The sequence below is a fragment of the Salmo trutta genome, chromosome 22, assembly GCF_901001165.1.
Source record: "Salmo trutta chromosome 22, fSalTru1.1, whole genome shotgun sequence".
Classification (NCBI taxonomy): domain Eukaryota; kingdom Metazoa; phylum Chordata; class Actinopteri; order Salmoniformes; family Salmonidae; genus Salmo; species Salmo trutta.
This window is the reverse complement of record NC_042978.1, coordinates 20,748,219-20,852,561: the sequence shown is the minus strand read 5'-3', so window position 1 is coordinate 20,852,561 and position 104,343 is coordinate 20,748,219. Positions and strand designations below refer to the sequence as shown.

The following is a 104,343-nucleotide window of genomic DNA, read 5'->3' as shown; positions in this document are numbered from 1 at the left end:
AGACTATGTTTGTATGCGGCTTTCTTAACTCAATTATATATATATTTTTTACATTGTTTGCAAACTGATATGTGACACATATTAATGCCAAAGTAACATGCAAAACAGGCAAGCCCCTGCTAAAAATGTGGGGCTCAGCCCCGCCTGACCTGAATGACGGGTCGCCACTGCACTCTACTATACAACAAATCCTGTTACATGCTGTTTATTACATTTAGTGTGTTCATTCTGATTTGCATGTCATGGTAATTCAATTCAGTAAATCTTATGTGACATTTGAATCAGCTGGTCACAGAGAGAGCAAACAGCGGTATATCCTAGTGTATACCTCATTTGCACACCTGTTCTGGATGAGTTGTAGTCCTGACCGTCAGAACATGCAGACGGAGGGAGCTGAACTACCAGCCAGCACATTCCCTTCCTTCACAACATTCCTCTCCTTTTCTGTCAAGCCTTTATCGAGCTGGAAGGTTCCAGTGTCACGTCCTGACCAGTTTAGGTATTATTTGTATTGTAGTTTGGTCAGGACGTGGCAGAGGGTATTTGTTTTGGTTGGTTCGGGGTGGTTGGTTGTGTTTGGGGTGTGTGATTTGTTAGTTCTGGGTGTTGGGTATGTTCTAGGTTGTATGTTCTACATTCTGTCTAGTTTAGTTTTTCTATGTTTAGGTTTGGGTGTGGACTCTCAATTGGAGGCAGGTGTTTCTATTTTCCTCTGATTGTGAGTCCTATATATAGGTATGTGTTTGGGGTTGTTAATTGTTGGTAGTTGTATTTCGCACTGCTGTTATTATTGTAGCCTGTGAAACTGGCAGTCTGTCGTTTTCTTGTTTTTTCTCGTGTTCACAAATAAATAATATGATGAACATGCAACCCGCTGCGCCTTGGTCCTCTCTTCACTACGACAGCCGTGACATCCAGGTCCATGGTGAGACCCGGGACCATATCCACAAAGCATCTCAAATTGGTTTTAAATTTAAGAGCTGCGACCTGGTCTCAGAGCATTTCGTATTATTCTGTACGTAAATCCGATACACTCCATTTAGTGTGGGAGAACCAGGACGGAAGTAATACTTAGTTTTTTTCCTAATTACTCAAAGATCGATTTTTTTTTTTTTTTTATTTTTTTTTTATGTTTTATCGTTGAGATAACATCTCTTTTCCAAGATAGACCTGGTCCAATAGCAGCAGGGGGACAACGTTTCAGACAAAACAACTTACATTCGCTAACACAACATTAAAAAAACTCTAAACACACATACAGAACAAAAACATTTTACATAAAAACACAAGTCTTGACTAAAAACAGCTGTCCTAAAGACAATTACACTCTTCTATGATATATACATCAATCAAGTGTTTAAACTCCACCAACGAAACTAGATCATTAAATTTTAAAATGTTTTCAGGAGAGAATTCCAGGACCACGGAGCTAAGTAACTAAAACTATTTCTACCATGACCTGTTTTCATTTTTGGTACTGTTAGAAGCAAATGAGAATGGGACCGTAATTGATATTTATTTACCGACCTGACAAAAAAACAACAGATAAAATGGCATTTTACCCAATATGGCCTTAGAAATCAGTGTATACCAGTGTTTAAGCCTACCCAAGGTCAATGACGACCAGGCAACGGCGCTGTAGAGATCACAATGATGTGTTAGACATTTTTGATTTGTAATGAACCTGAGGACTGCATGATACACTGAATCAAGTGCTCTCAGGGTAGTGGCTGAGGCCTGCATATATATAACATCACTAAAATCTAAAACCGCCAGTAATGTACATCGTACCAGCTCCTTCCTGGCCTCAAAAGAAAAACAAGCCTTATGCCGGTAATAAAAACCTATTCTCAGCTTGAGCTTCCTTATCAAGTTCTCTACATGCACAGTGAAGCTCAGCTTTTCATCAACCCACACACCCAAATATTTGTACACTTTAAACTTGCTCTATAGTATGTCCAGCCAATGTAGCAATGACATGACAACTGTAATTCAATTTCTAGGGTATATTTGTTTAAATTAAACAGGCTCGAGAACAGAATTACCACAACATTACTTTTGTACCTGTCGACAGGGCGGGAGTAACAGCTGGCGAGAAGTGCACAACATCGCTCTTATCTCCATGTTTCTGGTTTCTAATGCTTGTACTATCAGCCATAATTTGATGTTTGTGTCGATTTGAATAATTAATGCTATTGGTTCAACATTTATGAAAATAAACCATGTGTCAACATCACAATGGTGTGCAACCACAATATTTTGGCTTACAATAGTTTACATTGTGTTACTTTCATTCCACCCGTCTCTTCTGTAATTTCTCCCAGGCTAACACTCAAGACTAGCTAGCATGATACTTGAAACCTACATCGCCCAAAACCACTTTTTGTTTTGCAGGGAGTTGGTCCTCCACATTAGGAACTTCACTGCCTCATTCTAGCTTCTGAATTATCTGAGAAAAAGGGCTTGTTACTTTCGCCCTGTGTTACTTTCGCCCCAGCTCTCCCCTACAATTCGTTTGATATTTACAGTTGTGAAACATACAATATGTTACGAATTTGCGAAACATATGATATGTTACAAATTCTAGCTAGACGAGTCTTGTGGGGCCTGTGGGAGTCCTAGAGCAACACATGTACGTGTACCTGAGTCTCACCTTTCCACATAGGTGTTATATTATTGTGTAGCCCAAACTGTTTGGACGCTACAGACAGAAGTTGGCAGATCGGCTGTACCAACTTCAGACGAGTCCCAAGATGCTTGTGGGGGTCGTAGAGCAAATGAAAACACTATAGGGTTCGTGGGAGTCTCATCTTTCGGATGCAAACCGTTCGGACGCTACAGACGATTTTGTGAGAAGGCTGATTTTCAGGATGTGTCATGGTCTGACAAACACAACTCTAGGTCGGTCTCATCGGCGGATTCAGTGATTTGAGACGCATCCAATGCAAAAAAAACATATCTCTAGCTTAGTGGTTAGAGCGTTGGGCCAGTAACCGAAAGGTTGCTGGATCGACTTCCCGAGCTGACAAGGTAAAAATCTGTCTTTCTGCCCCTGAGCAAGGCAGTTAACCCACTGTTCCCCGGGCGCTGTGGATGTTGATTAAGGCAGCCCCCTGCACCGCTCTGATTCAGAGGGGTTGGGTTAAATACAGAAGACACATTTCAGTTGAACGCACTCAGTTGTACAACTGACTAGGTTTCCCCCTTTCCTTAAACCGACAGATTTTTATATTATGCTAATTCGATTTCAGCAGGAGCACGGATATCAACTCTAGTTGGGTATCCCTTTGGAGCGCAACATTACGTTGTTAAAAAATATGCCTACATTGGGCATGCCTATACATTTGGCAATTGAAGGCTTCTAGGGCTTATGTTAATTTTGATTGTGTTCGATGAAAACGATAGGCCTTTCAAACATTGTATGCAACGCTGTATGCAACATTATCGGCAAGTGACTTGATTGATACCTACTGTGCCAAAGCGATTTAGAGTTGTTAATCTGAATATACATTGAAATAACCTGATGTAGGTAAATAAATAATGGAAAGAAAAACATGTTTATTTATTAGCCTAGTGGGTATAAGTATTTATCCATGTTATGTGAAATAGGCCTCGTGAAATAATTGTAAAAAGTGCAAGAGATAAGGCCTACTGTTGCATGTAGGTTTAGATTATTTATGGATTGATCCTATCAAAACAGAAATATCAAAACATTATTTGAACAACTCCAAAGCAATTGCGTGTGGCGCAGGAACCACTGACTCGCTGCATTTAAAAAAAATAATCAACACCTGCTGGTAGCAGGTTGTCACGTCCTGACCAGTTAAGGGTTATTTGTTGTTGGAGTTTGGTCAGGATGTGGCAGAGGGTATTTGTTTTATATGGTTTGGGGTGGTGGTGTAGGTAGTAGGTTGTTTTATTTATGTATTCCAGGGGTTTTGGGCACTGCTCTGTGTTTATGTATTTCTAGGGTTAGTTAGTTGTGGGTATAGGTTCTAGGTTTGTTTTCTATGTAGAGTTAATTGGGATTGGACTCCCAATTGAAGGCAGGTGTGTTGAGTTGCCTTTGATTGGGAGTCCTATATTAGTAGGGTGTGTTTGTGGTTAATTGTTTGTGAGCACTGCGTTTATTGAGCCTGCTACACTGTCTAGTCGTGAGTACTGTTTATTGTTTTGTTTTTCCTGTGGATGCTTTTAGTTTTTTCCATTAAAAGAATGAGTATCCACATACCCGCTGCAGTTTGGTCAATTCAACATGGCACCTTTTGTGACACAGGTGGCAGGCAGGTAGCCAACGGATAAGAGAATTGGGCCAGAAACTGAAAGGTCGCTGGTTCGAATTCCCGAGCAGACTACGTAAAATATAGAATTCTGTTGATGTGCCCTTGACCAAGGTACTTAACCCTAATTGCTCCAGTAAGTCACTCTGGATAAGGGTGTCTGCTAAATGACTAAAATGCTAAATGAAATAAATACTGGTAACTCTCAACTGGTTAGGACAGCTGATTAGGTGTCCATTTTGTATGATTCTGTGTGTGAATCCGAGACACTCCATTTAGTATGAAGTGTTAGTTTTGTATGAATTAATTTGTGGATGTCCATCACCCATTTCATATGATATGCTAGGAATTACAATTCATATTGGATTTATGTTACAAATTTGCAAAATGTATGATATGTTAAACATTTTCTAAACGTATGATACAGTATGTTACAAAGTTTAACTAGGTGGCTAACGTTAGCTAGGCTAAGGGTTAAGGTTAGGGAAAGGGTTAGCTAACATGCTAAGTAGTTGCAAAATAGTAAGTAGTTGAAAAGTTGCTAATTAGCTCAAATAGTCTGTGATAATATTCGAACTAGCAACCTTTAGGTTGCTAGCCGTTCACGTTATACGTCAACCCATCCACCCCGATCAAGCACTCTACTTTCGTTTTTGCCTTAAGTAACCATCTGTCTTATGTAACCATGCGAAACGTAACATATCACACTAAATGCTCCGAGACAAGATTGGAATCCCAGAAGTCTAGGAGATCTCCACCAAAGCTCTATGCCCTCCTTACCATTTCTCCATGACAGATGACCTCTCATGCTCTACAGTCCCCCAGGGCAGGCTGCTAATCTCAGTCCATCCCGTCATTGCTAAAACACCGAATTAACACACATTTGATGGATGAACACCAATTGAACTGAATGAACAGGTTAACTGTGAGGCTTAACCCACTATGTACACATGCACAACCCACACACTTATCCCAGGTTTAAGACTCCACAGGGATGAAAGAGTGGGAACTAGAACGATGGTCAAAAATAGACATGGGTTCAACACATCTACATGTGCTGTATTGGCTATGCGTTTGTGTGTGTCTGTGGCTCTGTGTGTGGTGCATTCCTGCAGAGTGGTGATGGCAGTCTTGGGGCTGGAGGACAGGGCTTAGGTCAGAGGGGGCTGGGCTCAGCTGGGGAGTAGAGGGGGCTGGGTGGTAGAGGGGGCTACAGCTCTCTGGGTCTGGCTCCTTGGATGGTGCTCTGCTCTGCCTCTGTCTGGATTGTGAGAGGTCCTGGAATAGCTCTGTGCTCTGCTCTGTGCTGCTGGCCTGGCAGAGAGAAGCAGCTGGTCCGCTAGCTCCGCTGATCCCTGCCTCTCCCTGACTGGAGGAATCCCTGCTATTAATGGAACATTATTACAAAGCACCATGGGACTATAGCAGCATTACAAAGGGTAACCCCGTCATCGGCCAAGCTAAATCCTATTCAATCTTTGTGATAGAAAACTGAATTCAATAGACTAATGGAGTTGAGCCAAAATAATGTGGCCTGGCCTGGCCAAGCTCCAGGTCCAGCCACAGTGTCACAGACGCTCTGGCACTTTGTTCATCTACTGTATGTAGAAATCTGATGTTAGGTTAACCTCTTGAGATGAAGCGTTGGCATAAATCAATTTACTATTTTTCTTCCTTTGTGTGTTTTTTTATCAAACCGTTTGTACGTCGGATTGGATTTCACCTTTAACCTTTGTAGCATTTGGTGAATTTGATCAACTTGGGTACCTTGTAGACTTGTCAGAACACGTTCAGTTGCACTTAGACATAGTGGAAGTTTGTGAAACCAGCATTCTGTCTCTCTCTCCTTGTGGTTGTGGGCTCTGCCTCACAGGTTACTTGATATTCAGTGAGAGATGTATTTATCATCCAGCAGGGCCTGTAGGGCACTGGTAGTGTTTGGCACCAGTTAGTGGGGTTTGGCAGCAGCCCGTGCCAATCCAATCACTGTAATCCGGTGAAGGGCCAGAGGGCAATGAGCAGCGGCAGCCAGCACAGTCTAGCCCTGCGTAGCCTAGCCCTGCGTAGCCTAGCCTTGCCTAGCCTAGCCCGGCTTAGCTCAAGAGGCACAGAGTGGCAGAAACAACATGGGCATGCACTGTTTGGCAAAGCCATGCAGAATCCCCAGCACAGATCTGGAAATATACTGTAGAAAATCCTTGTTTGAGAAGCAAATCTTCCCCAATACAATATTCAACTTCCTTTATTAGTATTCATATCAACACCGCAAGCACACTGTCTCATAGCAGATGAGAAAAGAATGTTCACAGCTTGACGGTTTGGCTATGCATGACTGGACCTGAAATAAAACATGTCCTTACCACACTAACAGTTTTCTCAGGAACAGCTTGGCTAAGTGCCTCGACAAACACTTTGAACAGTTTGAGGAAAACAAATTAGACTCGTTCATGCAAACTTACACAATCTCAGTCAGAGAATGCAAAGAGAAAAATGAGGAAAGACAGTGTGGCAGGTACATCATGGTCAGGTTGACTGTTATATGTTTATTAAAATGCCAATGCGAGTCTACAAAGTCTCCATCCGTTTCAGACAAAGGGCCAGTCTAATATATCAGTCCTGTCATCACTCACCTGGCTCTGAACATTTCTGGCCTTTTAAAGGGGTTGCAAAGCAAGATTAGCCTCACAAACCGCCTGGCTCGCGAGTTTACATGAATGGTTCACTACCACGGAATCAGCGCAGAGGTAATCAGTCTGGTACTGTAATTACGAGGCTAAAGCAAAATCTCATCATATCAAAAGGTCTGATTGGCCAATTAACATTGACATTCAAAGGAGTGGAGCGGCAATGATGAGGTACATTACTGGACCTGGCATTCAGAACTAACAGGTGAACCATAGGGTGCATTGCTATCCAGTATAGCAGAATATTAGACCTGTCACTCACTCTGTCTCCTGGCAACAGCTCAAAGCCACCTGGACAGACATGGAGTTCATGGGGGTCTTTATTGAGCTGAAGGCTCTTTTTATATGCAGATATTGTTTCCTTGCTAGGTAAAACACACTTGGTTATCGTAAACCTGAAACTTCATGCAGGACGGAGGTGTTTGCAGCATCCCTTTAAAGATGGAATCTGCATTAGGGGAAACAGCACCACTGACCCCCCCCTACGGCCGTTGTTATTGTTTTTCTTTTGTTGACGAAGCGGAGGTGAGGAGCGTTGTGTAACCTGGTATAAAAAAAATCCAGTACTATTCTGCTGCATTGATGTCTGAGGGAAAAAACTGTGTTGGTTGTTTGCAGTAACTTTGTTGTTGTAATATCGCAAACAGACGTGCCAGTTTCACTATTTAGGATTCCAGCTTTAAACTTAGCCATTTCTGTACTAAGAAAATGAAACATTTAAACCAAAGATGAACATTGTGTGTGACTTCAAATATATACATTTATACACTTGCCATTATAACAGAGGGGATCTTTGTGCAATGGATGCATGTTAACTAGGATGTCAGTGTGTGGGAATATATGTTGAGGGTCGGGCTTGGTGCCCATCAAAACATACGGGCAAAATAATTTGGTGAAGTTTATATAAAAGGTATCCAAAAACCTGTTATTCCTCTATTTCCACAGCAACAACTCCAATAAAGCCCTTGTTATCCGATCCTTATACAGTACAAACTGTATATTTACATAAATATGTGTATTTACATTTGTCCAATAAATCAGTTCTAGTACTGTACAAGCCATTATTATAAGTTGTTACAATTAAAGTAAATGATATGGTAAAGAAACCCACATGTAGACATAAGTATAGGTAAATAAAGGCACACAAACAAACAAATACACAATCAAAGTCCCACATGGGACCATATAAAACATGTACAGTGTGCTCGGTGACTATTGACAGAAGGCATAATCAAACGCAAACTAAGTAACAAATAGAGAGAGCCCAGAGGACATGGCAGTTGGCTTTGGGTGTGGACAGGTGAGGAGAGATGATGTCCGTGTTGGGCCTGATTACATTCTTAAGTTCAGCTGTTTCTGAACTTTACTGTTCATGACCTAAACCTAGGGACTACAGGAGAACCAAGAGAGTAGTGGGACATATAGCTGACCACATCTGACGGTCAACTGACCAGGCAGTCCAGAGAACCAGAGAGGAGGAGGCAGTGAGGACAGAGCAGAGGTAAAGGCAGCAAGGGAGAGAGAGAGAGAAATGCAGACATCCTATAATCGCACAAACACAGCCGTGCAGTCCAGCTCCCGCCAACGAACAGAGAGCAGCTGGGGAAAAGCCGCAGGTTGGCTGGGGAGCACCTCCTCTTGTCCTCCTTCTCATCCTCCTCTTCCTGCTTTTCCTTCTTGTGAAGGCTCCCCACCTCTCTCCAGTGCTCAGTGGCGTCATCAGCGGAGGGGAAGGGGGTCTCAGAGTTGGTGTCATGGTAACCCCAAGGCAGACAGGAGGGTGATGAGGGTGATGGTGATAGCTGGGTGGTGTGTTGGGGTGTGGCCCGCAGCTTTCACAGCTACCTGTGGAGGGGGTTGAATGGTAGGGACCTGGCGTGGGGGCTCCCTGGCTCCTGGGCTCTTCCCCAGAGGAACACCAGCAGTGGCCACATCCACTCTCTCATTCTCATCTGGGGAGGGAAACAGAGAGAGATACCAGATAGAGCTATTACTGTCACGTCAAAGAGGTAGAAGGGGATAGAAAGAGAGGACAGAACGATTAAGACAGAGGGAGTGAGATATCCTAACACAGACACACACAAACCTGTTCCAGGAGATCTACAAAACCTTAGATCAATAGAAACTCGCTACTGACAGATAATACACTCACAAAACAAGGAGACAAAAACGAATGTTTACAGTAAATTTGTGAGAACAACTCTGTCAAAGATGAACCCTACTTGGTTTCATGAGTTTCGTGGGTTTTTTCACCCCGCAGCTTTGAATCAAGGGTGAGCTGTGGTGAGTAAATCACTGAGACAGTAACGGGACTGATAGTGGTATATAGTGAATGTAATGACAGTTAACAACATGAACCTGACAGCAGTTACAGCTAAAGCCAGTTAATGATCCACAGACATACAAGCTCCTGTGTGTGTATGTATAGTATGCAAGAACACACACAAAGTATTTAGATATTTATTTGCATAGGCCTATTGCTTTTAGTTAGATGGCCGTCCACAAATACACATACTGTACCAGTCATGCAAATGTTTTTCTACATTGTGTAATAATAGTGAAGACACCAAAACTATGAAATAACACATATGGAATCATGTAGTAACCAACAAAGTGCTAAATGAAAATATATTTTATATTTGATATTCTTCAAAGTAGTCACCCTTTTCCTTGATGACAGCTTTGCACACTCACCAGCAAAGCACCCCCACACCATCACACCTCCTCCATGCTTCACAGTGGGAACCACAACATGCGGAAATCATGCGTTCACCTACTTTGCGTTTCTCAAAGACACGGCGGTTGGAAACAAATCTCAAAGTTGGACTCATCAGACCAAAAGACAGATTTCCACCGGTCTAAATGTCCATTGCTTGTGTTTCTTGGCCCAAGCAAGTCTCTTCTTATTGGTGTCCTTTAGTAGTGTTTTCTTTGCAGCAATTCGACCATGAAGGCCTGATACATGCAGTCTCCTCTGAACAGTTGATGTTGAGATGTGTCTGTTACTTGAACTCTGTGAAGCATTTACTCGGGCTGCAATATCTGAGGCTGGTAACTCTAATGAACTTATCCTCTGCAGCAGAAGTAACTCTGGGTCTTCCTTTCCTGTGTCGGTCCTCATGAGAGCCAGTTTCATCATAGCGCTTGATGTTTTTTGCGACTGCACTTGAAATTTTCCGCATTCACTGACCTTCCTGTCTTAAAGTAATGATGGACTGTCATTTCTCTTTACTTATTTGAGCTGTTCTTGTCATAATATGGACTTGGTATTTTACCAAATAGGGCTATCTTCTTATACCACCCCTACCTTGTCACAACACAACTGATTGGCTCAAACGCATTAAGAAGGAAATAAATTCCACAAATTAACAAGGCACACCTGTTAATTGAAATGCATTCCAGGTGACTACCTCATGAAGCTGGTTAAGAGAATGCCAAGTGTGCAATGCTGTCATCAAGGCAAAGGGTGGCTATTTGAAGAATCTCAAATATATTTAGATTTGTTTAACACTTTTTTGGTTACTATATGATTCCATATGTGTTATTTCATAGTTTTGATGTCTTCACTATTATTCTATAATGTAGAAAATAGTAAAAATAAAGAAAAACCCTTGAATGAGTAGGTGTGTCCAAACTTTTGACTGGTACTGTACATATACACAGGTGTGCACGAGTGTGAGGTAAGTTTTAATCAATCAGTGTGTCTCCCTGCCCAGGCGAGGTCCTTAGTAGAAGCAGGCTGGAGGCTTGGTTTGTCCTCAAAGAGAGTTGATGTTCCAGCAGATACACAACATATGTCTGGAGAACACACTCCAGGTGCCCCTCTTCTGCTCAACGGCACTATATGTGTGTGTGTGTGTGTGTGTGTGTGTGTGTGTGTGTGTGTGTATACGTGTGGTGATGCACTTGTGTCGGCTGGCATGCATTTCACTCCCTGACAAAACTTCTTCCTGCTCCCAGGAGTGTTGGCTGAGCTAAATGAGTGGATTAAGACAGTAAAGGCATCACGGACAGCCGAGGGGAGAAACGGAGCACAACAGACACGTCCTCTCACAATGGCCATTGTACTCACACTACAATAGACAAAGGAGCTCTATCTCCCATTGCAATGAGGTGAGCTGTTTCTGATCATTACAAAATCATTATCGGAGATGAACAAACAGCCCCCATAGGCCTATTGACTTTAGCGATTGTATTGGCAGGATGTGCACATCCCAATGTGTTTGCCTGAATGTTTACAGACGTCTTGGTGAATGTAAATCTTTGCATGAGAAAATCAGTGTGGGTCCTCAACAGATGATTTAATAGCGCCAGAATGTTTAGTCACTCTGCATCTGTCCTGGATTTCATGCCATCTCAGTCACTGGCTGTGAGGAAACTTATATTCTCTGGAGAGTCAGGCTCATTCTCATTCAATCTGCACTGGGACAAGCAGCACAAACACACAACTTTGTATGTGTGTTTGTGTGCGCACATGCATATGTAAAGGTGTGTGGGTGTATGCGTGTATGTGTGTTTAGAGGTCAGGGGTAATTGAGACAGTTTAGGGAGGAGGACATGACATAGGATAGTGGTAGAGCAGTAGAGCTGGTGGTAATGGGGCACTGAGCCTCGTGTCTACTCGTCTACATGCCCTACAGCACCGCTGTCTCCTAGCAATGCAGGTTGACGTTTATTGTCATGAGTCTTGCCCTGGAGGCAGAACTGAGCGGTTTCCGCTAGATGGGCCAGCTACAAAGTACAAAATTGGCTATATCGTAAAAATGAATGAAAAAAAAAATGTGCTTAAGGTTTAAGGTTAGCGTTAGGCATTACAGTTAGCAGTGTGGTTAAGGTTAGGGTTAAATCAGATTTTATGACTTTGTGGCTGTGCCAGCTAGTGACCATAAATCCCATTGTGACAGGGGGAATGGAAGCTTTTAGTGCGCAACAGGGAGTGGCAATTGAATGCAAGCTTCACACATTTTGTATTATTGTTCAAACATTCTAGACTGTTTATCTATGGGTAACAGGGTTGACGTGTTAAATACTCGACCCGCTCAGTTGTCCACCACAAAACCAGAAAATGATGTCAAAATGCTGAATCTTGGCACTTTAGCAAGTCTTTATTAATGTAAAAAAAATCTGGATTTATTGAATTCTCAATGTGGTCTATATTAAAAGGGCACTTCATTGAATATAACATTCAATATTGGCCCACAATTTCTACTTAAAATATTAAAGGAACACAAAAAGCAATAATTTCTTGGAAAAACCCTGCTATGAATATGATTTTTTTATTGTAATGTGTGTAATTTGAGGGTGTACTGTATTGGAATGAGTATGTCCCAGTTACTATGAAAGGCTGTTACAACACAGTGTGAAGGGTTAGTAGTGAGACACAATCAGGGACACTGCCAGGTTTGATGTATGCATCCTGTATTGTGGCCAGACTACGTGTCTGATAGAGACGTCAGCTCCTACAGATCTGGGCTGAGGAAAGAGTCCCTCAGCTCTGCCTGCTTTCATCTTGGGCGTCGTGGGGGTTGGCGTATGCAAGGGGTTTGCAATGGGCGACAGCAGGGGCTCTCGAGCATGGTGAGGGGAAATAAATCACCCAGCCAGCAGACATCGCCGTGACAACCCAGAGGAATTCGCCCAGCGAGTGGAGCCAGACAGGGTGAAATATGGAGGAGATCTCAGACCCAGCTGCAGATGCTTGCCTCCCTGCCTGCCTCTGCCTGGCTTCAGCAGAGCACATCGCTTCCTCTCTCACACAGACATGTTCATGAAAGGAGGAACACCATGCTCCATCAGGATTTCTGTTTGTCACAATCTTCTCTTGACTGATGAGCTAATTTTATACCTACAGGCCATTCCTTGTGGTCTTTGGCTGAATGGAAATATGTACTCTAATCAGCTGGAGGCCTGTTTCACCTAGACTGCCCTTGTTTTGGATACAGTAACAGTTGTGTAACACTCAGCTTTTTGACAAAGCAGGAAATCATAAATATGGCAAATGGCCAAAAAACAAGGCCTTTGGTAGGGCAGGAATGTCATTAAAACAAAGGAAGGACATGTGGTGTGTGTGCCACTCCTAACCACCTGAGCGAGAGCGTGGCACTTCAGTGTCACACTATAACAAGGCAATAGTCACCACGGCGGTCGGAACACGTGACAACATCCCGTCGTTGGGTGGGTCGGGACGTTGTGAGATCAGACATGGGGAACTGAGCCCCCCCCCCCCAAGGCCTGAAGCATCAGGCCAGTCAGTCATTAGCCTGCTCCAACCCAGGGGAGGAGCAGTCAAACCCCACTGTCAACACCCACACAGGAGGAGAGGGGTGGACACCCCATTTTCTCACCTTCAGTGACAGCTAGTGGGGGAATTCACTCAGCACTGTGTTGTGTGACTGTATGCTGGACAGGTGTGTCTTGGAGATGCCCCGTGACAACAAACAGGAGATGCAGCATGTCAGGGCTAGAACACAGGCACAATTCAGATTGGCTGAGGTGAGGTCACCTTAATTATAGTTTACCATGCTGATGCAGTCTGTGGCCCTTTATGTGGAAAACACCAGTCTTATAATTATCAATACACACATACACATACCAGGACATAAGATACGGGCTGGGGTTTCACTGTGTGACACATGCAAACAGTGGTCTGAGCTCCTGCCAGAGACCTGTGTGGTACCGGTAAGGGAGCATCCTTTGTGCCATGTCTGAGACTGCTGATGGATATGAGGAGGGAGGATTGAGGTGTGGACTGTGAAGGGATGAAAGATAGTGTGAGAGAAGCAAGGGGTTTTCCGTAGACTTGTTAGACATAGACAGACATAACTCAACCACTCAACACATGGAATATTCAGATATGGCATTCCTGAGATTCTTACAAGCGGTACTAACACTCAGATTGCACATAGTGTACAGTCCTAGAGATTCTCTCATTACATCGACTATTACCATCTACATAGTTGAGGCTGTACCAGATATACAGACAGTAGAAGAGAAAACACACGCGCGTGTGCGAAAACACACACACACACACTTACCCATTGATGTGATGTGACCTTGAGTGGGGTTGGAGGGGGGCAGGGGGGTAAAGGTATCCCTGTATTTCCAGCTGAATCAGTAATGAGCATTTCATTACCTTGGCCAATATCCCTTAGAGAGGACTGGCTGCACACAAAAATACCTGAGGCAGAGACTATACTGATTGTACACAATTGGACTAGACTGGCAGACACTACAGAGCTGCTTCTCTCTCAGCCTTTCAGTACAGTATCTTTCTCTCTCTATCTGAAACAGTATATCTCTCTAGTGATCACACGACTCTGTCTCGCCAGGAAAACTACCTTGGAGGAGTTTGGGAGGCAATTTAAGATGGAAAAAGATTATGCTAAAGTGTACATTTGTGTGATAGCACATTAACTTGTTTGAGTGCTCATGTATACTGTAGATGGCATAGGCTAAGTATGGGTTGTTGCTGGGAAAGTAGTCTGTGGCTGAGAGGCACAGTAGTGCTTTTCCTGGTAATGATGATGATGATGATCCACAGACAGACAGAGAAACTCAGGGAACAGGAAATCCATATTAGCCCACGGCCCTGGATAAACCTTGCAATTTAACTGTAACTGACACACATTCCTCTTCACAGTCCAGGTGTAAACACACACACACACACGCACACACACACACACACACACACACACACACACACACACACACACAATGCTGATGTAAAAACGATGTGGCAGAATTAAATAATGTAATGTTTTGTAGAGGTACATGCAAATACAAAAAAAAGAGTGGGCATGTTCATCACTGTCACTGTGTTAAACGTAGAGGCAGACAGTACATTACCCATCTTCCCTGACTGTCCCGTCAGTAGGGTTATAAATATTGTCAGCAACAGTGTGATGGAGCTTTGGCACAGAGGCCGACCTCTAGTACATCAATCCATATCAATTACATCCTCTATCACACCTTTACTTCAACACCTATAACCAGACAAACATATATCAAAACAAGGCTGCCAGGTGAGGTAAGGTGTGTATATCCTCCCTCCGCACTAGGTGAACACAGAAAGGTTTTGACCTTAAAATGAGCCAATTTCCCTTCCCATGTCTGCCTGTGCTTAGGTTTAATTGGCTGTATAACAATGAAGATTCATTCACACAGCCCAGCAATGAAATAGAGCCACACAAACAGACAAAGGAAAATTGAAGCCACATAGCCTACAACCACACTCATCCATACATACTGTATGGACCCAAACGTACATTGCATGGTCAGGATCAACCTGTTTTGCTCTCCATCTTTCTCTCACACCACATCTGACACATGCACATACACACACGCACACACACTGGCAGTGCAGGGAAGGGTTGTGTTACACTGAGCTGCAGATTTCACCCTCAGCAACTATTTATCAGGCTCCGGAGCTGAACAATCGCATAGAGTTACAGATTGAGTATGGAATCAGAGGAAGGAGCCAGACTCATATAGGCCTTATTATTCTAGCCTCTAACCACAGCATATTTTTATCAAACAAATTGTATTCATTTCTCTCCTGATGATTCACCTTCATCAAGGTAAAACACTGGCCACTGGCTTAATTTATACAATCCTCACTAGCTGTTGTATAAACACCTTCAGTGCTCTATTCACCATACCATAATGGGAAAACTGAACTACTACAGTATACAATTATCAGAAGAGGCTGGTGGGAGGAGCTTTAGGAGGACGGGCTCATTGTTATGACTGGAATATAATGAATGGAACGGAGTTAAACATGCTGTTTCCGCCTCCCGAGAGGCACAGCGGTCTAAGGCACTGCAGCGCTTGAGACGTCACTACAGACCCGGGTTCGATCCCAGGCTGTCACAGCTGGCCATGACCGGGAGACCCATGAGGCGGCGCTCAATTGGCCCAGCGTCATCCGGGTTAGGGGAGGGTTTGGCCGGGCGGGATTTCCTTGTCCCATCGCGCCCTAGCAACTCCTTGTAGCATGCCGGGTGCCTGCAAGCTGACTTCGGTCGCCACATTGGTGCGGCTGGCTTCCGGGTTAAGCGAGCAGTGTGTCAAGAAGCAGTGCGGCTTGGCAGTGTCGTATTTTGGAGACCGCATGGCTCTCGACCTTCACCTCTCCCGAGTCCGTAGGGGAGTTGCAGCGATGGGACAAGACTAACTACCAATTGGATATCATGAAATTGGGGAGAAAAAGAGGTAAAAGTAAAAATAAAAAATTGATACTGTTCCATGGTTTACAATGAGCACGTCCTACTATAGCTCCTTCCACCAGCCTCCTCTGATTAAGATCATTCCTAATTAAGAAAAGCCATATTCACCCACTCTTACATCTCTAAAAACTTCAACATGAATCTCATCTAAAGTCCTTACCACCAACCCATCTTCCACTCATATATTGCACAAACAATTTGTACATCAATTGATACAAATCCTTTTGAAATGTCTGTGTCAGTATATCTTAAATATGGTTTGGATCATATGCATCTATCCAGTGTGTGGGCAGAAGGATCCATTCTAGATGAGTAGTAACAGTGAGAGAGCACAGTGAATCTCTCATTCTTTAATGAGGGTTATTTCCCACCCCTGGGGTGCCATAGACAATGCATTACTGACACTGCACTCAATTAGACACTACACCTAGCACATTCAACCCATTGACAAGCTGTTTACCACCACACACACACACCCCATTACTTTTAATTACAATCTCATGAACTTATTACTATCCAAAGACTTGTGAAAAAACATCATATTGTCAGTCATCTGTCAGAAAGAGATACTATATATGGTATATTGCCATACTGTAGCATAATTACTACGGTACAAGTCATATTGTAATCTGTCACTTGTACATGACATGTGGAACATTTTCACGATCAACTTCAAATAACTGCAAACTGTTTCTGTTGGAACAAGGTTGGGGGTTTAGGCCGCATTTCACACCAGGCATGAATGTTAAAGCCTCACCCAGGGATGAAGGAAAGCTCCCAGCTCATCTACTGTAGCCTACGTCCTATGTATGTCAGGAGCCCAATGTCATAGTTACTGAGAGATAAACGTATACCTGGCGGTGCCAGAGGAAGGCCCTAAAAATGATCAAAGACCCCATTGCCACCCAAGTCATAGATTGTTCTCTCTGCTACCGCACAGCAAGTGGTACCAATGCACCAAGTCTGGAACAAAAAGGACCCTGAACATCTTCTACCCCCCAAGCTATAAGACTGTTAAATAGGTAGTTAAATAGTTCACCAATAGCTACCCGGAATATCTTCATTGACCCTTCTTGCGCTAACTGTTCACTGCTGTTACTATTAATCCTGTTGCTTAGTCACTTTACCCCGACCTATATGTACACATCTACCTCAATTACCTCGTACCCCTGCACATCGACTCAGTGCTGGTACCCATGTATATAGACAAGTTATCATTACTCATTGTGGATTTATTTTTCTATTTATTATTTTTAAAATATACAATGTTTTCCACTATTTCCCTTTTTTTTCTCTGCATTGTTGATAAGGGCCCGTAAGTAAATATTTCACTGTTAGTCTACACCTGTTGTTTACGAACCATGTGACAAATAAACTTTTGATTTGATTTGTAATGAGATCGTGTAGTCATGGCATAGGGATCAATCTAATTCGAGGAAATACCCTGTTCTGTCACCGTGGAAATAGTTGTTCTGTCACCGTGCCACATAAACAATGATCAGCCCATAGGGAATAGAGGGAGACAATAACTGGTTTAAGGAAGGACTGATTGAATTATACAACAAGCTTGTTCACAATACATACATATCATTAAATCCAATCACAGTGAATCTTCAGGGGCACTTAGATCACAGTATCAATCATATTAGAAGTACTCTCATAAACACTGAAATCCAATGCAGATTTCACTGGAAGACAACAGAACCAGAGCTGCAGCCACTGTCCGGCCAGTACATTTACGCTGTGTTAAAACAGGACTAAAGGAGCCAGAGGAACACTGGTGTTGGCAGTGACAAACAGACCCAGCCCCACTGACCCTGAATGTGAACAGTGAGCACACAGCACTGGGCCAGGGGTCTGCTATGTTCTACTCTGCCTAGCTCAGCTGCTCTCCATCTGTCCCCTGGGGCCAACTGGCCGACACCGCCACGGATATTATCAGCTAAGCACTTTAATTTCCCCTGGCCTTCCCTTTTATCCATGGGATCTGCCTGGAAGACCAGAGGGAGCACAAAATGGCTGCTGCTGCACTCCGTAGCAGATGTATGCATGGCAACACACAGAGAAAGAGAAACTGGCTTTCTAAACCAGAACACACCCTTCAGTTGGACATGGGATACTGTTACTGTTTATTCTAAACTACAATTGATCGATTGATCTGCTTTGCCAAATGTGCAGACAGTGCGCTGCTCACCAGAAAAATAATTGTGCACAAGGGGCGTTGTTACTGGGAACCTCAGCTCTATGTACTGTATTTATGAGGAAGTGGTTCAAATATGTCAACGACCATGCTTTGCGAACAAGGTGAGGCTTATGTCTGACTGCTCTGATGTGTTTAGTCAAGCAGAGTTCCTATGTTCCTCCTCCCATTGTAATAACCACGGTTACAGTATGTGTATTTTATTCCATGCATATTCAATCCTCATCCTTTCTGTGAATGGTGGCAAATAACGGCCAATCAAAACGGGGATACACATCAGCATCTTTTGCGTGGCGAAGAACCTCATTTGTCAGGAATTTTACATTTGCCTGGGCGTGTTTTTATTTTTTATGGCTGCCACATTAACGCAACCGACCAGCCTCAGCCTCACATCACCGTGGGAGACTAATAGGCCATGCAATGAGTTCATTTCCTCAGCTGCCTTCATAAGCAGACATTTCCATCTCAATTTAAACTTTGAGAGAGGGAGTTGCATGAAAGGGATCCGAGACAACAACATTAGAAACACACGCACATTAAATATGAAAGACCAGACAGAAAGCACTCGTCTAGAGTGGGGTATCCTGACCTTGCATTATTCTATCAAGGAGAGAGAGTGACAGAGTAGAGGATAGACTAAGGTAATGTCAAATATATCTACATATCTTTAAAGACTAAAATAAACATTTTGCCTGATAATCAATAGGACATCAATCATTTCTCAATCAATCAAAACTCTAAATAAATTACAAATGTATTCATCAATATTTTACCATTACGTTTAAAAGAACTGTTCAATCCCTAGATGAAAAACAAAAAAAGTATATGTTCCTACAACTCCCCTCATAGTGAGGTCTTGTTCCTCACAGTGTCACTGAGGTAAGCGATGTCCCTCTGTAAGTGAAAGATGTTTTCTAAAACATAGCTAGTGAAGACATTGGGTCAGATATTGTAGGTTAAGAGAGTTGTGACTGTTTAAGAATGGTTGACTATTTGCTTCCGTTTGTGTTCTCTTTGTTGTGTTGTCCTTGAACGAGACCCTGGAGACCACGGACCACCTTGTATCCATAGCAACAGAGATTGTCCCCGGAAAAACCCAGATCATTCCTCTCCCGGAGCGGTGCATTTTGGGAATTCTGGAGGGGAGGATATGTTCCATTTCTCTGGGATGGTCATAATCATAGAAGGTGGATAAATTAATATGTCCCATTCAGCCTGTTTACCATTGAAAAAAAATAGTAAGTTCCGGTCTGCTTAACAGAGGCACCAAAGCATTAGCAGCTGGGTCTGGTCTGCTTAGTTCATTGACTGTATATGAACCAAAAATAATTAGGGAGTGGGAAGTTTCGCTTCCTCTTCCGTCTCTGGTCCTAATTACATTAGCATTATTGACATTGCAAAGGGCGGATCCATCTCAGCAAAGGAACTCTTGTTTATTTGAGATGAGAAAATCAATTTAGAATCTTAAAAGATTCCAGAAGAAAAAGAGAAAGATTTGATCCCAGCCTCAGAGTGAAAACCTCATCCAAACAGACCAGGGGCTGGCTATCCATCTTGACTCCAATAATTTTCTAAGTAAAGAAAACATTCCTTTGATATTGAGAAACACATTATTAAAGCAAATTATCCATCACTGATCAAAGAGGTCAGTGACTCAGAGATTAACAGTGGCCAAAGCCCCACAGAATAATGGCCTCGCCTGCCCTTCTGCCCACAACTACACTAGCATTAAGGCAACAGCAGAGTGGAACCACATTGTCATCAAACAACAGCCAAACACCACTGCAGATTCACCACGACCAAGCAATAACTCATCATAACACAACTATCATGACATCATGGGAGGACCAGGCCAATCTGACCAGGGTATCGTAGGATTAGGAGAAAACTTAATCTAGCTCAGGAAACAAAGATAGATACACTGTAGTGAGAAAGAGAGAGGAGAGAGAGAAATAAAAGAGAAAGATCTGTGATTCAATATTATCTAACATCCTGAGACAGTGGAGCGGAGGTTTTCTGAATATCTCTCTTTGGGGATCATGGAAAGTAACTCTGACATAGGCATAGTGCACTATGGAAGCTTTACTGTGAAATAATCAACATATCCCCTTTTCCATTCTGTTACTGAGTTATGATGGAGCTTTACGTATACATACAATAATACATACAATACATACCTATGCTGGGGTAGAATTAGCTCAAAACAGGATGGATGCAAACCTCAGTCGAAACCTCTCCTCTCAGTCTAGCGTTTGTATCCCCCACACCACCATATTGGACTACCAGTCTAGTCCTATCTGTACATCTACCGTATTACCCTGTTCTCTCTGTCCAACTATTACTCTCTACTCTAGCTGACCTGTATAGCCTCCCATCCTCAGCCACCCCCAGTGTTATCTCACAGTGCCTCTCCCCTGTTCAGCTTCCATGTGATCCCACAGCACAATCTGCTTCCCTCAGCAGACAGAGAGATGGCGAGACAGAGAGGAGAGAGGAGAGAGAGAGGAGGGGAGAGAGGAGAGGAGAGGCAAATGGGTAAATCCTCCTCAGCTCTCTCAGGATGCCCCTTCTGGCTCCATTTTGTGTGTGTGTATGTGTGTGTGTGTGTGTGTGTGTGTGTGAAATGATAGCACAGAGAGGATGGCCTACATTAAGCTTCTGTATGTGAACTTTAGGAGTGCTGACGGTATGGGGAAGAATGGACCCATTCTATCAATGCAAAACTCCATAGAGTCACAGTCTCACACGCGTACAGAAGTACACACACCTTTACATGCTCACACACACATTCAGAGTGTGACAACAATTTATGAGAATCTGTCAACAGCATGTACCAGCTGTATCCAAATCTAACCTTTGGCTTTGATGGAGTGCAGAAGAGTAAAGTAGTGAAACAAGGCTCTTGCTTTCCAGCAGTCACACTTCACTGAGCTACAACTCGTTATGAAATTCAGCTTCTAGGGACTTAGCTATGGGAAATGAGCGGGATCAGTGCTCGCTGTGTGTTGTACGAGTTACATTAAGCCACAAACCATACTCATGAATACTCATGAATACTCATGTAATTCCTATTTAACTGTCATCGTCACAGCTAATCTCATTTAAAGGTGCAACCTTTACCCTGCTTGTTCACTGCTTTCCCTATTGAAGGGATTTGTAACCACTTGTAGAGATAGCCTAGTAGAGATAGCATGTAGAGATAGCCATGTCCACTCATCATTACTCCTACTAGGTGTGTAGCATGCTGCAAACTCCCTTATCCTTCAAATGACTTTGAACAGATTTGGTCTTCACCAGAAGGTAACAGTCACTATAATAGAAGATTATACTTCATATAGCAATATTCTAGCTTCTCTCTCCCATCTTTCCTGCGCTGTCGCTCTCCTTGCACTTTAAATGCGCCCTGGTTGAGCTGTGTTGTGGAGGACTTGAGAAAAAGCTTTTACCGTCCTCTTCTGAAGAGCTCAGGCAGACTGCTGGAGCACAGCAATTACTAGCAGACAGACAAGTGTCATTTACCTGCTCCACAGATCTTAGAGCCACTGACTAAACCAGGGATCAGTGCTTATCTCTCCTCTCTCACCTCTCGCTCTCCCCTTGTTCTCTTGCGCGCTCTTTCTAATGATCTGAATAGAAGAGACTGGATGAACGAGCAATCTGCAATCAGCTTCAAACCTTTTCACCTTTTGACAACTCTATTCTGGTGAAGTTGCTTTCACAAAGCCAGCTCTTACAAAGAGAAAGTGAGTGTGTTTATGAGTCTGTGAACACAATCATTCATCCTTTGTATTGCAGTAGTGCTGGTATACAGCCATGAACCATATAGCCTTCCCTGTAGCTCAGTTGGTAGAGCATGGTGTTTGCAACACCAGGGTTGTGGGTTTGATTCCCACGGGGGGCCAGCACAGGAAAAAAAAAAAAAAATGTATGAAATGTATGCATTCACTACTGTAAGTCGCTCTGGATAAGAGCGTCTGCTAAATGACTAAAATGTAAATGTAATGAACCAGTTCTACCACAAAGCATAGAATAACAATTCAACTTGAAGTATTTGGAAAAAAAAATGACGGCCACAAATCAAATCAATCAGTATCCTACACTGAGGATAAACCCACACAAGACACTGGTACTTTTTTTATTGATGTGTTATTTCACTGACAGCTGTTGACATCCTGTTCTGCTGCCCATTTGCATATAGCAGAAGATAACATCATAAGGGGAAAGTATAGATATGGATTAATCTGAGAGAGGAAAAGGCAGCAAACGCAACCACAACATACTGTATTGTAGTAGACTTGAGACACTGACAGGTTTAAATATTAGTCTGACACAAGCAGCAGTCTCATCTACAAGGAGTCTTGTTGGCTAAGGTAGGAGAGAGTATGGGGAGGGAGAGGAGGATCAATAGGCAGATGAGGAAAAGGAGGGGTGAGGGAATAAAAATGTATTAAAGAGGGGGGTTCTGACTCACCGGTAAAGTCTTCCTCTCCAGATCCCTGACATCCGTCCTCATCGTCACACTCTCCGCTGGCCTCTCCTCTCGTCCCACTGCCCGTCTCCACCGACGCCCCCCATTCTGTCGCCCAGCCCATCTGACCCTGCATCTCCTGCAACACACACACACAAACATAAGTCAGAGGTCAATTGGGGTAATCCTGTCTGAAAATAAGCCACATCAAATTCTGTACTGTTCCACTGTTCAAATCAAAACATGATTTAAATGGACAGACGAATGCTAGAGCACACAATACATAGTGGTCTGCTTACAAATCAAATCAAATGTTATTTGTCACATGCGCCGAATACAACAGGTGACAGTTAATATGGACATAACACATGTGCATATACATCAGTAATAAAATTGCCCCTCCCCCAAAAAATGATGTGAAATCAAAAACGGCAATTATACAATTTCAGCAAACTGGTAGACAATAGACAGAGCTACGATTTTAGCTTAGATGTTCTTCCCTTTCCAGCATTATTACATCTGACTGCAAACAATGTTGATGACCCAGTCTTCTGCAACAGAACACTGTGCTTGTCTGCATAATGTGATCTTACGAACAATGCATTTGACACAAATTAATAAAGTATGAAAAATACACTTGTCCTCTGAATGGGAAGATTCGCTTTTGCAGACAGCACAGATCAACGTTACGAAAACAAAATGAGGGGTTTCGTGTTGAACAAAATGTGACGATAAACAACTAGAGCCTAGCGTGCACTGTTCCAAATGTTGGTTCATCTGGCAAGTGGGTAACATTTTACTTGACACCCAGTGTCATAACATGTCATAACCCTGTCATAACCGATATATTTACACCTGTTGTGACATATTGCATTATTTTATGGCTGGTTATGACACCTACATTAGTGTCAAAACCCACATTTATTCAAATGAGTTTTCCCTGTCAAGAAGTCTCCTTTCATTTAAAAGTTTGTTTCTTAAATCCTTTACAGTCATTTTTTTCATCATATTTTAAATAACTTGTAGAAAACACACTTTATGACACTGCCAAGAAGCATTTTGACCATCCTGTGTCACTTTACTTGGACTAAGGAAATACACTTTATGACACTGTCAAGAAGCATTACGACCATCATAATCATATCAGTCAGATAGGCCTATCATGTACCTATCTCAGCAATGTTTTGGGTTAGGGTGAAAACACAATGATTAACGGATCTTCCATACCAACATGCAAGAATGTATTGGTTGAAGAAGCATCAATAGTACTATACTGAACAAAAATATAAAACGCAACATGTAAAGTTTTGGTCCCATGTTTCATCTCATTAATGTTCCATATGCACAAAAAGCTTATTTCTCTCAAATTTTGGGCACAAATTTGTTTACATCCCTGTTAGTGAGCATTTCTCCTTTACCAAGATAATCCATCCACCTGATAGGTGTGGCATAGCAAGAAACAGCATGATCATTACACAGGTTCACCTTGTGCTGGGGACAATAAAAGGCCACTTTAAAATGTGCATTGTTGTCACACAACGCCACAGATGTCTCATGTTTTGAGTGAGAGTGCAATTGGCATGCTGACTGCAAGAATGTTCACCAGAGCTGTTGCCAGGGAATGTAATGTTTATTTCTCTACCATAAGCTGCCTTATGGTAGATAAATAGTTTTAGAGAATTTGGCAGTACGTCCAACTAGCCTCACATGTAACCAAGCCAGCCCAGGACCTCCACAACAGGCTTCTTCACCTGCGGGATCGTCTGAGGGGGGTGACGGTACTGAGGAGTATTTCTGTCTGTGGGGAAAAACTCATTCTAATTTGTTGAGCCTGGCTCCCCAGTGGGTGCACCCCTGCCAAGTCATGTGCAATCCATAGATTAGGACCTAATGAATTTATTTTAAATGACTGATTTCCTTTTATGAACTGTAACTCAGTAAAATCTTTGAAATTGTTGCGTTTATATTTTTGTTCAGTGTATATTCTATAGCAAAAAGGGCTCACTATTGATGCTGTTGCCCTTGGGGCTGTTACTATAGCAGAAGAGCAGATGATTTTGTTGCCCTTGGGGCTGTTACTATAGCAGAAGAGCAGATGATGTTGTTGCCCTTGGGGCTGTTACTATAGCAGAAGAGCAGATGATTTTGTTGCCCTTGGGGCTGTTACTGTAGCAGAAGAGCAGATGATGTTTCTGCCATTGGGGCTGTTACTATAGCAGAAGAGCAGATGATTTTGTTGCCCTTGGGGCTGTTACTATAGCAGAAGAGCAGATGATTTTGTTGCCCTTGGGGCTGTTACTATAGCAGAAGAGCAGATGATTTTGCTGCCCTTTTTGGCTGTTACTGTAGCAGAAGAGCAGATGATTTTGCTGCCTTTTTGGCTGTTACTGTAGCAGAAGAGCAGATGATTTTGCTGCCCTTGGGGAGACAGCACAACACTTTTTTGCACTGCCCAAATGTCACCAACAGACTAGGGACTCCAATCTGATATGCTTTAAAACTAAAAACGAATGCTGTTGGTTCAATAGAAATAATAGTTTGGAATCACATACTGTACAGTAGGCTGATTTCATAAGAGTGCTTTGCATTTCCCATTTCCCATGGTCTACAGTCCACTAACTCAGGGTTTCTCAAACTCGGTCCTGGGGCCCCTCCTGGGTGCACGTTTTTTTTTCTTTCTAGCACTACACAGCTGATTCAAATAATCAAAGCTTGATGATGCGGTGTAGTTATTTGTTAAAAATCGTGCACCCAGGGGTGGCCCCAGGACAGAGTTTGGGAAACCCTGCAATAACTCAAGGTCCAATCTTACTGATTGATAATTACATCACACATAAGTTAAGTGATTAGGGGCCTATACATGTATCTCAAAGTATTCAAGTAGATGTAATTATTTGTCCTTCATTGTGTACCAAATTAAACTGGTCCCCCCCCCCCCCCCCCAGAGTTCCACTACATTGAGACCCTGTGAGGTGCTACAAGCACATTAACCTTGCGTAACATAATTACATTTCCACAAATGAAAAGTCTAATTTAATAGCCTTATTCATGAGTTCACGGAGAAAAGTAATTGGCTGCAGTTAACGTTGTGTGGAGAGATAGCTAGTTTGTGGATCATAAGGGCAAGAAGTGAAGGAGTTGAAAAAAGAAAATTAAAATGTCCCCGGCTGTGACGTTGGCCTAATCAACTCAGAGGGCTCTCCTATTATCAATGGCATTAAACCAATTAAATGTTGTGTAAGAGGGGAACCATGGCAACGTAGCTGCGACTGATTGGCCTCTACCTATGTGGCAACATGAATTTTTTCACTGACTGACATGTTCCAGGTGATTGTCTTTTTTTAACAGTACATTTAATTTCATTGCTCTGTTAGAAATCACACAGAAAATCTCAAATGTGAGCATATTGTACTTTCTTATAGAGTCCTTGAAAAGGTCTGGGAAACACAAAAGACTTGGATTAAAAGCAAGACAGAAAAAAAACACTGGATCTCCTCAGGCAGTCTGAACATCTATTCAACGAGCCACACAGTAACCCAGAGACAATGAAAAACATATATACCAGCATGGCAACAGCTCAGATACCACTGTTCAAATACTAGGCCACATCAGATACTTGATTCGTTCTATACTATTGTCCCACCATATGACACCACCTCCCACTGACTGACAAACACTTGTGTAATTGCAATAATATAGGCCTTCAAATTTCTTATCCAATCACATCTAGCTTTACCTATTTATTCTTCACTTTTCTATTACATGTATATTTCTCTTTGTCCCTTAATTTGTGCTCTCTTTTCTGTAGTTTAATATTTTCTTTCTCCAAATCTTCCTCTCTCCAGTTCCTCCTCTTCTGGTTGTATTCTAATGTTACATTTTTTATTTTTTATTTTACCCCTTTTTCTCCCCAATTGGTAGTTAGTCTTGTCCCATCGCTGCAACTCCCGTACGGACTCGGGAGAGTCGAGAGTCCTCCGAAACACGAACCAACCAAGCCGCACTGCTTCTTGACACAATGCCCGCTTAGCCCGGTAGCCAGCCACACCAATGTGTCGGAGGAAACACCGTACACCTGGCGACCATGTCAGCGTGCATGCGCCCAGCCCGCCACAGGAGTCACTAGAGCGCGATGGGACAAGGATATCCCTGTCGGCCAGACCCTGTGTCATAAAGTTTGTTGTATGAAGAGGAGAAATCATCGGACCAATATGCAGCGGTTAAATTGCTCATCTTCTTATTTATTAAAGAAAGGAAAAAATACTCATACAAAACAAACGACGAAAAACAGTCCTGTAAGGTGCTCAGACTATACACGGAAACAACCACCCACAAACACAAGAGAAAACTAACTCACTTAAATATGGCCTCCAATTAGAGTCAACTACAACCAGCTGACTCTAATTGGAGGTCGTTCTAAAACCCCAACATAAAAATAGAAAAACTAGAAAAACCACATGGAAATAGAAAACATAGAACATCAACCAAAAACTCCGAAACACAGTAAACAAACACCCCCTGCCACGCCCTGACCAAACTACAATAACAAACAACCCCTTTTACTGGTCAGGACGTGACACCCTCCCCTAACCCGGACGACGCTGGGCCAATTGTGCACCTCCCCATGGGTCTCCTGGTCGCGGCCGGCTGTAACAGAGCCTGGACTTGAACCAGGATCTCTAGTGGCACAGCTAGCACTGTGATGCAGTGCCTTAGACCACTGTGCTACTTGGGGGGCCCACATTGTATTCTAATGTTTAATGTTTAATTGCATGACAGCATCCCAATCCCACTCTCCTTGCCCTTAATTGCCCTCGTTGTGTATGTGTGGTTGGTGTGTGTGTGTGTGTGTGTGTGTGTGTGTGTGTGTGTGTGTGTGTGTGTGTGTGTGTGTGTGTGTGTGTGTGTGTGTGTGTGTGTGTGTGTGTGTGTGTGTGTGTGTGTGTGTTACTATCCTCGTAGGTACCAGAAACCCCTGAAAGTGTGTGTGAGAGAGCCTGCATGTGTGATCATACACATATGTGTGTGTGTGTCAGGAGAACATTAAGCCTTTACAGTGCCATGAATTGACTTCCTGTGTCTGTGATTGCTTCTTAATGAGCTTTTTTGCAGGATTGATGCTATTCATAAAAAACAGTGTTAGCTCATTGAAACCTCTGTTAGTCTTTTCATGAAGAATGACAGAACAAGCTCTCTTTACAACCATCCTAGAGGGACTGAACAAACCTAGCAGTGGGGGAGTTTCTTATACCTTAATGTACTTGTGTGAGCGTGTGTGGTGGCCGGTTCTCCTATGGTGCTAGTCAAGGCTCATGGGTATTGAAGTAACATTTAAAACAGGCAAAACATGACATATTGGATAAATTATCATAGAGGAAAAGAGTATTGAGCCTCAACCTCATTTTGCTGAGGATGCTTTTCCATGATGCTAATTCCACATGATTAAATGACCGAACAACTGGGATAAACAGTCAAGAACAGATTACAACTACATCATTTTTTCTGCTCTGTTTTGCTAAGCTCTCTCTCATCCTTTCTCTCTCTCTCTCTCTCTCTCTCTCTCTCTCTCTACATGTTGTCATCTCAGGATCTTACACTGTACTGTGATAGACACATTGCTAGGCCAATATAATATTTTAAGACCGATGTTGCAATGTTGTGAAAAGCTATAGTGTATTTCCTGTAATAGTCAGAACCTTCTGGTTCAGACTGGGTCAAAAGGAAACCAAAGCAATGTCAGCCAGATCGGGCCTCAGCCTCAACCTCACCAGAGCAGCTATCACAGCAAATAAAGCCAGGCTTTCTGAAATCCAGTGAGGATTTTCTATTATTTCACAGTGGAGGAAATTTGAAATAAACAAAAAAAAAAAGATTAATGCCTTCCTCAGGAAATCAAATGAAATCATTATTTGGGGCTGAAGATTCCTCCCTTTCAAATGACCATTGGTACAAAATCACACACTGGGAAAAGTCTAACAACCTAAATCTTATCTCTTACGTGTGAGATGTTCGTTATAGAGGTGAGCAAGGTCCCAGTCAGGGTTAGAAAAACAAGCACACTGACAATATGGCTGTGAACGTTGTGAACATTCTCTCTCCCCTTAGGTAGAGTGGCCATAAAACACATGTAATCCTGTAAATCCCTGTTCTTTCTCACATTGAGCTCTTAGCCACCCCAAAGTGCTTACATTGACTCCTCAGGTTTCTACTCCCCTCCCCACCTCTCTGATAGACTTTCCCAGCCTCTGGCTGCTTTGAACCGACAGGCTGCTCTGTTCGGGCCAGGCCCACAGAAACTAACTCAGCCACGTCTGCTTTTAATGGAGTAATAAGAGACAGAAGTGAAATGGCTCCCAGAGGGCCAGATGATCTGTGTGCCTCTCCTCTCTCTCTCTCCTCGATCCCCTACCAGAAACAGCTGGAACAATGGGTTGGCCACCAATAATCCCATTTTTAACAGCCGATATGATCGCTTATTGCATTAGGCTGGGGTGATAACAGGGGAAATCCTCACTCTCACACCAAGCATGGAAGACAGTCTGATCTGATGGCTTTACAGGGCATACTCTGCTTCAAACTGGCTCCAGATAACATATATAAACAATGGTCTCAACCAGAAAATTGTAATTATGACTGAATAAAGTTGGCTAAAGATTAAAATATGAATCTGTATAACACTGACCCATTTTAGATGAAGATAACTTATTTTGGGCACACACTGTTAGGACACTTCTAGCAAAGCAAGACAACACCAGAACTCTGTGTGAAAGACCAGACAACAGCTAAAGAGAGAAACTGAAAATCTGATAGAGTAGACATAGAAATATAGTAGCAGAGAGTGAGAGTGACAGAGAGAGACAGTGGGTGGAGTGTGGGGGTGAGACCACCACAGCACAACAGGACTCAGCGGGCCTAGTAGCCTTTCAGCTCCACAAAGGTCTGAACAGAGCTCCTAGCAGCCCAGCCAGGCAGGGAGGGACTGTTCCCTGAGCGTCTCTGACTCTGCAGTCTGCACAAAGCCTCTCAGGAGAGTCTGGGGGGAAAATTAGCTTTGGCTTCTCGTTGAGGGAACGTTCAGGTTAAACAACATTTACATGACAAAAGTCTGACTTCAATGCGTCTCCTCTGAATCTGCTGACCTGTTGAATTGCTCCACCATTCCTGAGGTTGAAGACCTCAAAAAAGACGCACTGTTAGTCTGTAAGTGTGTCTACCGGGTATGTGTGGAATGAGGCAGCAGATTGAAGGACCCACCTCCAGTTCTAAGCACACACCTGGCATCTTATCTTGGCCTAAAGTGCCAGTAGCTAGCTAAAACATCATTATTTGAGCTCTTAGACTTGGAGGTGTAGGGAGTGACAGAAGGCGATGGCCTGAAAACGAATTATGAAACCGACATACCGCAACTCCTAGGCAATGTCTGTCCTCCCATTGCCGGGGGCCAGATTTCCCCAGCTGTGAAATCGCTGGCACATCCGTGGGCACCCAGCCATTAAGAGCACTGGGTTCGCATCTATCAGAGGGACAGGGCTGTTTGCTCAAGTCCTCCAAGACACCACCAATTACCACACACATACACTAGGGGAGGGGGGAGGAGAGGAGGAGGCTGGGACCAGACAGGATTAGAATATAAAACATACAGTACACTGTGTGACCCATCCTTCCTGCCTCGCAGGCTCCTCCTCCATGATGCTTTGCATTGAGCTCCTTTATCTATGATGCATCAGTGGGTTATTGTGTTCCATTCTCATAGTGAATGTCCCAGTGAATGTGTTCCATTCTCATAGTGAATGTCCCAGTGAATGTGTTCCATTCTCATTGTGAATGTCCCAGTGAATGCCTGAGCAGTAGAGGGACTGATTTACTATCTAAGTATCTGTGATGGGTACACCAGGACAGTTTAGTCAGATTTGTCTGGCATATCCACATGTCTGTGAGCTAGCTGGCTGGCTGTTTCTCCCTCTCAGGCCTCCAGAGACCGACGTCTGAATCCACTCCAATGGCATGGTTTGTACTGAACGCCAAGCAATAAAACACACAAATCTAGGCCATTTACCACAATTGGTGGGAACAGCAACTAAGTGGAAAGGGTGTTTCAGAATAGTATGTGACTGACATGTTGGTGTCATCAGTGGTCATATTTACAGTCAGATTTAAGTGAAGAAGGAACAGTGGCAATGAGACATACCTGTTGGAATTGTTCTAGTTTGTCTCTAGCTGCCACTAGGATGGGGTCAATGCTGCGGACCTTAATCTCTGGATTGTTTTTCTGGGCCTGAAGGCCGTTCCCCACAACACGGCCCACATAACTGAGGAGGGAAGAGAGAGGAGAGAGAATGGAGTTTAATACAAACCGTTTCTGTAGCACAATGACTTGTGAATATTGATATATTGTTGATGAAAGTAACACATGAAAGTATTTGTGTAAGGAGTGCACATGTAATGGCAGAGTAAACCTTTTCAATTTCGTGTCTGAATAGCTTAGTTCCTTAGCCATTCATAACAATGGCAAATATTTATTCTCAGCACCATGGTCTGCATGTCGTGAGCTCTGTCCACCCATCCCTGAACCTGCCTAGACAGACAGACAGACAGACAGACAGACAGACAGACAGACAGACAGACAGACATTCCCCTAGCCCAGGACTCTCCAACCCTGGTCCTGGAGAGCTATCGTCTTGTAGGTTTTCACTCCAACCCTAATTTAGCACACCTGATTCTAATAATTAGCTGGTTGATAAAGTGAATCAGGATAGTTACACCTGGGGTTGGTAGCGCTCCAGGAACAGGGTTGGAGAGCCCTGCCCTAGCCTGATATAAAGTGATTAACTATGCCCTTTTTAACATCAATTTTTCTTTCATCATAAAAATTGCGGGGCATATGAGCTGTGTGATTCAGCCTCAGAGCCCAGCTCTTCCTTGAAGCTGGCCTGGAGTGGTGAGTTGTGCTGTCTGACCCAGCTAGGCCGCCACTGGGATCAATGGAGTTTAGACGGCCTTCCTCACTGACATAAATGATTCATTAGGAAGTCAAACAGCTGGAGCGGATTGGTGAAAATAGGAGGCATGACTGCAAATCCAGGTATTGAGCGACCTCACAGCCAGCGATGGGAGAGGAGAGGAAAGGGCAGATGGCTGTTTATCAGGAATAATGAGAGGAGGGGAGGATAGGAGGAGACCAGTAGCCTCCTCATTACAGCCCAGTGTCAGGGTAAACACGTCAGATGCAGACACACTGCAGGACTCGGTAATGATGCATGTGCATTTTTGTGATTCCACTAATTACGACGAGGAGGGGGTGAGATGAGACACACCAAAGGACACAGTGTCAACCATAGTGATCGAAGAGTCTGGGCTGCATCTCTCTCTCTCTCTATCTCCATCTCTCTTATCCATTTCTCTCTTTCATGTATATTTTTGTGCCACCTCATCTCCGTAGAGGAGGGACAATGGTTGAGTTAATCAGAGGGTATTGTGAGCGGTAGTTACAGTAAAGTCCTTTGTATCTGCTTGTCTCAGCAATTCAGTTGATCAATAGGTCAAGTTAAAGATGAAATGTTAAATTGGTTAAGATACTGAATTAGATTGACCCTAGATGACCTATTGGAGTCCTATTGAAGGCCATCTGGGGTCAATCTCAAAAATCTATTGAGAAGCTTAAACATAGCTTTCAAAACCACAAAATAGAAAGACTGACAGAGACAGTGAGGGAGAGAGAGAGACTAAGGTCAGGGGCAGACTGTGAAGGTATAATGCACCACAGAACAGGCTTTTTCCACAGGACAGATTAGAGCCTCTGTAGAGAGAGAGGTGGGTGGATGGCTGGATGGATGGATGGATGGATAAGTAGGGCGAAGCAGCTCTGACAGAGCAGACCCTGGTCCCTAACTCCCTGAGCTACCCCAGGAAGTTTGGAGGAGAACACAGTCATCACCACAATCTCAAATCCCAAAATATAGAACACATAATACACACACAAAATACACTCATACACAATCATGCGGCTGCACACCCACCCACGCATGCATGCACTCACACACATTGGAGAGAGAGCGAGCCTGGAGCCACACATGGGATTTCCTTACTGGAGAGAACTCTGGGGCTAGGAGGTAACAGAGATTCCTCCTGCAACAGTCCGAGATGTCAAAGTGTAGGTGTTTCACGGCTAACGAATCCAGCCAAGAGCATCATGGAGCTCCAGAGGCCACACCTACATGCCCTCTGCTGCATCTGCAGCCCCCAGACTACAACAATGATGTATAACATAACCCCTGAACCTGACATGATACAGACACATGGACATTCCAGAGAGATGATCCATTGGATTGTTGATCATCTAATGTGTGTGTTCCATGAGAACCACTATTGTGAGGTCAATTCACCTCAACCACTGTAGAAAACAAATCCATTGCAGGGTTAACATTACAAGTGTGTTGCCAGGAAAGTGAAGGCATATTTTTCAAAAACATGTATTTTTCAATTTTGATGTTCAGTATATAAAATACTGCTGTCACAACAGTGTTATCAGTGGATGGTCTGAAGATATGCATATATACATGTGCTATCCCTCAGGGCATCCAGCCTAGTCTCAGAGAATGACAATGAGAGAAACACAGGCAAAGCAAGCTAACGTTGTAATAACATCAGCAGTTCCGCATTAACACTGTCCCTGCAACCAGTTTAATGGTGCATGTTTGTGTGAGGTGGATCAAACTGGGGGTAATCAGAAAGCGCCACAGGAGTGACGTGCCGCATGTGACTGTAAATAAATTAATCCAATCTGAGCCAGCCTCCACACAGTGTCGAGGATGAACTCTGACCCCTGGCTCACTGGGTCTATCTGCCTACCTACTGCTGGAGAATTCATTATAGTAGGCCTATCTGCTGCTTCAATAACAAGCTAGTACAGGCAGCCACAGATAGCAGGTAGAACCATTGGTGCGTATTCATTGAAACCAAGGGAAGTCAGGCTTCCCCAAAAATGTAATATATATATATATATATATATATATATATATAATAATTTATCTTTTGTCTATTCTTGTTTCATAATGTTCCTTCAATTTGCAAGAGGCTGAATGTAACTCACCGGAGAAAGCATCCAAGCGAGGGAAACAGCGCCCCTCTGTCTCTGTATGTGTAGGCCATCTATCTGATGCTGTCTGGTCAAAGAGAGTATGACATTGTTGCCGACCCTATCGTTGAAAGCAAGGGAAGCCAGTGAGCATTTGGCCTCCCTTGATAAAAAAATGTATAAAATAATAGCCAATCAGCGTTGAGCTACACTGAGTGAGCTCAACTGTGAATGGTCCTGGCGCACCCAAAACTAAGTGTCAAGGGAAGCCAGTTTGGATTTGGTTTCCCTCCAATCACATCACATCGAGAACAATACGTCATTGACAGAAAGAACTTGAATTGTTGCATCTCGTTACGTTGTTGTCCTCCGGTGCCTAGCTAGCTAGCAAAAATTGTCCCTTTCCTAAATTAGCCATGGATGGAGATAGGGATTTGGACTTGTGGTTTTACTTAATTCTCCATACTGGCCAATGATTATAACGGCGATTCTGATCCAACAATAAATTCATACATTGTGCCCCTGGACTGAGGGGGTGGAAGTTCAATATGTAGCTAGCCAGGCCTAATCGCCCAACGTCAGTGCCCAACCTCACTAATGCTCTTGCGGCTGAATGAAATCAAGTCCCCGCAGCAATATTCCAACATCTAGTGGAAAAACTTCCAGAAACGTGGAGGCTGTTATAATAGCAAAGGGGAGACCAACTCCATATTGATTTTGGAATGAGATGTTCGACGGGCAGGTGTCCACATACATGTGCCATATAGTGTAGGTTGTAATATAGCATTTTGGGAGGCTTGGCGTCCCCAGTGATTTTACCCATGCACCGCTACTGGGTAGGACTACCACTGTTCATTTTCTTTGGGGACATAATGAATTCTATATCCAAGGCAGTATGACGACACACGCACGCACGCACATACACACTTACACACGCACATACACACTTACACACACATAGCAGCTAAACCATGCATCATAGCCTGACCCAGAACCCAGTTAGTTAATGAGGATTTATTCCCGTCACTGCTCAACATGGCCACAATACTTAACATAATGTTTAACCATTACACTGTATTTCTCTCTGGTCTCTATTTATCTTTAGGGGGCTGTGAATATTCAGAGTCATTATGAGGGATTCATCAAATGGTCAATCAACTACAAAGACAACCACAAAGGGCCTCCATTAACTAGTTTCCAAAGCCAGGGGGAGTTAATGGGAAGATGTTCTCTGTTGTGGGTGGTTGGGTGCTGACGACGGACCCATAGGTCTGTGGATGGGTACCAACTACACTGGGAGCCCATTAGGGGCACATGTGACTTTAATCAGGCTCTCTGATTGGTTCAACTCTTCTAACACATCCTGCTAATTGTTCTCATGCACACCATAGTAATTTATAGGATCTCTGTGTGATGCACACTCACTGAATCACATTGGGAGAATCCTAAATATTATGCATGTGCCTGGACATGTAAAACAACCACACAATGTGAGTAAATATGAATATGATCGTGTGCTCATTATATCGACTATACTGAAGTATTGACCCACTGCACTAAAATCCAATACCATACACAGAGTACAATCACTATGACTATGCACAATGACTATGACTATGCACAATGACTATGCTAAACACATATAGTATACTGTAGTGAAAATGAGAATACTGAACAAAGCTTAGAGAGAGAGAGAGGCTGTTTTCTCACAGTAATTAGTGACCAAGTCAATTAGCCAGGATCTGTTTGCATCTGAGTTGTTAACCAATCAAATGAATCAGCCCATAAAGAGACACAGAGACAAATGTTTACCCTAAAAAGCCAATGGCTCCCCAAGACCAGCTGACGTTCCCACACATCTCTTCTCTCTCCTCTGAAAACTACACACATACATTATGGTATAGGTCCAGCTGCAATTTATAATATATATATATTCTATTCCTCGATTACACACTAGGCTACACTTACTGCTATCCACTCACTAGGCAAACCTGGCTTTTATTCAAGATCCAAATAACTTGATTCGACTGATTATGCCAACTCCTGAACTGGAGACAGAGAGCAAATCAGTTCAGTCCAGATCAGAGGTATTATCAGCTGATGCCTCCCTGTATGGGATGGATATGAAAAGAGAGTGACACTGTGACCACTTGGCTATGTGTTGCATAGAGTCTAACTCCAGCCTCTCTCCTGTTGGGCAAGGCCTTAAACTCGGTGACCCTCCAGCTCATGTGAACCTCCAGGCTATGAAGTAGAACAGAGTGCTTTCTCAGTGAGTCAGCCTGGGCGAGAGTGAGAGAGAGAAAGAGAGAGAGAGAGAGAGAGCTGTATGTCTGCTCAGCTGAGGAAACACATAACCTAATAGAGCCATAATGGAGGACTGGGCAGACACAGACCGCAAAGAAACGGAGGCTGTCATACCGTGGCAGTTCAAAACGACTCACGCCCTAAAAAACAAGACATTATTGTTCAAAGCTATGCGGAGCAAAACCGTACGGCTAAGAGGGACTGGGTGGAAATGATTAGCCTATACACCACATAGCATATCAAATTATACCGTTGCACATTCTAGGGTGTATGTGACTCAGCACTCAGTACTGGCCACACAGTTCTGCTCCAGCTCCACAGCCTGGAGCCTCCGCTCTAGTCTGGTCTTGTAGCCCAGCTGATGTGGCCTGACCCTGGTCTGGCGCAGAGTTGTGGTCAGAAGCAGGCTGACAGATAGAGACTCAGCCCGTGCTCTTTAGGTACATTCCTCTGATGTGAAACGCATTTAAAATGCAAACCAGCAACCCCAAAACCACAGTGTGCCCAGCACTATGGAAGTCCACTGTGTGCTCGCCCCAAACACAAACAAATAGACTGTGGCCACGGTAACGGGACACATCCCAAAAGCCCCTCCACCGCCGAGGATCATGGGAGCCAAAGAGGGAGGCTTGGCTGAGTGCACTGCTGTGATGTCTAACGGTCCACACCACTCTCCCTCCCTCCCCTATGACGACTACCAGTAGTAATGTATGCCTTCTATCTTGATTTAGGCCAGTCCAATTTGCAATAACATAAACAGTCACAGACAGAAACATTGGGTAATAATTCAGAGATAATCTGAGATGCAAAATATATTTGAAAGGTCTACGGACAGGTGTGTCTGAGAACACACTTATATTGTTGCTTCCTAAGTGGATTTTTTTATGCTTTCCCCTGAAGGCCACAAATCTACAGACCATATTACTTTTATCCTGTTTCATTATCTGCTCCAGGCTCTTAGTGATGACACACAAATACATTGTACTGAAACTCTCTCAACCCAACAGACGATAATTATCTCCCATTAAAAACTCAATTATTACAGACAGCAATCAGATTTTTTTTAAATGCCTGCCAATGTGCAATTATGAGCCATGCCGCTCACAGTCCTAAATCCAGCTGGAATCCAGCAGTGTAATTAACATACTTTTCTGTCTCACTCAGGAGGATTCTTTTCCCAAACATATGAGAGAACAACAAGAGTCCATAACAAGGGTGCAGCCGGTCTGCTACATTGAGCAGTAAAACCAAGCCAAAGATGGATAGCTTAAGAGCAGTTAACCTTTCAGACGTTGTTGTTTTTTTTCTGTCAAAACATTAAACATTTTATTTTAGAGCATCGCCCTCTTGGGGTGTTTGTGACAGGGAGTTTGTGGCAACGGAGGGATGATGAAGCATGGGAAAAAAGGAGATTGATTAACTAGCACAGCTATGAGCTCTGTGTTGTCTGTGTTGGCTCTGGCCTGTGAGGCTTTCTGTGTTGCTGTTGTTGCTGTGTTCATGAAGTGCTTTGGTTCAGTGTTTAGTCTTGTTTTTCAATAGCTTGCATCTCATAGCGATAGTGTCTGTAACCTCTAGTGCTAAGAGACAAATCAGCTCTGTGCTGCTGAACTCCAGGATCCAGTTTCCCTGCCAGGAATGAGCAGCAGAGACAGGGCATGGGGCCTCCCGAGTGGCGCATGCACGCTAACTTCGGTCGCCAGCTGTATGGTGTTTCCTCTGACACATTGGTGCGACTGCCTTCCGGGTTAAGCGAGCTTTGAGTCAAGAAGCAGTGCGGCTTGGCAGGGTTGTGTTTCGGAGGACGCATGGCTCTCCACCTTCACCTCTCCCTAGTCCGTACGGGAGTTGCAGCGATGGGACAAGACTGTAACTACCAATTGGATATCATGAAATTGGGGAGAAAAAGGGGTAAAAAGTACAACAATTTTTTATATAATTTATTTAAAAAAGACACAGGGGATGGCGTGGTGCTACATCGCATACCCACTGACTTCACCTGGCTAGTTGACGGAAATTATCTGTTCTGAGAAACATCACTCAGGACACCAGTGGTTTTTACTTCCATAGCGCTGGACTGGACAGCATCACAATAATTGTACCCGCCAGCCAACGACTTCCCACTTAAAACCAGGGCCACGATGAATCTGGCTATAACCTGGGTCTAGACCTCAGTCCAGTGAGGCAGCCAGGCACATGGCACTCTTTATGGTCAAAGAGGAGAGTTAGATGAAAAAGCCGCCGCTGAATTACTCCTGTGATTCCTGTTTTATGAGGTTGTTATGTAACAGAAGACACTGCATGCCAGAGGTGCCTGGGGCCGTGGGGGGGCCTGGAGGGTCAGAGTTCACCCCTGTACCTGACATCCCTGATGACAGACGGCAGGCAGGGGGAACACCTGCATGTGCAGCGGGGAGCGGGGAGGCCCTGGCATTTATCATGGTCAAAATGCACCAACTTGACTCTGTCCATCAATCAGGAAAACTGCTTGTTCCTGAGGGGGTGAATGTGTATGTGGGTGGTATGTATGTGAGTGGGAAGAAAGGGGGGTTAACACTTTCACTTTAGCTTCTCTGACTAATGGTGTCCTCTTTAACATCAGTCATCCTCAGATGTCCCAAACGACCTGAGCCTCACAGCTCATTTGGGTCATTAGTACTGGATCTTCCTTTAGAATACTAAGAAAACATAATTGGCATTTACTTTCTCCACCGCAGGGAAATTAACTAAGGACTCTTTTTCCCTGACCCAAGGGAGCGTCAGGGATAAGCCTCAGTCTGCGTGACTGACTGGGTGATCTAAATAGAACAGAGGAGGCTGCTGAGGGGAGGACGGTCTTAATAAAGGCTGGAATGGAGAAAATGGAATGGCATCAACTACATGGATACCACGTGTTTGGTGTGTTGGATACCATTCCATTGCAGCCATTATTATGAGCCGTCCTCCCCTAGCAGCCTCCTCTGAAATAGATATGTCTCTTCTAATGGACTACAGTGAAGAACAAGACCATCCGCTGTGTCAGGATGTTAGATAATATTGAATCACAAATCACTACGGCCCCACTCTCTTTCTCTCTCAATTCAATTCAAAGGTATTTATTGGCATGTGAAACATATGTTCACACTGCCAAAGCATGTCAAATACAGTACCAGTTTGTGCAAAGTTGTCATCAAGGCAAAGGGTGGTTACCTTGAATAATCTGAAATATAAAATATATTTTGATTTGTTTAACACTTTTTTGGTTACAACATGATTCCATGTGTTATTTTATAGTTTTGATTTCTTCACTATTATTCTACAATGTAGAATATAGTAAAAATAAAGAAAAACCCTTGAATGAGGAGGTGTGTCCAAACTTTTGACTGGTACTATAGATAATAAACAAAAGGGAAATAAACAATAAAAAACAGTAAACATTTCAAATGTCATATTATGGCTATATACAGTGTTGTAATGATGTGCAAATAGTTAAAGTACAAAAGGGAAAATAAATAAGCATAAATATGGTTGCATTTACAATGGTGTTTGTTCTTCACTGGTTGCCCTTTTCTTGTGGCAATAGGTCACAAATCTTGCTGCTGTGATGGCACACTGGTATTTTACCCAATAGACATGGGAGTTTATCAAAATGTGATATATTTTCGAATTCTTTGTGGGTCTGGTCATACATTTGGCAGGAGGTTAGGAAGTGCAGCTCAGTTTCCACCTCATTTTGTGTGCACATAGCTTGTCTTCTCTTGAGAGACAGGTCTGCCTATCGTGGCCTTTCTCAATAGCAAGGCTATGCTCACTGAGTCTGCACATAGTTAAAGCTTTCCTAAATTTTGGGTCAGTCACAGTGGTCAGGTATTGTGCCAATGTGTACTTTCTGTTTAGGCCAAATAGCATTCTCATTTTTTCTGTTTTTTTATTAATTCTTTCCAATGTGTCAAGTAATTATCTTTTTGTTTTCTCATGATTTGGTTGGGTCTAATTGTGTTGCTGTCCTGGGGCTCTGTTCACAAACACAAACAGACCCCACAGAGCCCCAGGACAGCTTGCTTAGGGGACTCTTCTCCAGGTTCATCTCTCTGTAAGTGATAGCTTTGTGATGGAAGGTTTGGGAATCACTTCCTTTTAGGTCGTAGAATTGAACAGCTCTTTTCTGGATTTTGATCATTAGCGGGTATCGGCCTAATTCTGCTCTGCATGTATTATTTGGTGTTTTACGTGTTTTTTAATTTGGTGTATATTCCATTTTGTGAATTCTTGGTTGGTGAGCGGACCCAAGACTTCAAAACCATAAAGGGCAATGATTCAAGTATTTTTTGCCAGATCCTAAATGGCATGTGAAATTGTATGTTCCTTTTCATGGTGTAGAAGGCCCTTCTTGCCTTGTCTCTCAGATTGTTCACAGCTTTGTAGAAGTTACCTGTGGTGCTGATGTTTAGGTATGTATAGTTTTTTTGTGTGCTCTAGGGCAACGGTGTGTAGATGGAATTTGTATTTGTGGTCCTGGCAACTGGACCTTTTTTGGAACCCTTACTGAGATGTACTGTCAGGGCCCAGGTCTGACAGAATCTGTGCAGAAGATCTAGGTGCTGCTGTAGGCCCTCCTTGGTTGAGGACAGAAGCACCAGGTCATCCACAAACAGTAGACATTTGACTTCAGATTCTGGTAAGGTGAGGTCAGGTGCTGCAGACTATTCTAGTGCCCTTGCCAATTCGTTGATATACACAGTGGCTAGTGAAAGTATTCACCCCCTTGGCATTTTTCCTATTTGTTGCCTTACAACCTGGAATTAATATGGATTTTTGGGGGGTTTGTGTCATTTGATTTACACAACATGCCTACCACTTTGAAGATGCTAAATATTGTTTGTGTGTGAAACAAACAAGAAATAAGACAAAAAAATTGAAAACGTATTTGTTTCCTGAAAAGCGTGCATAACTATTCACCCCCCCAAAGTCAATACTTTGTATAGCCACCTTTTGCAGCAATTACAGCTGCAAGTCTCTTGGGGTATGTCTCTAGAAGCTTGGCACATCTAGCCACTGGGATTTTTGCCCATTCCTCAAGGCAAAACTGCTCCAGCTCCTTCAAGTTGGATAGGTTCCTCTGGTGTACAGCAATCTTTAAGTCATACCACAGATTCTCAATTGGATTGAGGTCTGGGCTTTGACTAGGCCATTCCAAGACATTTAAATGTTTCCCCTTAAACCACTCATATGTTGCTTTAGCAGTATGCTTAGGGTCATTGTCCTGTTGGAAGGTGAACCTCCGTCCCAGTCTCAAATTCTGGAAGACTGAAACAGGTTTCCCTCAAGAATTTCCCTGTATTTAGTGCTATCCATCATTCCTTCAATTCTGACCAGTTTCCCAGTCCCTGCCGATGAAAAAATATCCCCACAGCATGATGCTGCCACCACCATGGGGATGGTGTTCTCGGGGTAATGAGAGGTGTTGGGTTTGCGCCAGACATAGCGTTTTCCTTGATGGACAAAAAGCTCAATTTTAGTCTCATCTGACCAGAGTACCTTCTTCCATATATTTGGGGAGTCTCCCACATGCCTTTTGGCGAACACCAAATGTGTTTGCTTATTTTTTTCTTTAAGCAATGGCTTTTTTCTGGCCACTCTTCCGTAAAGCCCAGCTCTGTGGAGTGTACGGCTTAAAGTGGTCCTATGGACAGATACTCCAATCTCCGCTGTGGAGCTTTGCAGCTCCTTCAGGGTTATCTTTGGTCTCTTTGTTGCCTCTCTGATTAATGCCCTCCTTGCCTGGTCCGTGAGTTTTGGTGGGCGGCCCTCTCTTGGCAGGTTTGTTGTGGTGCCATATTCTTTCCATTTTTTTAATAATGGATTTAATGGTGCTCCGTGGGATGTTCAAAGTTTCAGATATTTTTTTATAACCCAACCCTGATCTGTACTTCTCCACAACTTTGTCCCTGACCTGTTTGGAGAGCTCCTTGGTCTTCATGGTGCCGCTTGCTTGGTGGTGCCCCTTGTTTAGTGGTGTTGCAGACTCTGGGGCCTTTCAGAGGCTTCATAGCAAAGGGGGTGAATACATATGCACTCACCACTTTTCCATTTACATTTTTTTTTAATTTTTAATTTTTTAATTTCACTTCACCAATTTGGACGATTTTGTGTATGTCCATTACATGAAATCCAAATAAAAATCCATTTAAATTACAGGTTGTAATGCAACAAAATAGGAAACACGCCAAGGTGGATGAATACTTTTGCAAGGCACTGTATACTGAAGAGGGTGGGGCTCAAGCTGCATTTTTGTCTCACCCCAGGCCTTGTGGAAAGTAATGTGTGTGTTTTTTTGCCAATTTTAACCACACACTTGTTTGTGTACATGGATTTTATAATGTCATATGCTCATGCCAAATTGAGTCAAACGTTTTTTTTAAATCAACAAAGCATGAGAAGACTTTGCCTTTGTTTTGGTTTGTTTGTTTGTCAATTAGGGTGTGCAGGGTAAATTCGTGGTCTGTCATATGGTAATTTGGTAAAAAGCCAATTTGACATTTCCTCATTATATTGTTTTCACTGAGGAAATGTACGAGTCTGTTGTTAATGATAATGCAGAGGATTTTCCCAAGGTTGCTGTTGGCGCATATCCCACAGTAGATATTGGGATCAAATTTGTCTCCACTTTTGTGGATTGGGGTGAACAGTCCTTGGTTCCTAATTTTGGGGAAGATGCCAAAGCTGAGGATGATGTTAAAGAGTTTTACAGCCAATTGGAATTTGTGATCTGTATATTTTATTATTTCATTTAGGATATTCATACATCTCTGTTTTGGATTTATAACTCTTTGTGTTGTTGTTTGTTGAGTGTGTTCCAATTTTCCCAGAAGTGGTTAGATTCTATGGATTCTTCAATTACATTGAGCTGATTGTTGACGTGCTGTTACTTCTTTTTCCATAGTGTATTTCAGTATTGTTCTAGTGATTCACCATAGTGAAGGAATATCCTCAGGTTTTCTGGGTCTCTATGTTTTTGGTTGGATAGGTTTCTTAATTTCTTTCTTAGGTTTTTGCATTCTTCATCAAACCATTTGTCATTCTTGTTAATTTTCTTAGGTTGTCTGCTTGAATTTTTTTTATTTGATAGGGAAGCTGAGAGGTCAAATATACTGTTTAGGGTTTCTACTGCCAAATTTACACCTTTACTATTACAGTGAAATGTTCTGTCCAGGACGTTGTCAAAGAGGGATTGAATTTGTTGTTGCCTAATTGTATTTTGGTATGTTTCTACACTACTTTTCTTCCATCTATAGTATTTCTTAATATTATGCAGTTCCTTTGCCTTTGATGCCTCATGATTGAGTATTGCTCTGTTCAGGTAGACTGTGATTTTGTTGTGATCTGATAGGGGTGTCAGTGGGCTGACTGTGAACGCTCTGAGAGACTCTGTGTTGAGGTCAGTGATAAAGTAATCTACAGAACTACTGCCAAGGGATGAGCTGTAGGAGACTATAACACAATAGATATGGTAGGAGAAAATCCAAAGAAAAACCAACCTGATTTTTTTTTTGGAGAGAGCTCTTCCAATGGAACGTATAGGGAACATTTTTAATCTAGCTCCCAGTATGCAATTCCTATGGCTTCCACTGGGTGTCAGTAGACTTTGTTCAAGATTTCAGGCTTGTTTCTTCCAAAATAAGGAAGAATAATGAGTTTTAGTACAGGGACAGACTTGGAAATTCGTGTATGCGCGTGCGACGAAGAGGACACGCACCTGCTAATATCGTTTTCCTATTGAACATCCTTCTTTAAGTATGAAATATTATAGTTTAATTGCATTTTAGGGTATCAGTGGATAAAATATAAATGTATTTTGACTTGTTTTAACAAAGTTTAGCGGTAGCTTTTTGGATTCCTTTCTCTGCATGTTGAACGAGTGGATTACTCAAATCAATGGCGCCAACTAAACAGACTTTTTGGGATATAAAGAGGATTTTATCTAACAAAAGACACTACATGTTGTAGCTGGGACCCTTTGGATGACAAATCAGAGGAAGATTTTCAAAAGGTAAGTGAATATTTAATCGCTATTTGTGAATTTATGAAACCTGTGCCGGTGGAAAAATATTTTGATGTGGGGTGCCGTCCTCAAACTATCGCATGACATGCTTTCACTGTAAAGCCTACTGTAAATGGGGCAGTGCAGTTAGATTAACAAGAATTTAAGCTTTTAACCGATGTAAGACACTTGTATGTACCTAAATGTTTAATATCCATAATTTTTATGATTATTTATTTGAATTGCGCACCCCCCAGTTTCACCGGAAGTTGTCCCGCTAGCGGAATGCCTAGCCTTAATTAATTGGGGAGGACAGGCTTGTAACAATGGCTGAAGCGGAATAGGTGGATTGGTATCAAATACATCAAACACATGGTTTCTATGTTTTTGATGCCATTCCATTTTCTCCGTTCCAGACATTATTATGAGCTGTCCTCCCCTAAGCAGACTCCACCGGTACAGACTCAGCATGCAACAGAGCTGCAGGAGTTGTGACCAGTTTTTGTTGGTTGTTTAGTCATAGTTGTGTCTAGGGGAGGCATATTTGAGAGGAAATGCTGTCATCTCCAGGTAGGTGTTTGTCCCTGTGTCAGGTACTTGTCCAGTTTTACCATTTAGGTCACCACACACTAGTACATGTCCCTGTGCCTGGAAATGGTTGATATCCCCCTTTAGGATGGAGAAGCTATCATCGTTAAAATATGGGGATTCTATTGGTGGGGGATATAGGTGGCACACATGAGGAAATGTTTCTCTCTTGAGAAAATGTCTTTATTAATTTCAAGCCAGATGTAAAATGTTTCTGTTTTGACTAATTTACAGTGCATTCGGAAAGTATTCAGACCTTAACTTTTCCACATTTTGTTACGTTACAGCCTTATTCTGAAATTGATTACATTCGTTTTTTTCCTTTGTCAATCTACAAACAATACCCCATAATGACAAAGCAAAAACATGTTTTTAGAAATGTTAATACATTTATAAAAAAATTCAAAACTGAAATATCACATTTACATAAGTATTCAGACCCTTTACAAAGTACTTTGTTGAAGCACCTTTGGCAGTGATTACAGCTTTGAGTCTTCTTGGGTATGACGCTACAAGCTTGGCACGCCTGTATTTGTGGAGTTTCTCCCATTCTCCTCTACAGATCCTCTCAAGCTCTGTCAGGTTGGATGGGGAGCGTCGCTGCACAGCTATTTTCAGGTCTCTCCAGAGATGTTTGATCGAGTTCAAATCCAGGCTCTGGCTAGGCCACTCAAGAACATTCAGAGACTTGTCCCGAAGCCACTCCTGCGTTGTCTTGGCTGTGTGCTTAGGGTTGTTGGCCTGTTGGAAGGTGAACCGTCACCCCAGTCAGAGGTCCTGAGTGCCCTGGAGCAGGTTTTGATTAAGGATCTCTCTGTACTTTGGTCCATTCATCTTTCCCTCGATCCTGACTAGTCTCTCAGTCCCTGCCACTGAAAAACATCCCCACAGCATGATGCTACCACTACCATGCTTCACCGTAGGGATGGTGCCAGGGTTCCTCCAGTTCAATCTTGGTTTCATCAGACCAGAGAATCTTGTTTCTCAGGGTCTGAGAGTCCTTTAGGTGCTTTTTGGCAAACTCTAAGCGGGTTGTCATGTACTGAGGAGTGGCTTCCGTCTGGCCACTCTACCATAAAGACCTGATTGGTGGAGTGCTACAGAGATGATTGTCCTTCTGGAAGATTCTCCCATCTCCACAGAGGTACTCTGGAGCTCTGTCAGAGTGACGATCGGGTTCTTGATCACCTCCATGACCAAGGCCCTTCTGCCCCAATTGCTCAGTTTGGCCGAGCAGCCAGTTCTAGGAAGAGTCTTGTTGGTTCCAAACTTCTTCCATTTAAGAATGATGGAGGCCACTGTGTTCTTGGGGACCTTCAATGCTACAGACATTTTTTGGTAACCTTCCCCAGATCTGTGCCTCAACACAATCCTGTCTGGGAGATCTACGGACAATTCCTTCGACCTCATGGCTTTGTTTTTGCTCTGACATGCACTATCAACTGAGAGACCTTATATAGCCAGGTGTGTGCCTTTCCAATCATGTCCAATCAATTGAATTTACCACAGGTGGACTCCAATCAAGTTGTAGAAACAGCTCAATGATGATCAATGGAAACAGGATGCACCTGAGCTCAATTTTGAGTCTCATAGCAAAGGTTCTAAATACTTATGTAAATAAGGTATTTATGTTTTTTTAATATAAAAATATAAAGTAGTAAAAATGTCTAAAAACCTGTTTTCACTTCGTCATTATGGAGTATTGTGTGTAGATTGATGAGGATTTTTGATATTTAATCAATTTTAGAATAAGGCTGTAACGTAACAAAATGTGAAAAAAGTCAAGGGGTCTGAATACTTTCCGAATGCACTGTAATAAAGTGGGTTAGGTCTACTCTATATCAAATTAGCATACCACTTGAGTTTCTTCCCTGTTTCACACCTGGTAGTTTGATGGATGGGACTACCAGCTCTCTGTAACCTAGAGGGAAACCAGTGGGTCCGTCTCCTCTATACCATGTTTCTTGTAGGATGACAATGTCTGAAATTCCAATTTCTTTGATGAAGTCCTGGTTCCTGCTCTTTAGGCCAAATCAGATGACCTTAGGCCTTGTACTGTATATTCCAGGATGAGATAGTAAAAGCTTTGTGTAATAAAGTGTCCATCATGTCTAATCTCTCTCTCTCTCTCGTTGGACTAGTAACCAAAAGGTTGCAAGATTGAATCACCGAGCTGACAAGGTAAAAATCTGTCGTTCTGCCCCTGAACAAGGCAGTTAACCCACTGTTCCTAGGCCGTCATTGTAAATAAGAATGTGTTCTTAACTGACTTGCCTAGTTAAATAAAGGTAAAATAGAAATAAATATGTATATATATATATATATATCTCTGGCCCTGCTGTCTTGACCTCTGAATGCTCGGTTATGAAAATGAACATTTGAACATCTTGAATAACGATCTGGCCTTAATGACCAAGTACACTTAAAATATTCACCCGGCCTAGCCAGAAGAGGACTGGCCACCCCTTGGAGCCTGGTTCCCCTCCAGGTTTCTTCCTAGGTTCTTGCCTTTCTAAGGAGGTTTTCCTAGACACTTTGTTTCAGCATCTACATTGCTTGTTCTTTGGGGTTTTAGCCTGGGTATCTGTAAAGCACTTTGTGACAACTACTGATGTATAAATGGATTTATAAAATAAATGTGATTGATTGATTACTACTCACAGTCGCTAGCAAAAGTCTACACACCCCATGTGTAACCGATGTGAAATGGCTAGCTAGTTAGCGGTGGTGCGCGCTAATTGTGTTTCAATCGGTGACGTCACTCGCTCTGAGACTTGAAGTAGGGTTTCCCCTTGCGTTGCAAGGGCCGTGGCTCTTGTGGCGCGATGGGTAACGTTGCTTCGGTGGGTGTCAGTTGTTGATGTGTGCAAGGGTCCCTGGTTCGAGCCCGGGTTGGGGCGAAGAGAGGGACGGAACCTACACTGTTACACATGCACAGTCTTCACATTTTGCTGCCTTAAAATTCAATCTCAAAACTGAATAAATTAGATTTATTCCCCTACCAATCTACATAACCTACTCCACATCTAAACTGAAAGAAAAATTATAGAACATTTTCATAAAAAATGTTTTGTCTCGATTGCGTATGTCCAGTGGCAAGCATACCTATAACATGATTCTGCCACCACAATACTTTAAAATACCGAGGGTTTCACTCTACAGTATGTTGTGTTGTATTGGATTTGACCCAAGCCTGTAGTATTTCATTTAGGCCAAAAAGTTAATTTGCTATGTTGTCTAGCACTATTACTTAACGGCCTTGTTGCAAACAGAATTGTTTATTTGGAATGGATTTTTTAACACAGGCTTCATTCTTCTCACTTTGTCATGCATGCCAGTAATGTGGAGTGAATGCAATCTTGTTGATCCTCTGTATTTTCATGTATTGTGGTGGAAGCATCATGTTATGGGTATGCTTGTCACCGGCAGGGACTGGGGAGTTTGTCAGGATCAAAAGAAATATGAAGGAAGCAAAGCCGGGATAAAAGTTAGAGGAAACCCTGCCTCAGTCTTCTGAATTCCAAACCCTGGGATAGAAATGTATTTTTCAGAGGGACAATTACACACATTTTTATTCCAAAGACATACCAGAATGGCTTTGCAATAGGTGTTGAGTATTCCTGAATGGGCCAGCCTCATTCCTGACTTAAATTTGCTTGAAAATCAGACACAAGGTTTGAATATTGTTGTCCATCAATGAATCCCAACCAAATTTACAGAGCTTGAGCAATTTTGACAAAAACAATGCATAAATGTTGCCGTAAGAGTTGTGCAAAGTTGGTAGATTCTTATTCAAAATGATTCACAGCTGACATGGCTGCCAAAGTCATTTCCACCAAGTCTTAACTGTGGGGTGTGAAGACATGCAATCAAGACATCAAAATGTTCTAGAATTTTTCTTTCACCTTGGAAATGTGGAGTAGGTTGTGTACATTGGCAGGAAACAAATGCAATTTAATCAATTTTTAGATTTCATTTTAACATCAGCAAAATGTGAAGACTGTGTAAGGGGTGTGTAGACTTTCACTTAGCACTGTAACAGCATACTCTCTCGTTTATGTCAGTTAAGACCAGTGTCGAACTACAGACTAATTAATGCATGTGAGATGACTCTAACACTACATAGCATCATATGTCAAGAGGGTACAGAGAGGGGAAACAACTCTGAAACCTGAGACAAATAACTGTCTTTTGTCAGGCTTTTGTGACTGGGAGAACTTCGCTTCCATGGTGGCGTCAGTAGGTTACTACTGTTTACCCTCTTTGTGCTCCCCAAGCCTTTGTTATTCCAGCTTTTCTGCTAGGGTGCTGCTCTGTAGGCTGAATAAGGGAGAAGGAAACAGACAGGAAACTGATCCTGACATCCACATTTCATCCCCATTATCAAGGTCAAAGGTGACGGCCATGAACCTGATGAGAGTAAATACAGAAGGTGAGGAGGTGCTGGACAGGGTTTCAGAGGAAGTATGTGCATGTGGGCACGCAAACTATTTCACAATTACCACTAATCTGGAATCTGACCAATGACCTATGTGGTCTAGAATTATGCATGTATGTAAGAGACCATGTACAGAGCTATCAAGCTCTCGGTTGATTACGGTTATGTCCCTCTGTGTGCTTTCATCCCCCCAAACCAAACACACTAACCCAGACACACAATGCAAGAGGACTCAGCCATGAGGACCATGTGAAGACCGTTTGATTAAAGTCAGCTGCCAGTGATGCAGCAAGGATGGCATCATCAACAACAAAAACAACAACCACAGAGGCAGTGAGCAGTAAGTCACCTCAGCCCTGACTCTGTCAGGACCCACCCTGGCCCCAGCCTCCCTGTGGGAACACAACCAGTGGTGATTGAGGACTCAATTACTGTGGAATGTCTGCCACAGCACACAATATGACAACGGAGAGCCGGGAAGCAAATCATTCAATACATCGTCACAACAGCAACCTCATTCACTGGCCAAACCTCGCTATTTCCTTTTGGGTTCATCAGACAAAAACAGTTCCCTATTAAACCCATACGGAGACACTTGACCCCATTGGACATTCTTAAACCATTTTTCTGGTGTCATCCTATCTGCCTGGCTGGCTGGGACAATAACACAGAGGTGGAAAAAGTACCCAACCGTCATACTTGAGTAAAAGTAAAGATACTTTAATAGAAAAGGACTAAAAGTGAAAGTCACCCAGTAAAATATTAATTGAGTAAAAGTCTAAAAGTATTTGGTTTTAAATATACTTAGGTATCAAAAGTAAATGTCATTGCTAAACATACTTAAGTAGGAAAAGTAAAAGTACATAATTTCACATTCCTTATATTAAGCAAACCATTTTGTTGTTATTTTAATTAATGGATAGCCAGGGGCACACTCCTTTTGTGTTTAGTGAGTCCGCCAGATCAGGCAGTAGGGATGACTAGGGATGTTCTCTTGACAAGTGCGTGAATTGGACCCTTTTCCTGTCCTGCTAAGCCTTCAAAATGAAAATAGTACTTTTGGGTGTCAGGGAAAATGTATGGAGTAAAAAGTACAATATTTTCTTTAGGAATGTAGTGGAGTAAAAGTAAAAAAATAAAAAATAGTAAAGAAAAGTACAGATACCCCCCAAAAAATGACTTAAGTAGTACTTTCAAGTATTTTTACTTAATTACTTTACCTTGGCTGCTACAACACTGCTCTCCAGTGGTCCCTAAAGGAGTATGGATAATAGTAGTCACAGACTACTAGTCAGCCGTGTTCAATGCTGTTGAATGTTGAGTGGATCTAAATACAGTGTTAACAAACATTATTACTAACACTGTTTATAATTTCACCCTATTCCATAGCAATGCAAATCTAAATTATTTAGACACCACATGTCAAAATAAAGCAGAGAAGCAATGCCTCATCCTCAGGTAATATGTGAGGAAGACCTCTGTAAAGCAGATCCTGTGGATGCTTACAATGTTGCTATGGTTTTATAATGTTGCTATGGTTTTACAGTGTTGCTATGGTTTTATAATGTTGCTATGGTTTCATCCATACTGCAAAGTGCAACTGTGTAAAAATATGGTAAACTATGTTTGGAGTAATGGGTGTTGTCACCTTTGGTGAACTGAAGGAATGTTTGGATACTAGACACTTCCTCTAGGTGGCAGTGGTTCTCCATAATGTGAGGTGGGTAGCAGAGACAGCATTAGTACAGTATGAGGAGAGGTTTTTCACATGTGCAAACTCACTTATACCCTCTGGGTGAGGTGATATGTGATGCCTGTGTACCATGAGAGGGTTAAACCAACCTACAAGAACAGCTAATACAGAGACAAAAGCCCTCACACAAGCTAAGGCATTTGTCAGTAAGTGAATTGGGTCAAATGGCGGAGGGGGGTGGCGCACGGAGGGGGTGGGGGTGTCAGTGAATTGAAACTGTAAAGAGGTCAGCAGAGTGGCTGTGCCCCAGTGTCTCGGTGCCCTCCTCTCCCCAGTGCTTGGCTGGGCTCCAGCCGCCAGGCTCCAGGCTGCAGCCCTAGAGGGCCAGAGAACAGACCCTTCTCTCAGTGGCCCTGGGGGGGGGGGGGGGGGGGGCAGCAGGTACAGTAGGAGGGAAGGAGGAGGCCGCCTCGGCTCTTCTGCACGGTTCACAGAGCCTGAATGGCCACCAGGCCTGGGGCTTTTGATAGTGCCACACAGAGGGCCCACAGGAGCCACAATGAACCCCCTCCGTCTCTCCCTAGCCCACAACAAAACAAGCACAGCAGCACTCAGATGGACACACATCTATAATGACCCACTGTCATAGAAACATAAGAATCCCTTATTAATGGTTCTTCTGCCTCATGGACGTTGGTTCAAATAAGATCGAGTGCTTAAATTCAACCATTCTATCAAAATATATCCCCCATTCTATTCCACTATGAGCAAGAGAACAAATTCCATGTACATCCAATGAAACATACATCCATATACATCCATGTACATCCAATCAACATGTCTCTTGATACAGTATTAGTTATAGACAACCACTAAACAAACTAATAAGCACAAAATATTGGAGAGGATTGAATGCTTCTGTCGTACAAAACATGGTTTCCACGGTTCCTATTTAGGGGAGCCCCCACCAGCACCCCCAGCCCAAAGTGATTCAAGCACACTCTCCACTGGGTCCAACACTCTTTCACAGAAAAAGGGGACAAAACAGAGGCATAAATGGGATAGTGGGGGAGCCCCAGCCCAGGAGTCCTAGGTGAATGGGGTCTCTCTGCCTACTGCACAGCAGAGGGGGGAAAGCTGTTCTGCACCAGGGCCAGAGGGGGGGACCAGGGCCAGAACACTCAGGAGCCACTGGAGAGAGTGCTGGTTAGAATGGGAGGTCAGATAAGTACACTTAACACCAAGCTGTTTACACAGAGGTCCATGCTGTATGGGATTCTATCCTGCTCAACAGTAACCAGGATGACCAACGTTTTTATAGGACAGAGCGGCAGGTTACGGGAGAGAGAGCGGCAAATATATGAAAGTGTTTCTCTGAAGTTTCCAATGTCATTTGCATGAGAATGACCTCTAGAACTTCCTAACGAACCCGCTATACTCCAAAGGTCCAGGGCCATGCTCCCAAAATCCATGGCAACCAAATGTCTACAGGAATGTCCCCTGGTTTTAAAACCTCTCCCTTTTAATGGGCAACAAGTCCTGTAAAGAGAACGTAACAAAAGTGTGATGGACACAGATATAGAACAATAGAAAGAGTTCATTTCTACCTCTCCACCACGTCCTCCCCACTCCAGCAGGTGAAGTCCTCCCCCACCATCTCACTCTCACACAGTGTCTCCGGCAGGGCAGAGAAGAAGGACTTGTAGCGCTGAATATAGCCCATAAACTCTCTGAGGGAGAGTAGAGAGAGGGAGAGAGAGAGAACGCGAGAGAGAGAGGAGAAAGAGGGAGAAAGAGAGAGGCTGTTGATCATAACCACAATATCATAAGTATATTTATATTTATTGAGGTGATTAAATAAAGTGGCGCTGGTGGTCAACCCCTGTACTCCATCTCAGATGGACACAATAATATGAGAGGGGTAGATGCTGGGCTCCATGCTTACCTAGAGATCTTTTTCAGACTTCTAGGCTTATCAATCTTGGATGGTTTCAGAGGTAAGGACCTGGGACGACGGGATCACGGTCCAGGAAAGAGGAAGGAGAGAGGAAGGAGAGAGGAGGAGATGGTGTGGGAATAGCAGGGGTCCAATGCAAATCAAACACAAGTCAAAGCGATGGAGAGGGAAGCGAGAGCAAACTTCAAAAGGTAAATAAATAATAATGATAAAGAGAGCTTGCTTGACAACAAAATATATATGGCAAAAGTGTGTTTATAAATAACTCATATTGCAACGTGTAAAGGCATGTTGGGGACAGGAGTGGAACACAGCATGCCAACCAGCTACAACACCAACCACTCTAAGGCAGTGGACCAGCCACTATGGCCGCCTCTCTCTCTCACCTCCTGGTATGCGACAAGCGGCCCAGTGTGACCTCGGCTGGGGAGGGCGTTGAGGCCGCCGAGGTCGGGGAGGTGGTCACGGAGGTCATGACCTCCAGGGTGGGACGTGTACTTGTCACTGACGGAGTGTCTGTGAGAGGCCCACATACTTTATCAACCTAAGAGAGAGGGATTTGAGAGAGGGGAGGGGGGAGAGACAGACAGAATAGAGAGGGGAGGGGGGAGAAAGAGAGCGTACAGAGACAGAGACATGAAGAGGTAGAGAGAGGTGGAGAGAGGGGTGGGTGGGTAGAGAAGCACATGAGTCTGTGTGAAAAAAGAGGGTGCTCATTACATCCCTAACAGAGAATGCTCTACAGTTTGTAAGAACACATTGATAAGTAGCTTTTGCAGATGTGTTGCAGATGTGTTGCAGGGATTATGCTGTGGAAATCATCAGGGACACAATGGAGATTATTTTTGTCTAAAATCAGACATATACAGAACTATGATATTGCACAGAGAGGAATGATCCATTCACTACACTCTCAGAAAAAGGGTGCTATCTAGAACCAAAAGTGTTTTTTCTGCTGTCCCTATAAGAGAACCCTTTGAAGAACCCTTTTTGGTTCCAGGTAGAACACTTTTGGTGCAGGGTAGAACCTTTTTGGGTTCCATGTAAAACCCGTTCCACTAGGGTCAGGACGATACCAGTATCGCGATACTCGTTAGTATCATGGCAAGGAAACATTTGAAACAAATATTGGAAAATATTGGAAACAAACATTATGTTGTCACCCAGAGTCAAATTTATTTATTTTCCAAGCTATAAGCACACAATATTTTACATACAGGAGATTTTGAAACGACCAAAGAATTAGGTCTGCTTCATGTTTTCATTTTTGCCATGGATAAAAATATTGCTATACTGGTATCGTCCCAGGCCCTACTTTCCACAGAGGGTTCTATGTACATGGAACCCAAAAGAGTTCTACCTGAAACCAAAAAGGGTTATCCTATGGGGACAGTCGAAGAACCCTTTTGGAACCTTTCTTTCTGAGAGTGTAGATAACTGATATCAACAGAGGGCCAGTGGATATGATATCAACAGAGGGCCAGTGGATATGATATCAACAGAGGGCCAGTGGATATGATATCAACAGAGGACCAGTGGATATGATATCAACAGAGGGCCAGTGGATATGATATCAACAGAGGGCCAGTGGATATGATATCAACAGAGGGCCAGTGGATATGATATCAACAGAGGGCCAGTGGATATGATATCAACAGAGGGCCAGTGGATATGATATCAACAGAGGGCCAGTGGATATGATATCAACAGAGGGCCAGTGGATATGATATCAACAGAGGGCCAGTGGATATGATATCAACAGAGGGCCAGTGGATATGATATCAACAGAGGGCCAGTGGATATGATATCAACAGAGGGCCAGTGGATATGTGGATGCTGCTATGGTGTTGCACTTCTCTTTTCTACCCTCTTATGACTAATTGGACGGATGCTGGCGGGGGCAATAGAGAGAGAGAGAGAGAGAGAGAGAGAGAGAGAGAGAGAGAGAAAGAGAGAGAGAGAGAGAGTACAAACCAAGGTTAAATACATCAGCAACCGGTGGCCTGCCCAAAACAAACAGCTAAGATGGTGTATTCTCTCTCTTCCTCCCTCCCTCACTCTCTCCTCCTGCTTTCGGGTGGAGAGTAGCTGGGAGTGAGTTATAGAGTGGTGTGACAGGGATCCCATTTACCACTCCCACCCACACAGCTGTGGACAGGCTTTAAAGGCTCTCTAATGGAATTAGCACAGTTGGCTCCTGGACAGTAAGTAGGGTGCTGTGAAACAGTGAAATATGGAAGTTTCAGAAAAGCTCTGCTACTGACTCTTGAGTAATGCAGCAGGGCCACGTAAAGCTGGGACAGAACCACTGAGACCAACAGAGACACAAACTGCATTCCCCAGAGATTAGACAGCATTCCAGCTCACTGACATTAAGGGTGGGTGTGTATTCATCTGTATCTCTTGTTTGCACATAATGAGAATGGGTTTGTATACATCTGGGGAACCTCCTCTTTTTTATAATAGGGAACCCAAAGAGCGAGGGAATCTGCTTGCCACTGCCACCCCTATTAGCAACTGTTATCTGTAAGCTGGAGGCAAGACCAACTCAAGTGTGTGTGTGTGTGTGTGTGTGTGTGTGTGTGTGTGTGTGTGTGTGTGTGTGTGTGTGTGTGTGTGTGTGTGTGTGTGTGTGTGTGTGTGTGTGTGTGTGTGTGTGCGCGTGTGTGTGTGTGTGCATGCATGTGTTCCTATAGAGTTTTTTTGTCCAGAGATTAGCCACAGAAACTTTCTCATCACTCTGTCCCAGGCCCTGCATTGCAAAGAATTGTGGGAAGGGGTTGCCCAGCCAGCGCGAGGAGTCTTTGTCCAGAGTTGGATTTGCATTCAGGAGGGCAGGCCGCGGTCTGCCTACAGACACTCTCTGAGGGTATTCACTGGGGCCATAGATGGCTGGACAGGACCAGAGGAAACCCACTGAATGGCTGGCAGATCCTTTAGGAAGCCTCAAAACAGCTCAATGCCAGACCAGAACACAAATACACAGTTTAAAACCCACAATTCTACAGGACAAAGAGTATGCTCATGCTAATAAAGTAGACTTTAACTCATCAAAAGACTGGTGGAGCTTGAGTGACATCACCAAAGTGCCCCTCTGTCCCGTCAATCAAGATCTCATCAGAGACTCTGCCACCCCGTGGCTCAGCTAAATTCTGGCTTAGCTCCTCCAAAGCTTTCAGTCTGGATTCTAAGGATTGATAAATCCTTTATAACTCGATGATATAATTAGCAGATGCAAATAAGCATTGCTGAGCATTTTCACTTAAATCAACAGGATGTATTCATTAGGATTCTACGATTCTTAATTAGCACAGTATCTCCCACGCTACAGCAATACCTGGTACAAGAGTTGAAAATAATGCTGAAATGTAAGAGAATGTTAGGCACTGTCTGTCGGGTGGGTTTTTCTGAAGTCTATTGTCATTCTAGTCTCTCTCATCACTGACTGTTTTGGACACCTCCTATCCTCTCTACCTTGTTGTGTTTTGGCAGATAGGGAGTGATTGGCAGGCTCTGGTGGGGGGGTAGGAGCAAAGGGAGAGAGGGAGGGAGGAAAGGTTGGTGTGTCTGTCTGCTCTGGCCTGCTGCTGCTTCTGCTGCGTCAGGCATCTGTGTCACATCTGCTCCTGCAACGCCCTCTACTGCTCATCCTCTGTCTCCTTGACCTGCCCCCACTCCCCCAGTACTCTCTCCCTCTCTCTCTCTCTGTGTATGTGATTGTGTGGGCGGAGACAGGTGTGCTGGAGTCAGAGCAGATCCCCACCAGCTGCAACCTGTTCCATAATCAAGACCTCTACAAATACTCAGCCCTGCCACTTCCATGCTGCCAGATCGTAATCTCTGCTCAGTCAGTCTACGGTTCTAGCCGTTTGTTACTATTCAGATCCTGTTGTGCCTGTTTTCCTCGCCTGACGCTGTTTTCCTCTCGGCTCGAGTTCTGCCCGCTCTGACTCTGGTCCCTGTCTCCAGTCCCACGTCTCATCATCCTGCTACTCTGTCCTGGATTCCCCACTCTACTACTCCCTTGGATTCCCCTCCGGACCTGCTTACCCTGTCTCAACCCCTCTCGCTCCAGCCTCAGCCTCCGCACATGGGTTCCAGCAACCCGTCTGAGCTTCCCCTGACCTTCACTCCATCTCCCCCTGTATGTCAATAAATACCTTGGTTACTTCATCCCAGTCTCCTCGTCTGAGTCTGCTCTTGGGTTCCCCTGTTCCACTCCGCGTAACAATCTGCCTACACTTAACTAGATAGGCTAATGGACAGTTTGTATGGATGTGCTGAGCAGGCAACTCTCCCCATGCCCCTGGCCAACTGGAAACCTGGCCCAACAAACCACGTCACAGGAGTAAGACAAGGAAAGGAGAGAGGGAAAAAAAGAGGTAGTGAAGGGAATATGGAGGGGAAAAGAGAGAGGAAGTGAAGGGAATATGGAGGGGGAAAGAGAGAGGAAGTGAAGGGAATATGGAGGGGAATAGAGAGGGGTAGTGAAGGGAATATGGAGAGGAATAGAGAGAGGTAGTGAAGGGAATATGGAGGGGAAAAGAGAGGAGTAGTGAAGGCAAAATGGAGGGGAAAAGAGAGGGGTAGTGAAGGGAATATGGAGAGGAATAGAGAGAGGTAGTGAAGGGAATATGGAGGGGAAAAGAGAGAGGTAGTGAAGGGAATATGGAGGGGAAAAGAGAGAGGTAGTGAAGGGAATATGGAGGGGAAAAGAGAGGAGTAGTGAAGGGAATATGGAGGGAAAAGAGAGAGGAAGTGAAGGGAATGTGGAGGGGAAAAGAGAGGAGTAGTGAAGGGAATATGGAGGGGAAAAGAGAGGAGTAGTGAAGGCAAAATGGAGGGGAAAAGAGAGGGGTAGTGAAGGGAATATGGAGGGGAAAAGAGAGAGGTAGTGAAGGGAATATGGAGGGGAAAAGAGAGGAGTAGTGAAGGCAAAATGGAGGGGAAAAGAGAGGGGTAGTGAAGGGAATATGGAGGGGAAAAGAGAGGAGTAGTGAAGGGAATATGGAGAGGAATAGAGAGAGGTAGTGAAGGGAATGTGGAGGAGAAAAGAGAGGAGTAGTGAAGGGAATATGGAGAGGAATAGAGAGGAGTAGTGAAGGGAATGTGGAGGGGAAAAGAGAGGAGTAGTGAAGGGAATATGGAGGGAATAGAGAGAGGTAGTGAAGGGAATATGGAGGGGAATAGAGAGGGGTAGTGAAGGGAATATGGAGGGGAATAGAGAGAGGTAGTGAAGGGAATATGGAGAGGAATAGAGAGAGGTAGTGAAGGGAATATGGAGGGGAAAAGAGAGGAGTAGTGAAGGGAATATGGAGAGGAATAGAGAGAGGTAGTGAAGGGAATATGGAGAGGAATAGAGAGGGGTAGTGAAGGGAATATGGAGAGGAATAGAGAGAGGTAGTGAAGGGAATATGGAGAGGAATAGAGAGAGGAAGTGAAGGGAATGTGGAGGGGAAAAGAGAGAGGTAGTGAAGGGAATATGGAGGGGAAAAGAGAGAGGTAGTGAAGGGAATATGGAGGGGAATAGAGAGGAGTAGTGAAGGGAATATGGAGAGGAATAGAGAGGGGTAGTGAAGGGAATATGGAGGGGAATAGAGAGGGGTAGTGAAGGGAATATGGAGAGGAATAGAGAGAGGAAGTGAAGGGAATGTGGAGGGGAAAAGAGAGAGGTAGTGAAGGGAATATGGAGGGGAAAAGAGAGAGGTAGTGAAGGGAATATGGAGGGGAAAAGAGAGGGGTAGTGAAGGGAATATGGAGGGGAATAGAGAGGGGTAGTGAAGGGAATATGGAGGGGAATAGAGAGAGGTAGTGAAGGGAATGTGGAGGGGAATAGAGAGAGGTAGTGAAGGGAATATGGAGGGGAAAAGAGAGAGGTAGTGAAGGGAATATGGAGGGGAATAGAGAGGGGTAGTGAAGGGAATATGGAGGGGAAAAGAGAGGGGTAGTGAAGGGAATATGGAGGGGAAAAGAGAGGAGTAGTGAAGGGAATATGGAGGGGAAAAGAGAGGGGTAGTGAAGGGAATATGGAGAGGAATAGAGAGGAGTAGTGAAGGGAATATGGAGGGGAAAAGAGAGAGGTAGTGAAGGGAATGTGGAGGGGAAAAGAGAGGAGTAGTGAAGGGAATATGGAGGGGAAAAGAGAGGGGTAGTGAAGGGAATATGGAGAGGAATAGAGAGGAGTAGTGAAGGGAATATGGAGGGGAAAAGAGAGGGGTAGTGAAGGGAATATGGAGAGGAATAGAGAGGAGTAGTGAAGGGAATATGGAGAGGAATAGAGAGAGGTAGTGAAGGGAATATGGAGGGGAAAAGAGAGAGGTAGTGAAGGGAATATGGAGGGGAAAAGAGAGGAGTAGTGAAGGGAATATGGAGAGGAATAGAGAGAGGAAGTGAAGGGAATATGGAGGGGAAAAGAGAGAGGTAGTGAAGGGAATATGGAGAGGAATAGAGAGGGGTAGTGAAGGGAATATGGAGGGGAAAAGAGAGAGGTAGTGAAGGGAATATGGAGGGGAAAAGAGAGGGGTAGTGAAGGGAATATGGAGGGAATAGAGAGAGGTAGTGAAGGGAATATGGAGAGGAATAGAGAGAGGTAGTGAAGGGAATATGGAGGGGAAAAGAGAGGAGTAGTGAAGGGAATATGGAGGGGAAAAGAGAGGGGTAGTGAAGGGAATATGGAGAGGAATAGAGAGGAGTAGTGAAGGGAATATGGAGAGGAATAGAGAGGGGTAGTGAAGGGAATATGGAGGGGAAAAGAGAGAGGTAGTGAAGGGAATATGGAGGGGAAAAGAGAGGAGTAGTGAAGGGAATATGGAGAGGAATAGAGAGGGGTAGTGAAGGGAATATGGAGGGGAAAAGAGAGAGGTAGTGAAGGGAATGTGGAGGGGAAAAGAGAGGAGTAGTGAAGGGAATATGGAGAGGAATAGAGAGGGGTAGTGAAGGGAATATGGAGGGGAATAGAGAGAGGTAGTGAAGGGAATATGGAGGGGAATAGAGAGAGGTAGTGAAGGGAATATGGAGGGGAAAAGAGAGAGGTAGTGAAGGGAATATGGAGGGGAAAAGAGAGGAGTAGTGAAGGGAATATGGAGGGGAAAAGAGAGAGGTAGTGAAGGGAATGTGGAGGGGAAAAGAGAGGAGTAGTGAAGGGAATATGGAGGGGAAAAGAGAGGAGTAGTGAATGGAATGTGGAGGGGAAAAGAGAGGGGCTATGTAGCAGTAGTCAGAAAGGCGGAAGAGGGGATGTTATTGTCAACGAACACATGATTTACTGTAGCTACATAGGCCCACATCGCCTCTATCTTTGGTAGTTTGATATATGTTACTGTAGGAGGAGATTTATCTCCACAGGAAAGACATGCAGCAGGACATCTAGAATGATCTAGAATGATAATCCCCCTACATTATAAAGGATTATAAACACGCATACAAAATGCACACACACATCTGTGTGGGTAGGGAAATACATGTAAAACAGTGGAAAAGGAGCAGGAGGAAGAGGAGGCGAAAAGTAAAAGGTGTAAAAGAGTGAATGTGCAGACGTTTGTGAAAGGTGAATGAGTCATAAGAAAGAGGGGGGAGAGAGAGAGAGTTCCATTCCCGTCTCTGGGTCCAGACCTCAAATGCCGGCCCATAGGGTAACCAACCATCCTAGCCCTGCTGAACCAGTGAGGGAGTAACACTTGATCCTGCGGGTGGCAGGGAGACCGTAAAAACACTACTACAAATACTGTGCCAGTAACAGAGAGGGGTGCTGATGGGATGGGAAGGGGTGCTGATGGCCCCCACGGACCCCCCCTCCTGTCACCCTAACACCTCTGTACAACATAAACAGGTATGTGTTATATAGTGTAATCTTTCATGTCTCATTACCATAAATACAATTAGAATCATATTCATAATCACAATCTAAATCAGGCCGACAGGTGCAATCATTAACATAACCTACTTATCATTGGAGCTAGAACTTAATATTCAAGCTTGTTAAACTAAATCACTCAGCTAGAATACACATAGGTATGTCTTTCTACACCACAGGTTCTCTTTAGTGTGAGCAAAGAGATCATGTCCTGTCTGTCTTTCTCTGTGAACAGTCTCTTGTTTGACTCACTGGGATACATTCAGCTTTGGTGGAATTAGACAAATTCTCCCTTCTCTCTTCTCTTGCCCCCTGCTTTACAAGTACCAAGAAATCTGCCAGCCTCGCATCTCCCAGCCTGTTGAGTCCAAAGCCAAAAGAGAGGGTCCATGCCACCTCATGCCCCCCACTCCTAACAGGCAGCCAAGGAACTCCTTGCCACATCACTCAGCCCACCACGGAGTTACACAGAAGAGTCTTGGGAGGTTTTTTGTGGGTGTCATTAATAGAGAACACAAAGACTTAAGATAAGTCTTATATGACGGATGAGACCTACCATGATTTTCAATGTGACCTGTGAGGGGTGGTAATGTGCTCAAGATGTGTCATCATGGGCCTTGGGAGGTGTGTCATGTCAGTACAGTCCTAAGACCGGTGAAGTGTGAGTGATGGGTGAGGCGCTGACTCACGATGGCGCTGATGCGTGGCCCATGCAGCTGTGCGTGCAGGATGGCGTCATTGATGTGGTTCCTGATGCCCAGCAGGGCCAGCTCCAGATCGTGGCCCCCGGCCAGGGCCCCCGTCAGCTCCTGCAGCAGGGCCACATAGTGCCTCCAGGGCCCGTCTAGCTCCAAGAGCCCCACCAGGCAGCCCCGCATTACGTTAAGACATAGTCCTCCACACGGCCGGATCAGGGTCAGGCCCCTGCAGTGGGGGCAGTACTGCATCCTCACCAGAGCCCGCCCACACTCCCTGGCCAGCCCTGCCCACTCTGTGGCGTTCAGTACCTCTGCCCCCATCATCAGCGCCCGGCTCAGTGCCCGCCCTGCGCTCAGAGCCCGGGTCAGCCCCTCGGCCAAGGCACGAGGGTGGGGCCCAAACGGGTTGACATCCTGGCGCGTCTTGCGCAGACACTCACTGTGCTCAGAGGAGGCCGGGGCCGAGGCCAGGCCAGGGTTGACAAGTCGCCGGTACACCAGTGGGAAGAGGTCGTCATAGAATCGGTGCACAGAGCGCTCCATGGAGGTGTTGCCGTCTCCTCCCAGGAAGAGAGAGAGGACGGAGAAGAGGTCTGCCACCAGGGGGCGAGCATCCTGGGAGAGGGGCTCATAGGCACTGTCAAACAGAGCACTGGTCAGGTTCAGAGTGAACGACAGAAGAGACTGGAACGTGTCTGCACAGCCAGAGAGAGAGAGAGAGAGAGAGAAAAAAAATACAGAATAAGATGGAATGGTGAAAACACATTGTAAAAATGATCTTTCTTGTCATTTATCTTACAATGGGTATAAGTGAGAGAAAGCTTTTCTTATTGTATGCATGTGCCTGTCTGCTCGTGTGTGTGTACATAATATGGCTTTAGAGGGGTGGGGGAGTTCTGGGTCCAGTGGGATCATCACCCCCCCCCCCCCCCCCCCCGTTCTGATGTCAGTCTGATGGCATTCTGACAGATGGAAGAGAGACAGCAACTGGGACACTTCTACAGGACTAGACACACAAGAAACCCCTCTCATACAAGTCTACAAAATTCCATTATATACTTAGAGTATACAAACCCCCAAACTCCCTCCCAACACAGTCACACAGAGTTCTCCCTAATGTCCCACAGGAGTAATATTACTCATCACAGCTGTTGTGTTTGAGATGCCTGCTATTGTTCCTGACTTATTGTCGGGAAGACATTCTGTGTGTTGGATGATGTGTTGGATGATGTGTTTTCAGTGTGTTAGTGTGTTAGTGTGTTAGTCTGTCTGTCTGTCTGTCTGTCTGTCTGTCTGTCTGTCTGTCTGTCTGTCTGTCTGTCTGTCTGTCTGTCTGTCTGTCTGTCTGTCTGTCTGTCTGTCTGTCTGTCTGTCTGTCTGTCTGTCTGTCTGTCTGTCTGTCTGTCTGTCTGTCTGCCCCTCTATGTGTCTGGCTATCTACAGATGGAGAGGTGAACACAGCAGTGAATGAGGACTTATAGCCCCCTACTGTACATACCGACCCATTAACCAGGGATCTTGCCTTTGCTTTGTGATTATGGAAATTCAGTACAGTACGCTGTCTAGCACAGCCTCTCCTGTCAATACAGACTGAGCTGTTTTAACTGGAGCATACATTACAGTTTTTCTCCATTGGTTTGGCTTATTTCTTGAAACAGAAATTACATTCTCAAAACGCTAAGATCATTTGGCAAAACAGTCTTACAGTTCAGCACAACCCTATAGCTCACTTGCAAAAGCTCATATCTCTCCTAAAACTGTTCACTCATGCTTCAAAACTAAATTCCTTTCCCATATAAAGAGTCAGTGCCACGAAAATGGCAAAGATCCTACTCAATTGCTTTGGCTCATTTCTTGAAACAGACCGGACGTTCTCAACACTCTTGGTGCTTTAACCAAAACTAAATTTCCTTCTCATTTAAACAGTCAGTGCCCCCAAAATGCTTCGTCCCTTTGGCATTGTGTAAGCACTGCAAGTCAAAATGTTTAGATGTTTTGTCACTATGGCAGAGGACCATTGAAATATCCCTCATGTCCACCTTTCAGTCTTAGCCCAGTACTTCATTGACAATGGTTACTGTACTGTTTTTGTCCAGCTAACAGAATACAATTGTGTATAAAACTGAAAAAAAGAAATAGGATTTTAGGGTAAGAGTAGCCTCCAAGGTTTGACATCACACATTGCACTCATATTGCCAAGGAAATTGTAACCATTATCATTCACACACATAAAGTAACTTCCATACATCAGAGTAAAAAGAAAATGTATACAGCATAATATACTGTAATATAAACACACAAACAAAAAACAATGAATATTATATGCAGCCTACAGTGCTGTAAATAAAGCTGGAGTTTCACAACTAACAGTTCTTCACTGGTCGCTGTCCTCACCCTCCCTCTCCTGGCCACCATCCTCACCCTCCTGGCCATCCACACGCTGCTGTCTGTCTGGCCACAGATTCTCGTCCACATCACAGCGTATATTCTCCCTTGTGATGCAACGAGGGAAGAAACGGCGTGCATGTCACAACCATCCCCTACACTGATCTCCTGTAATATCCTCACACGCAGCGTCCATTACATGGAGCAGGGACCTCTGATCTTGAGCCCGATGCTCATACACTCTCCACCTCCAAGCGGAGAAATACTCCTCAATAGGATTGAGGAAAGGAGAGTAAGGTGGTAGGAACACCATGACCATCCTTGGATGAGTAGTGAACCAGGCCCTGATGAGCGGGCCACGGTGGAAATTCACATTGTCCCATACAATGACATATTGTGGTAGGTGAGGCCCTACGAGACCTCTCTCATTTTCAGGGATCAAATCAAAATGAAGGCGGTCCAAGAAGATGAGGAGCTTCTGTGTATTGTATGGGCCAAGACTGGGGATGTGAGAGGCCACACCATTCTCAGATATGGCAGCACACATAGTTATATTGCCCCCTCGCTGGCCTGGGACATCCGCCGTGGCCCGGTGGCCAACAATATTACGGCCACGTCTTCGGCCCTTGGCCAGGTTGAAGCCAGCTTCATCCACAAACACGAGGGTGTGATGGGTCTCGTTTCCTTCCAATGCCATTATTCTCTACAATAGCGTAAAAAAAGAAAACATCAAATCAGTCATACAGAAGAGTCATACACTACAGTTACAGACAATTACATAGGAATGTTCTATGTTCTCCACAAGTTCAATATACTACTGGCCACTACTCCAGTGGTTCCAAACCTGGGGTACATGTACCCCTATGCAGAGGTACTACAGGGGGTATTTGACAGAAAGGGGAGGGGGGAAATCATCAATGACTATACTTACTGAAATGTTACAGTAAAACCCACAGTATTAGATAGATTTACATGGGAGGCACTAATTGCAGCTCTGACCCCTTTTCTTATTGTATGTTATATTCTTCAAAATAAGGATTATAATGATAATTGCATCATACAGTAAGCTGCAGTTTTTAGGCGAAATGTTGAAGTCAGATAAATCAAATACTTCCATACCTGGATTACCTGGATACACAAATCAGGTAAAGTGGGTACTGAAGCCAAAAAAGTTTGGGAACCACTGCTTAATTGTAAAAAGGTTATAATGATGGACAACCAGTAACTGACTTACATGTACATACTGGTACCGCAGCTCTTTCACTCTATCAGAATTCCTCTCAAATGGTAGCCTGTAAATTTGCTTCATTGTCATCTGATGCTTCTTCAATATCCGGTCTATTGTGGAGTTGCTTATAGAGTTGACATTTTGGAATATGGCATTGTCTTGTTGGATTGCAGCGCGGATCTGTCTCAATGTGATGGCATTATTTGCCATCACCATGTTACAGATCTCTTGTTCTTGTTGTTCATTGAGAAGTTTTCCTCTGCCACCCGTGCAAGGTTGTCGTCCAATCCTAGATATAGAAGTCAAAGGACAACACTCCATTCGTAATGTATACCTTATGTATTCCTTACAGAATGAGTTACCTATGTAATTGTATTGTTGTTTTACTTACAGTAACTTTACTACAATTCTAATGCATCACTGCACAGTGACTGGAATACTACTGTAAACTGTATCATCAATACTGTAGAAAATAAACTATTCCATAGTTTATTTTCTCCAATGTTTTTCTTGTCATTTTTAGTATCATAACATCCCATTGAGGTAAGATATTACTGTAGGCCTATCACACACACACACACACACACACACACACACACACACACACACACACACACACACACACACACACACACACTAAATGAATAGGTAAATGTGTAAATAAATATATTTCTTGCTCTATGCACAGTGTCCTGTCCTATACAACATATAATTCCATCATTGACTGACTACATACCTGTTTTCCCTGCGAAAGGTTTGGATGATGGAGGAGACTGTTGAGCGAGGCACATTAGGCTGCACTCGGCGACCTGCCTCCGCCATTGTGAGGCCATGGTTGATGACATGGTCTATAATTGTGGCCCGAATTTCATCCGGGACAGCATGGTGTCTTTGTGCTCCTCGGCCTCTTCCCCCTATTCCACCACCACGCACCCTTACTCCTCCTCCTCCTCCTCCTCCTCCTCCTCCTCCTCCTCCTCCTCCTCCTCCTCTTCCTCTTCCTCTTCCTCGAGCAGGCAGTTGCCCTTGTTCATTTACTTGGCCAGGTGCCTCCATGTTCAGAAATTGTACTGGTCCTGCATGGTCAAGCTCTTTACATACATGTTTGGCAGCATTCACAGTCATGGACAGCACCTGTCAGGTAGCTAAACATACTGTTTGATTGGTCATCTGAGATGTGTGAAACTCCTCCTTCGTTAGTCAAGTTCTAGTTTCACCTGACTGTCAATTGCTGTAATAAATGTATCAAATGTTCCAAGGGATTCATATATGGTATTCATGGTATTATGTTCTTGACTAATTTTGACAATTGAACAGACTATTGTGCATGTGATGACTTATACAATGAAATGACGCTGACACGTTTTGGAGGGAACAACCATTAGACTGAGAATCAACAATCAGTTTAGATTGATAAGATCTATTCACTTGGAAATTGTGCTAAATGTAGGCTACATGTACTTAATCATTTGCAAAGATGTACTGAGACATTGAGACATGTACTTAGACATTTGCAATTTGATGAAATGAATGAGAAATTCAATTCTGTTGTGAACAATTGCCAAGTGGTTTGGAGGTTTGTCCATGTAGTTTTGAGAATGTAATTTCTGTTTCAAGAAATGAGCCAAACCAATGGAGAAAAACTGTAATACTGCCATTAGTACCTAGGCTTATTCAGTAGTTACATGCTCGAAGAAAAATACATAGCCTACACATACATATACATTTGATTTTAAACATGGAGAAACAAATCAAGCTAGGATATCGTAAAAGCACTTGATCTCTCGAACTACATTATTTTTACTACAGAAGGTGAGTCAACAGAAGGCCAGTCCACTCCTTCAATCACTGCAGTCTAGCAGACTTTCTGGCTTTAATCCAAAACAGACACAGAAATTAGAGAATGTCACAATTAACTCAATTAATGGAATCATTATTAGGGCTGTATAAGGAGATCTGTGCTTAGGCAAACACCATATACTTCCACAGCTTAGAAGTAACCATCCCGGTTCAACGACAGGCAGGCAGTCCACAGCTGAAACAGAAACCTACTGACTGACTGACTGACTGGGTATTCTTGGCTGGAGGATCTGTCAGGGTTAAATTGAGAAACCCTGCTACTATTCCTGCACCCCATGCTGAGCAATTGGTGTCCGTAATAACGCTCTGAAAATACCTTACCGTAAGTGTGTGATTTATTTTGTACATGTTTTATTTAACCTTCCTTTAACATAATACATTTAAAAAGATGGCACAACCCAGCTTTGAAAAATGTGGTTAAGATCATGGTGATTCATGACAAGTGACTAATGTCCTTGAGGACATCTCTCTCTCTCTCTCTCTCTCTCTCTCTCTCTCTCTCTCTCTCTCTCTCGCATGGGATCAGGAGATCAGTGGAACCAGAGCTCTTAATCCCTGTGTTTATCAGTGAAGCGTGAGGTTCCCAGGCCAGGTATGCCGTTACAGAGACATGATCACAGATTATACAACCTTTTTTAAGACCAGAGAGGACATACCATCTCCACCCCTTAGCCCCTCAGCACCCACTGCCTCTAATCAGGCCATCGGTCATTACAGTTTCATAACCTTTTTTGACAACACTGATCAAAATGTAGAACGTCTGGCTGCATGCGTTCTTATCTGTCATACTGAAGCCCATTTTACATTTCCTACATTTCACCAAGTCACATTCTCACTTTTACTGGCTTGACTGCAAACTCGACAGCAGCGCCCAAGCAAACCATTCCAGCACTGTGAAAAGGGTAACCTTCTCCTGTAAAGCATTTGACCCCAAACCCCTAATCCAGCTTCCCAGGATTTGGGGTTTAGAAAAGGGAGGGTCTAGGGGATGAGGGGGTGGAGGAGGGAGACCAACAGGTGGAACTGCAAGAAGTGGGGGGGAGGGGGTTAACGGAGAATGAATACTTGTCTGAATTAACAGATTGTACTGACATGATGCCTAGGACATTTAGATTTACACACACAAAAATGTTTGTTTGGTGTCATCATCAGCACTGTTATTTAACTTCTTAGAATGCACAAGTACGTACTCAAAGTACTCAAGCTCAACAAATACAATTAAATAGATGAAGTACGCTTAACAGCAAACACTGTCAATGCAATACATTACTACTAATGGAGTTAGTAAAACTGGCTTGTCAGGAATAGGATGACCACTTCGAAAGCTGCTATAATGCTCCGTTTGCCAGATATTTCCCATTGAGTAACGAGCAATTGGAATGCAGATGGGAAGCCAGGGAAAAGGGTTTCTAATGTTCAAAAGCTCCACAGAGAGAACTACATTCACTGATGGACTTTCACCCTCCCACACACATACTCATAGGAGAGAATGACACATTATACATACTCAGACATTAGACACCTACACATCTCACACACTTATAGACATTAACAGTATGTGTCCCATCTATTAAACAAAGACACATCCACGCACGCTCACACAACACACACACACACACGTCGGTTTTACCAACCTTGTGGGGACCAAACAATTGAACCTAACCCTTTACCCCAGGGGCACAACATTCACTGGGGACGGGGGGACGTGACCATCCCACATTCTGAAATTGCCTTTGTTTTGTTCCGTATCAACATAAGTAAATGAACTTGATTCGTTTTTTGCCAGTTGATGTACCAATAAAGCTAGCCAAAAGTTGGCTAACTTCAGATATTATTTTGCCCCAATCACAGTCAGTATAGCAATGTAACATTATTGATCTGTCAGTTTCCCTAGCTAATTCCCTACTTTTCACACTGACACAGTAAAAACATATCTGTTAGGCTTCACTGTCATGGTGCACAGTCAGTACACAACACTATGCTCATCATGTCTTAGAAGGATCAGATGGTGACAAATTTTGCAGTATATTATAACAATCAGTGAATGGATACAAAGTTCCATCTTGATTTGATGAGTATGCTACAGTCTGGAATCTGGGAATAATGGTCATTTTAATTATTGAACCATTGATTATATTCTTGGATAATTTAATGTATAAATGTACAGCAAGGTATTTCTTTGTCATGCATTATCTGAGCAGGTTTCCACTGCTCCAGAGACCAATGGCTGCGAGCTTTACACCACTCCAGCCGAAGATTGGCATTGCACATGGTGAATTTAGGCTTGTGTGCGGAAACCCATTTCATGAAGCACCCGACGAACAGTTATTGTGCTGACGTTGCTTCCAGAGGCAGTTTGGAACTCAGTAGTGAGTGTTGCATCTGAAGACAGACGCACTTCAGCATTCAGCAGTTCCGTTCTGTGAGCTTGTGTGGCCTACTACTTTGCGGCTGAGCCGTTGTTGGTCCTCAACGTTTACACTTCACAATAACAACACTTACAGTTGACCGGGGCAGCTCTAGTAGGGCAGAAATTTGACGCACTGACTAGTTGGAAAGGTGGCATCCTATGACGGTGCCATGTTGAAAGTCATTAAGCTCTTCAGTAAGGCCATTCTACTGACAATGTTTGTCTAAGGAGATTGCATGGCTGTGTGCTCGATTTTATACACCTGTCAGCAATGGGTGTGGCTGAAATAGCCAAATCCACTAATTTGAAGGGGTGTCCACATACTTTTGTATTTATAGTGTGTGTTTGAATGCCCAGTCATGTTCATATGATCTCAGACATAAATTACTGCAGTTTAAGACTATCCATAGAACGTACTATATGCCAGTGAAACTGAATATCATGCACTCAGGAATGTCCTTCCTCTGCTAGCGGTATAAAACACAAAAGGCAACATATTTCAATATGTTATTCTCTTGTGAAGGCTGGCTGAATTCTGGAAAAGTGTATGTTATTTTATCTCAGCATGTCTGCAGATTCTCCCTTCTCCCTGTTTTTGTTTGCTTGGGAATGTTGATACTGGAGACTGTTATCAGAAGAAACTGTTTAACCAATCATTTATAGCGGCTAACAAACACATTTCCATTAATTGGAAGGTTTATTTATTTATTTTTTATTTCACCTTTATTTAACCAGGTTGGCCAGTTGAGAACAAGTTCTCATTTACAACTGCGACCTGGCCAAGATAAAGCAAAGCAGTGCGACACAAACAACAACACAGAGTTCCACATGGATTAAACAAACATACAGTCAATAATACAATAGGAAAAATAAAATCTATATACAGTGTGTGCAAATGAGGTAAGATTAGGGGGAAATAGTAGGTAGTTGGATGGGCTATTTACAGATGGGCTTTGTACAGGTGCAGTGATCATCAGTGAGCTGCTCTGACAGCTGATGCTTAAAGTTAGAGAGGGAGATATGAGTCTCCAGCTTCAGTGATTTTTGCAATTCGTTCCAGTCATTGGCAGCAGAGAACTAGAAGGAAAAGCGGCCAAATGAGGAATAGGCTTTGGGGGTGACCAGTGAAATATACCTGCTGGAGCACGTGCTACGGGTGGGTGCTGCTATGGTGACTAGTGAGCTGAGATAATAGCAAAGACTTATAGATGACCTGGAGCCAGTCGGTTTGGCGACGAATATGAAGCGAGGGCCAGCCAACAAGAGCATACAGGTCGCAGTGGTGGGTAGAATATGGAGCTTTGGTGACAAAACGGATTGCACTGTGATAGACTGCATCCAATTTGCTGATTAGAGTGTTGGAGGCTATTTTATAAATGACATCACCGAAGTCAAGGATCGGTAGGATAGTCAGTTTTACGAGGGTATGTTTGGCAGCATGAGTGAAGGAGACTTTGTTGGAAATAGGAAGCCGATTCTAGATTTAATTTTGGAATTATTAATTAGGTTGGTTATCCTTCCACAATATCACAATGAATGGCAGAAATGTCAAGTTATGTATCACTAGATTTGATATATTACAAGATTACAGGTATACTGTGCAATTTTCATAAGGTCTGGATGCCTTATATGGAATACTGTATGACAAAAGGAGTCTATATTGAAAACATGCCCACGTCAGGGGAGATATCTATTGTGGGCAATCCCTAGCTGCTGGGCTGCTCAGTCCTGGCCCTTGAGGTCTGCTGTACTGTTGGTTGACACTCTGGCCTTGGCCTATCACACCTGAAACCAATAATGAATGTTTCACTAAGATCGTAAAGCTGAGTGGGGTGTGTTGGGTTGGGGCGCTGCAGTGCTGTGGACCCCTAGGGACAGGATTGGGTGGTCCAGCTATATTGTGTGCAAGTAAAAAGAGCTCTACGGTACTACTAGACCTATGATATGAATTACAGTGCCCTCTGTAATTATTGGGACAGTTAACCCTTTTTTATTTTTTGGGGCTCTATATTACAAAAGTTTGGATTTGAAATCAAACAATGACTATGAAGTTAAAGTGCAGACTGTCTACATTTTCCCCCGGGTATTTTCATCAATATCAAGTGAACCGTTCAGCTGCATCTCAGTCTTCAATGACAGAACAGTGCCAATACCTCCTTCCTTAATGATATACACAACAAGACAGTTGAGTGAGCAACACTAAGGAGTACCATGTCATGGGTTGGAAAAGATACAACTATTGCAGTTCAGTGGAATCTAATTTTCTACTGTCAATAAAATAAACTTGAGAAGACTTGCACCACCCTCCTACAATGTATAGGCAAATCCTCCATGCACAAAGCCAGTCACTGTCAGAGAATGTCCCCTCATGACCAGAATAGTCACAGTCTATGAGCATAGCCCAGGTTTATTGGGCTGTGATGTTTCCCAGGTTGATAGGAAGTATTTACTCAAACTGTGGGAAAAGAAAGAGCTGGAGAGCAGCTGCAGGCTGAGGACTGAGAGGAGACCCTAATGAAAACATCCTGTACATACAGAGGGAGGCCAGTAGGGACACTAATTAGCCCTTTACCATTTACAGCTCATACGCATACCCTGACTGACTCTGTACTATTCTATTGTACAATTGGCCATACTAAACCCAAACCCTGTTTTTTAAATTGATTTTGTTTAGTTTTTTTCATTTCCAACATCTCAACAACCCAGCTTTGGATAATTTGGTTAAATGGGATGAGTACACAGCCTAAAACTGAAATGGAGGTTCTGGAACATGGTTCCAGGGTGTAGCAGGGGTACTGTCCTGTCCCCGGAAAGCCAGTCAAGCTGCTTTGGAGGGCCTCTCTCTCTAATATGTCTACTGCTGGCTCATATGACCTAGGAGCTGACTGGAATCAAAGGGACCCAGCAAGACACAGATGACTGGCAGGCAGTCTACAGTTTCCAGGGCCAAATGTATCCCTGTGTGACCAGCTTGGACTCATGGCCACGGGTATACCCCATACTCTGACACCAGAGCACCTGGATATGTAGCAAACTGGAGACTGAGATGGAGACAGAGGTAGGATCAGAGGTGCTACTCATATCATCCTAACTTCAAGAAACAATTCACTGATCATCACAGACATATGAAAGTTTAAAGGTTGTGAAATTGGGGTTGTTTTTTTCCTGATTTACAGACACACAAAAACAGTATTTGAAATGTACTATGATAAATAATTTGACCATGCTCTATCTGCATTCTTGAGTGTTTCCTACAAGAGGGCTGGTTCATACATTCCCATGTGTGGGACACAAACCATTTCCATGGGGTGCCTCTGGGTGCCCTTTACACAGACAGACGACAACCTACAACTGTAGTCTCATGTCAGGACGGACTCGTCCTCAGTCTTCTCAGTTTCACCCACATGCGTTTCCAATTATGTGTGCAAATCAGTTCCACAAGAGCCTGTCAAGAAGGTTAAGCCACGCTGCAACTACCAATATAGAGTTACAGAGACAGAGTGACAGGCTTTCAATGACACACCAATGCAGGAACATATATATACTGTATATTCACACAAACACACACATACACACACACACACAGCGCAGCAAATCGGGTGTGGGAACGACCGAGCTGTAAATGTGATACTGGTTCGCACCTCCAGGTTCCTGGACGGAAGCTGGGGATCTTAACCCTATCTTGGACAGAGGGCGGGGGGAGGGGCAAAACCAGGTGCACTGAATCAGGGATCTCCAACTCTTTTCCCTATGTGGACTTATCCTATCCTAGCAACGGTGTCCAAAACACAGGGGCATCGAGTGACAGGGCAGGGATTACTCAGGAATCATGTGATGAGCCCATGCTCATCTGTGATAGGGTCAGACCAGCAACCTGGACAGGAGGGCATGCAGGTCATCAAGCACCATAACTGACTACTGAGTCCCAAGACTGCTATCCTGACTCCTGTCCTGGCCATGTCGTCCAGTCATGCTACAGGCTCCTTAATGGGACAGATTGAAGGGGATATCCTAGGTCTCTGCAGTGCTGACCCCATATGCCCCGCCTGGACCCCGTTCCCACCCCCAACACCCACATTGGGCCAAGACACACCTTGGTCATAAGTTTGAGCTTGGCAGGTTCTAAATGGCAAGATCAGTGTCATGTCTCTGCACCGCCTGGCAGGGTTGTGTCAGTCAGTCTGTCCAATCTACTCTAACCTTTGAGGGTTTCAACAAGTAGTGCTTAGGTACTTGAGTAAATGTGTAGTCTTTGGTGGTGGGCATGGAGTGTAGGGGTACAGACCTGCATAGGCCCTGCAACAGCCTAAAGCCTAAATTAACTCAAGCTTATTTAGGCTGCTGAATGGTCATTGGGTGTTATGGCTCATTCTGAGCCTGGTCAAAATGAGGTTCAGATGTAACTCATGAATCTCATTTGTAACCATTAGTGTCCATCACATATTTCTCACAAGTGGATGGCAGGACCTTAGATCTTTTCCCAGAGACCAATTTGTAAGAGGCTACAGAGGAGAAGATGAAATGAAGCAGATGTCAGGGGGACCAGAGGGTAGCGTTTAAAGAAGTACTCAGTAGAGAGGGAACACAGCGGTAAACAAAATTCTGCGAACATTATATACACATTAAGAAGTACAGCAAAAGGCTAATGATCACATCTGAAAGTGATACAGAATGACAGCAAAATATGCAAATATTAACATTTCCGAGTGTACTTCCTCTGAACTCCAACTGCATAAGGTTTGAGGCGCTTAAACACATTGTACACACAGCATACATCCACAGAAACAGACACAAAACAAAAATAAATGTAAATACATATAAACACATAAACACATAAATGTAAACTGCTATGATAATGCTTTGAGTGAAATGTTTGTTGTACTGAGATTCCTTATTCTAGAAGCCAATTAGATCAGGTTACCTCAGCAAACCCACTGTTGAAAGCACAGTGAGCAGTGACCCGGCAGGCATCCTCAGAGGACACTGTCCACATCCCTCACTGACATCATCTGTCTTTCAGCAGAGATAAAAGGCCCAGAAAGACTCCCTTTCTGAGAAGCCAGGGACCAGCCACCCAGCTTGCCTGACGACTCAAACTGAATTATTCCGCTGCTCTATCATTCGCTACATACTTCAGTCTGAGACTGCAATCATTGAAGTCGTTTGTGTTGACATCAAAATTAGGGATATTGTACGAAACAAAGTAATCAGCGATTGGATCTCTAACCAATCAGAGTATCAATTTTCTAAACGTTTGGCCCAACCCATCGGTTTCTGGGACCAATCAAACGATCTAGAATGTATTTCCATTCTGGAAATAGTAGGGGAGGTACTCAGATCCAGACTCATTGCGGAGAAGTAACTAACGTCCGTGGGCTGGCATAGAGTTTGGCAGGAGCAAGGAGTTTGGGTAGCCAGGCAACTGCCCTGCAGCCCTCTCTGTGAAAAGCAGAGCAGGATAACCCCACTATTCTTCCCTCCCATTCAGGACAGCTCGCTAGAGAGACAGATTGATTCAAATGTTAACACATCTCCAGGGATACTCAGTGAATGTAAACATTTTTCACTCCCTGTCTTTCATTGGTTCAGAACAAGACCTGCTGTGTATTCTCTACTCTACATGGCTGAATAGAGAGAGAGAGAGAGAGAGAGAGAGAGAGAGAGAGAGAGAGAGAGAGAGAGAGAGAGAGAGAGAGAGACAGAGGCAGAGACAGAGGCAGAGACAGAGACAGGCGCAGACATCTAGAAAGACAGAGAGCTATAGACAGATAGAGATACAGAGCGCAGTAGTCAAGTTATTATTTTCTCAATGTGAGGCCTGGCTAAATATTTGCTTTGAAAGCCAATATTGAACAGTACAAAACCAATATCAAATGCCACTGAAGTGGTTCTCAGTGAATCATGGCTCTCTCGGGATATCAGTGAATTCGTAACAACCTAACCATTAAGAAACTTCAATAGCAATTACATTTTTTTGTTGAATCTGTTCTAACATCATCCCATGCCCCTCTCCTCGCCCTGTACCACAGGCCCCCATATCCTTACCCTGGAAGGCAGAGGAATGGCCCACAATGAGGTACTTGAGCTCAAAGCTGTAGGAACGGATGTTCTGGAGAGTCTCTCTGCGCACTGCTGCCTGGTAACTCTCCTCCATCTTGCGTGTGCAACATGACGGGCCTGGGTGCTTGCAGATCTGCAGCTCACCATCTGGGAAAGAAGAGGAAACATATTACAACAACAAACCTGAGCATGACTAGAGAGGAAGAAGCGAAGCGAGAGGTTTTACTCCGCCCAAAATCTGTCCATAAAAACAAGCCCACATAGTGCGGAATTTCTGTATAGAGGTCAATCAGAGAGTGTTAAATTTGTTCAACAAAAAATGTAATTGCAATAGAAGTGTCTTAATGGTTAGGTTGTTACGAATTCACTGATATAAGTGGACGCACGTGGCATTTCGGCAACTTTGAAAAATATGTACTATATATCGGAGTTGGGATGTCATAGAGATAGCATGGACATTGCCATTGAGGTCTTTCACCATTTTAAAGTAGTCAACTGGGTGGGGATTCCTATGAGTTGGGAACAATCAGCCAATGAAGAAGAAGAAAATGGACTACCTTAAAATCGAGATAACCTCAATTGCACTGCCTACGCTGTCACAGACGCTATAATGGCACAGATACAGAGATGAGTCCTCTATCTATCTCTATGGTCTGTTGGTCACACGAGTATCTGCCCTCCCATTGGCTAGAATGGTCCCACCTGATCTCATCTCTCCCGTCTGCCTCTCATCTGTGAGGCAATGTATTTCCATTGTTACAGCGGTCACTCTATCTTTGACATGACACACCTCAACTGAGGTGTAAAAATTAAATACATAGCTCAAGTGTGCTAGAAGCTTTGACCAAACGTGATTAATAATACTTACTCAAATAGTTTAATAAATAAATAGTGAATAAATGGTTCCAACACATTATTTCTCTACACTTATTTCTCATGGGCATCTACACTGAGTGTACAAAACATTAGGAACACCTACTCTTTACATGACATAAACTGACCAGGTGAAAGCTATGATCGCTTATTGATGTCACCTGTTAAATCTGCTTCAATCAGTGTAGATGAAGGGGAGGAGAAAGTTTAAAGAAGGATTTTTAACCCTTGAGACAATTGAGACATGGATTGTGTATGTGTGCCATTCAGAGGGTGACTAGGCAAGGCAAAAGTTTTAAATGCCTTTGGATGGGGTATGGTAGTAGGTGCCAAGCGCACCGGTTTGAGTTTGTCATGAAGTTCAACGCTGCTGGTTTTTAATGCTGAACAGTTTCCCGTCTGTATCAAGAGTGGTCCCCCACCCAAAGGACGCCCAACCAACTTGACACAACTGTGGGAAGCATCCCTGTGGAATGCTTTCGACACCTTGTAGAGTCCATACCATGACAAATTGAGGCTCTTTGAGGGCAAAAAGTGATGCAACTCAATGTTAGGAAGTTGTTCCTAATGTTTTGTGCACTCAGTGTATACTGTATTCAAGTTCCCTTTGAGTTAGCAAAGAGTCCCCTAATACAATCTCATTTGGATGAGGTCCAGGGTGACCCTGGCACCGCTTAGCCCCTCTTGCCGATGTCCTCGCTCACCTCCCCACTCACCCCCCCCCCCCCCCCCGGCTGGCTCACCATCAGCTTGATCTCCCATATGAAACTAATACACCAGCATGTGAAAGTGGAGCCAGGAACGAGAGAGAGAAAGAGCTTCAGAAATAGACTTTGGCTATCCGGCCAGACCTTGCTGAATCAAAGTCCATATACAAGTGCTCCAACGGTGCAGAGAGAGGAAGATGCAGAAGGAAACGAAGCGATGCAGCTGAGTTTAAACTCACCAGAGTTAACATGCTTAAAAACTCAACCAGGCCTAAATCATTGGACGTGTCAATCATGGCAGCATTGTGTGAACAAATCAATCATGTGTCTGATGACAGGTGACGTAGACTTACATGCACTGGATGTTCTGTTGTTCAAGTATCAAAATGTTATCACATTTGTGTGAAATAGCAATGTCTGTCTGGCCCTCGCAAGTATGGCTTTTCTCAGGCTCAGTAGCCCCCAATACAACCACTGCATCTTCATATTACTTAAAAGTAAGTCTTAAACAGTAAACAGTAAATCTCACATATCTTTCAATCCCACTTATGAGTACAGAATTGGAGGTGAGCTGAGTGATGAGGAGGACAGGACACAGTGTCATACACATTCACAGCAAGCTCCTGAGAGGAGGTTGAGAGGCAGTGTAAGCGTGAGGATTCATGATTACCGTACTCGTCTCCTGTGTGAGGAATCTGACATTGACAAGCTACTGTAAACCAAGCTGAAGAACAGCTGATTGGGATCACGAGATGGGGAAAAGCAGGCCCCTTCCCAATCCCCACTACCACCACAACATGCCCTACACTACTGGACATCGGCAGCACAGTGGTGAATAACATCTTCCACAACCCACCCATCCACCCATCCCTCAATGTGATTACCCTCTAAATGAATACGAGCATCTCATTCTATTTTCTGTGCTTCCTCTACCTGCTAAACTTTCTACCCAACTTATGCAAACAATGTGTGTGACCTTTAATAAGGCAGAGGGCAGACTGCAGAGAAAGGAAAGGGGCTCTGGGTGCTAACAGACAAAGCCCAGTGTCTTCTCAGCTGTTGGAGTCAGCTCTCATTTGTCCCAGAATGCATTGCTGTGGCTGGATTCAGTGTCTGTGACACTTTCCCCAAAGGACAAGATGTTATGCATGCACTGTACATTAAAATACCACAGCGCAAGTGATAGACACTGCAGAGGGACACAGGAACAGGGGGCTTATTAAGACTGAAATAAATCAGTTAAACACTGGGGTACTTTCCAAAAGACACAGTGATCATACAATACCACACATGAATATACAGTGCATATACACTGCTCAAAAAAATAAAGGGAACACTAAAATAACACATCCTAGATCTGAATGAATGAAATAATCTTATTAAATACTTTTTTCTTTACATAGTTGAATGTGCTGACAACAAAATAACACAAAAATAATCAATGGAAATCCAATTTATCAACCCATGGAGGTCTGGATTTGGAGTCACACTCAAAATTAAAGTGGAAAACCACACTACAGGCTGATCCAACTTTGATGTAATGTCCTTAAAACAAGTCAAAATGAGGCTCAGTAGTGTGTGTGGCCTCCACGTGCCTGTATGACCTCCCTACAACGCCTGGGCATGCTCCTGATGAGGTGGCGGATGGTCTCCTGAGGGATCTCCTCCCAGACCTGGACTAAAGCATCCGCCAACTCCTGGACTGTCTGTGGTGCAACGTGGCATTGGTGGATGGAGCGAGACATGATGTCCCAGATGTGCTCAATTGGATTCAGGTCTGGGGATTGGGCGGGCCAGTCCATAGCATCAATGCCTTCCTCTTGCAGGAACTGCTGACACACTCCAGCCACATGAGGTGTAGCATTGTCTTGCATTAAGAGGAACCCAGGGCCAACCGCACCAGCATATGGTCTCACAAGGGGTCTGAGGATCTCATCTCGGTACCTAATGGCAGTCAGGCTACCTCTGGAGAGCACATGGAGGGCTGTGCGGCCCCCCAAAGAAATGCCACCCCACACCATGACTGACCCACCGCCAAACCGGTCATGCTGGAGGATGTTGCAGGCAGCAGAACGTTCTCCACGGCGTCTCCAGACTCTGTCATGTCTGTCACATGTGCTCAGTGTGAACCTGCTTTCATCTGTGAAGAGCACAGGGCGCCAGTGGCGAATTTGCCAATCTTGATATTCTCTGGCAAATGCCAAACGTCCTGCACGGTGTTGGGCTGTAAGCACAGGTCGCGGTCTTGCTGCTGGTTTGTTGCCCTCCTACGGCCTCCTCCACGTCTCCTGATGTACTGGCCTGTCTCCTGGTAGCGCCTCCATGCTCTGGACACTATGCTGACAGACACAGCAAACCTTCTTGCCACAGCTCGCATTGATGTGCCATCCTGGATGAGCTGCACTACCTGAGCCACTTGTGTGGGTTGTAGACTCCGTCTCATGCTACCACTAGAGTGAAAGCACCGCCAGCATTCAAAAGTGACCAAAACATCAGCCAGGAAGCATAGGAACTGAGAAGTGGTCTGTGGTCACCACCTGCAGAACCACTCCTTTATTGGGGGTGTCTTGCTAATTGCCTATAATTTCCACCTGTTGTCTATTCCATTTGCACAACAGCATGTGAAATGTATTGTCAATCAGTGTTGCTTCCTAAGTGGACAGTTTGATTTCACAGAAGTGTGATTGACTTGGAGTTACATTGTGTTGTTTAAGTGTTCCCTTTATTTTTTTGAGCATTGTATAAAGTCTACAACCCCGATAGGATTTCTTTATATTTTATTTTCTTAATTGTATGTCAATGATGTACACAAAATACTATGTAAGTAGAAGAAAAATTCATGAAAAATAAAACACAAATATACCTTGATTGGATAAGTATTCCCCCTCATACATGTTAGAAACCCATTTGGCAGCAATTACAGCTGTGAGTCTTCTTGGGTAAGTCTTATAAGAGCTTTGCACATCTGTATTGTGCAATATTTGCTATTTATTATTTTTTTAATTCTTCAACCTCTGTTAAAGTGTTAGGGATCATGGCAAGACAACCATTTTCAAGTCTTGCCATAGATTTTCAAGCATATTTAGGTAAAAAATTTAACTTGGCCACTCAGGAACACTCTTCTTGGTAAGCAACTCCAGTGTAGATTTTGCTTTGTGTTGTAGGTCATTGTCCTGCTGAAAGGTGAATTCCTCTCCAGTCTCTGGTGTAAAGTAGACTGAAGCAGGTGCTTAACTGAATTTTGCCTGTGCTTAGCTCCATCCTGAAAAACTCCCTATGCTTGAAAATAAAGAGTGTTGGAATTTCCCCAAACATAAGGATTTGCATTTAGACCAAAAAGTGTATTCCTTTGCCTTGTTTTTTGCAGGATTACTTTAGTGCCTTGCACTTATTCTGTATATTTGTATTCTTCTTTTCACTCTGTCATTTAGGCCATTGAACTCTGTAGCTGTTTAAAATCACCAATGGCCTCATGATGACATCTCTAAGTAGTTTTCTTCCTGTCCTCAAGCTCAGTTCAGAAGGACAACTGCATCTTTTTTGTGTCTGAGTGGTTTAATACATCATCCACAGTATAATTATTAACTTGACCATGCTTAAAGATACAACATTATTTTTTAACTAGGCAAGTCAGACAACAACACATTTTTATTTTCAATGACAGCCTGGTCAAACCCTACCCCAGACAATGCTTGGCCAATTGTGCGCTGCCCTATGGGACTCCCGAACACAGCCGGATGTAATACAGCCCAGGATTGAACCAGGGTCTGTAGTGCCTCTAGCATTGAGATGCTTTGCCTTAGAAAGCTGCACCACTCAGGAGCCCTAATATTCAATGTCTGATTTGCTATTGTTACCAATCTACCAATCACTGAGGCTTTTTCGAAAAGCTCCCAGGTTTTTGTATTTGAATCTGTGCTTGAAATTCAATACTTGACTCAGGGACCTTACAGATGTTGCATGTACGGGGGACAGAGGAACAGGTAGTCATTAAAAAATAATTATTTCACACAGACTGAATCCATATAACTTATTATGTGATTTGTTAAGCCAAATTTTACTTCTGAACTAATTTAGGCTTGCCTAAACAAAGGGGGTGAATACTTGTGCAATTACTATATTTTTGTTATTCAAGTTTTATTACTTTGTAAAAATGTGTAGAATTTTCTTTTCACTTTGACATTATGGAATATTTTGTGCATTTGGAATATTTATCTTGAATATTTTTTTGACATTATGGAATAAATCAATGACAAAACATTACAATGAAATCTATTTAAATCCCACTTTGTAACGCAACAAAACATTTAAAAAGTTTTAGGAGGTGTAGACTTTCTATTGGTTGTAGAAATAGTACCCAATTGTCATACTTGAGTGAAAGTAAAGCTACCTTAATAGAAAAGGACTCAAGTAAAAGTGAAAGTCACCCAGTAAAATACTAAAAGTAAAAGTCTAAAAGTATTTGGTTTTAAATATACTTAAGTATCAAAATAATTTCAAATTCCTTATATTAATCAAACCAGAGGGCCCAATTTTCCTTTTTTTCTTTTATCTATGTGTGCCATTGAGACAACATGAAATAGATATGCAAAACAACAAGTTTGTACCCCATAAAAGGCGAAGTATAAAGTATAGCCATGATCCTGGAGCAGGACAAGCAGTCTATTAAACCTAATGACCTGTATATGTACTGTAGATGATCACACACAACATGCAGCTCAGTTATTGTGGCCCCTAGGCTCAGGTCACTTGATCTGACCAATACAGACGAGGAGAGAGAGACAGAGAGAGAGACAGGGAGCATTTGTGTGTGCATTTGTGTATTTATTTGGTTATAATGGGATATTTGATTATGATACTATTTCCAAACTAAATTGCAAAATGGTTTTGACTCACACTTCATATTAAGATATACTTAAAAATATTTATGAAGGGGCTTCTAACTTTCAAGTTGTTTATAATCTGTTCAGTAGGTATTTAGTTTATACACCTTTAATAAACAATTATTGAACATTGGTTGAAATTGTGTGAATGCTTTTTTGGTGTTTGCCGAATTATGAGCTGATATAACTGCAATGTTATTGATTATGACAGTTATGGCCATTGCATCCATATAATAAGCTTAGAATTTGAAAAGCAAAAAAATAAGAGATTGGGACCCTTGGGACTCACGTCCAGTTCTTGGAATTATGGTCTACACACAAAGAGAAAGCATTAACTATTAGGCCTACTTGCTAGGCAGTTTTGCTTGAATCTTTCTCTTGAATCTTTGTCACAGTTTTTCCTCATTTTGCCATCCATCACCTAACCTATAACATTTTCATTGGCATATCTCTGTCTGATCCAGCCGAAAAAGAGATTCGGATCAGGAGGATGACATGCACTAATGTGGAAAGGAAATGTAATTTCAGTATCAGACAGAAAACTTGAGTAAGCTTGCAATGCATTTGTGCGAGTTTTGACAATGTGAACGATCCTAAGAGCGCATTAATGCTGTCACTACCAATGAAGATAGCCTATACGTCATTGTTCACTATGTGTATTTGTCCTATTCACAGCACAGGGAACCATGTGTAAGCTTTTACATGAGTATGAACTTCATTTTTTCTAAAAAATGAACAGGCTAAATGACACTTAACATTAATGTAAACCATTTGTACATTTCTATGATTTTGATGTATCAATACCTTAAGGGAAAGAATGGAAAGGAAACGGTTGCAGGGCGCGCACAGGTGCACAAGCGGCGGGAATCTGGCTCCTGGACACAACATGTGTTAGAACCTGCTAGATCAAGTGCGCACTAACCTGTTCCAGGTGCCTCGGGGACCCATTTCAACGAGCCGATCTGGCGCAATTGGAAAGCCGTTTTAACCTCATGGCAACTGTGCGCTCCTGCACCAGAAGCTCCAAATAGTACAACTGTTACCCAAATCAACCAAAAGTCAACGCGTTGGAGTATCCTTCGGACCATTGCAACATTTCAATCAGATAGACTATGAAGGTATCCTGGCAGTGGTATGGCCGTTTGTAAAAGTAGCCTAATAGGCTAAAAGTAGCCAAATACAATCCCAAAACAAAATCGCTGTCCTTATCAACTGCATCGATCTGTTAAAATGTCACATTCTTGGGTCTGTTCAATAGAGCTCACGACGTACCCACTCTAAGTAGGCTATCCACTTAAAATCCATGCGCTTCAGAATGTGCAACACCGTTCTTTGGTAGGTTACAGCTGCGCACTCTCTCGCTCTCTCTCTCTCTGAATATCAGACACGCACACATACACATCGTGCAAACCAACCTACACTATTGAAATGCTCGGTCTGAAACATCACACACAAGACAGCAAAAAGAAAACATATTAGTTTCTTCAGAAAGTATTCACACCCCTTGACTTTTCACACTTTTTGTTGTGTTCCAGCCTGAATTTAATATTGATTAGATTTTGATTTTGTGTCACTGATCAACACACAATAACCAATAATGTCAAAGTGAATTGTTTTCAGAAATTGTTACAAATGAAAAACAAATGAAAATCTGAAATCTCGAGTCAATAAGAATTCAACTCCTTTGTTATGGCAAGCCTAAATAGAGTTAGGAGTAAAGATGTGCTTAGCAAGTCACATAATAAATTGCATGGATTAACTCTGTGTGCAATAATGGTGTTAACATGATTTTTGAATGACTACCCCATCTCTGTACCCCACACATACAATTAAATAAAGTTAAATACATTTTTTTTAATTTTTTTTTTTAATTAAACAAAGTATCTGTAAGGTCCCTCAGTCGCGCAGTGAATTTCAAGCACAGATTCAACGACAAAGACTAGAGAGGTTTTCCAATTCTTCGAAAAGAAGTGCACCTATTGGTAGATGGGTAAAAATAAAAAAGCAGACATTGAATATCCCTTTGAGTATGGGGAAGTTATTAATTACACTTTGGACGGTGTATCAATACACCCAGTCACTACAAAAATACAAGAGTTCTTCCTAACCCAGTTAACGGAGAAGAAGGAAACCGCTCAGGGATTTCACCATGAAGCCAATGGTGACTTTAAAACAGTTACGGAGTTAAATGTCTGTGTTAGGAGAAAACTGAGGATGCATCAACAACATTGTAGTTACTCCACAATACTAACCTAAATGACAGACTGAAAAGAAGGAAGCCTGTACAGAAAAAAATATTCAAAAACATGCATCCTGTTTGTAATAAGGCACTAAAGTAATAATGCAAAACAATTGGCAAAGAAATGTACTTTTTGTCCTAAATACAATGAATTATGTCTGGGACAAATCCAGTACAACACATCACTGAGTACAACTCTTCATATTTTCAAGAATTGGTAGTGGCTGCATCATGTTATGGGTATGCTTGTCATCGGCAAGGACTAGGGACTTTTTTTAGGATAAAAATAAAAGGAATAAAGCTAAGCACAGCCAAAGTCCTAGAGAAAAACCTGGTTCAGTCTGCTTTCCAACAGACACCGGGAGACAAGTCTACCTTTCAGCAGGACAGTAACCTAAAGCGTGACGCCAAATACACACTGGAGTTACTTACCAAGACCACATTGAATGTTCCTGAGGGGGCTAGTTACAGTTTAGACTTAAATAGGCTTGGCGATCTATGGCAAGACTTGAAAATGGCTGTCCAGCAATGATCAACAACCAACTTGATAGAGCTTGAAGAATTTTGAAAATATTGTACAATCCAGGTTTGAAAAACTCTTAGAGATTTACCCAGAAAGACTCACAGCTGTAATCACTGCCAAAGGGGATTGTAACATGTAGTGACTCAGGGGGTTGAATAATAACCTAATAAAAATATATTAGTGTTTTATTTTCCATTAATGTAAAAAAGATTGTTGACAAAAAATGACAATTTATTCGATTTTAATCCCACTTTGTAACACAACAAAATGTGGAAAAAGTCAAGGGGTGTGAATACTTTCTGAAGGCACTGTAGGCCTATTGGGTTCTTTGTTCTTAGGTTTTGGCAAATCATTGTGCGATCATTTAAAACAATAACATTGGGCATTGGGCAGAGGCTGGGAGGGCAAAGGCCCACCCAATTGGGGGCCAGGCCCACCCACTGGGAAGCCAGGTCCAGCTAAACAGAATGAGTTTTTCCCCCACAAAAGGGCTTTATTTCAGACAGAAATACTCCTCAGTTTCATCAGCTGTCCGAGTGGCTGGTCTCAAACAATCCCACAGGTGAAGAAGTCAGATGTGGAGGTCCAGGGCTGGCGTTGTTACACGTGGTCTGCGGTTGTGAGGCCAGCTAGATGTACTGCCAAATTCTCTAAAATGACGTTGGAGGTGGCTTATGGTCGAGAAATTAACATTCAATTATCTGGCAATAGCTCTGGTGAACATTCCTGCAGTCAGCATGCCAATTGCATGCTACCTCAAAACTTGAGAATTCTGTGGCATTGTGTTGTGTGGCAAAATTGCACATTTTAAAGTGGCTTTTTATTGTCCCAAGTACAAGGTGCACCTGTGTAATGATCATGCTGTTTAATCAGCTTCTTGATATGCCACACCTGTCAGGTATCTTGGCAAAGGAGATGCTCAATAACAGGGATGTAAACAAATGTGTGCATTTGAGAGAAATACGTTTTTTTGAATTTTGGAAAATTTCTGGAATCTTTTATTTCAGCTCAAAGTGGTACCAACACTTTACATGTTTCATTTATATTTTTATTCAGTATACATTGCATTCGGAAAGTATTCAGACCCCTAGACTTTAACACATTTTGTTACGTTACAGCCTTATTCTAAAATGTATTTAATTGTTTTTTCCCCCTCGTCAATCTACACACAATACCACATAGCACCAGGTTTTTAGAAATGTATACAAATTTATTACAAATAAAAATTTGAAATAATACATTTACATAAGTATTTCAGACCCTTTGCTCAGTACTTTGTTGAAGCACCTTTTGCAGCAATTACAGCCTTAAGTCTTCTTGGGTATGACGCTACAAGCTTGGCATACCTGTATTTGGGGAGTTTCTCCTATTCTTCTCTGCAGATCCTCTCAAGCTGTCTCAGGTTGGATGGGGAGCTTCGCTGCACAGCTATTTTCAGGTCTCTCCAGAGATGTTCGATCAGGTTCAAGTCCGGGCTCTGGCTGGGCCACTCAAGGACATTCAGACACTTGTCCCGAAGCCTCTCCTGCGTTGTCTTGGCTGTGTGCTTAGGGTCTTTGTCTTGTTGGAAGGTGAACCTTCGTCCCAGTCTGAGGTCCTGAGCGCACTGGAGCAGGTTTTCATCAAGGATCTCTCTGTACTTTGCTCTGTTCGTCTTTGCCTCAATCCTGACTAGTCTCCCAGTCCCTGCCGCTGAAAAACATCCCCACAGCATGAGGCTGCCACCACCATGCTTCACCATAGGGATGAGCCCAGGTTTCCTCCAGACGTGAAGCTTGGCATTCAGGCCAAAGAGTTCAATCTTGGTTTCATCAGACCAGAGAATCTTCTTTTCTCATGATATGAGAGTCTTTAGGTGACTTTTGGCAAACTCCAAGCGACTATCATGTGTCTTTTACTGGGGAGTGGCTTCCATCAAGGCCCTTCTCCCCCGATTGCTCATTTTGGCCGGGTGGCCAGCTCTAGGAAGTCTTGGTGGTTCTAAACTTCTTCCATTTAAGAATGATGGAGGCCACTGTGTTCTTTGGGCCTTTCAACGCTGCAGAAATTTGTTGGTACCATTCCCCACATCTGTGCCACAAAACAATCCTATCTCAGAGCTCTAAGGACAATTTCTTCAACCTCGTGGCTTGGTTTTTGCTCTGACTTGCACTGTCAACTGTGGGACCTTATATAGAGAGATGTGTGCCTTTCCAAATCATATCCATCAATTGAATTTACCACAGGTAGACTCCAATGAAGTTGTAGAAACATCTCAAGGATGATTAATGGAAACAGGATGCACCTGTTATTTTATTATATTTTTTGCAAAAATGTATAAAAACCTGTTCTTGCTTTGTCATTATGGGGTATTGTGCGTAGAGTGATGAAGGAAAAAAGTATTTAATACATTTTTTTTAAAGTCTGAATAGTTTCCGAATGCACTGTATATATATATATATATATATATATATATATGCATGTCCAGCCTGCAGGGGTTTATCTAAAATGGAACACTGCGCCCACCATGTGGTCTTAAGTGGAATATGCGTTGTAAAAGCAGTCATGCCATGCTGTAACTTCAAGGACTGATATCTTAATCATCGACGTATTAACTTGTGTTCGCATTCATAGGTAAATTGACATCTCAAATAAAGCCAGTAGCAGAGCTACGCAAAACATCTGCCCCGTGTGAGGCTCGAACTCACGACCTTCAGATTATGAGACTGACGCGCTGCCTACTGCGCCAACGAGGCTCGAACGTTTGTTGTACTCCCCCACTACAAAGTTGGAATGGGCTGAATTACAAACGCTTCCAAATATTTGGGACAATTTTATTTCCCAAGGTGGGCAAATCAGTCATTTTTAGTTACACGCCTTAACATTACCGTCAGAGCTGTCCGGGTTCATGGTTCCTAACCTTAACCATAACACTGACCGTAACCATTTTAAATGTCAACTTTAATAGGTACTGTAGGGTCCCAGCAGTGGTGTAAAGTACTTAAGTAAAACTACCTTAAAGTACTACTTAAGCAGTTTTTTGGGGGTATCTCTACTTTCTATTCTTGTTTTTGCCAACTTTGACTTTTACTTCACTACATTCTTAAAGAAAATTAGGTACTTTGTACTCGTTACATTTTGACAGGAAAATGGTCCAATTCACACACCTATTAAGAGAACATCTCTGGTCATCCTTACTGCCTCTGATCTGGAGGACTCACTAAACACAAATGTTTCGTTTGTAAATGGTGTCTGAGTGTTGCAGTGTGCCCCTGGCTATCCGTAAATGTAAAAAACAAGAAAACCGTGCCATCTGGTTTGCTTAATATAAGGCATTTGAAACGGTTTATACTTATACTTTTACTGTTGATACTTAAGTACATTTTAGCAATTCCATGTACTTTTGATACTTAAGTACATTTAAAACCAAATACTTTTAGACTTTTACTCAAGTAGTAATTTACTGGGTGGCTATCACTTTTACCTGAGTCATTTTCTATTACAGTATCTTTACTTCTACTCAAGTATGACAATTGAGCACTTATTCCACCCCTGGGTCCCAGATAGCACGGACCTTAACGGTGCCCTTATATTAAAATGCAATTGTTCCTGTAAGTACAGGGTTAGACAAGGGTTAAGGAGGATTAGACTGAACAGTACGAAAAGTATGAAAATGTATGCACTCACTATATTGTAAGTCGCTCTGGATAGGTGTGTCTACATTGGTCTGCTAAATTAGGAACATAGATTGACATATGAACATAGATTGACATATGGCAGAATAAATAGCTAAATAAATAAGATTCAATAAATATACTTCTTTATGGAATAGCTAAGCCAATTTCATGTGAGAATGCCGCTTCAGTGGTCCAAGAAAATAAAGTAAGCTTACTGATACTGTACATTCATCAGTCAACCAATACAGTCTCTACTAAATGTTCGATGTTCCGATCTAGTTGCCTAGAGTCTGGGCCTGAGAGTAATACACATAGGTAAGAAGAGGAGAAACTGAATCAAAGTAAGGTATATTCTTTAGTGGGATCAGATCAGGTAACAATACTTTTTTTCTTGGTGTCAATAAACTACATATTTGGTTTAAGTCACGGTAGTCCTTTGCCCTTATCAATGGGGCAAAGCCACTTCCCTGACCTTGAGAAGGGAAGTGTGGATTTTGGCAGGTGGTGTGGGATGAAAAGCTGGTGTTTCTGTGATAAGAAAAACGCTTCTCCATGTGCCACGTTGTCACAATCACACAGACAGCAAACTGAGCAACAAGTCATACATTGTGTGAGCAGAACCAGCAAGGTGTAGTATCATCTGTGAACCTAACTATGTCTGGACTCAATGTCTCCCTTGGTTACTTTCTCGCTGTTGTGGTGTTTGGTGCAGCCTTTAGAATCCTTTTCAGAAAATGGCCTCGTTTGAGCGTTGCAGCAGAGTTTCCGGCCTCGTTTGTGCTGGTGGCATGCTGGTTGGAGGTGCAGACCATTAAAGAGGTGGGCGAGTGGGCAGGAGGACTGGGTCCGGACGTGACTCTAACCATACTGTTTTTAGTGCTGCTGACCCATGGTGTGATCTGTGCCGGAGTCACTGGAAACCCCTCCCTGACTCTGATGAATTTCCTGCTGCTGGAGACTCATACTCTGCCCACTCTGCTGGCTCTGGCTGCTCAGTTCCTGGGGGCACACCTGGCCCTGCTTGGGGCTGGCTACTACTGGGCCCTGGAGCTTAATGACATGCACATGATCAAGAACCTGATGTCAAGGGAGTGCAGCACAGCCCTGCGTGTCTCCCTGGTGCAGGGGGTCTTTTCTGAGTGTGTGTGTGCATTCATCTTTTATCTGATATACCTCAGCCTGAAACGTCGCTCTGCGCTGATTCGGGTTCCTCTCGTTGCAGCTGTGCTCACCTACTTCTCCCATTCAGGTTAGTAGCCCATGATGACAATCATGCCTCTAACTTAGAAATTTCAGTAAAGAGATCATTAAAGTTGCATAGGCCTATATGCTGTTTTCTTTTTGTTATATCTGTGCGTCAGAAAAAAAATCTGTTTTTGCAGATGATCGCTGCATTAATAAGTTCATGATCGGAGAACTCGTCTTCTTTGTATTTCAGCCAGTAATTATACCATGGCTTTCCTGAACCCCTCCCTGGCCTATGGCCTTACCTTCTACTGTCCCGGGTTCACCTTTATGGAGTACTCAGTGGTCTACTGGCTTGGGCCCATTTTTGGTAAGTCAAACAACATTTTTGTTACATACAAGCACCTGATAAAAAAGTCTTTATCCTTGACAATGAGGCAAATTGCTTATCAAGCTGGTAATACAGATATCCTCTTTTCAGGAATGACCCTTGCCCTTCTCCTGTACATGGGCCACATTCCCAGGATTTTTACCAAGAACCTGCTGTATTCCCAGAAAACCCGCTTCCGGGTGCCAAAGGGGGAGGGAGATAAAAAAAAGTGAAAGAATATAAAAATCATCCACCTCAGCTGAGGCAATAACGGACCGAAGAGTGCATTAGGAATGCAATGCTCAAGTTTGTTCTGATTGGGATGTTTCATTATGCACTGAGCACTATATTCAACAGCTGATTCTCTCCTTAGGTTAGACTGACAAAAAGGGGTGGGCTATAGAATAATAAGATCTGTACATGTATGATACAATTTTATATCTCATGTACAACTTGTGTTCTTTCAGAAGTAATACATCAATTGAAAATAACTATTTTAAATAATCATGTGTATTAAACATTTAACATTGGTTGTCGTTCCTGAAATTACTGTACATTGTGAACAAGTTGAGGTATACACAAAACTCAATCCATCCATTTTTTTTGCATTTTTACCAACCTCAACCAATTATAATCCATTACAGAAATAACACTGATGTAATGCTAATAGGTTGTCACCAGCAAAAAAAACACAGCAAAAAAAAGAAAATATGCTCATAAAATATTCTTATGAAATTGTTGAAAATATGTGTCAATACCACACAAATAAGCTATGTCCAGTTGTGACTAGGCTACGGAGGCCACAGGGCTCAGGTTTTGGGCTTTGATGGAGACACCTGGTGCTGGGTAGAGGAAGGCCCTGTAGAGGATTTCTGAGATACGGGTCCATCAGCTTTCTCCTTCTGCAACTCTTTAGTGGAGTGACCTTGTTCTACAAAACAGAAAGGACAAATGTTAAACAGCATGGCCTCCCTCTGAGATGGATGAAAAGTGGCATAAAGAAAAAGCTAACTTTTGAGATGAAAATGTAACAAAATGTGAAGCTGAATTTTAATACACCTGCGTTGGAAATAAATATATTATCTTTCCCCACATAGCCAACATGCAATTTATACCAGTGCCATGCATACAAGACTATCTGCGGAAATCAGAGAAGGCATCCGACACGCAGTCAGACTACTCAAAACTCTTAATTCACATATGCATGACGGTACTTAGTTGTCCCGCGCCTCACTAATATGAACCATAACTGTAATCTAGTTGAGTTGTCTCAGGGTAACCTCACCTGGCTGTGATTGGTTCTCCAGCTGAGCCTCAGGCTGGTCCACCCACAGGCGATGCTCCGGATTGTTAAGGAACCTCTTGCTCTGTCCACAGCTGAGACATTGCAGCACAGTCATGCGGTTTCTGTACTTAGTCCCTTAAGAGAATAAAGCATGGGTTACATGTAATGACAATGGAGTCTCACTCAGTACTTTCAAAATCTCATCATGAGATACAAATGTCTCCAACTGCTAGATACAACCATAACTCTGTTTTCATCTGTGTTTGTATTGAGAAGGACTAGAATGACAATTAAATAGCTTGAAAAATGTGTTGGCTTTGATTAGGTGGCTGATGAGCCATCTATTTAGTTATATACTTACTTCTCTGTCTGGCTGTGGCAGTTACTCCTGGGACCAGCAAAGAGCAGCACTTCTTACATAATGCTCTTTTCACTGAGGGGTCTCTATAAAGATGTCAATAACATTCTAGTTGTCATCATTTTAGCAGACATGTTTCGAACTGATCATTTCTGTCATGTATTCTTAACGTGACATGAAAGTTGCAACCTTTATTGATGCAAATGTAAGCGCTTATTTTTTCTTACAAGAGTTTTGATGAGTATTGTTATGGTCTACTCACTGTCTCAACACCAAACGTTTTGCAATGGTCTTCTGAGTGAAGCAGTAAAAACGAGCCAATTCCACATTCTCAGGGGTTTGAGACAAAACACAGTGTGCAGCCTGCAAGAAATCAATATCACATGAAACCACTATCTGTGCAAATCAGTTAGCAAAATATAAAGTACTAGAAATCAATAAAACGTACCTGATATAGAAAGTTTAGTCTTTGATAAGCTTCCTTGTCTTTCAAGTTTGCTGCCATTATATGGATGTGGATTGCTATGCTAAGTTAGCCTGCTAGCTTCTCACTATGTAGGCTAGCTAGGTAGCTATGCTAGCTAGCTAGTTATATGTATCCCCAGAATGCTAAGTAGCTACCTAACAGGCAACAGGAAAATATGTGGCCTCAGATTCAGCTAGCTTCTAGTTAGTTAGCTAGCTAGATAAATCCTCTGATTACTGATCTGATCAGCCTCTGAACCAGGGGACCAGGGTGCTTTTACTGTCTTGTGGATTTTATATGGCAGTTGACAACCAACTTTATGGTGCATTACCGCCACCAACTGGACTGGAGTGTGCACCGGAGACAGGGAAGGACTAAATCCTACCTAATATTCTCATCTCCCTAAGGAAACAAAATACATAATTAAATACTACATCCCCTAAAGATTTCCCCAGCAGTCCAATTAACATTGGCTCTTCAACTAATAACATTCTCTCCCTTTCCCTCCCATATTGCTGGCACTGAAATATAACATGTTCCACTGTCTCCATCACCTCCTGACAATGATCACACCTCCCCTTATGATGTTTTCCTACCAATTTCAATGTACTATGGAGTCTTGTGACCCAGTCTCAGCCTTGTGATGAAACTTTCCCACTTCTCTCTCGACCTGAGGACCTCCCTGCCCACCACCTTTCCTGAGTCTTATACAGGTGTCTTCCCTTTCCCTCTCATTTCCACAACTCTTGCCCTTGTTTTTTAAACACTGTTTTTATTAACCACTTGGCTTCTGCTTTACTGATTGACAATTCCATCTCAACATTAGGATGTTTAAAAGCCTGCTTGGCGAGAACATCCATCTCTTCATTCCCCTCTACTCCCGCATGAGCTGGTACCCAGAAGAACATGACAAATACCCCCATGTCTCACCCTATACAAGCACTGAAAAACCTCATACAATACATACGGTTTGCTCTGAGACACACATTAATTTAAGCTCATCAGTGATGCACAGGAGTCAGAGCAGATAACTACCCTGTCTGGCCTCACCTCCTCCACACACTCTGCAGCCAAGAGTATGGCCAGCAACACCCTTGTGTAAACCGATAAATTATCTGTTGCTCTTTTTCTCACTGCCACCTTAAACTAAGGAACGCTAAAAGCTGCACCTGTCCTCGCTGTTTAAGGGTCCTTAGATCCCTCAGTGAATATATTCAAGAAAGCATAGTACTGTGTTCTTAAATGTTCACTTACAACTGAATATACTTCTTCCTCAACAGTTGTTACCCTCTCAAGCATCCCTAAAACTATACTAAATATATTTACGTCACCAATTAATTGATTAAAACACACAGTTTTGCAATGAAGATATACAATAGCGTCAAGAGCACTCTGTAGTGCAGCGCCGGAGGACAACTGGTTTCCTTCCTCCTCTGGGTATATTGACTTCAATACAAAACCGAGGAGGCTTCCAGAGGACGTCCTCCAACCTATCAGACCTTTCGGAGCTCTTGCAGCATGAACTGATTCCACCCAATCAAAAGATCAGAGCATGAATCTAGTACTGAAAGCATAAACTACAGCTAGCTAGCACCGCAGTGCATAAAATGTGGTGAGTAGTTGACTCAAATAGAGAGAAAGACAATAGTTGAACATTTTTTTAAAGTTCAGGAGAAGCGAGAGAGAGAGCTAGCTATATTTAGTATTTTTTGTTCACTTTCACTTAGCTAGCGAATGCAACTAGCTAGTTTAGCCTACTCAAACACCTGGCTCAAACAGAGGAATGCTATGTTAGCTAGCTGGTTATGACTATCCAACACTGGAACTCTTCCAAGTCAAGGTAAGCTTTTGGTTAAATTAATTTATTGCCACCTGTCTATTTATGGAAAAATTGCCCTGATTAACTCCTTAGTCATATCTCAGTTTACTCACTTACTTATGACGCTGCCTACTCCTGATGATTTGGTTTTCAAATCATATGAGCAAAAAATATTTTGCTTTATCTGGGAGGCTAAACCAGACAAAATAAAACGAGCCTATCTATATAATGAATATGAATTGGGTGGGTTGAGATTATTAAATATAAAAGCACTAAACCTCTCTCTAAAAGCTTCACTCATTCAAAAGTTTTATTTGAACCCTAAATGGTTCTCAAGTAGATTACTAAGAAAAGCTCATCCATTGTTTAAAAAGGGCCTTTTTGCAGATTGCCATGTCTCATTTTCGATTAATTGAAAGTTATACTTTTTTTCAAAGTATCTGTCTTTTTCAAACAAGCATTGCAGAGCTGGCTACAATTTCAATTTCATCCCCCTGAAAAGATAGAACAAATATTACAACAAATATTATGGCTGAACTCAAATGTGCTGGTTGATAAAATACCTGTATTTATGGGAAAGATGTTCGAAAAGGGTATTTTGTTCTTAAATGATATTGTAAATTGTAATGGTAGAGTTATGTCCTTCATGGAGTTATCAGAATTGTACGGGAAGGTCTGCTCAATCCAAGAGTACACCAATTGATCATAGCATTGCCCCAAAAATGGAGGAGGCGGGTGGCAGCGGGAGGAGGTAGGGAAATGGTCTGTCTGCCCAATATAAAGGATCAAAACTGGCAGAGGAATAAAAATAGCATAAATAGGAAAGTATACCAGTTAATTTGAGGACCAGGATGTTGACAACTGTGCCATACAGATTGCAAAATAGTTGGGAAGAGATTTTTGATGTACCGATTCCGTGGTACAGGGTGTATGAGTTGATATATAAAACAACGCAAGATTCAAGACTTCGTGCTTTTCAGCTAAAATTATTATATAGAATTCTTGCCACCAACAAAATGTTGAATTTTTGGGGCATAAAATCATCGAAGCTCTGCAAATTTTGTTGTGAGGATGCAGAATCAATAGACCATTTATTTTGGTATTGCCCTCAGGTAGCCTGTTTCTGGTCTCAGGTTCAGGAATGGCTGAAAATGCATAGCATTGATCTAAAATTGACCCTAGAAATAGTACTGTTGGGAGATCTGGAGAGACCGGGTCACTCAATTACTAATATACTAATACTCTTAGTAAAAGTATTTATCTTCAACACGCAATCTGTGGATTCTATTCGATTAGATAGATTGAAATTGTACGTTAAACATCATAGCATAGTTGAAAGATATTAGAAACACGAAGTGGGTGGCCAGCAGAGATAGATGGGATGGGCTGAGGGAAGCTAAGGGTTGGCATGTGGACTTGGAGACAAGTGGGAGTGGAGTTGCTGTGTGTGAGAGAGAATGATGGTCAAAAGATAAAGGGGAAAAAAAGTCTAAATAAAACATAATAAAAGTACATTTGAATGACACTAAGTGGCACAACTAATGTCGGTTTGCCTGAGGCTGATGCCGTGCCGGTGTTTGTACACATGCATATACACACACTCTCATTCAAATAAACACATACAAGAACACACACATACATGTAATAGTGCCAGACATGCACACAAACATATACAGTTGGCATTGCTGTTATGATTTCAGTTGTCCTTGATGTCCTTTGTTTTAAATTGATTTATATATATATATATTTTTTTGCATTGTTGTTTGCTGTTTTCTTCTGTCTTTTCCTTTTTCTGGTGCATTGGGGGGTTCCTGGGGGTGGAGAATGGAATTAATTGTATTTTCAAATTTTTTTCTTGGGGGGGGACTGTGGGAGGAGTCTCAAATGGTTTGGGGACAGCTATTGGGGAACTGTGGGGGGATCTTGGAGGGTTCGGGTTTCACAAGATTGTGATCATGAAAAAGGAAACTATGACATATTTTATATCACTATCATGCACATGCACCCTCACACATAAGGATGGCTCTGTTGCGGAAAGACTGATACATGTTTGATAGTGTCTTGACGCTGTATTGTTTATCCTTCATGTTCTAATACTTTAATGTTACCCCTTCCTTGTGTTTTTTTTGATTTTTTTTTTTAGCTTAATCAGCTTAATATTGCGGAAAGAATATTTCTTCCATCAATGTAATTGTCTGCATCATTTCAAATCCCCCATATATTTTTGGGGTAAATATATATATCCATACATGCATGCATACATATACATATATATACACATACCTATATAGACATACATACTTTTTAAAGAATATACCTTTATTATTATTCCCCGCAAACCCTACCACCGATCCCCCAATTGGAGTAAACTAATAAACACTTCGGCTTTTACCTTCAATTTATTCATCTTATTCACATTTTACAGACACAGTCTATTTTACAATAGTTATTTTTTGTTTGTTTTTAGTCCTTCCTCTATTTCTGATGTCCATCCGTTTTGATTTCTATTTGTAACTGCTGTATCACAAAAGTTCTGAACCTATATACATTTTACAGACCCCGTATGTTTTACATTGTTTATCTTGTTATTAGTCCCACCCTTCAGCTCCATTCAACCCCTCCCATCTATCTCTCAACATCATCCATTTGGGATTTTTATTTGCCATATATTTTTCAACTGTGCTGTGATGCTTCACAAAACAATTGCACCTTTCTATTCTCATAGCTTCTACAGATTGTAAATTAAAAATAAACATTTTTGCTAAAATAATTATTATATTATTGATTGATTGACTATGGCTTTTCAAATCACACAGTATTGCTATCTGCAGCGTTAGTTCTTGGCAAATGTTGCAATTCTTCAGCCATTCCTGGACCTGTGACCAAAAACGAGCTACATATGGACAATACCAAAATAAATGATCTAATGACTCTGCCTCCTCACAGCAGAATCTGCAGAGCTGGGAAGATTGTATCCCCCATATATATAACATTCTATTAGTTGCAAGAATTTTGTATAGTAATTTAAATTGAAAAATTCGAAGTTTTGAATCAGGCGTTGTTTTGCGTATCAATTCATAAACCATGTGCCATGGAATGGGTACATCGAAAATCTCTTCCCAACTATTTTGCAATTTATATGGCACAGCTGTCAGTTTTTTGGTCCTTAAAGGAAATTAGTATATGTTTTTATTTATTATTATTCCTTGTGTTTTTTGTAATAAATAATAATAATAAAAATAAAAATATATATATATATTGCCACCGGAGCCCGCCAGTGTAAATAAAGGTGAAATAAAAAAATAAATAGCTTGACACATTCAAGCTATAGGCCGATAACATTGACATCCGATAACATTGACATCTCATGTATGTAAACATATGGAAAGGATGATAACGGAAAGGCTGACTTACTTTCTGGAGAGTAGAGGACTAATGTCACCAGATCAAAGTGGGTTCAGGAAAGGCAGGGGAATGATGGATCCTGCACTGTGCCTTGAGTCAGTAATACGGAAGGCACAGGCAAATAAAGAGGTGGTGGTAGCTGTTTTCTTCGATGTAGTGAAGGCCTAGTTGTCAAAAGGAAGAAAATATTGAATGTGATGTGTTGCATGTCAGGAATGGAGTGGGGGGGCAGATAGAAGGGTGTTAAAAATGCTATATATAGAGCTGTCAAGGTCATCACTGGATTATGGAAGTGTAGCGTATGTATCAGCAGCTCAGATGTCTTTAAAAAGGCTAGATGTAAGCCAGTCCCAAGCCCTAAGAATATGTTGTGGAGCACTTAGGACCTCCCCACTAGCAGCGAGGCAGGTAGAGTTGGGAGAGATGCCGTTGAAGTTAAGAAGACAACAGCTAACCATGACATATTGGGTAAATCTACAAGGGCATAATGTTACACATTCTACAAAAAATGTGACCTTGTTTTTTTAGGAGCATGGCCTTAATTCTATAACAGCATATTGGATGACTGTCATTCATACCCAGCTCAATGTAACATTGAAAGGTTTAGGCTACCTCATGATACTCAAATTATCCCCATACCCATAATGAGGTTGCTACAACCTAGCCTATGAATGAAAGTTTACAACATACTATAGGAGCACAGGTCGAGAGACAAATTTGAGTACTCAAGGTAAAAGACAGTGACACATTCAATACTGCCTTACACACTCTTTCCTGCGTCTAGCTGATCTAGGGTGTAATCATTAGTCCAACAGTTGCAAACAAGAGTTTCTATTGGACAAAATTCAGGTATGTTTATCCCAGTTTCAAGTTTTAATGTCACATGCACAAGTACAGTGAAACGCCTTTCTTGCAAACTCAAAAACCAACAATGCAATAATCAATAACAATGTATTACTAGAAAAAAACATGAGGCATCACACTGCCAGGTCCTCCCTGTAGGCTGACTCATCGTCACCGATGATCAGGCCTACCACCGTCCTGTCCTCAGCGAACTTGATGATGGTGTTGGAGTCGTACGTGGCCACGCAGTCGTGGGTGAACAGGGAGTATAGGATGAGACTAAGCACACACCCCTGTGGGGCCCCTGTGGGTCAGCATGGAGTAGGTGATGTTGTCTACCCTCACCACCAGGGGTCGGCCCTTCAGGAAGTCCAGGATCCAGTTGCAGAGGGAGGTGTTCAGACCCAGAGTCCTAAGCGTGGTGATGTTTAAGAAACATTTTTCAACAGAATTGGCAGAATGAATACACCCCTGAGCACACTCGAACACAGTTCACTTTCATAGCAGCCATATACAAACATGATCATTTTGCTCATTGTAGAATTCCTTCTCGCATCTACGTGCTCTCCTCCTCTCCCCTTTTCCCTTCAGTGCACAACACATCAGCTGTATGTGACCAGGCAAAAAACCTTTCCAAGCCAAACCTTCATATCATAATGGCTAACTACTACACATAGCCTACCTACATCGTCGTAGCTACTAGAAGTAACACATTAGTAAACCCGCTACAATCATGCAGTACAGTAGGCAGCTAAGCAGGTTTAACCAGGTAGGCTAGTTGAGAACAAGTTCTCATTTACAACTGCGACCTGGCCAAGATAATGCAAAGCAGTGCGACACAAACAACAACACAGAGTTACACATGGAATAAACAAACATACAGTTAATAACACAATAGAAAAAGTCTATATACAGTGTGTGCAAATGAGGTAAGATAAGGGAGGTAAGGCAATAAATAGGCCAAAGTGGCGAAATAATTATAATTTAGCAATTAAACACTGGATTAATAGATGTGCAGAAGATGAATGTGCAAGTAGAGATACTGGGGTAGAAAGGAGCAATTAAAAAATATAAAAATAACAGTATGGGGATGAGGTAGTTGGATGGGCTATTTACAGATGGGCTACGTACAGGTGCAGTGATCTGTGAGCTGCTCTGACAGCTGGTGCTTAAAGTTAGTGAGGGAGATATGAGTCTACAGCTTCAGTGATTTTATGCAATTCGTTCCAGTCATTGGCAGCAAAGAACTGGAAGGAAAGGCGGCCAAAGGACGAGTTGGCTTTGGGGGTGACCAGTGAAATATACCTGCTGGAGCACGTGCTACGTGTGGGTGCTGCTATGGTGACCAGTGAGCTGAGATAAGGCGGGGCTTTACCAAGCAAAGACTTATACATGACCTGGAGCCAGTGGGTTTGGCGACGAATATGAAGCGAGGGCCAGCCAACAAGAGCATACAGGTCGCAGTGGTGGGTAGTATATGGGGCTTTGGTGACAAACAGATGGCACTGTGATAGACTGCATCCAATTTGCTGAGTGTTGGAGGCTATTTTGTAAATGACATATTTATATTCACATATTCTAAGTCAGAACCGTCCAGAGTAGTGATGCTGGACGGGCGAGCAGGTGCGGGCAGCGATCGGTTGAAGAGCATGCATTTAGTTTTACTTGCATTTAAGAGCAGTTGGAGGCCACGGAAGGGGAGTTGTATGGTATTGAAGCTCGTCTGGAGGTTAGTTAACACAGTGTCCACAGAAGGGCCAGAAGTAAACAGAAAGGTGTCGTCTGCATAGAGGTGGATCAGAGAATCACCAGCAGCAAGAGTGAAATCATTGATGGATACAGAGAAAAGAGTCGGCCCGAGAATTGAACCCTGTCGTACCCGCATAGAGACTAGAGGTCTGGACAACAGGCCCTCCAATTAAACACACTAAACTCTGTCTGAGAAGTAGTTGGTGAACCAGACGAGGCAGCCATTTGAGAAACCAAGGCTGTTGAGTCTGCCGATAAGAATGTGGTGATTGACAGAGTCAAAAGCCTTGGCCAGGTCGATGAATACAGCTCCACAGTATTGTCTCTTATTGATGCCGGTTATGATATCGTTTAGGACCTTGAGCGTGGCTGAGGTGCACCCATGACCAGCTCGAAAACCAGATTGCATGTCGGAGAAGGTACGGTGGGATTCGAAATGGTTGGTGATCTGCTTGTTAACTTGGCTTTCGAATACCTTAGAAAGACAGGGTAGGATAGATATAGGTCTGTAGCAGTTTGGGTCTAGAGTGTCTCCACCTTTTGAAGAGGGGGATGACCATGGCAGATTTACAATCTTTGGGGATCTCAGACGATACGAAAGAGAGGTTGAACAGGCTAGTAATATGGGTTGCAACAATTTTGGCAGATCATTTTAGAATGAAAGGGTCCAGATTGTCAAGCCCGGCTGATTTGTAGGGGTCCAGATTTTGCAGCTCTTTCAGAACATCAGCTATCTGGATTTGGGTGAAGGAGAAATGGGGAGGCTTGGGCAAGTTGCTGTGGGGGGTCCAGGGCTGTTGACCAGGGTAGGGGTTGCCATGTAGAAAGCATGGCTAGCAATAGAAAAATGCTTATTGAAATTCTCAATTATCGTGGATTTATCGGTGGTGACACTGTTTCCTAGCCTCAGTGCAATGGGCAGCTGGGAGGAGGTGCTCTTATTCTCCATGGACTTTACAGTGTCCCAGAACTTTTTGGAGTTTGTGCTACAGGATGCAAATTTCTGTTTGAAAAAGCTAGCCTTTGCTTTCCTAACTGCCTCTGTATATTGGTTCCTAACTTCCCTGAAAAGTTGCATATGGCGGGGGCTATTTGATCCTAATGCAGAACGCCACAGGATATTTTTATGCTGGTCAAGGGCAGTCAGGTCTGGAGTGAACCCAGGGCTATATCTGTTCCTGGCTCTAAATTTCTTGAATGGGGCATGCTTATTTAAGATAGTGAGGAAAGCACTTTTAAAAAATAACCAGGCATCCTCTATTGACGGAAGGAGGTCAATATCCTTCAAGGATACACAGGTCGATTAGAAAGGTCTGCTCGCTGAGGTGTTTTAGGGAGCGTTTGACAGTGATGAGGGGTGGTCGTTTGACCACAGACCCATTACGGACGCAGGCAATGAGGCAGTGATCGCTGAGATCCTGGTTGAAGACAGCGGAGGTGTATTTGGAGGGCAGGTTGGTTAGGATGGTATCTATGAGGGTGCTAGTGTTTACGGATTTGGGGTTGTACCTGGTAGGTTCATTGATCATTTGTGTGAGATTGAGGGCATCAAGCTTCGATTGTAGGATGGCCGGGGTGTTAAGAACGTCCCAGTTTAGGTCACCTAACAGCACGAGCTCTGAAGGTAGATGGGGGGCAATCAATTCACATATGGTGTCCAGGGCACAGCTGGGAGCAGAAGGTGGTCTATAGCCAGCGACAACGGTGAGAGGCTTGTTTCTGGAAAGGTGGATTTTTAAAAGTAGAATCTCAAATTGTTTGGGCACAGACCTGGATAGCAAGACAGAACTCTGCAGGCTATCTCTGCAGTAGATTGCAACTCCGCCCCCCTTGGCAGTTCTATCTTGGCGGAAAATTTTATAGTTAGCGATGGAAATTTCATGGTTTTTGGTGGCCTTCCTAAGCCAGGATTCAGACACGGCTAGGACATCCGGGTTGGCAGAGTGTGCTAAACCAGTGAATAAAACAAACTTAGGGAGGGGGCTTCTAATGTTAACGTGCATGAAACCAAGGCTTTTACGGTTACAGATGTCAACAAATGAGAGCGCCTGGGGAATGGGAGTGGAGCTAGGCACTGCAGGGCCTGGATTAACCTCTATATCACCAGAGGAACAGAGGAGGAGTAGGATAAGGGTATGGCTAAAGGCTATTAGAACTGGTCGTCTAGTACGTTCGGGAACAGAGAGTAAAAGGAGCAGGTTTCTGGGCACGGTAGAATCGATTCAAGGCATAATGTACAGACAAAGGTATGGTAGGATGTGAATACATTGGAGGTAAACCTAGGCATTGAGTGACGATGAGAGAGGTATTATCTCTAGAGACACCATTTAAACCAGCTGAGGTCACAGCATGTGTGGGAGGTGGAACAAAAGGGTTAGCTAAGGCATATTGAGCAGGGCTGGAGGCTCTACAGTGAAATAAGACAATCACTAACCAAAACAGTAATGGACAAGGCATATTGATATTAGGGAGAGGCATGCGTAGCTGAGTGATCATCGTGTCTAGTGCGTAGCTAGGCGAGTTGGAGACACGGCGATTCAGACAGCTAGCGGGCCGGGGATAGCAGGCTAGCAGAAGGGCCTTTGAGGGACATCGCGACGGAAGAAGTCTGTTGTAGCCCCCTCGTGCGGTTACGTCGGGAGACCAGTCGTGATGGATCAGCAGGGCTCCGTGTAGTAAAAGGGTCCAGGCCAATTGGCAAAATAGGTATAGTAGCCCAAGAAATTGGCTGATGGACCTCTTCAGCTAACAGTCCGATATGCTCTAGACAGCTAGCGGGCTGCGGCTAGCAGGCTGGCAGATGGGCATTCAGGGGACGTCGCGACGGAGGAGCCTGTTGAAAAAAACCCTCAGGCGGATTACGTCCGTAGCCCAGTTGTGATGAATCAGCGGGGCTCCGTATCGGCAGTAAAAGGTGTCCAGGCCAATTGGCAAAATAGGTATTGTAGCCCAAGGAGTGACTGATGGACCTCTTCAGCTAGCTGGGAGATGGGCCTAGCATAGGCTAGCTCCAGGCTAATTGGTGCTTGCTACGGGACAGAGACATTAGCCAGGAGTAGTCACTCGGATAGCAGCTAGCTAGCTGCGATGATCCAGGTGAAAAGGTTCGGAGCTTGTGGTAGGAATCCGGAGATACAGAGGAGAAGTCCGATATGCTCTGGGTTGAATCACGCTGTGCAGACTGGCAGGTGTTGTCCGGCTAAAGGTTAGCTGATGACTGTTAGCAGTGGCTAGCTGACTACTAGCTAATAGCTAGTTAGCTGGCTAGCTTTTGTTGGGGGTTCTAGTTCTAAAGTAAAGAAAATAGCAGATCCATACCACATTGGGTGAGGCGGGTTGCAGGAGAGTATGTTGAAGTTGTGGTTAAGAAAAATATACAAAAATATATGCGAAGAAAAAATATATAAAAAGATATATACACGGGACACGACAAGACGAAGAGAAAGATGCCTGACTGCTACGCCATCTTGGATTTATAGTAGCTGGCTAGCTATATATTTTCATGAACTGAAGTTCAATTTCAATAGGCGAACAACAAGTGGCAATCTAGAAAAAAGAAACGCACACCTATAAAGGCGAGGTGCTGGCTAGCGGAGCAGAACACTAGAAAATAAAGGAAAGAACACTCTAAGAGCTCAGATGCAAAAATTTTAATACAATGCAGGCACTGGAAGGTAGCTCATTAGGGTCACGTTGCAGAAGAAAATGTTCCATGGCTTCAATACCGCCCTCATGCGGAATATTTGTGTATAACGACTCAACATCAAAAGTAACTAACAAGTGGCAACCTTGCTAATACTTACCCACAAGGATTCCTAAATCATTGCTAAGAATAATGAAAATGACTGCAGTTTCTACTGGTCATTGTTTTCAGGCTGGTTGTATTGGTGCTAGCTAGGTACCAAGCTAAAGCCAGGTACCCCAGAAGTTGTGGTCAAACATATTATGCTTTATTACCAACGTGGTATTGTAAACACATCGTTCGTGGCCGGTGTTTGCTTGTTTGCAGACTTTTTTGTACAGCTTTGACAGTGCTACTGTATCTTTTTTGACACTTAAAGACCCAAACGGCGTTCCATAGTATGTATGTCGTGAAGCTAATAGCAGTGACGCTATTACTGTGTAACTCCAGGTAGGGCAACATCTGAAAGATAGCGCACTTGGTAGTGTGTACCGGTGCTCGACCAGTCGGCGAAAGCCAACATCACCCACGACAGAGAACAGTTGATTGTCAAGGGCAATGAATTCCATTATCTTGGCATTAATGGATTTCGTCTTTGAGTTGTCCCGCTAGAATTTTCTTACTCTTTGAAATGACTGCTCGACTTGTTGACTGCTCGATCCACACAGCAGACATTGTGTGGGCTAGGTTAGGAATGCTGTGTTGCACGTGTAGTGCAAACTTTTACGTGGCGTCATTACGTCATGTACCTACGTTTATATAGGTATGCACGGTAGCTTTGACATCGGTTTTTAACATCAGCCGATACCGATGTTGGCATTTTTAGCTAATATTGGCCGATTCCGATATGCATCCCTAACTGAAAGAGCTTTGT

General features: G+C 43.1%; 3 protein-coding genes and 1 non-coding gene across 4 annotated transcripts; 1 reads left to right on the top strand and 3 right to left on the bottom strand.

The window, feature by feature from the left end:
* Nucleotides 1-6,788: 6,788 nt before the first annotated feature.
* gpc5b (glypican 5b) lies at nucleotides 6,789-83,264 on the bottom strand. The gene is made up of 9 exons (XM_029707193.1): nucleotides 82,812-83,264; nucleotides 75,412-75,573; nucleotides 61,475-62,178; nucleotides 53,320-53,477; nucleotides 52,922-52,981; nucleotides 52,584-52,706; nucleotides 31,045-31,165; nucleotides 22,860-22,995; nucleotides 6,789-8,916 (listed from the first exon to the last, which is right to left on the bottom strand). Exons 1-9 carry the CDS (start codon nucleotides 82,975-82,977, stop codon nucleotides 8,717-8,719), a joined length of 1,830 nt encoding a protein of 609 aa, XP_029563053.1. The 5' UTR covers nucleotides 82,978-83,264; the 3' UTR covers nucleotides 6,789-8,716.
* A 4,049-nt stretch (nucleotides 83,265-87,313) lies between these two features.
* trnam-cau (transfer RNA methionine (anticodon CAU)) lies at nucleotides 87,314-87,386 on the bottom strand. Its single transcript has one exon. It is a non-coding gene; the product is annotated as a tRNA-Met (tRNA).
* A 1,488-nt stretch (nucleotides 87,387-88,874) lies between these two features.
* aqp12 (aquaporin 12) lies at nucleotides 88,875-90,392 on the top strand. Its single transcript, XM_029707191.1, has 3 exons — nucleotides 88,875-89,556; nucleotides 89,746-89,862; nucleotides 89,974-90,392. The coding sequence occupies exons 1-3, from the start codon at nucleotides 88,962-88,964 to the stop codon at nucleotides 90,093-90,095; spliced, it is 834 nt and encodes a 277-aa protein (XP_029563051.1). The 5' UTR covers nucleotides 88,875-88,961; the 3' UTR covers nucleotides 90,096-90,392.
* On the bottom strand, nucleotides 90,284-92,273 carry rpp21 (ribonuclease P subunit p21). The gene is made up of 5 exons (XM_029707192.1): nucleotides 91,954-92,273; nucleotides 91,768-91,868; nucleotides 91,509-91,591; nucleotides 91,148-91,282; nucleotides 90,284-90,793 (listed from the first exon to the last, which is right to left on the bottom strand). Exons 1-5 carry the CDS (start codon nucleotides 92,008-92,010, stop codon nucleotides 90,672-90,674), a joined length of 498 nt encoding a protein of 165 aa, XP_029563052.1. The 5' UTR covers nucleotides 92,011-92,273; the 3' UTR covers nucleotides 90,284-90,671.
* Between the last annotated feature and the right edge of the window lie 12,070 nt (nucleotides 92,274-104,343).

Coding starts and splice junctions, on each gene's coding strand:
- aqp12 (XM_029707191.1), top strand. CDS start 88,962: ATGTCTGGACTCAATGTCTCCCTTGGTTACTTTCTCGCTGTTGTGGTG. Junction 89,557..89,745: donor CACCTACTTCTCCCATTCAG/GTTAGTAGCCCA, acceptor TTTGTATTTCAG/CCAGTAATTATACCATGGCT. Junction 89,863..89,973: donor CTGGCTTGGGCCCATTTTTG/GTAAGTCAAACA, acceptor TCCTCTTTTCAG/GAATGACCCTTGCCCTTCTC.
- rpp21 (XM_029707192.1), bottom strand. CDS start 92,010: ATGGCAGCAAACTTGAAAGACAAGGAAGCTTATCAAAGACTAAACTTT. Junction 91,869..91,953: donor GACTAAACTTTCTATATCAG/GTACGTTTTATT, acceptor GATTTCTTGCAG/GCTGCACACTGTGTTTTGTC. Junction 91,283..91,508: donor TGCCACAGCCAGACAGAGAA/GTAAGTATATAA, acceptor TATTCTCTTAAG/GGACTAAGTACAGAAACCGC.
- gpc5b (XM_029707193.1), bottom strand. CDS start 82,977: ATGGTCCGAAGGATACTCCAACGCGTTGACTTTTGGTTGATTTGGGTA. Junction 62,179..75,411: donor CCATTCCTCTGCCTTCCAGG/GTAAGGATATGG, acceptor CTGGCTGTGCAG/ACACGTTCCAGTCTCTTCTG. Junction 22,996..31,044: donor AACTAGAACAATTCCAACAG/GTATGTCTCATT, acceptor TGTGTGTTGCAG/GAGATGCAGGGTCAGATGGG.